This window comes from Abramis brama, assembly GCF_963993115.1.
Source record: "Abramis brama genome assembly, chromosome: 9".
Classification (NCBI taxonomy): domain Eukaryota; kingdom Metazoa; phylum Chordata; class Actinopteri; order Cypriniformes; family Leuciscidae; genus Abramis; species Abramis brama.
In genome coordinates, this window is record NC_139971.1 from 35,349,332 (window position 1) to 35,484,950 (window position 135,619).

The following is a 135,619-nucleotide window of genomic DNA, read 5'->3' on the forward strand; positions in this document are numbered from 1 at the left end:
TGTCACATTGTGTGATTGAATCATCAGTTTCACGTTCTCCATAGAATGTATAGAATTGATGCATGAAGCTTAGGGGACTCCTGGGGAGATGTTTTTTTCTGAGCGGCTGATCATGATGTTGGGAAATTCACTTGGTCTTGTCCCGTGATGGCAACCCCACAGAAAACTGCTACTAAAGCTCATTTTAGTTAATGAATGACCTGTTATTAAGGACTCTTTTGTCATGTCCAAAACATCCAGGGGGGGCTCCCACAATTTATCTCCACATTCACTGTTTCAGGGATTTGAAAAGGTCACAAAATGCTCAGAAAAAGGGAAATTTTATTTATCTGAGTATTGCTGATATCTCTCCTTATTAATGATATAGCCTTATCATAAATGCAGGGTAAGTTTGGAAAATGTTTTATATGACTAACAGATGTCTTAGGCTTGTCTTGCATCACTTCTTTTTTAACAATATTAATGGAGCTGATAATTAAAGGATTTTTTTTTTTTTTTTTAATAAAAGTTTTAAGTTTTACATCTCGCCTTTCCTATCAAATAAGATAGAATGTACAACTATAAATGAGTTTTAATGAATGAAAGCGTTTTCTTGTCACTTCAGGATCAGGAATAGTCGTGTTACTAGTGATGGGATCAGAAACGCTCCCAATTTCTCTTCATATTATTCATATTTCAAAGTTCAAATCGCGATACTCTCATTTGAGTTAATATCTGAAATCGTTTTAAAGCTGCTAATGAATAGAAAAAAAAAGTTAAGGTCTGAAGGATTTTTTTCAAGATGCTTTTGTAAATAGCGCTTCATTTGAAAGAGGAAGCACGGAAGTAAATATTTATTACTATTTCCTCATAGACTCGGATTTTCCCTGGTGATGGACAGCAGGTGAGTATAGTATAAATACGCGTAAACTGCATGAAGGCAATAACAGTTCTGAGGCCAACCTGAGCATTGATCTGAAGCATCACTCTTGAGCTTTGATAATATAATAAAGTCTAATCAAATTATGTTGGTAAGTAGAAAACTGTTTTAAGTAGATCCATATTTTACAAAGTAATACATTTCATCTTAACCTATGAAATATATCATTTTTCTTCATAAAGAAATTGATGTTACACCCTGCTAATTTTACTTATTTATTCTTTGCTTTGCAGTTTCCGCTGTTTTTTGGAATATTTTTCTTGTTGGCGGAGAACACCGTGGAAGGAAAAAATATGGGATGTTTCATCAAGGCACACAACAAGCTACTCGACGCTTTTCTCTCATCCGCCGGACACCGGCATGCGAAGGCCACCGGTCACGCGGCGGACTCCTGCGAGAAAGCCGCTCAGTCTTTATCGCACATCAATGAGCGCTCACTCTCCCCCTGGCGGACAAGGTAAATATAGCTCTCGCTACCACCCATTTAATATTACCAGAGAAATCAGAACACTGTTCAGCAGTGAAGCATTGCGTGTGTATGTAGTATATGTATCATACAATGCCTCATGTGCTGCTAATTTATTATATTTTGGCTTAATTTATACCTATAACAAAAATGAATGTGGAAAATACATTTTTAAGTACAAATGACTTGGATGTTTAAGTCATTTCAACTTAAATTACATTAAACTGAAAAATTAGATGAATCTTGTATAACTTAATTATTATTATTATTATTTTTTTTAATGGTTAACTTATTTTGATGAGTTAAAGCCATGTAAAAATATGTTTTCATAACTTATTGATCATATAATTTTTCATAGTGGGCGGAGTTGTTATTAAGCCTGTTTTGTAGTGTTCAAATAACAATACAACATTATACAATAAAACAGTTGTGTATATGTAATATCTATTGAATTTCACCAAATTTAGTTACCTGCTACAAGACTCATGCCTTTCTATCTGTTGTATTTTCAGCACTGTGCACAAGCCAGATATGTACCCCAAATCATATGAGGAAGCAAAGTGTTTGTGTGAAGGATGCATCATTAACGGGGTCGAGAACATGACCTACAACTCTGTGCCCGTGCAGAAATCTCAGTTATTCCTGAAGAGGGTCCCATGCCCGTCTGACCCGAGCAAATACTCTTTAGAGTATGAACATGTGTTAGTGACTGTGGCCTGTACCTGTGTGGTCCCTCGCCAGTAAGAGAGGACAATCTAAACCAAACCCGTAGAGACGAGTCTCATGTACCATGTCGTGTTTGTTTTAAAATGCAATTTTTGATAAGGTACTTCATTTTTTTTTTTTTATATGCTTATATGAATAAGCTGAAAAGGTTGCATGTGTCACATGTTTTTAATACTTATTAACTAACATAGTCTTTCTTGAAAGGAAGATATATTTGTATTATTGTAAAACACTACTTTATTTAGGACATTATTTATTTATATTATAATAACTTATTTATTGTTTATTTAACTTTTGTGTAACTTATGCAAATATGTGAACTTTTGATCTTGTGCCTATTGCTGTCCTTTTATAACTCTGTCAATGACAGGAATAGTTATGTCAAGTTTGTTTCAGTGATGATGATAAAATGTGTTGCAATTTGTCCAAAATTCAATTTGTCCAAATGGTATTATGTTGAATAAAATATATTCTGATCTTAATTCATTCATTGTTTCATCATATTTCACCCTGAATATATATAAACTGTTTTGTAAATAAATGTTAATATAGTAGATGAAGTAAACGTATTTATAAATTATTGTACCATTTGTTTTAGTGCCTTTAAGCAGAGCTAATTAAATAAATGTTTTCATTAGCCTACAGTACTTGCCATTCACCACTGAGATTTATGAAATAGTAAAATGCAGATGATAATTATCACATGAATTATTGCCATTGCATTATTCATTTCTGCGTTTCTTTTTGGGTTTCGTGTGAGTTTAGCTTTTATTTTGTGGGACTTTTATTTTGAAAAGTTTCTCATCAGTTTCAACTTTCAACCACAGTTACGTTAAAGCTTTGCGACAAAGTTTTTGTAAGTAGACAACACAACAGTGTGGCGTAAAATGGTCACAGCACTAATAAAGTCTCTCAGTATATTAACGAAACCTATTCGAGGTAAGAAAAAATATATATATTCGGGTTTAAATAGTGTTGTTTCATAACATGCTTTGGTAGTATTATTATTTTTCCACCCCCCATAAAACCTGTCATATTTTACTCACCCTCATGTTGTTCCAAAACCGCATGACTTTGTCTATTTATTTCGTAAAACACTAAATATGTTACTTATATGGTAACATAATATGTTAATAAATATGGTACTGACAGCCTCGGCTTACACTTTCGGTGTATATTTTTTCGATACAATAAAAGTGAATAGCCAAACATCTAATTTTGTGCTTTACAGAACAAAGAAAGTCATGCAGGTTTGTGTGTTGTTTATGTTTTGGAAATCTGTTAAATAGTGATGGCATGCACACTCTTTTCCAGAGGCTCAGTGGAGCGATGGACAAAGCACACAAACAGCACTTGTCCTGGCTCTCCAGAGGAACCTGTCAGAGCTCCGGGAGAGCATGTCTGCAGGCGAAGAGCTGGAGGAAGCCCGACGACTTCTGGAGGAGGTCAGGAGTGACAGCACATGGTTTTGCAGTGATGCTAATGACCTAACCTGGTGCTTTGTTCAGGAATGTCTTCTCTTACTGCTCTGCCTGGCACGACACCTCAACCGCCTCGTGGAAGCCTTTCACCAGATTCCTGCTGCACCAAATCCTGCGACCCCTGAAGCAGCTCCACCACTTCCCCCAGATGTTCTCAGTGTGGCCCAACAAAAGACACTGGGCGCCGTGCTGCAGTTTGTGGTCACACTGGGTCTCTGCCCATATTTAGCCCCTGGTGTAGGAGTGGCACTGGGGCTGAGGTCAGCCTTTGGGGCAGCAGTGGAGGGAGCCGTCCGACACGATGTGGCCCCTACAGGGGAACGCCGTCTACTTATCACCACTAATGTGCTCCTGGAGGTGTCTGCTCTGTCATCGCTAGCGACTCCTGTGTTTACACGCCACCTGGGTGACATCATGGCAGCTCTGTGTCAGTTAGCTTATCGACCCCAGCGGCCTGAAGGAGACGGTACAAAGAGTAATAAGGTAAAAATACACTAATGTCAAAGAAATATTTAATCCTATTTGAATACATTTTACTAGTGGTCTCTTTTTAGATCTGGGGTTCCCAAAGCCATGGATAACCTGGAATTAGCAAGGAAATGTAATATTGCTCCAGGCATGGAAATGTAATATTGCTCCAGGCATGGAAATGTAATATTGCTCCAGGCATGGAAATGTAATATTGCTCCAGGCATGGAAATGTAATATTGCTCCAGGCATACAATACAATACAATACAATATACTTTATTTAGGGAAATTTGTCTTGGGCACAGTGTGTATGCTGCATTTTTAAATCACACAAACTAATAAGTAATAAACAGTATAAAATAAAATAATCAGTGTTAACCAGAAACGATCAAGTCTTTAAACTTGTCATTCAGGATTCTAATGGAGGCAGGCACAAAAAACATTTGGGCACCGAAGGCAGAAGAACATACTCAGGATAAAGAATGTGGGAGGGATCCGCCAGTATTCTGTGTGCCCCTCGATACACAGACTGCTTATACAGTGTTTGAAGCGATGGATAGTCTTTCCACTCCACAATTTTCATGGCAGTTTTGATAATGTAAGAAAGTCTTGTTTTTAACTGTACAGAGAGGTTACCATACCAGGCTTGGATCCCATACCTGATTAGGCTCTCCAGAACAGCCTGATAAAATACAGTCATAATTTTTTTGCTGACACCATACAGCCTGAGTCTCCTCAGGAAGTAAAGTCTTTAAGTCTTTAAAGTTTTAGTCTTTAACTAATAGAAAAGTCATGAAACATTAATAAAACTACATATAAATGTGTCTCTCTCTCTCTCTCTCTCTCTCTCTCTCTCTCTCTCTCTCTCTATATATATATATATATATATATATATATATATATAGTTATTGTTAAATAAAGCTGAAAATATAAATATTAAATGAAAAAAAAATGTTGCCTTGACCACTAACTGAAAAAATAGTTGTAGTTTAGGCTAAAGTACAAGTACAAAAATTAAAATTGATTTTTTTTATTACAACTATAGAAATATAAAAAAACATCTCATTCAAATCTCATTCAAAATATCAATAAATAATACAGTAACACTTTACAATAAGGTTTCATTAGTTAACACATTAGTTAACTACTTTAGTTAACATGAATTAAGAACAAACAATAATTCTAGACCATTTATTAATCTAAATTAATGTTAGTTTCAACATTTACTAATACATTATTAAAATCAAACTTTTTATAACATTAGTTAATGCACTGTGAACTAACACGAACAAACAATCAATGACTGTATTTTTATCAACTAACATTAATAAATACTGTAACAAATGTTTTGTTCATTGTTAGTTCATGTTAGTTAATACATAAACTAATGTTATCAAATGATACCTTATTGTAAAGTGTTACCAATAATACTTAAATAGTATATAAATTATACTAAAATAACACTGTTCTAGTTATTCTCAGTGTTTTGTCCTTTAGAGGCAAATCTTTATAAAACTATATTTTTTAAAATCCCTATACAATAATGAAGAATGACATGAACGTAAGTAAGTGTGAGAATCCTGATTCATCACTCTTTCAAGTTTCATATTGGCCCAAGCTAAATGTTGAACTAATTCAGTCATTCTCATCTACCACAGGGACTAACGGTAGAGGAGCGCAAGACCTGCAAAGAAGCACTCCACAGTCTTCTTGGGAAAGTGTATCAGCCAATCGTCATCAAAGAACTGCTTGTTCTGCAAGGGGGTCCTAAACAGGTGTGTGTTGCCCACTATCTTTCTGAATACTTTTCTGATGTGTTAGTATTTGTGTGACTCCACAGAGACATGTCCTGTGTATTGCTGTAGGCATCTTCAGCTTCCCGAGGTGGAGGTAAGGCTCTATCCCAAGCTCCCCCTTGGCTGAGGCGCCTGTGTGGACAGTTGCTGTCTGACAGGTTAATGCAACCACAAGGCGTCCAGGCAGTGGTGAGGGCCATCTTAGAGGGCACCGGAGGTAAGGCTGAATTTAGCAAATTTAGAGTACAGATGATTGGTTCAGAGAAACACAAAGGTTTTTCATGGAATACAATCAAGATTACAAGACCATCTATCTAGTGTCAGTTCCAAAATGTACTGAATGCCTTGTTAGTGGATAAAACATATTTTGTGTTCTCAAATATCTTTAGCTAATTGTGAGTAAATATTGTCTACTATTAGTATTTATTCAAATTCAGACATTTAACGTATGCCTTATTTGCTATTATTTATTAATATTATAAAAATGAGCATTATACCAGCCATACAATTTTTGTTACTAAACTCAAAACCCATTTCAAAACTCTTTCAGTAATGCAGCCCTAAACTAGTATATTTACTAGTAAACAGGTTTAATATTTAAACATTTAAATGTATGCAAATGTAAAATTGATAACCTATTTGTTTTTTATTGCTTATGCACAATTTTTTTTTAGTATGCATGTATGTGAATACAAATGCATTTATAAATACATTGAAACCTGTGTTCATGCTTATGTTGTTTCGTTTTCCGCAAACTTATAAATAAAATGCAACATCCTGGAACCGTGTGCTGTTGCCTGGAATATTACAATATTGACCCCAAAAAGCTGCAGACTGTGAAGGAGACAAACATGATATGTCTCGGTTAGAATGGCTAGGTGACCTAAAATGTTTTGCATATTCTATAAAAAGCACAGTGTCAGTGGGTTCGGACATAATTTTATGAATTGTGGTGGAAAAATGTGTATTTTTATACCATACATAACAAATCCAGTACATAACAAAATTCCCAATGTGTTTCCAATAGGTTTATCATTCCATGGAAAGTCATTCTGTTTTTTTATGATAGCTGTAAATGTTCAGCACGTGCTTTTCAGTCATGTTTACTTGTTACACATTGCTGACCAGCAGGTGGCGACTCTGACTGGAGGAAATGTGATGCTGTGGCCAAGATTCTTGCCGCCTGTCCTCAGCAGTCCCTCTCCGCTGAGAGCTATTACAGTCAAGTGTGTCCACAGGTGAAGTAATGTTCTCTCATTACAGTCAAAATAGTGAGATTATTGCTATAATGGTAATTTAGAGTTTTATTTGGTTTGCAAAAGATGCTAGTAGTCAAATAACAAAAGCAAGAGTTCATTGCCATCTGTTACCTAAAAACCTATAAATAATTTTTGAAATGTACTGTAATAATAGAAAGTAATATCACTGGATTTAGGTTCTGGAGCTTCTGCATTTCAAAGACAAGCTGACTGCACAGCAGTTCCAGAGAGTGGCCACCAGGGCGGCGCTCATCATGGTGCAAGATCGGCCTGAGTTTGCACAGCGATTCCTTCTCTTTCCTCTTCTCTCCCCCCTTCGTCGTTGTGCACAGGAAACCGGTTAGTATTTGTTAGGTGACTGCAGTTTAGCATTTTATAGTGGCTGATATAATTTAGGTTGTGTGAAAAGGCTGCATCATTGCTTGCTAATGTTTGTCCCAACACACAGGAATCATTTTTAGATGCAAAGTATATTCTCTTTTTAGTATTACAAAAATAACTGACAAGCTTTTGCAGGAGATGACCTATCCCAGGATGCAGTGGAGGAGTGGGAGCTTACTCGCTGTATTGAGGATGTATATAAAGTAAGCCAAGCGTTCTGTATTGTCTAATGCGCCATATAATCAAGTATATGAAATTTACATAAGAACGTTATTTCCTTCTGTTTAGATTTGTGTGGTGGGTAATAATCCATCAGAAGTGCTGCTGAAAGCTCTAGCTGATGTCTACTCAACACTGTTCAATCTCTTTTGCTTCACCAAACAGAATGTCTCTCATTTACGGTCAGTCTTTCTTTTTTCAGTTTTTTTTAAAGAAGTCTCTCATTTACGGTCAGATTTCTTTTAGAATATCAAGTATTTGTAATAGATCATTTGTTTGGAAAAGACTAAAAGTGGTTGTTCCCTACAGTACATCCTGTCAGGAGATCCTGATATGGTGCCTGTCTCACTCAGAGCGCTCGGCATCTCTTTTGCTGCTGAAACGCTTGTGTGGACTGCTGGGAGAAGTGGGTGGAGTCAGACGCGGCTTTCAGTTCTCGCCTGGCAGTGAAGGAGGGGCCAGACTTACAGTGAGAGAGCTTATCAGGTATTATTAAATGAGAACCCTACAATAATTATGCAATGTTTTGTGGAAAGTAGTGAGATATTAGTCTGGTTTACCAGCCAGTATTTTGCCATTTTGAGCTTATCAGGCGATGGTCTAATTGGGAAAATAGCAGAATCTATTAGCTAGATCACCCTTTTGTCAATTTTAAAACAAACTGAAGCCTTAAAAAAGATGATGCATGTTTTTAAGTGTTTAGTGATGAATTTAGAGTTGATATTTTGTAAAATATTGATTTCAGTAATTGTGTGTGTATCTTATTTGCTTTCATTAAATTAAACATTATTTATATCAGTATAATATCAAGTGAAATTGATCAAAAATGAAAGTAAAGACATTTATTATGTTACAAAAGATTCCTATTTTAAATATTCTGTTTTTTTTGTTTTTTTTTTACTTTCTATTCATCAGTGAGTCCTGAAAAAAAATAATCATGGTTTCCACAAAAATATTAAGTTGCACAACTGTTCAAAAGTTTATTTTGTTTTCCGTACATTGCTTTGTGGTTTTCATAGCTAAAAAAAAAAAAAAAAGTTTGGATCATGAAGGATCATGTGATACTGAAGACTGGAGTAATGATGCTGAAAATTCAGCTTTGTCATCACAGGAATCTTTTTTTTTTTTTTTTTTTAACTGTCATATTAAATTGTAATAATATTACATAATATTAATTTTCCTGTATGTTTGTTCAAATACAGGTGAAACTCGAAAAATTTGAATATTGTGCAAAAGTTCATTTATTTCAGTAATTCAACTTAAAAGGTGAAACTAATATAAAAGTGAGATATTTCAAGCCTTTATTTGTTATAATTTTATGCAAACCCTGAATCAAAATCTCAGAAATTTTGAAAATTTTCAAAAGCTGTAAGCCATAATCATCAAAATTGTAACAAATAAAGGCTTGAAATATCTCACTTTGCATGTAATGAGTCTATATAATATATTAGTTTCACCTTTTAAGTTGAATTACTGAAATACATGAACTTTTGCACGATATTCTAATTTTTCGAGTTTCACCTATAAATGTAGCCTTGGTGGACATAAGAGACTTTTGAATAGTAGTATATGTTGCAAGGCATAACAATGATTAACTGGCTCTTTTTCTGTGTTTTGACAGTGATGAAGATGAGGCTCTGTATGAGAAGGTCTCAGGTGAGCAGTGGAGAGTGCAGTGTCTGGTGCAGTTATTGGACGAGATGAAGGACAGTGACCTGCCTGGAGAGTTTTTCCTACTGCTGCTGCAGGTGCTGACCTCTGCCTGTCTGTTTCAGCCTGACCGTTTCCAATGTAGCTCAACAATGTCTATACTACAGCACATAAGACACATGGATGTCCATAATTGTTTTATAGCAAGATTTGAGGACCCAAGAATGCTTCAAAATGTAGAGTAGATGATTAAAAAGAAATTTTAGATTTAAGAAGATTAAAAAAATTCCCTTTTTTGTGTTTTGTGTTGCTTCCAGGATTTAACAGCTGTGGCTGCTGAGCAGGACGAGGTTGATCAGGAAGTGAACACCTCATCTATGACGCTGCTGGAGTTAGAGCAGCATCTGCTGGGGCGTGCAGGTGGACACGGACAGAGACTTGCTCTGCTGCAGGCGCTGGCCATCATGTGTGAGGGTCTTCCACACACACAGCTGCTCTGCAAACCCACTCAGGTGAGATATAGAAGAAATCATTCATTCGGTTCATTCAAATCAATGGTTCTCTCTTTTCCTGAGTGAAGTGGTACATTTGAGTTTTAATTCTAAACTTTAAACTCTTTTAAGCTTTCTTATCATTTTGTCTTTTCTGCTTTCATTCAACTGAGGTTTTAATAAGATAAAACATGGGCCTTCTAAAAATAGAGCACATCATCCCCTGGCCAGATCTGTTCCATTTAACTCGCAACAAAGAATATCTTTACTCTGACTGTTATTTAGGGCAGATGTGTTATATCTGCAGTTGTGCTACTTTATGTAGTGATAAGGTGTGATCTCTCTCTCTCTCTCTCTCTCTCTCTCTCTCTCTCTCTCTCTCTCTCTCTCTCTCTCTCTCTCTCTCTCTCTCTCTCTGCTTACAGGTGGTTGGGTTCATAGCATCCATGCTGCAGAGAGCATGTGTTAGTCTGGAGCGTGGCACTGACAGCCCAGTGGAGAGTCAGACTCTCAGTATGGGAATAGGGCTTGTGGCCACTCTACTTTCTGGAGCTGCTGAGGTAGTGTATAGTTTCTACATTTTGCTGCTGTTCTTTGCTCACTCTATTGTAAGAGTTCCTATAGTAATAAGCTGTTTGCTGTGTTTATGGGTAGTTAACATATTGCATATTAATCCTGCAGTGTAGAATGCATGCTACACTTTTTTAACAAAAGGGATCTATTTTTGTATACTTATTAAATATGCCATTTTCATGACCTCGTATAAATGCGATTACATTTTAAACATTAGTTTAAAATTAGTTAAAAATGAGTTTGTTGCACCCAGGATTATTATCGTTAGCTAAAACTAGTGAGAATATTTATGTTAATTGAAATAAAATAAAATATAAATATTAGTTACAAAACTAACTGAAAATTAGAAATGTTACTAAAATAAGTTGAAGTTGAAGCACTACAATTATAAATAAATAAATTTGACAAAAAATTTGACAAAAGCACATAATGGAATGACTGAAAATTAAACAAAAATTAACATGAAAACTAAAACTATAAAAAATAAAACCGCTAACTAGAAGTTGTGCCCAGTCACAGCACACAAAATATGTACTAATGCCCAGTTATTGGGTGTGATTAATTAAAACTAATAAATAAACTATAATAAGCAATAATAAACTAATAAGCAAAATAATAAAATGACATGAAACAAAAAAAGATCTTAAGTTATGTTTTAATGTAATTTCTTTGAATTATATTCAAATAATGTATTATATTCAAAGATATGTAATTGCCCAATTATATTGGGGAAGTTCCTTGCAATATTCATATGCAATTAATTGTTATTGATTAATCAGCATATTTTCTTATTAGTATGATTACAAGTTTTAAACAATTGACAGCCTAAAATCTTTATGTTCATGTACATATTATTAATTACCTACCAAATTGTACATGTGTATGTCTTCTTTCAGCTCACTGCAGATGATTATTCATCAATGGCTGCACTGCTGCCCCACCTGGAACAGATTTCCCAGCAGCACCAAGAGCCCGTTATCCAGGAGCTAGCGTCCGATCTGAGGGCCACTATTGCCACACACGGGGCTTATCGCCCTACAACTGTCCCTAAAACAGCCAGCCAGCACAGCACTGCCCACAGTCTTACTCAACCTGCAGGCCACAGTTCAAACTCCCTCCCAGCCAGACCCCAGGTCCCTTCACAATCAATCTCACATCCCAAACATACAACAGACCCTAGTGTAACACCCAAAGTTAAAGACTGTCAGACAGCTGGAGGAATACCCAATCCTGGGATTTCTGAGGCCTTGCGCAGTAAAGCTTTCTCTGAGTGCCTGCTGGAAGCCTGTGACCCAGATGTGCCCACACGAGCCGTAGCACTGCGTTCACTGACCCGCTCTGTTAGAGATGGAGACGAGGAGGCATTGCAGAACAAGGAGAAACTACTAACAGTGAGTGTGTAGATGTGTATGTATCTGTATATGTAAGCAGATAAAACTGGCCTGGCATGAATTTAAAAAAAAATACATTTCTCATTATGTATGATATGAAAGTGGTCACATTTACTGAAAATTTGCAGTTGAAATCTAGTAATTTCAGTTGGAATCTGCATAATCAAGGATTTTGCTGTTTTGATCAACAGTAATCTGCTTGGTTTTAAATTAATTCTGTATGAGCAGTGATTTTATACGTCGCTACATCATTGACAATGGATGAACATTATAATATATATATATATATATATAATATTTCCAGGGAATACATAAATATATAGTTTTTATAATTGGAAAAACATCTGCCAAATGCATCGGAAAAATAAATACTATAAATTTTATAATTTTAAAATGTTCCCATTAATTCTGGACATTATTATTATTATTGCTAAAGGTGAAATATTTTAACAATTTTAAAATATTGAAATATTTTTTTGTATAATTAAATATTATTTCCATTTCACCTATTACTGTATATTCTTAATGGCTGGTTTAGGGTACGCTTACACAACATCTATGTACTAAAAACGGAAAAAAATTTCCTTTGCATTTTTTACAGCGATGTCAAAACAATCCCTGTTCACACGCATCCGCAAAAATGACTAAAAATGCTGTATTATGCATGTCAGTAGTTGGCGATGTCACTTTGTAAAGAAACGGTACATGCCTATATACTGAACATATAATCCGCATGTGCATGACATCACCATTTTCACAAATTTGCAGACGATAACAGTATCATTTTTAAAAACTTTCACAAGTTTGCATTTTCAGGCCCCCAAAACGCTGTTGTCATTGCGCTTTGATGCAGGCGATCATTATAGTATATGATAAACACTTACTCTCCCAGTATGCATTATTCTCTCTGATGTCAAAAGCTTGGTGTCACGTGCACATCTCTCCTGGGATTTGCGTAGACTCTTCTTCCCTGGGTGACATTGTTTAAATGGGCCATGACTTTCTTCCAGTGTTTCTCTTTCTCCTGTGTGCTAGTGTTGAGGGTGGGTGAGGGTCTAGAATAGACCATGTTTAATAAATGAGGTGGGATGTTTGGTGTGTAAAACCTCTTGCTTGAGGGTGTCTGAAGACTCTCGTGGGATCTAGTTATGATGAGCGGCTTTCTGCAATGTCTCATCTAATATTCTCTGTTATAAGAGTCTCTTCTGTGTCCAACGCTTCATAAATACAACTAATTCACACATGAACAGACACAGAGCATCTCACTAACACTGACATAACACCCACCCAGTAATCCATTAACATAGCCTAGATGTGAATCTTTTTCTTTTGATTCATTCAGTTTTAAATATTTATTTGTATAAGTGTCTGTCAGAGTTCTTAACACATAAATGTCTTATCTGTTGTATTCATTTTCTCTTTCATTCTCTCTGAAAGTCCATAGCACTTCACCTCACGTGAACTCATTTAAATCTTTTAAAACTGCAGGCCATAGACATGCTTTAATTTGCATTACTGTAAACGTGCTGAGAGCTGAAAAACTGTCAGCGATAATTAGACTAAGGAATTAATTAAATCTGCTCTAATTCTTTGCTCTCAGCTTTCAGTGAATTATTTCAATGTGTTTCAGCTCTTTCTGGAAAACCTGGAACATGAAGACTCCTTTGTGTATCTGTCTGCTATTCAAGGTAATTAATTAATTAGTTCAAGAAAGAAACCAGCCTAAACTCCTTCGAAATACAACAAAATATGACAATCACACCTGCTTTTGCCTAATTTTTAAAAAATTACTATTGAGGGTTTTTCAGAAATTAATGAAAATTTTTGATTTATTTGTAGTTGTGATGGTACATAATAGAACAGCTTGGTTTTGACTGGTTGAATGACTTAGTTGTAATTATAAAGCACAGACATTACATTGACCTGATTTACTTTTGCCAGCTAAACTCACTGTCAGCTTTACCTCAACACATTACAATGTGTTTCAGCCCTCACGTTACTCATTCTTAAAGAATACAGATGTTTGGCTAAACCTTTCATTTGTTAAATGACCAGGCTTTTGCTTTGCCATAATGAATAGATAAAGCATCTGATTCTTGAGCTCATTAAAGTAGTCAATATTATGCAGCATAACTGTTTTCAACATTGATAATAATAATAAATGTTTCTTGAACACCAAAGACACTAAAGACACGAAAATTCGTCTTTGAAAAAACAGTTATTTTAAATTGTTTGAATATTTCACAATATTACTGTTTTTACTATATTTTGTATTCCTGGCCCCAAACTTTTGAACGGTGGGGTATATTGATCGGCAGTTGTGGAGGACTTTCTTTTGTATATGTGTGTCAGGTTATTTCAGGAACAGCTTTGAAACCTACAAGGCTGCTGTATCTGGGCCAACAAACAGATTTGGGATGCTATATTTTGGTTTGATTAACTAAACCAGCTCTATGTATTTGCAGCCAATGTTATTTCACCTTTTGTCCATGAATGGTCAGAACCATCTCAACCATCCCTTTTTGGCCTATTGAGGAATAGCTAAATTAAGATTGTAATGCTCTGGCAGCCTGCTGTGCTTTCTATTCATCCTGTCTTAAAAAGGGTCTGTCAGAGTTTTAGCCTTTATTCAGAGCTGTTTTTTTCTGTTTCAGGGTTGGCAGTGTTGGCTGATTCTTTTCCTGAGCAGATTCTGCAGAGACTGCTGGGAGAGTATCAGACCGGGGCAACCATCGGTCCCCCCAAAAGAGAGCGCTCCCTAGAGACACGCCTCAAAGTGGGCGAGGTATTAATGAGAGCCTGCAGGGCCATGGGTGAGCACAGTCACTGACTGTAGTATTTCTTTCTTTTTCATATTTCTTTCTTTCTGTATTCTTTTCTTCCTTTAAAATACTTCATGCTCCATTTCAGGATCTGTTTGTCAGATCTGGGCAGTGCCGTATCCCCAGCACAAGCGTGCGGTTATTCATTGTGTCTCGAGATCATTCAGTCTGGGTCTGAGGCATGTCGCCTTGGCCCGGCTCCTTAACGCTAACAGACCGAGCTCTGAAAAAGCCCAACAGCTGCTACAGTCCGCTGAAACCGCACAATGAGTCTCACAGCTCTCTGTCACATTCATAGTGCCTTCACACACAGCAGGGGGCATCACACACTTCACATTGCACACTTGAGCTCAATTTACATTTTCAGCTCTTGAGTATTATCTAATGAGACACTTATTTCAATCCTTAAATCCTTGATTTTGTAATAACTAAATATCTAACCAAAACACGCTGTTTCGTAATGTACACATCCGATGCATAATTAAATAAATCCTTTTCCTGCATAAGTGTGCCACAATTAAACATGTCACTTAATAAGGTGCTGGGACAGATGGCCACAGTTAACAAGAAGCACTGGATCAAAGAAGCGTATGTTACACTTTTTCTTGCCCCTGTTCCTTTTCCCTCCCATCAGATACCCATTTTTTTCTTGTAGATCTAGTCCACAATAGACATTAAAACTCTTTTGATCCGTTTGGAGGATTGGTCAGCTGAACAAGTGGACATTCATGCCTGAATAAGTCCTGGCACATGGATTCTGGAAGGTTTTATACAGTTTGAATGATATTTCAGACAGGGCCAGCAAAATCAGCTGTGGGGAGCAAGTCCCTCTGGACCCACCTGGCAGCCATTATAATAGCTTTTGTCTAGTTGTATCCTTATTTTTTTACCCATAAAGAATATAAATTCCCCTTACACTAATACCTGTCAGTGTGAGGAGGTTTTTTGTTTGTTTTTTGTCAGAGCCCAAAAAGAAGCCAAAAAAATTCCCAGTTTAGTGACTTTGCTCATGCTATAGGTATGGACTTTGGACTTTCTCAGACTTTCACACTGAGATGGAGAGATTGGAAGAGGAGTCGCGACTTCAGCTTTGTGTGTGTGTGTGTTCAGGCTGGAGCTCTCATTCCTTGCACTGTACATGTTATATTAGGACAAATCTGAGTTTAATTTTTATTTTTTTAAGTCTGTATACACTACAGGTCAAATGTTGTTGATAGAAGTCTCTTATGCTCACCAAGCAAATTATATTTATTTGATAAAAATACAGTAAAACAGTAATATTGTGAAATATTACAATTTAAAAGAACTGTTTTCTATTTTAATCTGTTTTGCAGTGTAGTGTATTCCTGTGATGGCAAAGTTGAACTTACAGTTGCCATTACTTCAGTGTCACATGATCCTTCAAAAATCATTTTAATATGCTGATTTGTTGCCCAAGAAACATTTATTTTCATCAGTTGAAAACAGTTGTGCTGCTTAGTATTTATGTGGAATCAATAAATAATAAATGTGGAATAAATTACTACTTTGATTAAGCAAGTATGCATTAAATTGACCAAAAGTCACAGTAAAGACATTTATGATAAATGTCAAATAAAGGCTGTTGTTTAGAATTTTCTATTCGATTATCCTGAAAAAAACACATCAAGATTTCCACAAAAACTATGCAGCAAAAACTATTTTCAACATTGATAATAAAGAACATAAATAAAGTTAAATATTATAACTTTAATAATAAAGAATAAAGATTATTAGTAATTGAGTGCCAATAATATTTGAGCAACAAAACGGCATATTCTAATGATTTCAGAAGGATCATCTGACAGACAAAATATGAAACAAAACAAAATTGCCATCACAGGAATAAATTACACTCTGAAATATATTAAAATAGAAAATAGTTATTTTAAATTGTAATAATATTTCAAAATATTACTGTTTTTTTTCTGTATTTTTAATCAAATAAATGGAGCCTTAGTGAGCATAAGTTACTTATTCCAATGATAAAACAAAAATCATAATTATTCCAAACTTTTGAACAGTAGTGTATGTCTTTATATATAGCTAAGTATCTGTACAAATAAATCAATAAAAGGTTTTATCTTTTAGGTGACCTTGCTCCACACTATGGTCGCCCTCTGATTGGTGTGTTCCTGAGTGGCACACGAGACAAGGACAGTAGTGTGCGTGCCAGCAGCCTCTCTAATTTGGGTGAACTCTGCCAACGTCTCAACTTTTCCCTCGGACCACTGGCACAAGAGGTAGTACCACTCTAGTATTCAAAACCTAAAAGTCAACTAGACAAGCTGATGAAAAGCTGAATCTGCGCAGTTTAGTCTGTAATTAGTTATTTTTAAGCAGATCCCCGAGGCTGCTTCTAGTCTGATGTCGTCGTTCTCTTTACTCGGCACAGCTGTGTATGTGTGTACACACATGCACATCTCACTTCACAAGATTACTACTACTGCTAGTGCTGAGATCAGGGTTTCTGCTGGTGCAGATGGGTGATAGATGGATGAACCTGAACTCATTAAAATCAGCCAATGTCTTGACCACAAATCTTTATGTAGCAATTGATTGTGTATGCTCAAATTTATTTAAATGCTTTCAAAATAGATCTGTAAATAAAAATGTTCCATTTTATGATGTTAGCAAATTAAAAACATAATATTTGCATATTGGAATGCTTTTTTTTTCTGCTTTTTTTTTTATTCATTTGTATTCTGAATTGTGATTAGCCTTTTTTTACTCTAGTCACTTAACCATCTATAGCTGCGTTTGAAAGTGGACAGAATGTGTTGAATTTGCGTAATGTTGATTCCCGTGCACAGCCAATAGAAAACAAGAAGTGTCTTAAGGGTTGGGGAAAAAAATATCACTTTTCGTTTAATGGAGCACTCCCCATATTGATCCATACAATCCCAAGATCAATCTTTTACTCTTAGCCTATTTTCAGTGGCTGATGCAAACATATTTGTTCAGCCCAATTCACAATACAAATGAGCTGGTTATTTTATTGATTAGTTCTTTTCTTTCATATGTAAGTGAAATGGACATTCATAACTGAAATATAGAATCAGCGTTGAATCAAATCAAGTTTAAAGCCTGTGAATCAGAATCACATCAAACTGGGAAATCAGTCATGTCACCAGTATTCTAAGTAGAATCAAAGACTAAGCTGACCTAAGACTTTAGCATTGTACTTTTGCTGCCTTGCAAGCATTGATGTTTCAGGAAATACAAATCTAGAGTTCTTTGATACTTTGTGCCAATGTGTGAAATGTGTGACGCCTTGCAGTTGGAAAGCAGTTTGTTTATTTTTCAGCGCTTGTGCGTACGGTCGTTGAGAAAATCTACCGTGAGTGTCTGAGCTGCGGCAGTGGTCTAGAGATCTTCATGAATAAGCATCTCTGTCAGTGTGACTAACTGGGCTGCTTATTCATGAAAGAGCCCCTGCAACAGGCTGTTCTAGACCATCTTGACCATCAGCCTTCTGCAAACCCGTGTGCGTGTGTTTAGACATCAATCGACCCGCTACATTGACATAAAGATCAACTAGTGCAGCATTGCAGATCTCTGCGGCCTGCGTACGTCCTTTGCATTTGACCTCTGTTTGTGTGGTTCCTGCAGCTGAGCTCGTGTCTCACCGCCCTGATAAAGACGGACAGAGAAGCAGAGGTTCGGAGGGCCGCGGTCCATGTCATTGCTCTGGTCCTTAGGGGCCTCAGTGATAAAACCACTCAGGTGAGTATTTTGAAATATGTGTGATCAATTTAACTTGGCTGGTATTAAAGGAACATGAAAAGCTTTTATAAAGGACTTAAAATGTATGAATTATTCAGTATTTTAAAATAATTAATTTAATATTTCTATTTTAATATATTTTAAAATGTCATTTATTCCTGTGATGCACAGCTGAATTTTCAGCATCATTACTCCAGTCTTCAGAGTCACACGATTCTTCAGAAATCATTCTTACATGTTGATTTGGTGCTCAAGTAACATTTCTTAAGCCCAATTTATACTTCTGCATCAAACTCACGCTATAGCTATGTCGTAAGCTGTGTGTAGCACGCATAGCCTATGACGTACCCTGACTTGCACCTCTCCAAAAATGTAACAACGCATTTATTTGAAATATAAATCTTTGTATAGTTATAAATGTCTTTACCGTCATTTTCATTGATCAGTTGATCAGTTTAAAAAAAAAAAATTGTGGTATTGAACAGCATGCCACAGATGCTATCCATTTACAGCATGTTTTTAACCAGAAATATTTCTTCAAAGGTGTGAAGTCCCATCACTGTGTTTTGTGTGTGAGGATATTAAGTAGATTGTTAGGTCTTTCGATCATGATCAATGCACGTGTTTAGTGGGAGGAATTCTTCCAGCATCTGGACTGATGAGCAGCAGCTGTAATTTTCTACTCTCTTATTTAGAGGTCACCTGCAGTATAAGACAACCAATGCTCTGTCTAATCATCACTCTCAGCAGACTCTCTTGTTCCCACGGCCCTGATCACTTTCCCAGCAATGCCTTTAATTTCCGACCATAGCTCCTACATTTGGTGCATGATGAATACAATTAATAGATCTAAACCATATGAAAACCGTTTTTTTAGATTTTCAGAAGAAAAGGTGGTCCTTGCTCATGCAAAATTTGTCCCTGCTATGATAGTGTTGTAGTAGGTTGCCAAGACATTGTTATACATTTACATTTATTCATTTAGCTGACGCTTTTATCCAAAGCGACTTACAATTGCTATACATGTCAGAAGTCGCACGCCTCTGGAGCAACTAGGGGTTAAGTGTCTTGCTCAGGGACACATTGGTGTCTCACAGTGGATTCGAACCCGGATCTCTCACACCAAAGGCATGTGTCTTATCCACTGCGCCATCACCACCCATAACTCCTAACCCTAGATGATAAATTTTATTAACTCAACCTGCACTGTTCATGTTATGGACATCAATGATTTTTAGTTAAACCTCATAGTCACTTTACCAGGTAAAAAAAAGTATAAAGTTATAAAGTACTATGGTACTTTTTTTTTTACCTGGTAAAGTGACTATGAGGTTTAACTAAAAATCATTGATGTCCATAACATGAACAGTGCAGGTTGAGTTAATAAAATTTATCATCTAGGGTTAGGAGTTTTTTGAGAAACCTTCTACAAAGTTTTATGTATCACAAGTTCTGAGTTACAGCTGTAACTACATTAACCAATCAGAGGTGTGTATCAGCTTACATAGATGTGAGAACATTGAGTCTCTGATCCACTGGACTATTAGCAGCCATCTTCAACAGATGTTTACCCTGTTGTGAGATCATATGAACCACACTTACAGAAATTTGTACATTTTAAAGTTTTTTGATGTTGTCAGCAGACTGGCAGCCGATTGACATTCCAACCTCTCAGACCACAGATCTGTTCTCCCATAATGCAGTGTGATAATTTTATTCCAGTTAACTCTTTTAAAACATATTTTAAACATAATAGGGTATGAATCACAAGACTCCCACACATTCCATGAAAGCAAGATACTTGATCATTGATACGACTTATTTCCTTTATCAAATGTATTTCTATAAAATAATCTTTAAACCTTGATAATGTCTTCATCTTATTTGCCAGGTTTTTCCAGTGTGATTATGGTATGTTCTACAGAAGTTAAATTCATTAATGTACTCAAATAACAGTTAAAAAAAAATAAAATAATAATAATAATAAAATATATGTATAAATATATATATATATATATATATATATATATATATATATATATATATATATATATATATATATAAACTTAAAAAAATCTTAATTGTACTTAAGTTTATTTAAAGTAGTTTAATATTTTTAATTTTGTGACTTTTTTGTAATAATAAGATTCTTTAGAGAAGTATTCTTGTATAAGATGATACATTTAATTTTGTAGAGAGTTTGATACAAAATGTCAGGATGCTAAATCTTCTGCTTTGTCCTTTCACTACTTCACTTTGCAACACTTGGAATTTTGGGAGCGTTTGTCTGCATAAAACACATCTTAAGATCCCTCTATAAACACATGAACTGATCCCATGACCTCAGAGCAGACCAAACTGGCCACGGTGCTGCAAATGACCTTTTATACTTTTGACCCCCTGATTTACAGCACCAATGTCCACCCTAGTTAGTACCCTGGCCCTTGAAATATTTGCACATGCACTTTATAGGACAGGTTTTACTAGACTCAGGCGGTGCTGTCCCTGGCCTACATCTTGGCATTGGACCCGGGTGCAAAGTCATGTCTGTCATCGCCGTCTGTTGAGTTTCCCAGGATGGAGCTTGATAGAGGTCCTTCTGGTATGAGAAACTGTTGTTTCTCGGTACAGCTGTTGCAGCGAGTAATGAGACGGCTCGTCCAGGTAAACCATAAGTCACAACGCCTGGTGTCCTCTTAGTGTGAGGCTAAAACAGCTGACTGCTCACAAAAGCGTTCTCCTGCTGTGAAGGAGAAGGTCAAGAGACCATCTGCCTCAAGAGACATATACAGTATATGTATATGAAATTATTTTTCATTATTTTCTCTTCTTTTTCTTGCTTTCAGTTGTACAGTAAAACAGTACATCCACTTACTAAGTGCTTTCCGACTCTTTTTCAGGTTCTTGGGGATGTTTTATCTGAGCTGTATCGGGCTCTGAAAGGGGTGGTGCGGTCGGACACGGATGATGTGGCTGTACTCCATGCTCAGCTTGCTCTGGAGGAGCTGGATGATGTCATGAGGAGGTTCATCTTCCCTCAGCAAAAACTTGAGAAAAAGATTGTGGTACTTCCTTGACGGCGCTCCAGAAATTACATAAAAAAAAAAAATTGTAGACCTCTTAGATTTCTACCATCCGTTTATATTTGTAGTAATTGAATAATTTATACATTTGCAGCTTTTCTTTTTTTCTTCTCCATAATCAGTTTTCACTCCCACATTTCCATTCTCAAACCAAAAAACCTGTCTTGCCATAGATAAACTAGCATTGTGCCTTTTGTTATCTGTTACACTGAGGTTAGAGGGGAACAAAAGCAAAAGATATATCTTTGTAAAGAGCCCTGGTGTTGCTGGTTTCCACTCTATTCTGCACTGGTGATAAAATGCCTGTTTGCTTTTTATCGAATGTTTGTTGTACATATAAAGACGGCTAGGTCATGACATCATTGTAAGATACGACAGGGCAATTAGTCATTCTCTTAAAATTCCTCCCACTGCACAATACTAAAACTATCCATTCATGTTAACCGTCTGTATAGCATCCTGACCTCTTGGAACTGCCCTGAAGCAGAACTGGTTAAATACCATATAAATACAAATGTTAGCATTTATGCTAACTCATAAAATGATATCTTGGTCATGAGGTGTCTCTAAAATAAAATAAAGAGTGCTTATTTTTCTGAAGCTGGTCTAATGTGTTTATATTATGCTGTCGTTAACAGTTTCTTTTTCCCTTTGCTAGGACTGTTTTAGAGGTAGTATAAATGTAAGCATGTGTCTGAACATCTGTGTTAGGTTGCAGTGCCACAAGTTCCTGTCTGCCTCATGTGCTGTAAGGTAATAGGTGAACCAAATATTAATGCAGGAAAAATGTAGGACAGGAATTGTGGGCATTTAATGGAGCCAGACTGAATGAAAGTTTGCTAAAGCAATATCTGAATTGTAACCAAAAACCCTTTCCTGCGGATTCACACACAAGGCTTAAGCCTAGTCCTAGACTAAAATGCAAGTTTGAGCTGTTTGAACTGAAAGCAACTTGCACTGACATCAGTCACAATATGTCAGTGCCATTGTTCTGTCTCAAAATGCACAGCAGTAATGTTTTTTTTCTTCTTCTTCTAAGGCACGTTTACAAAAGCTACTTATTTAACAAAATAAATCAGAAATAGTTTGTTAAACTTTGTGCTGTTTTTTTTTTTTTTTACTGTTTAGCACCAACAACTTTTTAACATTTTAGTGTGGATTATTTTGTGATCCTTGCATCAAAACCTCAATGGTGCTTCACACTTAAAAATCAGTTCATTTACTGTTTTTATTGATCACAAAAGTGAAAAAGCCTCTCAGTCCTTCTTCAGTGTGTTTTAGTAAACTACTTTGTTTAATTCCATTATTTTGTAATGTCTAAGACTTTGCGAAGAGATTATTATTGATGGATGGAGCAGTTACTCTATATATTAGTATAAAGAAGATTACACCTGAGAGAAAAATTGCAGTCACGTGGAAAGTGTAGCAAAGCAGTTCGCCTATATATACACTGCCCGGCCACAAAAAAAAAAGTCACTGTTTGGATTTAAATAGGCAAAAGCTTAAGAGTCAATGATTGGATCATTATTGCAGTGATTATTATATTTCCAGCATGTTATATGTTTGGCAACAGTTCTTCTAACCCTAATTGATGAAGTGTGTAGCTTTTCATTTCTTAAACAACCATGTAGGGAAACACATCATGGCCATAATCCGGGATAACAATATCAAGATCCATCAGGCTTAAAATATGAAATAATAGTTAAGAGGGAGCATAAAGAATAATTTTCACACATGAATTGGTGCCTCTGAGTCCAGACCTTAAATTCATCGAAAGTCTTTGGGATGTGCTGGAGAAGACTTTACAGAGTGCTTGACTCTTGCATTGTCAATACAAGATCTTGACCAAAAATGTATGCACCTCTTGATGGAGAAACATCACAACATTTCCATCAAGAGGTGCATCAATTTTTGGTCAAGATCTTTGTCTGGACCAATTCATGTGTGAAAATGATTCCTCGTGCTCCTCCTAACCATTCTTTCACATAATGTAACATAATAACATAATGACTGCAATATTGATTCAATCATAGACTCTTAAGCATTTGCCTATTTAAATCCAAACAGCAACTTTTTTGTTTTTGGGCCGGGCAGTGTATGACGCTTATATAGTCTTAAAGGCACAATAGCAAAAATAAACAGCCTGTTTAATTCTAAGAGTCAGAGAGAGAGTGAATGGATTTTGATATCCATGTTTTGACAAGTCATAATGTTAATTGCACATGTATTTAAACCCATATTCAGGTGTTGGCTAAAACAACTGCCGTGTAGTGGCCTGCTGCCCAGTTGGAAGTCATAAACTTTGTCTCAGCGTTTCTGCAAAGGAACCTCACAAGTCTCTTGTGGTGTCTCTGATAATTGCTTCTCTGGTTAAGATCCAAGGACGTTCCCACAGCAAGGGGTAAATCAGCCACGATGGAGTTATCTAGTGGAGAGTCACACTTTCACCTTCCTTCCCCGCAAACCCCATAATAACCTTCTCACGACTGCGATTCAGCCATGAAAGAGCCATTACGCTAATTACTCTTCCTGCCATGAAGCAGTCTCGGAAAGAGAAAGGGCATGAGCGTGTTTTACCTGGCTGGTGAATTTCCGAAAACAGAGCAAGTTTTCATTGGGTGGCCGGAAGAAGACGCAACTGCGATAGGAATGTTTGGAGATTCCGTGGATATTGATTATGTCCGAGCCTGCTGCAGTCTATCTTTCTCTTCCTTCTCTCGCAGATCTCTTCATCAGCCGGTGTTGGACCTGAAGGATGCCAGCAGGAGGGCTGCAGGGAGGGGTGATAGATAAATAAATAACCCAATAAAGGATGCATTGAGAGGGTGTGTGTGTAACCAAGAGAAGAGTGTGCCTGCTCAAACAGTCCAGAGGCTTGTTGGAGGCTGGCTGCACTGCAGAGCAGGAGGGGGAAAGCACAGAGAAGGGACCTTGAAGGATTTTCGGCTGCACTGCAGAACGATGCCACTGCAGTAAGGCACTGAAACAGAGGCATGAGGTCCACCGGCGGACCCCCGTCCTCCTCGTGCCAGGTGAGAACTTAGTTCAGAGCTGATATCAGAGGTCTTCATGCCTCGGGACTCTCCGGGAGGAGAGTGAGGGAGAGAGACAAAAAGAAAGGAAGGGAAGCAGAGGAGGAGGAGGGTGATGGTGCTGTATTTTTGGATAAGGGATCTCCTGAATTAAGTGTGGCTGGAATAAAGATGTAGTGTGAGCAGGAGGCTGAACAAGGACGGTGCTGTGCTCCACTGTGGTGGAGAGGAGCGGAGCAGACGCCTGGCAGACACACACTCGCACACACACCGACTCCACCAGAGGAGAGAGAGAGAGAGACCACCGTCACAGCTGCGGGGCTGGGAAGGTAAAATACATTTCATTCAACTTGAGTTTTGTTTTGTGTGGGAGTGGATGAAATATGAAAGCATGCTGCACAAGAGCTCTGTCAAATGTTCATTGTGTGGTTGTGTGTGTGTGTATAATACACAAAATTGAGAGAGAGTCAAAGCATGGAATTTTAGGTTAGGTAGGTGTGTTTTTTGCACAAATAGGCTACTGTAAGCTTGTGTTTGTGCAAGGCACTAAATAATACTGCACTAAGCAACTTAAAATAAATGGTTATGTGTAGAGCTTGAGAGAATCTGTGAAAATATGAGATTTTTTAAGATCCTCATATGTGTGTTTTTAGTAATTACAATATTAGTCCTAGTGGACTAAGATTGGCCCTCGGTTTCTTGGCACCCTTGCTAGTGCCCTGAGGCTGAGTAACTAAGTCAGCAGCAGGACGGAATAAAACAGGAAAGCTTCAGAATGGCTCGATTAAGGAAAATGACGTCTGTTTAGCTTTCCATTTCATCATACTTTGACAACACAAGGGTCTAGTGAGAGTTTCAAAGGTGTTTGAACTATTTGCTAGAGACCAAAATAGGATTCACCCCAACGCAGGCTCTAGCCTGCTGGAAGAACTTGACAAAAGATTTGTTAAATATTACATGCAAGTTCAGTGTGTGTGTTTTTTTTTTTTTCTACAAATCTAATGCTTTTTTATTAAGTTTCTTTAACAGGATTAAGATTCAAGGTTACTATTTTGAATATAATCCTAGTGACTTTACTATTTTTAAATCAGTTCTATATAATTGAATGTGAGCATTTAATAAAAATAAATAAATAAATAAAAAGTTTTTGGGACTTTTGGATATTGGATGTTAAAGGATGAAGTCTCAGTAGGTGCCCCCTTGTGTTTTTTCATTTACAAATTCACAAAAAACAGATAACATTTTAAACATAAATTTTATATCAAATATTTTTAATTTTTTATAATATTTTAAAATAAAATCATACATAAGACTTTTAAAAAGATTTAAGATTTTTAGATTAGACCCCCCCCCCCCCCAAGAATTTTAGCATTTTATTTTTTTATTTTATTCTATTTTATTCTCCATAAAGTTACACTACTTAGACATTTTTTACTTTCAAAAAGAATTACATTTTTAATGTATTTATAAAAAACTTAAGAGATCCAGACAAATTTGCCCATTAACAATGCAAAGAAATTGAGTCTATAACAAACCAGGACTTTAAGTTGAATAGCTGTGACACCAATCACATCATGACTGTGGAGAATGCGGTTTATAAAGTTTAAAAGTGATTTATATCTGAATCTCGATTGATCATTACTTCAGTTGATCATTATAATTATAATGCATATTAGTATAGTGCACTGGTACAATCTTAATTTACCCAAACACATCATGCTCTGCCTTCCAGCCATTCATCTCACATCCTCTCACCTGCTGCCCTCCCTCATCGGTCCTGGTGATTCCCAGCCCCCCTTCATTCCTCTCCCACCTCCTCCCTTTGTCAGTGTCCTGTCTTGCATCCAGAGTCCTCATTCTATCTGGTTCACACCTGAGAATACACGGGGCAAGAGGCTTTAGCTGGTCACCCCCCACCAACCCGCAATGCACCTGTGACTTCATACAGATCTTTTGGATCCTGTCCACTTCTGTTTCATGTGAGACCACCTGCTTCTGTCTAGGCTGAGAATGCATGATTACCCATGATCATCCTTACCATCACTCACAAGAGAAACAGACCTGCATCTTCTCTGTTAATCACTGGGAAGAGTATGGAATAGAATTATTAAAAGCAAACTAAGGATCTGAGATTATCAAGCTCTCATGGATTGATCTCCACCCGGGCTGTGAATATCTCATCATGACAACAGTGAGTAACCATTGACCTCTGACCTCTTTATTTGGTGGAAAGTTGAAATATTACTCAACTTCCGTCATTAGGTTAGATACTGACATCCAGGGGTTACGTAGAATGCAATGCAGCATGCAGATATTAACATTGTGATGTTTTATTGTCCTAAATGGTTAATTTAAGATTAAATGTGTTATAGATCACCTTGTGTGATGACTCAATCTCCACTATTCTTGGATGTGCATCTTGAGTTGACTTAATCCTACCAAGAGATCAAAGGCCATGTGAACACCTTTACACCTTTCATCACACATATGGTAGTGGGTTTGTTTGCTGTGTTTGGGGACTGAGTGATGGTTGGTGTCTTGTTGAGTATGACATGGGGCCCTTCTTCATACCCGTCCCTTTGAGCTAACAAGCCTCCGGAGGAAGATTCCCTCTAATTAGGGTCAAACATAACACTCAGTATCTGCCTGCTGTCTCTATCTCACCCTCAGGGTCTATGTTGTCTTTGTTCACATGACAAGAAGGTGTGTAGGATAATGCAAGAAAGGGAGAAACCCATTATATAGTTCATAAACAATATTTAGGTTTTATGACAGTTCTCACTTCAGATACATTGCTAATTTCATGTAACGTGAAACCAAAATTGCTAATATGAAAGGAACAGTTATGTATTTCTTGGAATTATATGATGTAAAACGGTTAAGTACTGGTCTGGCGCAGCTAAATAACTGTGGGAACAGTCAGTTACTGTGATAGAAAAATCAACAACCACTTCAGTGGAAGTCAGCGTTATTTCTGCCACTCTTCTCCATTGCGTTGGCCGTTATGATATAAGGGCACTGAGTGAAGCAGCTCTTTCTTTCATGAGAGGGGGAGCAGGAGGCAAGTGAATGAATGAAAGGGGGGGATTGTTCCTTAGTCTGGGTGCCTCTGATTACCTGCCAGACTCGGCCTAGCCTTTAATTAAAGTCATTAACCTGAGAGAATGAGAAAAAAGTGAGAAAGAGAAAAAGAGAGTGACTGAGAGAGAGTTTCACATGAGGTTGATAGTGTTCTAAAATTGTCACAATGTCAGTTGTTGCCATGTGTTTGGAATAAATTCAAAATGGTTGACCCTTCTGTTCATGTGGTAATCTCACAAAGCCTTTAAAAAAATTCTAATTGTACCTCATATCAAGAAAATGAAGCCCAAGTTATAATATCCCTTTTTCTCCCTCTTCAGATGCCCTCTCGATTTGGCACTGCGGTGCGGATCTTCATCACCACCCTATTCGCAGCAGTGGTGCTTTTTGCTATCCTACTAGCCTATGTGACAGGCTACCAGTTCATCCACACCGAGCAGCACCACCTGTCTTTTGGCCTGTACGGTGCCTTTCTGTCCCTCCACCTCCTCCTGCAGAGCCTCTTCGCCTATCTGGAGCACCGACAGATGCGTGGCCCCTCCAGACCTCAGCACCTGCGTCACACCGTGGCCCTCTGCATCGCGGCCTATCAGGAAGATCCGGACTACCTTCGCAAGTGTCTGCGGAGCATTCGCCGCATTTCTTTTCCCGGGCTTAAAGTGGTGCTGGTGGTGGATGGGAATCGGCAGGAGGATTCCTACATGATGGACATCTTCCAGGAGGTGATGGGGGGAGTGGAGCAGACGGGCTGTGTGGTGTGGAAGGGGAATTACCACAGCGACGGGGATGGGGGAGGAGGGAAAGGCTCATTGCATGCAGAGGAAGCTGCACATGTGGCCAGGGTGGTGCGGAGCTGCCATTACTCCTGCATCATGCAGGAGTGGGGCGGCAAGAGAGAGGTGATGTATACAGCCTTCAAAGCACTGGGAGAGACTGTGGATTACATACAAGTAAGTCTAGACACCATTTACAACCTAAAAATTCAATAAACAGCATTCATTCCAGACTTGCTTACTTGTTGCTCTTGGATGGCCAAATTACTATTTTGAAAAACATTGGATTTCATATTATTGAGCCTACAATATACTGTCACTCTTCAATCTTCATAGTCTGCCATCACCCCAGAGTTCCCTCAATGTCACTGTAATATGAATCCATGCAGCATTGAGGTCAAAGGTCAGACTTATTACTTACCTTCCCCTGTAGTCCTGAGCACACCTGTGCGCTGTCATCAACTTTTCATGGTTTCGGCATATGATTGATATCTTCAGAAACCAAGATGACCTTGAAACATCTGTGAGCCAATGTCTATGGTTGCAACAGTCCTTGCATTGTTCACACAGTCATTGTCAACATCAGCCTCAATAACTGAAAAGAGCTGCATGAGTTGCGTGAGTTAAAGTTGCAGAGGAGCTTTCTAAATCGTATACATCTCTTGGTTTTGCAGGTATGTGATTCTGACACTGTACTTGATCCAGCATGCACCATTGAGATGCTGAAGGTTTTAGAGGAGGATCCAGAAGTGGGTGGGGTGGGAGGAGATGTTCAGGTGAGAAATGTGCCTATTTTAGTTTTAAATATGCAGAGAGACGTTTTTATGTTTCTTTCAACAAACAAGTTTTCCAGTACCTTTCTTCTTTAAAGATTACCCACGGAGAGTTCTTTCATTGTCTCTTTCAGATTCTGAACAAGTATGACTCCTGGATCTCCTTTCTGAGCAGTGTCCGGTATTGGATGGCGTTCAACATAGAGCGGGCCTGCCAGTCTTACTTTGGATGTGTGCAGTGCATCAGTGGACCTCTGGGAATGTACCGCAACTCTCTCCTCCAACAGTTCCTGGAGCCCTGGTACCACCAGACCTTTCTAGGAAGCAAGTGCAGCTTCGGTGATGACCGGCACCTCACCAACCGCGTCCTCAGCTTCGGCTACAAAACCAAGTTCACGGCACGCTCACAATGCCAGACCGAGACCCCCACACAATACCTGCGCTGGCTCAACCAGCAGACCCGCTGGAGCAAGTCTTACTTTCGAGAGTGGCTCTACAATGCGCTTTGGTTCCACAAGCACAGCCTCTGGATGACCTATGAATCTGTGGTCACTGGGTTCTTCCCCTTCTTTCTGGTGGCTACAGTCATCCATCTGTTCTACCGAGGTCGGTTGTGGAACATCTTGCTTTTCTTGCTGACGGTCCAGCTGGTGGGCATGGTGAAGGCCACCTATGCCTGCTTCCTGCGGGGCAGCCTTGTCATGATCTTCATGTCACTGTATTCACTACTCTACATGTCAAGTTTGCTACCTGCCAAGATCTTTGCCCTGTTGACTATTAACAAAGCAGGTTGGGGCACATCAGGCAGGAAAAAGATAGTGGTAAACCTTATTGGAGCTGTGCCTGTGACCATGTGGGCGGCCATACTGCTCGGTGGCGTGGTTTATACCATTTACTGCGAGGTGCAAGAACCCTTCAGTGAGACTGAGAAGGCTCTTCTCATTGCGGGCACCATCCTCTATGCCTGTTACTGGCTCATACTTCTGGTGCTCTACCTGGCCATAGTGGCCAAGCGCTGTAACAAAAGAGAGGAACAGTACCACCTATCCTATGCCGAAGCATAGTCTTTCTAAAAGATCAATACATGCTGTCAGGGCTCATTTTAAATGGACCCTTCTTTACCTGGTGCTGCAATCCTGGTTATAGTTATGGATCATGTGCAGGTCCAAGACTGTTGGTTGTTAGCTATTTTAACTATGTTAGCTATGGCTACATTAGAGCTTTTGGACATAATCAAGAGCTTTTGAGAAAGCTATGTTTTACATGAGTTAAAATCAGAAATTGTGCTTCTCGTGATTATAAAGCACACATTGAGGAGGCGCCAGCCAAGGCGGGCACAAAAAGTAGAGCCAAAGGTTAGTGTAAGAGTGATAAGTTAACGTAGTTAAGCTGACATATGAAGTTAAAGGGTTATATTGGTGCTTGAACTTATAATTATATAGAATGTGTGCTGTCAAGGTTAGAGAGGTGTGTGCCAAAACTTAAAGAAACCTGCATATCACACTAACCTGGTTTTACTTGCCAAATCCAGTCAGTATTTGAATTGTCTTTAATCTGACAATCCAGCATAATTCTATATTTCATCATTAGAAATTGTGGTGCTTCTGATACTTTTGTGGTGTAACATGATAGAACATTGAAGAAAGAGCAAACAGCATTTAAATGAGAGATTTATGATACTTCACAATGATTTACTACACTGTAGGCTACATGTTTACAGTTTGAGATTTTTAAAGTTACATCCAGCACCAGTGAATAAATAGTGTCAGGCAACCAAAACGGATTTTCTCTAGCATCTAGAATGTTCTGTTGCTGCATATTTAGGTAGAAAAATGAGCAAAGTTTTACCTGGATTCCTATTCATACCCTATTCTCCTGTTTACCTAAGAAAAACTTTGGTAGAACTAGAAGTATATAATAAAAAATGTCATGTTTTATTTTTTATTATAGATGGAACAACAGTCATATTGACATATCAATATGTCAATATTTTTTATACCCTGATCATTTATGAAAAATACATAAGTATCGGAATCCGGTCACCCTGACAAGAACCTTTTCTGTAACTTATAAACTTATGGTTCCTATTGGTTTAAATAAAATGGTCGGTTAGCAAAATAAATAAGAATCACATGAACTGAAGTAGCTTATTTATGGTATGCAAATTTAGATGTTTAAAGATTACCTTATATGGAGCAAAGGTATACAGTGGATTTTCATTCCAGCTTTTTCCCCAGCCTCAGCCACATCCTAATGCAACAATTAGCAGATTTAGCAGTTCTCCATGAATGCTAACGCTAACTTTTTCTGCTCCCCCCGCCCAAAACACACATTAAACTCTGGCAGAGATATAAACACTGAGGCTAGTGTGCAAATGTGTGCATGGACAAGTTTAGAGAGGAGCTTTAAGTTTATGAAATATTTACCCACTTGACTTGTGCACTACATGTGCAATAACTGTCTTTACAGTGAACTGCTGTGGACTGCAGCATCCTATAAGGCTGCAACATTACGATGATGAGACTGATAACACAATGCAATTATGAAACTTATCATTTGTTTACAATCAAACTTGCAATCTCATTGCTCACATTTGTGTGTTTTAAGATTTTATGCTATTCTTTTGTAGACTGGGTGCCAAACTTTTGATCTTTGATATGCTCCGTCTTCAGGAACAGAAATCCCTCCGATTGCGGGGCTTAAAAATGTATGTATAAAAAAATAATAATAATTTCAAATTGGGTTTAAGCAATATACAGTGAAAAAGGTTCTTGCTCTGCTGTCTGCCAGACACAGTACCAGTACATTCATTTTTAGATGGTGAAGCTTAACCAGTGAAAACTAGGATTATATCAGTCATTTCAAGTATATTGTAAAGTAATATATATTTTTGTAAAGTAAAATTCAAAGATATTTTAAACATGCAAGAATTCTCATTCTCTGATACTCACACATATCAGTGTATCTGCATTTTCCTAGGAAACTTTATTTTATGGAAAATGTTATTTTAATAACACTGTACAGATTAGGGATTTATAAATTACAGTATTCATAATCCATAATCGTAGAGGTTACATGTTTTTAACCAACATGCAGTTGTTTTACAGATTGCCACTGGCAGCTTTTGTCTTCTACTCAGAATTACACATGTGTTGATGAAACAGCACCATTTAGTCTGAGTGTCACAGCTAACCTGAACTTCTACAGTGGACCTGCCTGGTCTTTTAACCTCACATGAATTTTACATATTTGTTTTATGTATTATGTACATTGTCCTGTATGTAAAAAGGGATTCTTTAAATTTCGACATTTCCCTCATAATTATTTTTGCAAACACTTGTAACTGATGTTTTGATACAATAAACTTCAATTCAAAAGTGAGCATTCTTTTTTTCTTTTCTTTTTTTTAATTCGCTTGAGACCTATTACTTGCAATATTTATATTTGTTTATCATTATTGTCAATAAACACACAAAAATACAACAATGTATGTAAACAATAAATGCACTAAGATACTAATCCACCATTCCAAACAACATATGGTTCCAAATCTAGAATATTGTGATGATCAGTTAAGTCTCTGATATCTGGACATAAGTTATACTTTCTTCGGCACATTAGTGATGATAGGTTTGGGTCGAGTTTTAAAGATAAGCTTCTTTTTGATGAGGGCAGAGACGGTGTAAGATGTTGGTTTCTCTTGGTTGGTTTCCATAGTTTCCTCTGTATTCTGAGGAAGTCCAGAGTGTTTCATCAGAACAGCAAAGGGCTTCTCCAGTTTGACCTGTTTTCCATAGAGGATGTGATGTCCGACTATAAGGACTGGTAATCCCTTGAACAGTGGACAAATCAAGAATTTACCATAGGTAAAAAGTAGTTTTATCATTTTGTATGTATAATATATATATATATATGTATATATATATATATATGTATATATATATGAAGAGTTCAGATGCAAAAGCCTCTAAATGCCATCTGAAATTTTCTTTTAGAATGGTCATTTTTATCAAGCTCGTATATTTAAGTTCAGTAATTTCACTTAAATGGCAATGAAATTACCTATTAGTTGTCATTTAAGTGAAATTACTGAACTTAAATATACAAGCTTGATAAAAATGACCATTCTAAAAGAAAATTTCAGATGGCATTTAGAGGCTTTTGCATCTGAACTCTTCATACATATATATATATATATATATATATATATATATATATATATATATATATATATATATAATAGGGCAGATTTCAGACTAAAATCAAAAGAAAATAATAATATAGATACATAAATATATTATGCATACATATAATATATGTATGTATCTATATTATTTTTTTCTTTTGATTTTGGTCTGAAATGTGGCCAATTATTAGAGAAAGACAAACCTCTTTAGTGTAGTGCAGGTCCCCCATCAGATTTCCTGCTAGTCCAGTATTTTGTCTGGACATCATTTCTCCCTGCAGCTCCACCAGCAACCACTCGGCTGGACCTTCAGCAGCATTACTGCAGAACACATCGAAAAGCCTTTTCAACGAGCACTTTTAGATCATTCATGGTCTGTAAAAACTTGTATTTCACACCAACCTTGAAATGACTATTTGAACCATTCTTTATCTGATTCCTCGGTGTCAGAATTCACAAATCACACAAGTCTTTTGTAGACCTTCTCGTCTGAAACGTTGTCAAATATTACATCCACAAATTACTGTCATGAATGTACAAATATATACTACACATGTAAGTACGCTCACTTGCCAGGTCTGTAGTTGTGCATAATCTACTGACACAGAAGTTTCCCGCCAGTTGGAAGACATTTCATTTCAAAATAAAAGTCCCATTGTAGTGTGAACCGCTAGAGGGCAATCGAGCCTCTCTTGGCTAAGGTCTGACTTTCTTCAGTTGAATTTTTTCTTCAGTTGTATTTTTTAAATACATTTTATTCATGCCTTTATTCATGCAAAAAACGAACTCACAATTAATTGTACCAACAAGTATACAACAACAACAACAACAACAATAAATATGAATAATAATAATGATGATGGTGATGATGATGATGATGATGATGACAATAATAATAATAATAATAATAATATCAAAAACGTCAGAATAAAAAACGTAAAACATTGAGAGTATTTTTGACAATCAAATAATTATTATTATTATTATTTTCATAGATTGTTCATGAATCGTTACAATATTTGTTTTTAAAGAACATTAAAAATGATTACTCTATTTGGAAAACATCACCTACCTACATACAGCAAAATATGTCAAGCGCACCAAATATTAGATTGTTTTCCACCGACTTCAGAATTTTTTTAATTCCTTATTTTCTTTAAAGATTAACAAAAAAAAGAAAAGCTGTTGTTGAAAAAGATAATTGATGTAATAGTTATATGACTGTTTTTTTGTAAGATGTAAGAGATATATCTATTCGAATAGTATGCATACATGGATGTATACGTTTTATAACTTGAAAATTCAATAAAAAAAATATGTCAGTGCGCATGCGCGGCGTTGGCCATGCGGAAAATGACTCGTCAGAGTTGTTGTGGATCGCTGACAGGCACGTGAGCGATGCTACGTATGTCGTCGATTTAGCAGTCGACATGGCGGCCACAACTCCTCCCAAGGTACTGAGCATGCTGCTTTTTAAGTCAATACACGGTCAAAACGACAAATAGCTCCATTTTACCGATCTTTTTCCGTGGGTTGTGGTGTAGATATTCTGTTTGACTTGCTTTTTGAACTGTCGGTGCTGGGAAATAGATGATACACTGGTCTGGGAAACTGCTGTGTTTAGCAACAGTTAGCCTGGCTGCTAGCTGCCAAACCCACTGACACACAGCTGATCAAACTGCAAAAAACACGGACGTTAGAAGTAGCGTTTCCGTTGCCAATAGCAGCACAACTGCAATATCGAACGTATTCGGGGCGTCTGGACTCTAAAAACAAACAATCAGAGTTGTGTTTGTACTTTAACTAGTGTTGAGTCATGAGCTGTCTGGCAGGTTTATGTAGATGTTTTGAGCTTGATGACTGATTGTTTATCAGCTGATTCCGGGAAATTCAAGCCATAAGGAAACTAGCTTTACATATGAATGTTTTTTTCTATTTATTAACTATTTATTGGCACTACATAATCTCATTTTCGTGTGTGGCGTTTTCTCGTGTCTGTTACACATGCATTAGCAAGTACCTTGGCCACCATGATGTTTTGATATATACACTTACAGCTACCTACCACTACCACACAAATTCAGTATGAGAATATAGGAGACATGAACATTACACATAGTTCCAGGTTATTCCATGGTTGTTTTCCCAGTGTAATTTCTATTTTTACAATGATCAATGCCATTTATTGTTGGGGAGTATTCAAGAACATTGTTTATGTCAGTATGAGAAGAGCGGTCCGTTCCTTCAGTTCAGGCCTCAGACTAAGACATTTAAAGGCACGGAGCAGAGTACTGAAACAGGATCTTGAAATGTTTGTTTTTAACAGCCTATTTTTAGAGAGAATAATGTGTTTGGCTTATAATAATGAAACTGTAATGTTTTATCAATACATGTTTCTTTGTGTTTGTAGGTGGTGTTTGAACGTGAGGGAATCTTCATTCACTCATCTCAAGATGAATCTGAGGATCAGGATTTAATATCAGGGTTCCTCAGGATTGTTGATAAGGTATGGTGATTGTCATTGATAATATTATCTATATTAAACGAGTGTGTTTTTCAGAATTGCTATGATTCCTCTAAGTTTTACCTGAACTGGGTCCACGTGACATACATAAGATGTTATACCACATTCTTGTTTCACTGTTTTGTTTTTAATATATGTGTATTTTTGAAAGATACTTATGCTTACCAAGGCTGCATTTATTTGATCAAAAATACAGTAAAACAGTAATATTGTGAAATATAAAAAAAAAAAAGGTCTTCAGGGTCACATGATCCTTCAGAAATCATTCTAATATGCTGATTTGGTGCTCAGGAAACATTTCTTACTATCATCAATGTTGAAAACAGTTTTAAAAAAAAAAAAAACGTGATACAGGATTTTTTTGATATCCGAAGTTCAAAAGAACAGCATTTGTTTAAAAATTAAAAATATTTTATAACATTATACATATCTTTACTGTCACTTTTGTTTAATTTAGTGAATCCTTGCAGAATAAAAATATTAATTTCTTTCGAACAACATCGTACTTACTCCATACTTTTCAATAGTAGTATATATATATCTGAGAAGTCCGAACTACCTCCTTTTGAAACGTCTGTAAAAATCACAGCCATCTAACGATCTCTCCCAATATCTATTTTTTCTTCTTTAACTGTAGGATGGTGAAACCCTTGTGGAATATAAACCCCTGGAGGATACAGATCCCTCGAACATACTGTGTGCCTGCAAGGTTTGTTACCCGTTTCATCTGTGAGAGTTTGCATATATATGTTAAAATGCCTCAAAGACAGTTCTTATGTGCCCTGTACTAGTATATTCAGGATTCTGAATAGTTTTCTGAATTAGGAAGGATAACTTGATTGTATGATTGTGTGAAGGACTCCAGCTCAGTGGTGGAATGGACTCAGAGTTCAGAAGACAACCCTCATCGCCCTGTCGACCATCAGCTGAGCTATGAAACCGAGTGGGATATGATCAATGCTGTCTCATTCCGGAGAAAAGCCCACACACATGGAGATGGTAAAACAATTAAGTCAAATGTGGCTGAAAAAACAACTTCTTTTGTATCAAATTGCTTTCACCGTTCATTTTACCCAGTACCTAACAGAAAATGTCAGCAAGATAACTTATGCATCAGCCAGTGAATTTTGCCTATGGCCCTTTCTTTCCAAAACCAGATGGAAATCTGTAACGGTAACCAAGCTGATTATTTATTGTCGCATTGTCACAGGTGGATCAAACCACGCAAATGACCGGAACAAGTGGGCCTTCTCTTTTAATGTGTGTGACCTCAGGTCTATCACAGTCAAATGTGAGGGCTGGTCATACATCATTTTCCGGTTGAAGGATGGCACAGCACTGCCAGCTATTCATTTCCACCAGGGAGGGAGCACAGCGTTCCTGGATAGCCTGAGGAAATCAGTTCAGATCAACGAGTGAGTGCAGTATGGGTTGATTTTATTTAAATGGATCAAGCCTGATCTTTGGCTCAGCTGTAAGCAAATGTTGTGCAATATCTTATTGCAATATCATTCTGTTTGCGCAAGATCTAAATGATTTTGCATGCTTTTTTAATTACAGCATTAGACCAGTAGAGTGTAGTCATGAGTTACAGATTTTTTTTATAAATGGTTTTGAATACATTATATAAGCAGTGCTTATATAATGTATAAGAACCTGCACTCTTATTTAATAATTTCTCTGCATGTATTTTCTTGTGGGGTAAGATCCATTGAATAATTTTAACTATGGTAAAATCCGATAAACAGATAATACTACGCTCTGATTATAGCTGAAAATGTGATAAAATATATTAGAAATGTTATATTTTATAAATATAAAATAAATTTGATTCATTAAAAATATTTTAAATATATATTTTTAATTATATTATATATATTAATTATATATTTTTAATAAATTGAAATCAGTTAAAACTAGTGCTGTCAAATCGATTAATCGCATCTAACATAAAAGTTGGGTTACATAATAAATATATATCTATATATATCTATATATATATATATATATTGTGTGTGTGTGTATATATATATATATTTTTAATTATTATTATTTTTTATATATATATATTGTATATATGTCTGTGTGTGTGTATACTGTAGGTCGTTGCTAGGTATATACCCAAATATTTGTACACAAAAAAAATATGTGTGTACATATACACACACACACAGACATATATGATAAATAAAAATAATTATAGTATGTATACACACATATATATATTAATCGTGATTAATCGATTTGACAGCACTAGTTAAAACATGCATGTGTTTTTAAACTTTGCTAATTTAACATGATCAAAACACTAATCCATTTTAATGACTAAATTTCAAATTAGAGAGCAAGTGACAAATATCGGTATCAGAATCGGCCAATAGTTGTTTGTTAAAATAGGTATTGGCGCATCCCTAATTTATACAATAAATGGCATAGAATAGTGCACAAGTACGCAAATTGGGCTGCAGCTTATGTCTCCCTTTGTTTCTGAGAGCATAAATGAGCATGTCGGCTTTTACATAACTGTGTAGCGTCAGATGTCTTCCTCTGAATGAATATGGCTTAATATTTTCATTCTTCTTTTTCTTATCTTAAAAGTGACCCCTGACCTTTTAATTCACTAAATACCACGGGCATTTCACAATCGGAATGATTCGTCCAAACACTTCCTCCTTTAAAACTGAAGTCATCAAAAATGTAACCCAATCTGCATGCAAACGAGATGGAATATCTCCGCACCTTTGAGGAAGTCTTGCATGTGTTCTGTGGCAAGAGGCCGTGAGCGTGATTCATGTAAGGTCGAACAGCAGCTGTTCGTTTAGAGTTAAGGCTTTATGAAAGGGACAGGAAGGCACTCCTCTCCCCTGCGTTAAATATCACACCAGATTAAATCCGCCCGTAAGCATGCTGAATTCAGCCCTGCTGAGGAAAAGATAGCTGTTATTAAAGTTCTTATCGTAGACTCCATAATGAAACATAGGCTGGGCTTTATTGGCTCAGCCTCTGTCGTCATTCAAATCACAGAGCGATATGGCCAGTGATGTCATATGTTTAGAAGTCGAATACTTGTGAGTACTCTTAAAATTATTATTTTCATTATTATTTGTTTTTACTATTATGTCTGTTATACATTTCTAGATGTTCCTTCGTTTATATGCTTCCACACACACGCATATACAAACAGGAGTTATCAGAATAGACTGTTAATAAATAGGCTGTTTTGTATGTTTGTTTGCTTTGATTATTTTGTATTTGTCATGTAAATAGTGTCACAATCTTTGTTTGCACAATAAAAAAAAATGATTTATGGTCTTTCAAAAGGTGTCCCGATGATGAAAGTATCTTGATTGTCAGCTCTTATAACAAAGCCTTCTCGCAGTCCTTTGAGAATCTTCTGGATGATACAAACTATAACTTTGTTCAGGTATGTGGTTTATACTGTGAATCGTACTAGTAGTCATCCATGAATTGATCTTTGATAAAAAAAATATTCATGTATAATAAGTTGTCTTCACAATATTTTCACTATCAAACAGAAATTCAAGAAAGATCCTTATACAACAACGCTGGGTGGCTTCTCCAAAGTCACTAACTACCTCTTTGACGCATTTCGGGCGCCTGAATTAGAGTGTCAGCAGCGGCCTGCTGAGGAGGTGGCGGATCTGTTGGGAGAACTCATTCCCGGACTAGAGATTAACCAGCAGGAAGAGCCTGGATTTGAAGTCATCACCAGAGTAAGTGCAGATCTAATTCCAGCCTTAACTTTGACTTAGTTGAGTCTGGACACAGACAGCCGACATGAGGCATCCTGTGCAAAAGTATTGTTATGAAAAATTGATTTGATGTGTGTGTGTGTTTGTTTCAGCTTGATCTGGGACCGAGGCCAGAGGTGCAAAGGAAGGGGCCGGTAACAATGGTAGAATGGGAAAAGTATCAGGACTCAGAGGGAAGAATGACCAATGTACCTCACATAAAGGATGTCATATTTAAAGGGGTAAGATATTGCTTTGAATATCTTACTGTAACTCATTAATGTACCTACATTTCTGATCCACAGGATATCCTTATGTCTGTCGATTATGTCTTCGGCAGTCGTTTCTTTGCTTGTGGTTTTATCACCTTGGCCTCTCTGTTACCTTTGTGGTGGATTGCAAACATTTAGGTCATGAGTTACTGAAGTTTTACCCATTTGGTTTTGTTCTGCATCATAAAGGAAGTCACGTACACTTCTGTTTAAAAGTTTTGGGTCTGTTTGATTTTTAAAATGTTTTTGAAACCAAGGCTGCATTTGTTTGATGGAAAATACAGTAAAAACAGTAATTTTGTGAAACATTGTTACAATTTAAAATAATAAAAAAAAAAATCCTGTGATGGCGAAGCCAAATTTACCCCAGTCTTCAGCATCAAGTGATCTTTCAGAAATCATTCTAAACTGCTGATTTGGTGGTAAAAATAGTTCTTATATTATCAATGTCGAAAACAGTTGTATTGTATGTAAATATGTAAGTCTTTCACTTTTGATCAATTTAATACTGCCTTGCTAAAGAAAAGTTTGCATTTCTTTCAAAAAGATCTTACCATTTATATTTATATTCTACATAATCTACATACCTCAATCTCTCAATCTGATCTGTTTGGGTGGATTTCCTTTTGGCATACCCTCCACATTAGCTAAATGCAAAGTTAAACACAAAATGTTTTTTTTTTTCAATTTCAACAACTTGATTGAAAATGAGTTGAGTCTGAGATGAGCTGTTGCATTGTCTCATTTTTCCTGTGACCTCTTGTCCAGCTCATTTCACTTGTTTAGACATGTTTATAAATGTTTCAGAAGATGCAAGTCATCAAGGCTTCTGTTGTTTTGATCTCAACAGGGCCTTTGTCACGCAGTGAGAAAAGAGGCTTGGAAGTTTTTGCTTGGCTATTTTCCATGGAACAGCACTCATGAAGAAAGGAAGCTCCTGCAAAAGAGTAAAACGTACGCATGTTTCCCTCAGAGAACCGACAGCATGTGTTTAAAGCTCTCTTTCGTTAGATTAAACATACATAAGATCATGTGTTCTCTCAACAGTGATGAATACTTCAGAATGAAGCTCCAGTGGAAGTCAGTAAGTGAGGAGCAGGAAAGAAGAAACTCAAGGTTACGAGATTACAGGAGCCTGATTGGTATGTCTTTAATTACATTGCAAGTTTTATTCTTTAGTTGTTTTAAAAATGTTTTCGAAATATATTCCCATGCACCTTTTCTCTACCTGGGTGAAGCTCAGTTTATGGTTGTTACATTTTTTTAGAAAAAGATGTGAACCGAACCGACCGCAATAACAAGTTTTACGAAGGCCTGGACAACCCTGGCTTGATTTTACTACATGACATCCTGATGACATACTGCATGTACGACTTTGATTTAGGTAAGTGATTACATGTGTTTGAATCATTGTTCAGTGCAACTTCTCTGATTTAAAATATCAACAACTGTTATGTATACTACTGACTCCCATGCTGATCCCTTGTTTTCACAAATCAGCGAAAATCCTTCAGTTTATGTCAATGTGATTTAATTGCACAGTCATTTATTTAGATTATGGATAATCTTAAGTGCTTTACGATTGCTTACATTACTTGTATTTACCCAGTTTCCTGTTCCTGTGCAGGGTACGTGCAGGGTATGAGTGACCTGCTCTCTCCCGTCCTTTTTGTAATGGAGAATGAAGTAGATGCCTTCTGGTGCTTTGTTTCCTTCATGGATGAAATGGTAATGAAATATGTTTGTTACAGCACATCTCTCTTTAGCACTCTTGGGTTTGCTGTGTGTGAGAAGATTTGGCTGCGTCAATAAACCATGATTCTGTCCTCACGCTATCACTGTTGTGGGCAAGCACTTTAAATGGACTAAATTAGTCAACCAACAAATGGTTTACTTCTAGTTGTCTCTGCATATTAAGCCATTATAGGATCATTTCTTTTAGAGGGGTCCTATTATGCCCTTTTTTAAAATCTTGATTTTGTTTTGGGGGTTTACTAGAATAGATTTTCATGCTTGAATGTTTGAAAAATACATTATTTTCCCACATATTTTACATTGTTGCAGCACCTCTCTTCCCAGTCTGTCAGTAACGCTCTGGGGTGTGTTTCCCGTACGACGCTGAATAACTACAACAGTATGATGCACCGTCGGAGAAACTAACCAACTAGTCACCATTGTCTCCCGAAACCGTAGTAACATGGCCGCACCTCTGTCATTTAAACCACATTGGTTCAACAATATAGGACTGTCGTTAATGATTGTTAACACGTCAAAATACATAGAATAAAATGTAGTATATACACTACTGGTCAAAAGTTTTAGATCGGTATGATTTTAAAGGAAGTCTCTTCTGCTCACCAAGGCTACATTTATTTGATAAAAAAACAGTAATATTGTGAAATATTATGACTATTTAAAATGACTGTTTTTTATTTTAATATATTTTAAAATGTAATTTATTCCTCTGATGGAAGCTGAATTTTCAGCATCATTACTCCAGTCTTCAGTATCACATGATCCTTCAGAAATCATTCTAATATGCTGATTTTATGCTCAAAAAACATTCATTATTATTTTCAATGTTGAAAATAGTTTTTGTTCAAAATTCTTTGATGAATAGAAAGTTCAAAAGAGCATTTATTTAAAATAGAATATTTTCTAACATTATAAATACTGTTACTTTTGATCAGTTTAACTCATCCTTAATGAATAAAAGTATTGATTTATTTTATTTCTTTCCCCAAAAAATAAAATAAAAATTCTTACTGACCCCAAACTTTTGAACGGTAGTGTTTAATGTTACAAAAGCTTTCTATTTCAGTTAAATGCTGTTCTTTTGAACTTTCTATTCATCAAAGAATCCTGAAATAAAAATGTAAAAAAACTGTTTTCAACATTGATAATAATCATAAATGTTTCTTGAGCTTTAAATCATCATATTAGAATGATTTCTGAAGGATCATGTGACACTGAAGACTGGAGTAATGATGATGAAAATTCAGCTTTGATCACAGGAATAAATTACACTTTACTGTATATTCACATAGAAAACAGCTGTTTTAAATTGTAATAATATTTCACAATATGACTTTTTGTTTGTATTTTTAATCAAATAAATGCAGCCTTGGTGAGCAGAAGATACTTTTTTAAAAACATTAAAAATCTTACCGATCTAAAACCTTTGACTGGTAGTGTATATTTAAATAGAATGATAGATATAGAATCCACTGGATGTTAACTTGCTCATTGTGCCCAAGAGCATGGTATATTAAAGTCCACGTCAACTGCTTCTAACCGCAGCTCGAAAGCTGTAGTTCCAACCACGAAAGTTTGCGATGCTGTTTGCGTTTCAAGAAACGGCAAATCGTTGAACTGTGTTGGTAATGAATGTACTTGCGACCATAATTGGCTAACGATGCTTTCGGGAAATGCACCCCTGTTTAGTTCTGGTCTCTATGAAGCCCATCCTTTTGAAAAACTAAATGTGCTTTGATTGGTCGGCTGGACCAGTGTGTTGTGATTGGTCAACCGATTCGAACGTGTTGCGGAAATGTCACGCCCCTTTCCATAACCGCAAGTTTCAACACATATGAGTTATTTAAATGAGGAAAATTGTGACCTCTGCATTCCTGGAAGAAAACTCAAGACTACAATTGAGGTGTTTCAGGGAGTTCAGAAACACCCTTTTGGTGTGGACTTCGTAACTTTGCAGACCTTATTCATGCTCAAACAGCAACATTAAACACTAAAGGAAGTTGAAAATGTTTAAAAGCATAATAGGACCCCTTTAATTATCACTAATGTTTGTGGCAGCATGAAAACTTTGAAGAGCAGATGCAAGGGATGAAGACCCAACTAATTCAGCTCAGCACTTTGCTTCGTCTGCTAGATCTGGCCTTCTGGAACTACCTAGGTAAGATACCCAGAGGAAGACTTATTAGAAATAGTCTTTTTTATTAATGTTGACCATCAGTAGGCATTGTGTTTACTTCTGTATTTATGTGTTTTCACAGAGGCACAGGATTCTGGGTACTTGTATTTCTGTTTTCGCTGGTTATTGATCCGATTCAAGAGAGAGCTACATTTTCAGGACGTCCTTCGCCTTTGGGAGGTGTGTTATAACTATCCTTTTTTTGTTGTTGTTGGGGCCATCAGTCCATTTCTTTGTTTCTCAGTACACTGCAGCTACTGTCTGTTATCATTTTGATTATACTTATGTGTTATATTGGCGTTTGATTTAATATATTCTTCAATTCATATTTTCCCATTCAGGTTATGTGGACCAGATTGCCTTGCCAAAACTTTCACCTTCTGGTGTGCTGTGCCATTTTAGACTCTGAGAAACAAAAAATAATGGACAGAAAATATGGATTCAATGAAATCCTGAAGGTTAGCCTTAACTATATCTTATACCATTCTGAAGATTTATTTCTTTGAAAATTAACACTTTAACTCAGCAAGGATGCATTAAATTGATCAAAAGTGACAATACAGAAATTTGTTTCAAAAAATAGTTTTTAATAAATGCTGTAAATGTTTTTAAACTTTCTATTCATCAAAAAATCCTGAATATATCATGGTTTCCACAAAAAAATGTAAGCAGAACAACGGTTTTCAACATTGATAATAATTAGAGCACCTTTAACTTTTGAATAGTAGTATGTATCTGCATCTTGCAACATACATAAATTAGATTTTGAGAAAAATGATTCACCAATTGATATGTTTTCTTTACAGCATATAAATGAACTCTCCATGAAACTGGACATCGAAGAAATCCTTAGCAAATCTGAATCTATCTGTATGCAGATAAAGAATTGTAAGGTATGTCATATGCATGATTGCAGATAGTGGGGTATTTGATGTAAAATGAAAAAACAAAATCTCTATAAAATGATTATTTTGTTCCGGTAATACAAGTTTTGAATCTCTTCTTTTTCCCTCTAAGGACTTGCCCCATTCAGTGAGTGAGATTCTGGGCCTCAACACAGTCACTGAACCCTCTGCAGCATTAGAAACCAGTGAATATGGAATACTCGAGTCACCTCATACCTCACCAAGATCCTCACACAGACAAGATCACGTCGTCTCCAACGGCCACAGCCATCTAAAAGAAACAGCACACAACGGCTGCAAAGTAGCCTTCATTTCCTAGTGTACGACACTACATGATGTATAGTACAGATTTTATATCCCCTGTATTCCAGCAAGATGAACAGTGTTGGGTGTCATGTAGATATTTGCTACCAAATGCCACATTGTAAAAGAAAAACAAATCGCAGAGAAAATATATGAATGTAAAACTAGGATCCAAAAGGATCCTAAAGCATTATTTTTGTAATATCTTGTACCATAATGTCTTTCATTGAAATAATCATTCCTTCTCACTGTATAGAGAGAGTTTTCACAATGTTTCAGAGGTGGGGTATCCATTGTTGAATATTATATATATTTTTTGTTCTTATCAGTTTGCCCTTTTCCTAAATAATTCAGATTCAAATTAAAATCTGTCTTCCATTAGCTTGTGAGTTATATTTCAACTGTTATAGACCGGTTAGTTTTTGTTTTCTCTCTCTCTCTCTTTCTTTTAGCAGTATTAGAACTCAAATCTTTTTAAATAACACTAAACCCAAAATTGAACATACATGTCTATTGCACCTGCTGTTGTCCATGTCTTTGTCCAATGAAGAGAGCCATTTTGGGTTATGTAATATTACATTAGTTAATGTGTTACATAACTTGAGATTTAATCAGGTAAGAGTACTTTGTAATTAGGTAGTCACCTTAGATACAATTTGCAAAGGCACACAAAAACAAAATGATTTAACTGTCTTAGTGAAAGTAAATGAGGAAAATTTGCTTGGCTAAACTAAAGGCAATAGTGCAAAACTGTGGCTTGAGATTATTCAAAGTCGGTAGCCTTGGTTCAGTCGGCCTGCTATGACATTTGCAGATGAGATGGAGAGTCGGTGAAAATATTGATTGATGATGAAATGTATTTTATCCACTCATAACCACAGCCCACAACAAAGACACACGGAATCAACTTCCATCTCTTTCATTTCCTGTTCCACAGGAAATTGCCTCAGAGGAGGCTGATAGCTCACTGCTCACGACAGTAATGTTATCTCTCTTCTAGCTCCCTTTCATTAAAAAAAACCTGCAGCATTTTGTGCACTGACAAACGTACTTATTTGCCAAAACCATGAACAATATGCATCTGACCTCAAAGGAGGTGACGTTTACATAAATAATGCTGACATTTAAGTTCATACTTCATGGAAATGAATGCTCTAATCTCACTAAAGCTCTTATTTTCCTTGCTTTCTATGTTGAACATGTTTCTAAATCCTGCCTCTGAAGGATACACTGTACAAAGGCATTACATCTTACAAAAATGATGGGTGATGTCCTCCCCCTCTTCTCCTTCACATCTGTAAAATGAAGCCTCATTTATGTGAATCTTGAAATCTTGATGACTTTGCTCTAGATTCATTTCTCCTAGAGGGTGAGATGAGCTTATCCACTTCAATCAGGTCTTGGACGAGCCGACATTTCCTAATGGAAGAGCCATCCCCTCAAAAGCCAATATGAGTGATAGCCTACCCTGTGCGAGAGTCAACAGGCTGTGCAATGACTCAACGTCATTCGTCACAGTATATAATCCCAGCTCTGATACTGACAGGGGAGGAGTGTCAGGTACTGTGGCACATGCAAAGTGCTCCCTGTGATCTCCAAGGGACAGCTTAAAGAAAAATCGTCTGAGACAATAGTACCTTCGCCATAGGAAATGCAGGGAAAGAAGACATCTCAAGAGACAGTAACTATGTCCTCTGAACTACAAGCCAATGCGAAGGGGCCGCAGACAGCCCCTAAATCACCTATTGGGCTACTTAGGAAGAGGGGTCAAGATGTAGTTCCGAAGATGCAACCTGCTATGATGATGTTCTCCAGCAAATACTGGGCTCGGCGAGGACTATCTTTGGATTCAGCAATGTATGACCAACAACACCTTGCAGCCTCAATGGTGGGTACTGAACAGTTTGATAGACCCTATTTTGGGCGCCACATTTTATATAGTCAAATTACCATACCTTTTGTTTATAATGAACCGTGATTTCAAAATAAATTTAAAATCATTTATTTATTTTTATCTATTTTCAAATAAATATTAAATTGCTGTAGTCTTTTTTTTTTTTTTTTAACTAGTTACTTGCATAAATCATTGATTTACACTGGAAAACTTAGTGTCTGTTGGTTGTTCTGGATGTAGAGGCAAATCCAATTGAATGTTTTCTTGCAAAATTCAATTTTGACAAAAAAACAGAAGTCAGTCAAATTGTCTCTCAGTGTAAATTCTTCTTTTGAGTTTGTTAATTACCACTCTTGTAATTTAAACTACTTAAAAAAAAAAAAAAGCTTTTATCTTAACCCATTTCTGCATCTTAAGAGTTTTATATTCACTAAACAACACCTCCAAGCAGCTCCGCAGGACATCCTTTAATCGGATAGATGAAAGACCTGACAAAGAGGAACAGAAATCCACCTATGACCTTGGGAAATTAGCAGTGATTTTCTCTCTGAAGAATGAAGTGGGCTGCCTGGTGAAAGCGCTAAGACTCTTTCAGGTTAGTAAACACCTCATCCTTTGGTGGGGTAGATTAATAGTACACTTTAATAAGGGAACCTTATGCATAGTACTTGTGTAATAATAATACGTTTTGATTAAGACCAAAGTGACATCCTGCTGTTCTGTTTGCTGTATGTTTAAAGGAGAAACATGTGAATTTGGCCCACATTGAGTCTCGCAGATCCAAGAGAGCCACCAATGAGGTGGAGATATATGCAGAGTGCAACTGCACAAAAAAAGAGTTCAATGAGCTGGTGCAGCACCTGAAAGACCACGTCAACATTGTCTCATATAACACACCTCAACAAGTGTGGTCTGCAGAGACCGGTAAGTTCTCTGTGAAAGAATTGCCAGTGTAACAGTGTGATATTGCTACTGATTCATCTGTCTCTTTATTCCAGACTGTTTGGACTGTGTGTGTGTTTTGGGAGGATTGGCAGATGGAGAAGGAATACCATGGTTTCCCCAAAAGATCTCAGAGCTGGACCAATGTTCGCATAGAGTGCTAATGTACGGCTCAGAACTGGATGCTGACCATCCGGTAAGTAAATCTGTTAAATGTTTAGTAGCCCCATGGTGGAGTGAACAATACTTTTACAGCATTAATTAATTCTGGTTAATGTGAATTTCTAGATAGACTAATACGTTAATATTTAAAGTTGATTAACATGGGTTAACAATGAATAATAGTATATTTATAATTTTTTATTGAACATTACAGTGTTTATTATAAATTATTTATCTGTGCACATCTTTTTTTTTCTTAATCATGTGCCCTCAAACGACACCTCTTCGCTGATGACGCGTTTTTCGGCGTGAGGGCGGGACAATCTGTCACTCCCATGATCCAATCAAAGTCCGATGGACAAAATCAAGTCCCGCCCTAATTTTTTGTTTTGTTTAAGAAGCAGTTTCACTTGGATATACATAATAATAGGGAAGAAAAGACTATCGCAACTTCCGTTTCATGCCGACTTTAAATAATGTTAACAAATTGAACCTTTTAGTAAAGTTATTCTCTGTTCTCTATTGCAGGGATTCAAAGACAAGGTGTATCGGCAGAGGAGGAAGTACTTTGTGGAGGTTGCAATGAACTATAAATTGTTAGTATAGATTATAATAGTTTATATTCTTTTGTAGTTGATTTTGCTATTGGGTTCTTGAAGCTCAATTATTAGAGCATGGCAATAACAACACTAAAAATAGATGCATAATACACTGCCCGGACAAAAAAAAAGTTGCTGTTTGGATTTAAATAGGCAAAGCTTAAGAATCAATGATTGGATCATTATTGCAGGGATTAGTTTGGCAACAATTCTACTAACCCTAATTGATGGAGTGTGTAGCTTTTCATTTCTTAGGAAGACACACCATGGCCATATTCCAGGATGACAAAACCAAGATTCATCAGGCTCAAATTGTGAAAGAATGGTTGGGAGGGTGCATGAAGAATCCTTTTCACTCATGAATTGGACCTCCAGAATTGGAGTCCAGACCTTAAATTCATTGAAAGTCTTTTGGATGTGCTGGAGTCAGACTGCTTGATTCTTGCATCGTCAATATAAGATCTTGACCAATAACATCACAACATTTATTTCCATCAAGAGGTGCATCAATTTTTGGTCAAGATCTTGGTCTGGACTCAGAGGTACCAATTCATGTGTGAAAATGATTCTTCATGCTCACTCCCAACCATTCTTTCACAATTTGAGCCTGATGAATCTTGACATTGTCATCCTGGATTATGGCCATTATGCGTTTTCCTACATGGTTGTTTAAGAAATGAAAAGCTACACATTTCATCAATTAGGGTTAGAAGAACTATTACCAAACATATCCAGTCATAGACTCTTAAGCATTTGTCTATTTAAATCCAAACAGCCGGGCAGTGTACAATTACATAAATGGAGTAGTAGTTGACTAACTGAAATTACAGTCAATTTGTTTCCCTTTTCTTGCTTAAAATGAATCCGAATGTCTTTTGTGTAACAGTGGGCAGCCTATCCCACAAATAGAGTACACACCAGAGGAAGTGAAGACATGGGGAGTTGTTTTCAGAGAACTTACAAAACTCTATCCAACTCATGCCTGCCGCGAGTACTTGAAAAACCTCCCTCTTCTCACAAAGCATTGTGGGTACAGAGAGGACAACATCCCACAGCTGGAAGACGTGTCTCTGTTCTTACGAGGTAAAATTATTAATTCCACTCATTCTATGACAAAGAAAGTCAACTCTCTTTAATGTGGTGGTTTGGGTTGTGGCCTTTGCAGAGAGGTCAGGGTTTACCGTACGGCCTGTGGCTGGATATCTGTCACCACGAGACTTCCTGGCCGGCCTGGCTTATCGAGTGTTTAATTGCACTCAGTATATACGTCACAGCACAGACCCGCTCTACACTCCAGAACCGTGAGCAAAAGCCCCATACTTTTATTTTGTGTGTCGAAAACTTAATTTTTCTTGTCACTTCTAACCTGTTAACTGTTTTCATGTCCTCAGAGACACCTGTCATGAACTTCTGGGTCATGTACCACTCCTGGCCGATCCCAAGTTTGCTCAGTTTTCTCAGGAGATTGGCCTTGCATCTCTAGGCTCTTCAGATGAGGATGTGCAGAAGCTGGCAACAGTAAGTGTGACAACAGCTTATTGAATTCTTAAATGTCATACGGAACTTGACTGGCAGGTTCCTAACTAGATACGGAAATAAAAAGGTCACTGAGGTTTTTTCATGGCGTAAAGTTTGATCTATGGTGTTGAGTCGCATGCATTTGCATTGAAATCATATCAGTGGCTCTGTATGGCAGACTTTGAGACACAATCAGATCTGGGTATAAAGTTTTTGGAAGTCTCAATATGAGTGTGTACATCTCATAAGGGTCTGATGATCTTGCTTCCAAACCTTTGAAATATGCAAGACAACATGTTTATTATGCAATAAACCACTGTGCTTTTTTTCCAGTGCTATTTCTTCACAATTGAGTTTGGGCTGTGCAAACAGGATGGTCAGTTAAGGGCATATGGAGCAGGTCTACTGTCTTCTATTGGAGAGTTAAGGGTAAGAAGCCCTTCGTTAACCATACATAAACACGTCAAGTATTCAGATGTCAAGTTAATAGTTAACTAAATGTATAATCCTCTTTGATTATGCAGCATGCGCTTTCTGAAAAAGCAAAAGTGAAGATGTTTGATCCCAAAACCACATGCTACCAGGAGTGCCTCATTACAACATTTCAAGATGTTTATTTTGTCTCTGAGAGTTTTGAAGAAGCAAAAGAGAAAATGAGGTAGAATATATATCCACTCAGTCATGAACAAAATTACATGAAAATCTTACAACAATCTAAAACTCTATTAACAGACTTCATCTGTATAAAAGAGACACATTTGCTCTGTCAATTTAATCACATAAACGTATGTCATACATGTATCAATTTAATAATTCTTTCCTTCTAAACAGGGAATTTGCTAAAACAATAAAGAGGCCTTTTTCGGTCTACTACAACCCATACACCCAGAGCATTGATTTATTGAAGGACACCAGGAGCATCGAGAACGTGGTTCAAGATCTACGCAGCGACCTGACCACTGTCTGTGATGCCTTGGGGAAAATGAACACATACCTTGGTATCTAGACAAACAGCGTCACCAGTGCTTCATTGTAGAATACAAATACAACTGATTTACATGATTAAATTCAATTTACATTAATACTGTAACATTTGCAGTGATGTTGATTTATCTGGGCTAAACATCCATTAGTCTTGCCTTGTCATAAGGATATATGTCACGTAAATTAAAGGAATAGTTAACTTAAAAATTATTTTACTCACCCTCAAGTTGTTTCAAACCTGTATGAATTTTTTCTTCTGCTGAACACAAAAGAAGATACTTTAAAGAATGTCTGTAACCAAACAGTTAATGGACCCCATTGACTTCCATAGTATTTTTTTCCCCTACTATGAAAGTCAATGGGGTCCATCAATCTTTCCATGTGTTCATCAGAAGAAAGAAATTCATACAGGTTTGAAACAACTTGAGGGTGAGTAAATGATGACAGAATTTTCATTTTTAAGTGAATTATTCCTTTAAGGTGTGAAATATTGCAACCATAGTCATCATATAGCAATTAAAACTGATCATTGCTACAATGTATTAAAACACTAAAGGAACGACAAAGAAAATGAACAGATTTAGTATTCATCTCGTCTTTGCCTCTTTGTGCCTAATGTTGTGCTTAAGACAGAATTATAACAGATTTGCATTTCATTTAAACTTCATTTTGCTGCATACAGCAAGTGAATGAAGTTGATACTGAAAAAAAAAAATAACTAAGCACTGTTCTGATTCCAATGCCATACTGTATTTGTATGTTTGTGGTGCTTGCTTTATTTGTTGCCAACAAAGCAAACTTCTCAATCAATAAAGCATTATATTTTAGCATTATATTTTGGTTTGCATTTTAAAAGTGTGCAGCAATGTGTTAGGACACATTTAATTCACTACCACAATGTTATTTTACATTAAAAGTTTAGTAATTTGCAAGTACATAGTCAGCAAGTACAATACTGAGAATATACACATTTAAATATAAAAAGTAAACAAAAAATCATTCATATTTTATCATATAACTCATAGATCACTAATAGCAATCCATTTCACAGTCGATCTTGTCAATGGACCTCGTCATTGTCATCAAAGGCTTTCTCCTATAGTGAATAAGATGTGACGTATTTAGTATATTGCACGTTATTGTAATTATTTAAGCTGCATTCATTTCTAGTAAACTTGTTTATTTGTAACAATACTTTTCAACAATAGGCTTTGTGGAAATTGTAATTAAATGTAAATAGTGCATAAACTCACCCAACCACCGTGCTGTTTAACCCAGGGAGTGAAGTTCTTTTGCAGGTACTGAGCTCCGAATCCCATGACCCTGTTCATGGGGTGAAGGTCCAGGGCTCGGAGTCTGCTGGTGACCTCAAAGGTCAGGGCGATCTGCTCATGTTTGTTTCTGCTCTGATAAAATTCTGGTACCACACTTTCGATGAAGGCTGTGGTCAGTTTTTCAAAAAAGTCGTAAGAGAAAGTACTCTGCAGGTATCCTAAAAGCACATGGTTCTTCTCAATCTGAGAAGGCAAATGGGACATTTAAGAACGTAACAAGATTTTATAACTACAAACTGAACAGTTAGACTACAGACTATAAAGAGATAATGATGATTACCTTCTCATTTAAGTCATCCCCTGATTTCTTCAGCAAGTCGACAATCTGCTGTATAACATCCGTGCTTACTTTTATAAAAACAAGGACATAGCACAATTACAGATAATTAATAGTGTTATGCAAGATTATATTTCGATGACTTGTATGGCGATGTAAGAAGTGAATGTGTATAATAGTAGCCTACACTTTACCAGAATCTGCCTCTATTCCATCGTCAACAAGAAGTCCGCTGTCTACAATCCGGGTCAGTTTTTCAGCCACATTTCCATATTTCTCACCACCTGTTTTTTTTTTTTTTTTTTTAAATACAGACAATGTCATTCAAATGACAATACATGTTATAAGAATCTCTGAAAGAGAAACAAAGTTATCAAGTACAGTATCTCTCTCTGGTCTGACCTGTTTGTGTCCCCATACTGTACATACAGACACTTCGCCCCAGGCTGGTGCTTGGCTTTCTCTTCTGGCAGTATGTTTCAAGCAGTAGATATTCATCGCTACGTGTTATTGAAGGTGAATCACCTTCCATCATGTAAAACAAACACTGACTTTTGCTGTTTGGATAAAGAGATGTAAGGAGTTAACGTTATAAAGCTACAGCTGAAACTTTACACGACGTCAGTGATCATAGTTAGCCTACTCTAACATTAAATCTGAATGAAAAATGCACATAACTTATCGGACAGCATATAATCTGCCGAATGAATGTCAAAGCAATGTGGTCTCAATCATATCTTAACAGAAAATACACAACAAAACTGACCGGGAAACTTCTGTCCTCCGGAGTGTGTTGGAGTCGTACGTCGTAAACACGTCACGAACACCAGTTTCCTTGTGACGTATACGGACGTTTTGCTGCTTTCATTTTTGTGAAGTTGTCTCCAGATTTATTATTAGGGATCGTATCATGCACAGCTTTCAACTGTCCTGAAAATATTTTGTTCGATTTTAATTACATGTCTTCAATATTATAAATTCGAGCTAAATTTAGCATAAATGTTTATGGGAGAAATAACCCCATGTTGTAAAAGGTAGAAGTTCGAGTTTGAAAAATAAGAAAGCTGTCTGGAAAAAATGTCCATGTTTTTATTTAACATTTAAATCATATTGAACCTTTACAAGAACCCTTGGTGGTGGTATTTGTAAATCCTTAAAACTAACGAAAATAATAAAGAGGTGACTGCCAGAATGAATTTAGAGCATGTAGGTCAACCGGTATTTCCTCCATGGTTCCTGTTCTATCTGACAACAAGCTCGTAATCACGACTTCAGAAGTGGGAAGAAGGAAATGTCCAATAGCACGTGAAGGCAGCCCATAGAAACAAACAAGGCATCTTGGTACTGTCAGTGTGTCAGTAAATTATGCTTTCACGTGCTATCAGAAATTTCCCACTTCCCACTTCTTAAATTGAGATTATCTTGTTGCATTCAAATGCTTTGTTGTCAGAAAAAAAACAGGAACCATGGAGGACACCAGGTTTATTCTTCCCTATTAATTGGTAAAAAATTATTAAAGCCAAAATTATATTAAGCGTCCCTATTCATTGACAACCATTTAAACATTCACCTCGCTATCCAAAGTCAGCTTGCTGACTATTCTGGAATTTTGGTCAAATACAGGCTATTTTCACTGTTATACAATACATACAATATGCTTCAAATGAGGCTAATACAGGCCCACAATAAATGAACATTTATAAATATTATACATCATATACTAAATATTACATTTTATGGCATCTGCACATTTGCTGAGGGGCATGCAAGATCATTGTTGATTTTCTCTTTGTCTTTTGTTGTTTGATTAACATTAATGACAGACAGCAGCAGGAATATTAGGCTGCTGTCACTTTAAGACCTAATGCACGGATCTAATGCTGCCTTCATGTGCTTTCGGAATTATCGTAAATACGAGTTTCCTAGTTAAAAATTGGGTATGAAAGCCCTCTCAAGTCATATTTACCACTGGGAAGCTCGGGGATAATTTTGATATCCAAGTTCCCAAGACGGGCGGGCCACAAACTTTAAACATGGTGGAGGGGAGAACGATTGCTGCTGTGACTGGTATTCTTTATTCGTTTATTTCCCACAAACGCTACATTGCCTGGTCTTGTTGGTAAAGTAGTGCATATGATTATTATAAATTAAAATAAAATTGCATTTACTAACAACCTTACTACTAATACAAAGGAAAAAGTAGCCTAGACTAATTAATTGCAAAAAGGTTTCTATGAAAAACAAAAGGACAGTAAGATTTTTATTGTCACCAAGTAACAATATTCTGAATATTATCGACTAATAATCATTTTACGTAATCATGTTTATACATTTTTATATCAGTAGTAACTAAAAGCCACAAGCAATTTACAGTAATAAAAGATTCAATAATTTAGTTAATCATTTTATAAATAATTTTCAGGAGGGATTTTTTATGTCTCCATGTCATATATCAGATGAATAAGTCATAAATGAAACTTCACTTGGGATGCTGTTGCTCTTGAGTAGTTGTTAGTTCTTTTTCAGCAATCTTCTTCCAGCAGGGTAGTTGGTTTGCACGGGACATGTAAAACACAGGCCCGATACAGGTCCCGAGTCTGGGAAAGGCATTCATCAGAGTCAAGATCAAACAGTCTGAGTCACTAACTTCTTTATCTCCATCCTCAAGTGTGCTCACGTAAGGGGCTATAGCCAGGACAGGTGCGTAGATTACAGCCGTTGGGATTAGAATCAATAAGGTGTTCTTAAGTGCTCTGTTTTTTATGGATGAGCCACCTCTTCCACCAGTTTGCCCTTCACCTGGACCTTTTTTGGAGAGTGCACACACAATGCCCATTAGACATGCAAGCATTATCAGTAAGACAACATCAAGGATGATTGACAAGTACACAGCTATTTTAGGGAGCCTTTCTTGGTAGGTAATCATTGCAATGCCTAAAGTTAAGATCCAGATTACAGCCGAGCAGAAAACACGATGCTCCCATTTACTCCCTAGTTTCATGTAGAGGACTGCATGTGCTGCGGCAAAGTAGCGCTCCACACACATACTGGTCAAGAGGAGAGGACAGCCGATTATGTTGAGGATAGAGATGGCCTCAGAAACTATGATAAGCGTTCCAGTGGGTTGACTCAGAGAATTGTACATAAAAAGAGGAAGACTGACACAGTAGAGTATGTTCAGCACGGCAAGATTGAGCCCCGAAACTTCAGAAGGTGACAAAGCTTTCCCACCCCTCACCAGCAGCCATAGTAGAGCCAAATTAGTTGGGAGACCCACCACGAGAGTGAAGATTTCCAGTGGCAAGCGAACACGGGAATAATCTTTTTCATTGCACTTATCCACAATGGTAAGAAACAACAACGGAAGATTGCTTGTATTACTGTAGATTGTGTGTGTACTGGTTTCATTTGATATGTTGTTTGTCATGTTGATTGAGCACTTAGAGAAACACAAAAAATTGCTTGAATTACAAAAACAAGGCAAATATATTGCAAAAATGCATTTAAACTCTCATCTAAAAACAGTAATATTGTGAAATATTGTTAAATAACTGTTTTCAATTTTTATATATTTTAAAATGAACTCAAGTCTTCAGTATCACATGATCCTTCAGAAATCATTCTAAACAATTTAATTAGATCAATGTAAGGCATCCTTCCTGAATAAAAGTAATGATTTCTTTCATAAAAAATCTTACTGAACCCAAATTTTTGAATGTCTATAGACACACACACAAATAATAAATATATATATTTAAATGTATAAACAAGATCAAATAAAATAAGTTGTGAAAGTGTTACTGAAAATATTGAGATGTATAAACTTACCTTTTCAGGCTATGAGATAAATTTTACTGTTTGCTGTCCTTCCCTCTTCTTGACAGATCTTAAATATATCCGTTCTTGTTCTGTTTTGTCAATGTAATTTAAATACAATTATTTGAATTTCTGTGCTGGTACATTGAGCGCATTTTGTCCACAACCCAATGAAAATGAGAGATTTTCCATTTCTGGTTTTGAAAAAACACACTTAGCAAATTTTACCCAAATCAACGAGGGCATCTGGACTCAATTAAAGGCAAAAGGAAAACAGATCGACCCAACAGTTTATTACAAATGAATCAGTGCATTTAAAGTGCAAATTTTACAGATAGATTTTAAGTTAACAGATGTATAAACTCTAATCAAGAGTACATACAGCTTCTTTACAATACATTATGAATATAATATTATGAAAATGGGGGGTAGTTAGCCACCACAAGCAAAGTATTATGTGCAAAACAAAAAGATTTTGCTCTTATTTTCTATTTTCTTATTAGGTATGGTGCTATCAGTTGTCAGATTTGACAAGAATAACCAGGTCAAGATATATTTACAGTATAGCAGATATTAAAAGATATCATCAACATTAAAAATATCAAAGTGCTTCTGGTTACGCTGACCAGTTATATCTGTGCAGTGTTGTTTGTATTGTCTTGGCCACATTCAGTGCTGCTGATGAGAAAGTCGAATGATGGTTGCATGTCTATGGGTGGGTGACGGAAGGAGCATGTGGGGTCTTGTTTTTGGGAGGTGTAGAAATCTGTACGTAAACTGGGGTGGTAGAAGAAGTGGAGGGGTTTGGCTCGTTTTGAACCCTCTGAAACACAAGGGCTGGGTAGATTTGGCTGTTGGCGTGGTATGTAGGGTATGTGGTATTGGGGCTTCTCAGCAGACTCTCTTGACTCCTGTGTAGAAAGAAAGAGAATTTAGTGATGTACAAAATCATAGAAACTGAAGCACTTCTTATAGGTCTTATGGCTTTACACATCCTCCCAGATATTACATAATAGTAGAAAATGTGGTGTGGTTGTAGCGAGTGGGCAAGGGTTGTGGGTTTCAATGCACGTAAGAGGCCTATTAATATACAGGCACGACAAGAAGGCAGGCTATTCCTGTTGTAAGTGTACTGTGAGTCTATGTGGGGAGAAATCAGCTAAATAAACAAATATATTTTACAATGATTTTCCTTACCTCTCATACCCTCTGTTCTCATAGGCTCTGATGACCTCGGAATAAACAGGACTTCCAGGAGGCAGCGGTCGGTCAAGACGCTGGGACAGGCTGAAAAGTTTAGGCGGAGGGAATGCCTCCCAGTCTAGCTGCTCTCTCTCCAACCAGGACGGGCTCCTCCGTGTCCTAGAGCTTCGTGTTTCTCTTCTCCTAAAGGTAAATAAAGACAGTACCAACAAATTTAGTATTATGATTGTAAAAAAAAAAGAAAAAAGTGCATCATTATAACTTTAAAACACAGTATCCACCGGTTTTACAGATAATGCTTCCCAGACAGCAACATAGTGTCAGCCCAGATCTGGCCCACATCTGGTGGAATTCATGTGTACCAGATGTGGGCCGGATCTGGGCCGACACTATGTTGCTGTCTGGGAAGTTATCTATGTTGCTGTCTGGGAAGCGTGAGCCCAGATCTGGCCCACATCTGGGCCATGTGGAATTCATGTGTACCAGATGTGGGCCGGATCTGGGCCGACACTATGTTGCTGTCTGGGTTAAGGCGAGACTAAAATGGTTTTAACTGAAAGCAACTTGCACTGACAAATGTGACCCTGGATCACAAAACCCGTCACAAGTAGCACAGGTATATTTGTGGCAATAGCCAAGAATATATTGTATGGGTCAAAATTATCGATTTTTCTTTTATGCCAAAAAAACATTAGGATATAGTAAATAAGTAAAGATCATGTTCTATGAAGATATTTTGTAAATTTCTTATCTTAAATATCTAAAATTTTCTTTTTGTGAGTGAATGCAGCACAATTGCGAACATAAATGGACAACTTTAAAGGCGATTTTCTCAATGTTTCGATTTTTTTACACCCTCAGATTCCAGATTTTCAAATAGTTATTTGGCCATATAGATTTTCGGCCAAATATTGTCCTATCCTAACAAACCATACATCATTGGAAAGCTTATTTATTCAGTTTTGTGACTGGTTTTGTGGTCCAGGGCCACATATCTTAAAATATGTCAATGCCATTGTTTTGTCTCAAGATGCACGGCAGTAATGTTTTCTTTATAAGGCAAGGCATGTTTATAAAAGCTAATTAATGATGGTAGTATTTTCTAAGAACAAACCATTTGTTTTTAATTCATTTCACCAAGAATTCAAAGTCATTCTAATGGATGAATGAATTCAGTTCCCTAATGTTTGACAACCAGAAAGCGTCCAGAAATTTAGTCTTAACTTTGCCTTTATTTAAACGCTAACAAACTAATTTTTTGTAAAATTTAAGACAAACATATTTAAGATCTTTTTCTATATTTAAAATAAATGCCACTTAATTTGATAATTTGATATGTAATGCAATTATACATTCATCTTTAAGTGTAGCCAAAGTGTCCACATACTTTCTGGAGCTAATACATATTTGTTTTGTTTATCAGATGACGCAAACTCTGAATCAACATGTACCAATGCTATATTTTCTAAATGTCATAATCATTTGTTAACAAACAAGTATTCATTACTTCAATGAGCTCATTGTATCTGCATTAAATTATTACATTGTTTAAATTAATACATTTTTAGCTAACTGTGATTTTTTTATATGTACATTTCTGAAATACATAAATTAAAGTTACCTCTGATAACAGAACACTCTAAATTGTAATATGGACTCATGCACTTTCTGTAAAGCAGAAAGCACATTTCTTTGAAATGATATGTATTGTGAATATAGCGCTGTACAAATAAACGTGAATTGAATTGAATATTTTATTGAAAGACACCACTCTTTTTTAATGATTTTGATGAATTATCTTTAAGGTTATTTTAATTATTAAAGTGACCGACCTGCTTCTGCCCATCCGATGCTTTTCCTTCTTTTTGCTCATGCGCTCTTGACAACAGCAGATGATGAAGCACACAGTCATGACGAAGATGACGACCCCGCTCACTACAGACACCAGTAAAGCGACGCGAAGTCCCTGGTCATTTGGCCGAGGGATACCTGAAAAAAAATAGTGTTGGTTTCAACAGATATGATGGCCAGTTATATTAAAACTGAGAGAAACTGTAATTTTTCTTTAGAAAGATCTTACAGATTTTAAATTCAGATATTTGCTTACATTTGGGGGAAATAAGCAAAGTTGGCAATGAAAATAATAATTATGCTTTTTTATTAGTATTATTAGGATACATTTCTTTCCATAAAGGGTAATTGAATGGCTGCCCTACTCTCACAGACTGGCAGGTAGCTGCTCCATCGTGGGATGCCTGCATGCAGGATGCATGTGATTTTCTCATGGCCAACCAGCTGGTAGCCCTCCTTACACCAGAACACAAGCATAGAGCCCACAGACACCCCTGTGCCGTGCTCCACGTAGTAGGATCCCCGTCGTGGGGGAAGCACAGAAATACACACAAGCCCTGTAGAAACACAGACAGACAGATAGACATGTATAGATGAGATGAGAGCAAAGACTTTGAATATTCTGTGATGTGTTAAACTGTGTAAATGGACTCATAACACTCTGTGGCGAATGATTGTATCATTCCAGTTGTTTTGCATATGTTATAGATTTTTTTTTTCTGCCTCATGCATCTTGCTTGCATGTTTCCTTTGCAGTGAGACATCTCACCCATCTTTGTATCCTGTGGTAAACCACAGTGAATTTTCATTAATGTGTAAATGTCTGTCTTGTATTTGCATGGTGTTCTGTGAGTATATGTTGCTTTGAATCAGTGCCGGCATATCAGTGACTGTCTTCTCTATCCAGCCTCTTGTCCCATGATCCCAGCTCACTATCAAATACTCCTCCCTCCAGTTTCTCCGTGTTTCTGGAGAAGCAACTGATTAAATAAAGATAAGGCCCTTTATCAAATATTGATTAATTCCACACAGTTTTCCTATTATTAAAAACCTTTGAAAGTGCACTTAGGCCATCCACTGACATGTCCACTGACTGACATGAGTTTTTTGAGCACAGGTCAGGAGAAATTATATATGAAGTGCTAAAAGTCTTATCTACCCAATTGTATCTGTCTATCCATATATCTGTCTGTCTATCCATTCGTATCTGTCTATCCATCTATTAATATCTGTCTCTATTTATATTCATCCTTCTGTATCTGTCTGTCTACCCTTATGAAAAAGAAGTTTATTCAAGTGTGCTATTATTATGTATACTAATAGCACACTTGAATAAACTTCTTTTTCATAAGAAGTATACTTCTTTTAAGATAAAAAATAAGAAAGTATACTTTCAGTCTACTTTTTATGTACTTCTCAGAAATATACTTAAAAGTGCATATTTAAGTATAATTAAATCTATTTAAAAATAAGTCTATTCTATTTTATAATTAAGTATATTTGGCCTATACTTGTACTAAATCTATTGATCGAGATATTCTTAAAAGTATAATTAATTAATATATTCTAAGTTGGCTTGTAGTTGTGTTTACTCTTTTGATTGAGTCGGTTATTAAACACTTTTTTCACGCCTGTGTTAGGGGTTAGGGTTAGGGTTAGGGTTTTCATCTTTTGAAAGAGTACAGAATTTTCGGATCAAAACACAGGTGTATAGAAGAAGAAACAAGTGATAGAAGATTGCTTACGCACATGTAAAATAACGCGATCATCAAACATTAAACAGCATATATGTTCAAAACTGCCTAACGTGACCGAATGATTGGAGTTGGACTGTGAAGCTTTGGGGGTGTTGATGGACTCTATCTACTCCATCTATGTTTTGATCATCGTTCTGATTCCCATCCAGACGTAGTCTTTGACAAAAATGAGATTTTCTCCACTTTTTGTTTAAATTGTTGCTTTTTTTAATTTATTTTTTAAGAAACTTACCCACATTCAAGTTGTGGGTAAAAGATAAAAAAGTTGATATAAAAGGATGCATGAAGCTCCTTTCTATCTATCTATCTATCTATCTATCTATCTATCTATCTATCTATCTATCTATCTATCTATCTATCTATCTATCTATCTATTAGGGGTGTGCAAAGCAGCCGGTATTTGTATCTGTATTTGTATTTGTTGAGGGGGGAAAAGTATTTGTATTTGTATTTGTATTCGAGTAAAATTCAAAATAGGTGTAAAAATCCATTTTTTTTGCGTTACACTTCTAATTTACGTTATAGTGTAAGTATTCTTTAATTATATCCATTATAATAATTATGGATATGCAATATTGGTTGATGTTTTTCCATAAATCCAGCAATTGAACATGTAACAAGGAACGTCATTGAAAAGAAAATAACATAACAGCCATTACCAACAACTCTGTCAACAGCCTATTGTCTAAATTACCGAGCTAACAGAGCTACTAGTGTTGTCACTGTACCAAAATGTCAGTATTCGGTACCAATCCCAGTGAAAATCCACGGTTCTCGGTACCAATTTCGGTACCAAAGCTTAATTTAGATTAAATTTACATATATTAAAGTGTATATCACGGTTACAAAGATGGAAACTGTAGTATTAAAAACACTTTACAATAAGATTCAATTTGTTAGATAACATTAGATAAAATTACCTAACAATAAACAATAGTTATATACTGTCGCAATTATTCTCCTTGGGGTTAATTTAAAAATACATTTTTAAAATCAAAAGTTAACATTATTTATGTTAACATTATTTAATGCACAATGACTGAAGTGAACAAACATGACCAATCAAGTGTTTGTATTAAATAACATTCACAAACATTAATTAATGTTGTAAAAATATATTGTTCACTCAATGTGTTGATGTTAGATGTGCATTAAGTAATGTTAATGAATGGTATCTTGTAGTGTTACCAAATACAGGAGATAAAACGTGTTTTATTTGACTTGACTGTACTTTTATTTAATCCAAAACTGCATTCATATTTAATTTTAAAAGGGCTTTTTAAACCTGCTAAGAGTTATCCAGCCAAGAATAAGCCTAGAACAGCTTTTCTGAAGGACTGATATTAATGACATGATGACGGCTTTTTATTTCATTTCTCATCTCCATAAATATATCTAAAGCTAATGCAAGGGCTAGAAATCAATTAATTATTTGCTGATACTTCCTCGTCATCATGGAGAGCGCAGTTCGCACCGCGTCTGTCGTTGCTATGCAACCAACATAGGCGCGCCTGGAAAAACGAGCGCGCTTGCCCCGCGCCTACATTTGAAATCTGCACGCGCAAAAAACGCGCTATGTGAACGACCGCTTATGGCAACGTGACATTAGCCTAATCCAAAATATTTCCGTGTCATTTCCTCCTTTCTTATCAAGTGGATTTACAGCCGGAGGAAACGCAGCTTTTTGATATAAAGTTTTTCTTGTTCCCGAATACAAATATTTTTTTAAGTATTTGTTCGAAATAAGTATTCGTAAAAAACACATTATTTGTGCCTTTCCGAATACCGTATTCGGGTTCGGCTCCACCCCTACTATCTATCTATCTATCTATCTATCTATCTATCTATCTATCTATCTATCTATCTATCTATCTATCTATCTATCTATCTATCTATCTATCTATCTATCCATCTATCCATCCATCCATCCATCCATCCATCCATCCAGTCAGTCTGTCTGTCTGTCTGTCTGTCAGTTGTTCTTACCTGTGTTATTTCTTGGATCTGTAGGTTCAGTCTGATGTTCTGGATTGATTGATTGCTCATCAGTGGTTGGATCAGAGGTGGTCATGAGCAGATTGGGTCTCACTGAGGCTGTGTGAATAACACAATCAGTCCACACACAACTCACAAGTTTTTGTAGCTCCACACACCATGTACTGTATCAGAACAATTTTATATTGGTCACATAAATCAAGCGTAGCGTCCGTTCTGGCAGGTCACGTTAGCCAAGCTCGCATCAGCTGACTCACATCTACCTATAGGAATACAACGCTTATCACAGCATTCATATATAATCTCCTTCAGTATTATCAACAGCTATCGCGTTTCTCAGGAGCTAATTACCCTCCTCCATCCCCAGCTCCTCCTCTTGTCAGTCAGGATTTGGCATTCTGATTCCCCTTTGAATCAGACTAAATTATGTTGTACATTAAAATTTTTGAATTAATGAAATCTGCAATACATTCATGTTGGTTCTGTTCTGTTTCCCCTAAGGGGGGTTATTGCTGCTCTCCCTGCTCTTATCAATGCTAGGCTGCATGGATGCGCAGGGAGTTCTTGCCCAGAACAGAACCATACCGCCAATCCAAACTGTATGCTAACTGTCAATGTATTTGACGATTGTAGTCCTGACAGAATGTGTCTGTCTGTCTGTCTGTCTGTCTGTCAATTGTTCTTACCTGTGTTGTTGCTGGGTGGATCTGTAGGTTCAGTCTGATGTTCTGGATTGATTGATTGCTCATCAGTGGTTGGATCAGAGGTGGTCATGAGCAGATTGGGTCTCACTGAGGCTGCGTGAATAACACAATCAGTCCACACACAACCCACAGGTTTTTGTAGCTCCACACACCATGTACTGTTGCAGAACAATTTCTATTGGTCACATAATATGTCTGTCTGTCTATCCATCCATCCATCCATCCATCCATCCATCCATCCATCCATCCATCCATCCATCCATCCATCCATCTGTCTGTCTGTCTGTCAATTGTTCTTACCTGTGTTGTTGCTGGGTGGATCTGTAGGTTCAGTCTGATGTTCTGGATTAACTGATTGCTCATCAGTGGTTGGATCAGAGGTGGTCATGAGCAGATTGGGTCTCACTGAGGTTGCGTGAGTGTAGGGAAACCACACCGTCAATCCACACACAACCCACAACAAAGACCACACTGAAGTCATGATCAAAGGCCCCCAGGGGCCACAGCACAAAGAGTAGATATGTCCTGAGGTGATCACAATACTCCGTGTAGCACGCTAAGCATCACTGATTATAATCCATTCATAGTGCCAGGTGAAGGAATATCACAAATAGCTTCTTTTCCTAAAGGTGTCTGTGAATATCCAAGCTCATCCAACCTTAGTTCATCCAAGCTTATGCCCATAGCTCCTAAAAATGGCAGCTCCTTCTCTGTTTCTCCTGCTGTATTAAGCATAGGCTTCCTTGTGTGTGTACACAGCATCTGCTCTGCCTGTCCGCTCACTGCTGCTGTTATAGCATACAGTGAGGCAGTCAAGGGTCTTACATAACATGAAGTGCACGTGTGGATGTAATTTTGTGCACTCTTAAATCCCCGATCTCATCTCTCCAGCAACTCGTGCACGCTCTCTCACTCTATCTCACTCTCTCGGGAAACTCGAGGGTGAATCAGGGCATGTGGCTATGTGCATGTGAGCCTCTGTCCCATATCTGCTGAGAGAATGAAAAAAGAGCCACAATCTGCAGGCACACAGCATATATATATACTCAAATCAACATGTTGGCTTATAATGCCTCACAATTTCTTGAGCACCCCAAAGCAGAATAAACGTGTGTGTATACAGAGCGTGATGCAGCAGATGGTGTTTATAGATTGCACGTGGACCCAACACCAGTACGGTTGAATGAATTCTGTTCACTTGGATGAGCACAGTGGGTTTCATTCTCAGTGCAGAGAGCCTGTTAGACTGTGTGGGAAGTGTTAGAAGGATGCTATAGGGAGGTTTCCTCATTGCATAACACTGAAACCGTGGTAACAGTGTCCCGATTTATATATATATATCAGTATTTACGGATATGCATTCAGTGCAGCTCCTTTTTCTTTTTTCCCCATCTATGGTCTGTCTTCCTGTAGAATGCCTTATTAATGTTTGATAAATCACAGGGCAGCCACGGGATGTGTAGAGACACAATCAAATAACAGCTTCCAATGTTTTCAGCTGCATTCAGTGAGTTTGTTGCATCTTTTACATTTTTTTAAGTATTGGAACACTAATTTTTTACTTGTTTGTTGATGAATGCTGTGTTTCTCACATGTCACATGTCCTGATGGCACACTAGTTAATCTGGCCATGGATGTCAAATAATTACTAAGCATCTGCCCTAGTAATCCTTTAAGCTTTAAGATGCTTCATTGCATTTTTTGGTGAAATATTCAAATAAGATGCTTCTCTGGCTTTTAAGAGATACTTTGATAATTTTCTGATATCCAGACTTTATGAAAAGAAGGAACTAAAAGTCATAGTCCTATATCAAGGATGATTTGTTTAAAACAATTGCTAGGATCCATACTTAAGTCACTTTTTTATCTACTCTTTACACAGTTCTCCTTACCTACTTTCAGCTTGGCACAGCAGTTCATTTTTACATTTAAAATGCTTTAAAAGTACTAAATCACTGACAGGACTCCAGACTAACATTTGACAACAGTGGCACCCAGAGGTGGACAGTAACAAAGTACATTTACTCGAGTACTGTACTTAAGTACACTTTTTGAGTGTTTTTTCTGGATACTTTTTACTCCACTACATTTCTGTCAAGGTCCTTGATTAGAAAGTAGAAACGTCAGTCATGATTTTGGTTGCAGTCAGAACCCGACGTCAGTTTGATGTCAGAACCCGACATTAGATTGACGTCACCATCCGACGTCGGGCAGACGTTGGATTTTGGTTGGAAATAAAATGTTGGTTTCTGACGTCAACCCGATTTTCATTTTCAACCGCAATACAATGTCTGTCCAACGTTGGAGATTGACGTCAATCTGACGTTGGATTCTGACATTAACCTGATTTTCATTTTCAACGTTGGGTTTGGTCTTCTAAATGCGAATTTTGTCATTGCTTTGGAGCACACTATATCTTATAGATAACATATTCATACTAAAAGCCAAAAAACTTTTCATAGAGACTTTAAATAGGGTACTATTTGAGGGAACAGCCATTTGTGTGTCCGAAACCATTGTGGACATTATTGAGTGCACTTATATATCCCACTACTGGGTATTGATATTGATACGAGGGTATAGGGGGCGATTTTGGACACAACCAATATCTGATTAACGTGGATATTATTACTCGTCTTCTCGACTAGATATCATCCTTTTATTTTTACCTTGTATAGGATTACAACGGGCTCCTGGCACCTGATTTGGTAAGAACAGTGATCCTATAGGCTTAAATGCTTCCCGACTAGAATATCATGCACTGATATACAAATATACTCACTCTAACTCTATAAAACCTGACCAGTTTGTTCACTTTTTCCAGCTCATGTTTTTCACTGGTGGTTGAAATTTCATTGCATTATTTATCATATAGCCTACCTATTTATTTATACAGGACATTTTCTACCGGTCTGAATCAAAATGCACAGGGTTAGTCTCTTCAGTGTTGCTGTTAATGTTGTGGTTATTTTAGCAAATAGTTTGCTTCGTACTTTCAGTTCAACAGCATTAAAGGTCCTATATTGACAAAATTGAAATTTTCTGGCTTTTTTCATTATAACAGAGGTCTAGGGGCTATGAAACTACCATATAAGTTTCAAAACAGTCAATCCACAGACAAATGCACACAGCCTGCATGACGTAGCGGTGCCTTTTCACGAGCCATTGTGACTTCCGTATAAATGTGATTATTTTGCATAAATGTTACATTTCAATCAAATGCCAATGTAACCCTTCTGTGTCCAGGCATATGAGCAATTAGTATGAGAATCAAAGATCAGTTTTAGCTAGTTTTTTTTTTAAACGTTGCTACCTAAACATGTTGTTCTATTCTAATTTAACTCTCTGAAATAATTTCAACTGCTAATTAATTCCTTCCCTCGTAAATTTTTTAACAGTCACTTGTCTCCACCTACTGGTGTCACAATGTAATCGATACAAACATTTTTTGAATCATTAAGTTACTTTCAAAAGGTTTTGTTCACTTCTGTTTGAGATGGGGGAACTAGTTGTCTCCCTCGGTTGCAAGGCTGTAGTTTGGGTTTGAAAATTGGGGGGGTTAAAGTGTGAACCGTTTAACGGGGTACCAATGCTCCCTCGTGAGGTTTATTTATTTGTTTTTTGCTTTATTTTTGCAAAATGGCCCACGCAAAGTTGGTTGATAATAATCACTTGTTTACAAAGTGCCATTGGAAGTCAAACTATCATTGCTTAAAATGTTCTAATACTGAACATGTTACGTTCCTGTTATTAATTGGATTATCTTTTATTTTCCCAATAGGCATATCTGCCATATTAGCAGAACACATTTTACACATGAGGAAAACCAATTGTTTAGTCAATATTTCAAGAAGGTCCATACTTTAAAGCTCTTGATTCTAACTTGTACTTGGCCTGTTTTCCCCTCGTTTCAACAGTCTTTTTAGTGGCTGTTTTTAGATCATGTTTGATTTTCTCCACAGCGTTTTACTACATTCTCATTAGAATTAAAATGGTGTAGGCTACTACATTTTATCAACGGCTCGCGCAAATCTTATCACACTTTTGTAGCGCGCTGGTGAACATGCTTATAAAGGCTCCGATTGCGCGATGTATACAATTAATTAATAAAGTTAAAGAGGGTAAACTTCAGAGAGAAACTTCAGAAAAACTTCAGAGAGGGTAAAGCCATAGATTATTCTAAAATGTATTTTTTCGAAAATGTATTTATTTATTATTAGCCTATTATTATAAAATGTAGATTTGTATGTTTAAAAAAGTAGGAAATTGATGTAATATTGTTATTCTTGTTGTTAGTGTCGCGTTTAAACCACGGAAAAAAGACTCCATTTCCCGGCAACGCGTGGGAGAGAAGGAAATGCATTTGAACTTTCACTTTAGCGACACACACCCATCACCAACATACAGCGGCAACAGTTTGAGAACTATTGGACTAAATGCGGCGATCATTTTATACAGTTAAACGAACAAACAGCTGACATTTTGGGCGTCATTTAATCGTAAGTTTCGCGTTTAAAATGCAGACATATTTTCTAAGTGTTCAAATGTTTGCCATGCGCTTAACATTCTAAATCGTAGCATGGTTTTCATGAATGCAAACATCAGAATTATAGCTCGCTGCAAATAGTTTTTCGTATTATGAAGTAATCATTTTGTTTAGGCTATATGAGATGCAGTCTAATATTGGTCATGCAATTCCAGTGCACTCCGCTTGTTTACATGGCCAGTGAATCCTGGCTGGAGTCTTCCCTGCGCCGTTCATCTAAACTCGGGCAGGAAGTGTTGGAAAAGGCAAAAAGACGGTCTGTTAGCAGCTCAAGTGCAAGACTAAGACCATCACCCATGTTCAGTCACTATGAGAGGGGCTCAGAAGTGAGTAGACTCAATAAACATTTGTTAGGTCAACTAAATAAATAACGTCCGTGACACTAATTCTTTTTGTCCTGTGTTACAGAGAGACATTTCCCATTCAAACTTGGACCATGCTTTTGCTACAATAGTGGAGTACATGTCTGAAACTACGAGACAGTGCCAGGTGGAAAAATGCTTTATTCATTAATTTACTTTAACTCTGTTGAGATATGAATGAGAAGAAACAGCCTGTGTTTCTTTAATAGAAGTTTTATAAGACTGTTCACCTGGCTCAGCCCAGTGAGCGAGAACACATCTGTCGCTACCATTCACAGCAGATGTTGAGGACCGCAGACCGGAAACAGAATGCTACTGCAGCCATCAAACGAGACATTGTAAGTACTGACCTTAGCAACAAAAAAAAATTATACATTTTCATTTTTTGTGAAGGCATTGTACAAAAGTTGATTTTGAGCAGAAACGGATCATATTTTAACCAGGCCGTATTTGCTCTGCAAATCAACTCATTAGAATGGTTCATCTACATATTTTATTGAAGGGTTCATCAGAACCAGAGGATTTTCTTATTGAAGTGCCTCCAGGAACCTATTCCATCACGGCAGCAATGCAGGACTCAAGGCCAGAGACGAAAACTGTCCACATCAATGCAGGAGAAAGCATGAGCCTTACATTCAACCTCTGAACTATGGGTGAAAATTAATGCCTTAATTGAGGACTTGCACTAAAATTTTAAAATGCACTGACTTTTCTTGATTTCAGCTTGAGTGTTCATAAGTGTTATTGCTAATACTCAGGAATATTTATTTAATAATTTTTAAAGTAATCATGAGTTTATATTGAGGCACAGAAGCCATAATAAGATTATACAGCAAGACAAAAAATTACATTTCATTTTTACTTTCTTTATACCTCTTACAGATGTTGCATTTTAATAAACTTTTGCATGATTTTACACAATAGTATTTTCTATTCAATTACTACACAGCCATCAGATGTTTGAATAAACAACAAATATCATCCCTGAAGAAAACAAATCAGCAAAAGCTGACTGGCAATTCTCATAATACTTTGAACTTTGGCTGTGTTATATCAGTTTATTTGGCCTTGTGCTGATTGCTACAGATAGTGGTGATGGTGATGACTTCGATTCAGTTGATGCAAATATGTCCCTCATATTGACTCCTCGTTTTGGTGATTCACGAACCAGTTTAAATAAAGAGCTGTGATTGGTCATCATAGAGTTATCTGTAGAGCTCCCAGAATTCCCAGTGTCTCTTGGCCAAGAATGGGTTACATTTGAACACCTGACTGCTCTTCCTGAAATACCAAGAACACCCAGGCAGTACAAATTAAATTCACTTTGAAAGACAAAAAAAAAAAAAAAATTCTGGCACTTGTATTTAGACCAAATGGTTCTAAATTGTATGTCTGCCATACCATTAAAATGTTTGGGGTCTTAAGATTTTTCAAATGTTTTTGAAAGAAGCCTCTTATGCTCACCAATGCTGCATTTATTTGGTCAAAAATACAGCTAAAACAGTAATATTGTGAAATATTATTACAATTTAAAATAACGTTTCTATTTTAATGTCTTTTAAAATGTAATTCCTGTGATGGCAAAGCTGGATTGGTGCTCAAGAAACATTTCTTATTATTATCAATGTTGAAAAAGGTTGTTGTTTTATGATAAAAAAAAATGTCAGGGCTTAATAGAAAGAATTCAAAAGAACTGCATTTATTTGAAATGTAAATATTTTGTAAGATTATAAATGTCTTTACTGTAAATGTCGATCAATTTAATGCATCCTTTCTTTCCCCAAAAACATACTGACCCCAAATTTCTGAATGGTAGTGTGTATGCTCAAATATACTATATGTCAGATCATGATCAGTATTTTTAATGTATTGTATTTGTCCATTTTGACCGCTATATTGTAAATATTTTGTCATTACCTGGTTGCTTGTGCTGTGGTTCTGCAGAACCGCTTTTCCAGTATCTCCAGGCTGGTCTGGACTCAGTTTGACTGTATGGCATTCTCAGGCAGGAAATATCTGTGTTTATTGAGCGGCTCACCAGTCCTGACCCCAGAGGCCTGTGTTTTTCAGCTGCAGTATCCTCCTCATTCTCATCTGAGTCAGAGGTTGATGATGAGGAAGATGAAGGCACTTGTGTCTGTTGAGAGCTCCGTAGTTCTTTCAGTTGGAGATCAACTTTCCTTTCCAGCACATCTCTCCTCTGGTTGTTCAGTAGTGGAGGTGACATGAACATTGGCCAGCATCTCTTGACTGGACAGTGGAGCAGTGGAATGGAGGACAGACTGTGGTGGTTGCACTGGTGACATGGCAACTCAAAACAGTTCATGGTGCTGCAGTGGGAAGCCCTGTAGCAACATGGCCTAGATGAATAATGCTGGAGGTCTTTGATAATTTGCTCATGGTGAGAGGCTGGGATCCGTACTGCAAGCTCTTTGGGGACATGAATTGTCATCCCGTTCCAGAAGAGAACCTGAAGTCCCAAAAGACCTTCATCACCTTTAATGAGACGACAGATCTGAGCAAATTCCCCTGGGTTTATTCAGTTATACAGATCACTCTTATGATGTAGTATTGGTTTAAAAAATTGAACTAAAAAAATCTTACTTTTTAGTGGATATCTTGGCTCCATACCGGAGATGACTCTTCCAGGCCCATATCTTCTCAGATCTTGCTCCCATGGTGCTAAAACGGTGTCCCCTGGTACTATACTGTGCCCATGTGCACTGGCAAGATTAACTATATCAGGCTGGCAGGTTGGCTGAACTGTATTTAATGTTTCCATAAATGTATTTCCTTTAGGTCCAAACTTATCAAACTCCACCATATAAAGATTTCCTCTGCCCTATAGAGACCGAAATAAATGTTTAAAAAATGTTTAACAAACTATGATTATACATCTAGTTCTTTTGAACTTTCTATTCATCAAAATTCTGAATAAAAAGTATAACATTTTTCACTAAAATATTAACTAGCACAACAGTTTTCAACATTAATAATACGCAATATTTCTTGAGCAAATCAGCATATTAGAATGATTTCTGAAGGATCATGTGACACTGAAGACTGGAGTATTGATGGTAAAAAAATAATTACATTTTAAATATATTGAAATAGAAATTAGTTATTTTAAATAGATTTTAACTGATTAAATTCTACTGTTTTTGTGTTTTTTTTAAATGCAGCCTTGTTAAACATAAGAGACTCATTTCAGAAACATAAAAAATCGTACAGACCCCAAAACTATTGACTGGTAGAGCATGTTCATAATTTAAAAAAAAATCTCAGTACCTGATGTATGATTGTCCCCAGGTAATAAAGACCGTCTATCTCTTTCCTGGCTAAAACACGGCAGCCGGAATACAGTTCAACACCTCGCATTACCCTTCCAGATACACATGATACTGAACTAAAAGGATTCATAGGGGAACACCTGCAAAGATATATATTTCCCACAATATAATTATGTATTGTTTTTCTTTCTTTCTCTCTTTTTAGTTAAATTAGAAAGCATACCAGTATGGTGCAGAACAGACACAGCTTGCGCAGTTGTGGTATGGGACCTGATAGAAGTCCACTGAATGCCTGGGATCCTCTGAGTATGATGGATTTTGAATCAAGTCATCGGTTGAATGCAACAAACTGAGCTGATATATTATAAAACATTAAATGGTGACAAATATCCGATTCACTAATAAAGGATGGCTAGTATAAGTGGCGGCCAGTCACCATACAAACATCTTACCTGGTCCACATTGCCAGCAGAGTTGAGAGACATCACATAACAGCTTCCTCTAGTGGTGGAGGTGATGCACTGCAAGAAGTCTGATATGTCAGTGTTCATGGGAGTCTTGTCAGATATGTAAAATGTATGGACAGGGCGTGTCACCAGGGTTGATAATGAACCCAAGCATTGTGTGGGGTTGTCTGGGAGACCGCTGGTCACCAAATGGACAGACTGACAGGCAGGGTCAGAGAATGCTAAGGCCAGTGCTGTGTGGAGGTCTCTGCCAGGACTCGTCTGTAATGTGTGGATCCAGCTCAAGGCTTCATAGACTACATCAGGAGTGCAGGGCATCATGTGAGAAGACCATGGTGTTGCCTAGTGAAATATATATGAGTTTTTATGGAATATTGCAGTATTATAAATGATTTATCTGTGCACATCAATATTTTTTAAAATTTGTGTGCCCTTGTAATGTTTAATCAAAATAACTTCCCTCTTGAAGTGACATCTCTTCTCTTCTCTGATTACGTGTTTACTGGTGCGAGGGCAGGGCAAATTGTCACTTACATGAGATTGAACAATATCAAACCACAACAATCTAATCATCCAATCAATTCCTGATGGATAGAATTACTATATGGATTGAATAGAGTCCCTAAAGGGAGATAATATGAGATGGCGGAAAAATGTCACCACTTTTGCGTTCTCTGGCAAATGTTTGGTGTTCCCCTGAGAAACTTTGCATTTCCTCGCAAAAAAGTTTCTCGAGGGAATGCAAAGGTTTTGCGAAGGAACGCAAAGTTTCTCAGGGAAACAAAGGTTCTTGGGGGAACACAGGTTTTGCGAGCGAACACAAAGTTTCTCGGGGGAACGCAAAACATTTGCGAGAGCACGCAAAAGCATTGCTTATTATTTTTCCTTCCATCTCATATTTTTTTCCCACCACCATGTCCATTTAGGGGCTCCGTACAAAATCCAGCCCTAAAATTTTTCGTTTGAGAAGCTGTTTCTCTTAGATATACGTCACAAAAGGGAAGAAAAGACATTTGCTGCTTCCGTTTCATGCTGACTTTAATAAACTCAACCATTTAAGATTAAAATAATGATTAATTTGATTAATTGAATTTAGAGTTAATTTAATTTGATTGCATTTAAAACTGTTACCAACCAAACTTGCAGCATCATCAATATGGAGACAGTAGCTTCATGGGCAATTATCATACACTTTAAAAACTCTTTTTATTTAGAATATATAAGTAACATTTTGCGACGTGTTCATTGTGTTTCATTTTAAGTTTACCTTGTATGAAAAGCTGATAATGTTGAAGAGCGAGTCTCTGAGTGAAGCTTTAGTAATTAAGGTTTGGATGATAAGATTCTTCACTGATCCCAAAAAGCCATTCATTCCCACAGATGAGTCCAGAATAAAGGTGATATTTCTGCTTTTACCCATGAACAAGGGAAGGACACTTTGGCTGTGAGATACCTGAGATGACATTGTTTCTCGCATCAAATGATCTGCAACACAATTGAATTTGCTGTTAGTTACTTAAAGACTTAAAGACCCATCTGACTAGCTTCTGTCAACACAAACAACTCTTTTTCATATTTTTGTTATAAGCAAAAGTAAAGATTTTTAGGATGGAAATACATATAAAAACAATTAAAAAGTATTCATACCTTTCCTGACTCCAAGAACACACTTGCAAACTGTAGCAAGTTTTGTTCGAATAATCCACTGAACAAGGATCTCTGTCTCTACTGTGTACTGAGGTTGCCATAGTGAGCCACTGACCAGCCTTAAACTATTAGAATGTCATTACATCCATCTAGTGGTGACAGAGTGCATCTGATGTGCAATTGGGAACATGGTCTATTTGTGTCTGAAGGGAATAGGATAATTCTGGAGACTGGTGTTTCTCTAATCACTTAAGTCACATAAAATAATATGTGACTACAGACTACAGCTACAGCCAATGCTTCTGAAATAAATGTAGTCAAACTTTACTAATTGTGGGTCACAGAGAACGAACATGATGCTTAAAATTGTTGATTGGCTCTAGTTTTCAAGATATGCTATTGGGTCAGTAGCTATATATGACAGTTTTAAAGCTGTTTTGCTACATAATGGCAATGATTTGCCATCAATTCCAGTTGGTCATATGAAGGAAATGTATGACAACATGAAACAACTTTTGAGGTGCATAAACTATGGCCAACATCAATGGCAAATTTGTGGCGATTTGAAGGTTGTTGCTCTTTTGCTTTCAGATTGGATAAACAAAGTTATACCACCCTTACACATCAAGCTGGGTCTTTTGGTCCTCAGATTCATGAACATCTTCGAGATGATGCATTTTACCAAACAATGTGGCAAGGAAAAGACAATAGGTTAGTGGAAAACCTCAATTCATACAAAAGCCTTGGTTGGAACATGTCCCTAAAGTTACATTTTTATCTAGATTTTTTCCCCATCGAACTGCGGAGCAGTGAGCGACGAGCACGGCATGCAGCGATTTCCCTAGGACATTGCAACAATAGAGAAACGCTATCAGGGCAAATGGAGCCCATCAATGCTTGCAGACTATTGCTGGACTTTTCGGAGATTTTACCCTTAAACTGTGACTTTCTTAACTCTCCACGACTTAAAGGACGGGATGGAGGAATTGCGATTATTTTTAAGGAAAAATTAAACTGTCGGCGTGTGATGTGCAACTTCTCAAGCTTTGAGCTGATTGTATTTGAGCTGAATCAACCTGACCCAGTGCTATGTGCTGTGATTTATCGTCCTCCCAAATACCATAAAGACTTTATAAACGACTTTTCCGATTTTCTGGCTGAAATCATGCCGAAGTATGACAGAGTTTTAATTGTTGGAGATTTTAACATCCATATCTGTTGTCCCTCCAAGCCATTGGTTAAAGACTTCTTAAATCTCACGGAGTCGTTTAAATAATCGTTGCAAATAATTCTCACAAACCTCGTGTTCTGTTCAACACTATTAATTCTGTTTTAAATACATCTCAACAAATGACTTTGGAATTTTCCAAAGAAACATGTGAAAACTTTTTGCAGTTTTTTAATGACAAGATTGTGACTGTTAGAGCTAATATTGTTCACCCTTCTGCTGATATGTCTTCTTTCTCTGTATGTTCCTTTGTTTTTAATCAGTTTGAGCCAGTGTCTCTTGCTTGTTTAAAAGACATCATTGACAAAATGAATCCATCTGTTTGTCCTACAGACATTATTTCCCCAGATTTCCTAAAAAAGGTTTTTGAAACCCTTGGCCCTACAATACTATTGATTGTAAATAGTAGTCTCACTCATGGAGTTGTACCCCTACATTTTAAACACGCAATAGTGGAACCATTGATGAAAAAAACAAACCTGGATTCATCGGTTCTTGCTAATTTTAGGCCTGTTTCTTTCTAAAATATTGGAAAAAGTTGTTTTTAAACAATTACTGTCCTTTCTAGACTTGCATGGTTTGCAAGAAATTTATCAATCTGGTTTTAAATCACTTCACAGCACAGTTAAAAGTTTATAATGATTTATTATTGGCCACTGACACAGGTAACTATGCTGTTCTTATGCTGTTAGATCTTACTGCTGCTTTTGACACCTTAGATCACAAAATACTGATCTCTCGTCTTGAGCATTGTGTTGGTGTAAAGGGTGCCGCATTACAATGGTTTAGATCTTATCTGGGTGAAAGAACTTTCTCGGTACGTCTTGGGGAATTTGTGTCTTCTACTGCATCTCTTGTATGTGGAGTCCCTCAGGGTTCCATTCTTGGACCCATTTTATTTTCTTTATATATATTATCTTTAGGGTCCATATTTAGGAAACATGGCATCTCGTTTCACTGTTATGCAGATGACTCGCAACTCTATCTGCCTTTGAAACGAAACAATGCAAACTCTATAGCACCTTTGTTGAAATGTCTTGAGGATATTAAAGCCTGGATGGCCTCCAATTTCTTAAAGTTCAATGAAGATAAAACTGAAATCATTTTGTTTCGACCTGGTGGTACCATCAATACCCCTGATGTAGATCTTGGCGACTTAAAGTCATATGTGAAGCCCGTTGTAAAAAACCTAGGTGTTTTAATGGACGGTGACTTTAAACTAGATAAACAGATTAATTTGGTAGTTAAATCGTGTTTTTATCAGTTAAGGCAATTATCTAAAGTCAAGTCATTTGTATCTTTTACTGATTTTGAGAAGGTCATCCACACTTTTATATCATCCTGCCTGGACTATTATAATAGTCTCTATGTAGGCATTGGTGAGGCATCTCTAACACGTTTACAGAGGGTACAAAATGCGGCTGCACGTCTATTAACAAGGACACGCAAACAGGACCACATTACACCTATATTAGCTTCCCTTCACTGGTTGCCAGTTCGTTTTAGAATTGATTTTAAGATTTTACTTTTAGTTTTTAAATCATTAAATAACACTGCTCCTAAATACCTCTCAGATCTATTACAGCCATATGTTCCATCCAGAGCACTTAGGTCTGCTGGGCAACTGCTTTTAATCTCTCCCAATGCAAGATTAAAGCCTTTGCAGTGGCGGCCCCGAAACTCTGGAATAATTTACCTTTGTACATTCGGCAGGCACCTTCACTTGCTGTTTTTACATTTAAAACATATTTGTATAGTACTGCATATAACACAGTATGAGAGTTACCTGTTAGGAGTTCTTTTTAAGTGTGTGTTATAATTCATTATTGTATTTATTGCTTTTTTATTGTGTTTTTATTTATTTTATTTTATTCTTTTTAGTTTTACTGTTTATTTTATATTGTATGTACAGCACTGCTGTTTTAAAAAGGTGCTCTATAAATAAACTTTGATTTGATTTTGATTTGGACAGTGACAAGAGATGCTCCATTTAATGAATAAAAGAGATGAGCCAAGAAGCACAGAGTAGACACTGACTAGGACTAAACTATGTACGTTTTTTTGTGAGCCTTTTGTTACATAGTAAATTTGATTTATATAATCCTTTTGTTGGTTTTTAAAGTGTTATATTCTACACAATATAGCTACATGGAAGTAAAATGCAAAACTTAAATATCTTGGAAACAGTAGAAAAACACATTTAATGAAGCTGCAGTAGTAAAGATGAAACTGTTAAAAATGTGTTTGATCGCTTTGAGAGAAATGCCATTTGAGATCCTGCACCAGAAGGGGTCACCTGAACCTGATTTCAGAGCTTTGACGCCCATCCCAATGAGAGACTCTCAATCCAAAAATAGATTATGTGCTGTCATCCTCTCTCCCACAGAGGCTGACATGTGAAAAAGACACTGAGGTGAAAAAGGCTAATGAAAAATACATGTTTTAGAAAAAGGACCCAACTTTGACAGAATAAAATAGAAATGTTGAAAATGTAAAAAAGTAGCCCTTCGGACAGCACAGAGAAAACACTAGATTGATTTCTGAAGGATCATGTGACGAAGACTGGAGTAACCTGCTGAAAATTCAACTTTAACGTCAGACTAATAACTAATAAATAGCATTTTAAAAGGTATTCTAATAGTTTAAAACAGTTACTTAAAAAATTTAAATATTACTAATATTACTGTGTTTACTGTATTTTTCATCAAACAAATGCAGAGATATATATATATAAACAAACATTGTGAATGCATTGAAAATTCATTCAAAATGTTGCATAAAAAACAAACTAATACGACATAAAGATAAGCATGGTACGTCATGCTGATACAAAACTTCAAAATTTCAAACTGGGTACTCCACGTTCTCCTTCAGACAAACTGATAAAAAGTGAAGCCTTTCTACTGCACTGCATTGCCCATGCATCCTCACTCCGGCCATGACATAATGCAATTCAAAATGGCTACCAAGCCTTCTGTGTCACACTTTAAAAATGTGCTGTTATAAAACCAATAAAACCACTGGTCAAGTTATGGCGTTAGAAGAAATGTACACAAAACCCGCGGCATCTATCCGCCCAATGAACATATCATGCCCATACGCTGCTGTGCTAGATTTGCTTATTCACGCTTGAACAATAAACCCAACAGACCCGAATGGCGTCCCTAAGGTGCCCCTGAACATGAATTTCTGGCAGCACGAGTTCGCATGGGCTGGCGTTCAGCCAATGAGAGCGCGTCAACAGACTCCTTCAGCCAATCGCATATACGTATTACAGATCAGTTGGAGGAATTCTGCCGTTATTCAGGTTCTGGGGTTGGATTTTCTGCATAGCGTTTCCTGCCCTGTTGCATGGTGGTCGAACGAAGGGATTGTTGGAAAATTTTCGGAGGTTAGTATATAAATGTGTTTTTACCCAGTGTGCCTTATTTCCTCAGACGCCGCTTAGCCGGAAAGTGCGGCGGTGGAAGTGTGGTGGAAGTCAAAGTGGGATGCAGAACGAAATAAAATAGTGAAAATGCATCGGAAGCGGTGTTTTATTTATTAACAACATTAAAGGCAGTTGGACGCAGGGTTGTAATCGGTTGCAACATTGTAACGTTCCGATTGTGATTGTCAAGTTACCGCAGCAACGAACTCAATATGGGCTAACGGCTGTTTGTTTAAGTTTAAACGCCTTTATAAAGTACAGTAGTGCTTTGCGTTAGTTTGGGAAATGGTATAGTTAAATGAATCTCAACGGCGATTAGGTTATGTAAACGTTAGGAAACGACCAAACTAAACCGCGAGCTTTATTGTAGCATATTTGCTAACATGTGAGGATGAGTTAGCATGACAGATGTCCGTCTTGTCAACTAATAAAACTAAAAACTTGTGAGCAACTTTACCCGGGCTGCCTTTGCATTCCCGCCATTTTACGTAACGTTAATTTACTAATTATTTTTGTACTCTTACGTGTTATTTACAAATATATGTACGCAAGTTAGCTATTTGGCTAAAATGGACATTAGCAATGAAATGCCCGCGTTAGCACATACTTGAATTCGATACACGTGCATTAAACAACATTTTCATTATTGCACCATTTGAGAAATGGACTCTTTTTGCAGAATACTAAGTAATATATTCTGCGCCAAGCCGTTTTAATAGGCCATACAATAACTATTGTCTATTATTTATGTTACTAGTACTTTTGTCAAATTATTATTTTTTTAATATTACTCATATAGTGTCAAGTAATGTTCCATTGTTACTGTTGTGGTGACAAATTACACTTTTTTGCCATTGAATCTTTTGGGGATCTGTCGATCACCTCTGACTAGTATGTATGTACACTAGTTTTTGCTGGAATCTATTCCAATTTTCCCAGCACTAATTGAATTAGACACTAGAGAGACTTATTGAAGAGACACTAGAATCGAACTATAAATTACTTGGGGAATAGTTGATATCTGAATAACAGATCCACTGTCACTACTTGATTAGTTACTAGTAGTTATAGTACATTTATGTAATGATTAAATTAAGTATATTTAAAAAGTACTAGGACAAAAATAGATGCTGGTTTTAGGAAATGCATATTAAAATGATTTCTATAGAATGCAACATGAGCAAGTACAGTTCTGAACAATATAGGATGGTTGGGGTCATGTTCACTAACTTAATTTTATTTAAATATGTAGAAATCTTTAAAAAATTAGGTCATACAGAAAGGGTACACAAGCACAAAACCATGATATATACAAATTATAAAAAATGTAATATCCTTTAATTTTTTTTCAATGTGTTTTTGCAGTTTGTAAACTGAATATTGCTAAATTATAATAAATTTAGGGACAAAAAAAATTGTTAATGCACTGTCTAAATTTTGTAAAATGACAGGAGTACTTCAAAATCCACCATGACAAATTATCACAGGCCTTTGATTGCCTCTGGGTTTTAACACAAAATCATTGATGGTTGTTGGTTGGTTTGTACAGACTGATCATGCTCTTAGCCCAGGTGAATCGAGACACCCAGGGCATGGAGTTTCATAGCGTGGACGGGGACCCGCAGCAGGTCACCCTTTGTCTGACGGAGGCAGTAACAGTTGGAGGTGAGATAGATATGTATAAAATCTCTGCAACCGTATTATAATTTGTGGATCGTGCAATGTAGATCCATAATGGTCAACTGTTACCACACAGATGACAACATGGAGGGAATGGACACAGTGAGCTTGCAGGCGGTGACTTTGGTCGATGGCTCCACAGCATACATCCAACATAGTCCTAAAGGTACTGTAACTAAACATTAATGTGTATTTTTTGGCATGCATTAGCTAATTCAGTTCTTCTTCTGATTGACCATTTCTATAAAAAATGTCCAGATGTCCTCTATTTCATTCAGCTTACAACAAACATTGTGTAGTTACAAAGCATGCACAAATTTTCTTGCTCAGTCACCATTCAAATCTTACAGCATATAATAGTTTCTTTCACAGAAAACAAATTAATGGAAGGACAAGTGATTCAACTGGAGGATGGATCTGCTGCTTATGTCCAGCACCTACCAATGTCTAAAACAGGTATTTCATATGGATTTCATTCTAATGGATGCAGCCCTATGATCAGTGACTGTCTAATTGCACTGTTTTGATAAAATGCAGACTACTTCTGTTATTTTAAAGACCATACATTTGCATTTATGCTTTAAAATGTATTTTTCAGGTGGAGAAGGATTGAGACTAGAAGATGGGCAAGCTGTGCAACTGGAGGATGGAACGACTGCTTACATTCATGCACCCAAAGGTCTGTCTCTGAAAAACTATCTGCTACTGTGTATTGTGATTACGACACGTCACTTCTCAGACATTCTAAATCCGCATGTTCAGTCGGTGAAAACAACCTCCGACAGACGCCAATAGACTCCGACAAGGGTAACGCACTGATCCAACAAAACCCGACGAAGTGTCTGTTGCCGTCTGTCGGTGAGGTGTGAATTGGCCTTTACAGACACTAGAAAAAAAATTCAACTTAAATGTTAGATTTGCTATGATGAAATAAAGTAAGAAAATCTCCACATGTTCAATCTTTTTAGAAACATATGATCAGGGCGGTTTACAGGCTGTTCAGCTGGAGGATGGCACCACTGCATATATTCAGCATATGCCTCCATCCAACACCATCTTGGCCATCCAGGCAGATGGTACTGTTGCAGACTTACAGACGGATGGGACAATTGATGCTGAGACCATTAGTGTGCTCGAGCAATACTCTACTAAGGTTAAGATCATTGCCCTGTCACTTATCCTGCATTCTTTTTATTTATTCTGTTTATATGGTTTAATTCACCAACATTTATTGGAATGCTAAACTGATTTAAATTTGTATATGTATACTTTGTATGTGATGTGCCTTGTTATTCTTAAATTGTTTGTTAATTTAAAGAAAGCGTTTTATGCTTATGTAATGAAACCACAAATCTTTTTTTAAAATGTGTGCCTTTTTGTAGATGGAGCCCACAGAATGTAGTACTGGGTTACTTGGTCGAGGAGACTCTGATGGCAGTGTGCATATGCAGGTACCGTCTCTATTTATCTATTTATTAAATGAGTAACTAATAAAATGAATGCTTTGCATGTTAATGAAGCTGTGCCCCACTTTGTGTTCTCAGATTGTACTGCAGGGTCAAGACAGCCGGTCACCTAGAATCCAGCATGTTGGGGAAAAGGCCTTCCGATGTGAACATGAGGGATGTGGAAAACTCTATACTACTGCTCACCATCTGAAGGTGAAATTGTGCAAGAGAGAAGATTTTCTAAAAGTTTTCTGTTCATATGTGCCCTTAGTCTCTGCTGTACTTTTTAAAATTCATTTCTTGACCATGTTGTTTTCTAAATATTTTTTAGGTGCATGAAAGATCGCATACTGGGGATAAACCATACATTTGTGAACATATAGGTTGTGGCAAAAAGTTTGCAACAGGTAAAGATTGTTTCCACAAGCATGTTTCTATTGTCCTCTAATTTTTTTTGTACAAGCATTTTATTTTTCTTTCCGCTTTCTTCAGGGTATGGTCTCAAGAGTCACGTCAGAACACACACTGGAGAGAAACCGTATCGCTGTCAGGAAATTAACTGCCTCAAGTCTTTCAAAACCTCTGGAGACTTACAAAAACACACAAGAACACATACAGGTGGTTTTCATATTTACCTGGCCTGCAATAAGGGTTTCATCTGACTTATAAAATTGTTTTGTCATCAAAATGTTGATAAATTGAAATTTTTCCTCTGTTTTGTTGTTGTTTAAATTGCATAACATTTCATTTTGTAGGAGAAAAACCTTTTAAATGTCCATTTGAAGGCTGTGGGAGATCTTTCACCACTTCCAACATTCGTAAAGTCCACATCCGTACTCACACTGGTGAGAGGCCTTACTACTGCTCCGAACCCAGCTGTGGAAGAGCCTTTGCAAGTGCCACCAATTACAAAAATCACATGAGGATCCACACGGGTACTTGTCTTGTCTGCTCTTAACTGCTTCCAACATATAAAAGTATCATTATAATGAAACCTGAAGACGCTTTGAGTTTGCATGGATTTATTTGTATAGAAATAAGGTATAATTTCAGACCATAAGCTCAAAAGTGTGTCTCATCATCTTCAGGTGAGAAGCCTTACGTCTGCACTGTTCCTGGCTGTGACAAGCGTTTCACCGAGTACTCCAGCCTGTACAAGCACCATGTGGTTCATACGCCTTGCAAACCCTACAACTGTAACCACTGCGGAAAGACGTATAAGCAGATTTCTACATTAGCCATGCATAAACGCACAGCGCACAATGACACAGAGCCAATAGAAGAGGAACAAGAAGCTTATTTTGAGCCCCCTGCAGGTCTGTTTACTTAAATCTCCAGTCACAAACATTGACTATATTTACATGTGCACCAATAATCAGGATTATTACTTACTTACTGCGGTAAGATGTGTACATGACATTAGCAAACCGCTTTACTCCTGTTTACATGCAATTTTCATTATTCTGATTGTTCACTGAGAATTGTGGTTTTATTATTTACATACCCCAACAAACTGTTACTGGCCACTGTTTTAATCTACTTACATCAAATGTAAAATATTTCTATGGATGTATTGGATTTTTTCTGTGACGGGCCTTAATTTTTATGTTTTCAACCATCAGTATACTGCATTATATTCATGTTGCGCAACATCATCATCATCATCCATATATACGTGACAAGCACATGCGCACTTAGGTCAGAGTGGAATTGATGCGATTAAAGTGTTGTTTACATGCCTTTTTATTGTGATTAAAATATTATTAATATTGTGTTTACATGAACGTTTTCAAGTTTAATCGCAGTATTGCCTAAATCTCATTAGAATCGCATATATTAGTCAATGACCATATGATATTGATTAACTAATAATCAGAATTTTGAAATTGCACCTTTTTCAGAGGCCATTGATGAGCCTGGGTTAATGTACACTCCAACAGTGGTGGAAGATGACTCTGGGTCTGAGCAGGTGTCAGGATCAGAGGTCATGGGACAGCATCATGTGGCTCTCATATCTCAGGATGGCACACAACAGGTCAGTGATGACTTGCACTGTGTCTGCACCAGACGAGATCGTTGTTGTCGTGTCGCACCACAATAGCTAGAAGCTGTTCACAATGGACGCGACTAAGTGAACGTTGCAAATCCATTTGTTCTTTATGTCAGAAATAGCGTAGGTGCTTGGAGTATGCAAGAAATAGAACAGGACATCAGTTTGCTGTCAGGAATTTGTTGTTGTTATAACTGGTTATAATAGGTCCTATTTGCTTTTGTCGTGTCACGCCACTCGTGTCCGGTGTAAACAGTTGAAAAATGGAAAAGTAAAACATTTCATTGAGTAAAATCAATGTCAGGGCGGTGGATATGCAGTTATCTTCCAGGTAATTATTGTATTTTCCCTCTCAGGTTCTGTCTCAAGCAGATATGCAAGCTATGGGAGGCACAATTACTATGGTAACACAAGAGGGAACCACCATAACCATCCCAGCACATGAAGCAATGCTTTCCTCAGGGGGAGCACATTCTGTCACTATGGTGTCTGCAGACGATACAGATGGACAGGTAGGTGATGTTACTAGCTGGTTTCCTACCTAGGATCTCCATTACTTTGCTAAATACACAAATAAGTTGAGCTAATTTGTAAACTTTATTTGTGTTTTAGGTGGCTATTGTGACGCCAGATCTATCTGCATACCAGACAGAAGAAGGAGAGCTTGTGCAGGATCACGAACAGCATGTGGTTTCCTCAAGACCTCACCCAGTCACGCTGCTGGCTACCTCTAACGGCACACACATAGCTGTGCAGGTATAGAACATTTACACACGCGTTATGGAATCTTACTCTCACAGACAGTGTTACATTAACACACAAAGTTAGGAGTGGTCACAAAGCTTAAATCATGTGTTTACTTTGCCTGTTAGTAAATAATAAAATCTGCAGTTAATGCTGTAAACCTTTAAGCCACTTTTAGGGTGGAAACAAGCAATTATTTCCAAAAGACTGGTGGTTGTAACATTTGAGGTTTGTAACCACCCTCCATTGAGAGTGTTTTTAGGATGTGTGTTAAAGATGTAGGTCACTCAACTGAATTAGTATTGTGGACTGTTCTGTAAGTCTAATGTTTGGAAGCATTTTAAATGAAATGCACAACGCCTCTCAGCATGATATAAGTAATTTTAAGCTAAGCCAGATCAAATATATTTGAAACAATGCATGCATTTATTAGTGCAAATTAGTGCAAAATTATGATTTTTAGTGATTTTTAAACTCTTACCCCTGGTTCCTCAGGCAAGGCTTAAGCCTAGTCCTAGACTACAATGCATGTTTGAACGGTTTTAACTGAACTGAATATATCTAAAAATATGTCAGTGCCTTTTTTTGTCTCAAGATGCACACCAGTAATTTTTTTAAGGCATATTTATAAAAGCTACTTAAATGTCCTAATTGAACTAAGGCCTAATCCTGGCTTAATCTAAGTCCTGTTTGTGAAACCAGGCCATAATCTTTTTTTTTAATCCCGGCTTCCAAATAATACTATTTAATGAAGCACCGATTCCAGCTCTTGGTGTGTAATAATAGCTGAAATCAGTAGCAGATAATGATCTAATAATTATGATTAGTGATTGTATCATTTGTCTTTTTTGCTTTAATGGAGAACTAACTGAGCAACCTAGTTGGTTTGACATTCACTCCTGATTAATGAGCCTTTATTGCCAACAAGGGGGCAATGTGTCACTCTCTAGAAGAGGGGAGGGTCACTCTGTGTTTGGTGGGTGGTGCCATTGTGCATTGCAAGATGGACAATTTTGAAATTATTTGTTGTACTGCAATTGCAAACAGTTTTGTTGTATTAAATTGAATTTCAACTTTTCCCCCTCTCAGCTCAGTGATCAGCCCTCTCTAGAAGAAGCCATCAGAATAGCATCAAGAATACAGCAAGGAGAAACTCCCGGCATGGACGATTAACTCACATTGTATAACACGATGAACTAAACATCTCAAGGGTGTGTGTGTGTGTGTGTGTGTGTGTGTGTGTGTGTGTGTGTGTGTGTGTGTGTGTGTGTGTGTGTGTGTGTGTGTGTGTGTGTGTGTGTGTGTGTGTGTGTGTGTGTGTGTGTGTGTGTGTGTGTGTGTCTGTGTGTATGTAAGTCTGGGTATTGAAAACCTGTCAAGCATCATTGTTTTTTCTAATGGAGACATCATGAATGCAATACATCAAGAAGATATTTTTGTGTGGATATGTACATAACTGTTTTAAAAGTAGAGTTTTTCTGTATATATTTGATTATGCTATTTTTTGCAAACTGTTAAGAAAAGGTCTACAAATATATTGAAGAAAATTTTTTCATTGTAATGTATTCTTTGACATCATACAGTAAAATGTTTACAGACTTGAGTATATCAGCTTAAAAAGGAAACAACTGGTAGAACAAAAGTTGTCATGAACAATACTGGAAATCCCCATTAATATGGTGTGCAAAACATCATTTGCCTACCAGGCTATTTAAGTGATTGCTATTGTTAACTGATTACCAGTGAATTCCACTGGAGAATCTCTGCCATCAAAACAAAACCATGTGGCTAATTTACACCACCATAAAAACACAATGATGATTAATTGTGTTAATAATAAACACAACGATTAATTTAATCAAATATAATGTCTTGCAATTAATGTAACATGTTCCTGTGTGTCACCTAGAACGGAAGACAATGTGCCATAGTGAAAGCTCACTAAAACATTCGTCTGATCAACTCCATGATCAAACGAGACCATTTTCGTAGATGAAAGAAGAGCATTCGCGCCAAATTTAGGTCACAGTCAGTGGGTATTTCAGGGGAGGGGCTTACTGACGTAGCACTTACAGAACCTCCTATCTTTTAAACTTTGGAAGTCGGCGCTCATTGGTGTGTATCACGTCACATGACCAACGGTCGCGGGAAGGCTTTGAGCACGCGTGTTGGTGGGAGGAGTAGCTCACCATTCAAACTAGTTTTGTAAACATTATTGTGTTAAACGATATTATTTTGGGTGTTTTGACATGTTTTGAGAAGTTTACCTTTTAATTCGGCGTCTTAAATATCGCGTAATTACTTTTAGGAATTTATTTTTTCTAGTTCTTTCTAAATCAGTTGGAAGTTTGTGGAGCAGCCATTTTTTCAGTCGAAACTCCGCCGTGGACGCTTGTTTTATACGATTTCAACATCGTTATCAGCTTCCATATGCGTCTAAACTGAACTTGTTTGGACTTGTCACGGAGATATCAGTCGTCAAAAGGAGATATTTTCTCGGACAATCTGTAGCAGTTTTCCACCTGGAACATCGCATCGCCGTTTTTGGGACTGTTCATCAGCGCTTCGGTTGTTGCATTGCACGAGCGGTATTAGATATGTTTATCTAAATTACGTAATCTCTGCCTGATTTTTCCAGCCGTTTGGGCTGGTTTTTATACTCTTACACAACTTGCGTTGTGTGTTTTTAAGTTTGATCTTTTTACATAAACTGAACATTTGCCTGGAAAGATGAGTTTCGGCCCACGGAGGCACGGCAAGTCTCCAAATATTAAACCCGTGCGCCAAAAGTTGCAGTTTTCGGCAAGTGATGGTGAAGAGGACAGTATCGAAGATGCAAACAGCAGCACCGGGGCCGAGTCGGGCTTCACGGAGCTGGACTCCCCGCTGTCCGTGCGGCGCAGCGGCGATAAGAGGCCGGAGGACCTGGGCAGCAGCAGCCCGCTTAGCCGAACCAGAGACGACGACGAGTCCTGGGATGAGGAGGGATTTGGCTCACCGTCTCGCGCGAAACAAACTTTTTACATGAAAGGCTCTCCATCGCCAAGGAAAAGTCCCCAGGCTTACGACAGTTCACCCGAGAGGAGTTACATTCATGATGACATGGAAGGATCCAGCTCCCCTGTCCCGGACTGTCCTGATACACCACCCCATAAAACCTTCAGAAAACTCCGTCTGTTTGATACCCCTCACACCCCAAAGGTTTGTTTTCATATTAACTTAAACACGATTTTTATTTATTTATTTTTAACATCGGTTCTATTCAAATGCTTAACGCGAGAGAACATTTTGTTGTTTACATTTGTATAATTATTTTTCCTCTGACATTGTTAATATTCAAAAAGCAAATTAAGCAACGTTAGTTATGATTTAAAAAAACAGTCCAGCCTTTACTAGGTGGATGAGTTCACCTAGTGACACAGATATTGGACTTGCTGTACAAAGTTGCGTAACCGCTTGAGTGAATCAGTCTATTGATACTAGCACATCATTACATCATTTGAAATGTGCAGTGTTTTTCTTTTCGACTGTGTCGGTTTGTTTTGAATTTTACTGTGCTGTAGTCTTTACTTTTAGGAATGTGGTTTAAATGCGTTTTAAATGAGTATTATGTATGCATTTACAGAGCTTGTTGTCGAGGGCCAGGACGATGGGATCGACGAACCGGAGAGTCGCCCTGTTTAAAAATGTGGATTCCACGAGCAAAACCTGTCTGGACGGAAGACGAAACCAGACACCTCTAGTAAACATCAACCCCTTCACCCCGGACTCCATTCTGGTGCAGTCCTCGACACTACAAAGAAACAACAGGAAACGATCACACTGGAATGAGTATGTTAATCATAATTAACTTTAAATGTCTCTTCTAGCTTTTCCTCGTGTTTATTTTTTATTAGTTAACCTCCAGGTGGTTACTGACTGCTGTGAAGTAACGTTAGTTTTAATAGAATGATAGACAATGCCCATACTGGACAGGTGTGGCACAGGTTGCAGGGCCGTTCGTTAAATCCGTTTACTAATTCTGTTACAAGACAAAAAGTTGGCGAGGAACCAGCTCCTCGTGTTCGCCCCATCTACACGCCATGTGCTTAGTCAGGCCTCTCTGTTGCCTCCTAGCGTTTCTAATAATGTCTCTTTATTCTGTAGCTCCTGTGGAGAGGACATGGATGCAAGTGACGCTGAAATAGAAGAGGAACTGATTCCGCCCCCAAAGGTAATTTTTTTTTATTAATTATAGCTGTGAGTTATTTGGAGTTATACTCTTAAATACTTTTGCTTTTTATCCAATTAAGCACAGAAATACATTTAGGCAGAAACTGAAAAGAACTGAAACTGATTTTAAAATGAAAAGTCCCCGTGAACTGGTAGTTGCAACCGACTTTACTTCAGTGTTGTGATGTATTTCCAAGTGAACTGGAATATTGAATAGAAGGCAGGGTTTTACTTCAGCGCACCTCCTCTCCATCCCTCGCTCATAGCAGACTGATGGTTGGAGGGGAGTGGTTAAGGATATTTGACCCACTGACATCATTCGAGAAGGAACGTTTAGTGCAAGATTTTGAATATAGATTACCGTGACAGTTTTTTATGTGTATTAATGTTACGGATTAATTGTTCACCACAAGACTAGTAACGTAATGTCTGCTAACAAAGTAAATGGGGTCAATTTTGATTTCAGGATGACTTGGGAGGACTTTTCATTTTCTCTTTGTTAAAGATCTCTTACTGGATTTTAAAATAACAGTTTCTGGTCAGTTTCAGTCTGGATTTTCAACAATAACACTTTTTGGCTGAGAACAGGAAATGGCAATGTTTTTTTATTTTTATGCTTTTTTTTTTTTTTTTTTTGGTGCATCCCTACTTTAATCCATGAATATCTAGTTAGTATCTACTGCTGTATTTTTTCTGCCCTAATAAAAACTGATTTTCCCACAGAGGATCACAATGATGGAGAATAACATGATGTCCAGATATGCTTCTGAATTCCATGAGCTGGAGAAGATTGGCTCTGGAGAGTTTGGTTCTGTTTTCAAATGCGTCAAGAGGTTGGACGGGTGTATCTACGCAATCAAACGTTCTAAAAAACCCCTGGCAGGCTCTGTGGATGAGTAAGTGGTCCTTTTATGAATGCGTTTTCAACAACACTGACTATATTGAATGGAGGTTCTTATTGTTTTCTAATTATTGCTTTGAATTCTCTCCCAATAGGCAAAATGCACTTCGTGAGGTATATGCACATGCAGTTCTTGGACAGCACCCCCATGTTGTGAGGTATTACTCTGCTTGGGCAGAAGATGACCACATGCTGATTCAGAATGAGTACTGCAATGGTGGAACCCTGTCTGATGTCATCGCTGAGAACAACCGACGCATACACTTCCTTTCTGAGCTGGAGTTGAAGGATCTGCTACTGCAAGTATCTCGTGGACTCAAGTACATTCACTCTACAGCACTTGTTCACATGGATATCAAGCCAAGTATGTATTTGATCATTACAGCCTTAAATAGCTTGTTGATGCATTGTTAAATTGTCATTTAATTATATGGCTTTAATTTTGGATTTTTTTTTTCAGGCAATATATTCATTTCACGCAAACCTGTTCCAAGTGTAGAGGAATTTGAAGATGAAGAAGATGGTCCCACCACAAGTGTGGTGTACAAAATAGGTAAGATGCTGAAATTACATGCCCAGATGATTGTTTAATACAGACATGGCTTAATGAAGTGGACAAGATTTTGACAATCTCTTCTCTATCAGGTGATCTAGGTCATGTTACAACGGTTACCAATCCACAAGTTGAAGAAGGTGACAGCAGATTCCTGGCAAACGAAGTTCTTCAGGAGGTAAACACTTTTCTTTTTTCTTTTTTATTATTCTGGGTCTTAAGAATTCCTGGCAGGTCACAATCTTCTGTGAAATATCATGTACTAATTTAGCTGTTCTTACCCACAGGACTACAGTAACCTGAAAAAGGCAGACATATTTGCCCTTGCTCTGACTGTAGTCAGTGCCTCTGGAGCAGAGCCCCTTCCCACCAATGGAGAAAAGTGGCACAAAATCCGACAAGGCATTCTGCCCCATATTCCACAAGTGCTTTCTCAGGAATTTATAAGCTTGTTGAAGGTAAGGTTTCTTCTATAAATATAAGTAGTACTTATTATATAAATAATAAGTAATTCTAAAAAACTAAATCTGTAGTGCTTTTATTTTTTTATTTTTTTGGCAGAACTGTTGAATGGGGTCTTGAATGTTTGATTAAAATGTATATATCCTCCTGACAGCTTATGATCCATCCTGACCCAACACGGCGACCCTCAACCACTGACCTAGTCAGACATCCTGTTCTTCTGACTGCTTCCAGAATGAGTGCTGACCAGCTGCGTGTAGAGCTCAACGCTGAGAAATTCAAGAACGCACTTTTGCAGAAGTATGTGAGATATTCTTTCATTTAAAAAAAATTCCGGGCTATATTAAGAAGTCTTTCACTTGTTATAAACATACTAAATCCTACTGGTGGAAACTATACTTCTTTGGATTGAATTAATTTTCGGTTTTTGTTTCTCAGGGAATTAAAGAAAGCTCAGATGGCAAAGGCTGCAGCAGAGGAGAGGGTTCTGTCCACGGATCGCGTTCTTACACGTTCCACAGTCCAGTCCAGCTCGAGAGCTTCTCGACTCATCGGAAAGAAGATGAACCGCTCTGTTAGCCTCACAATTTACTGAACTGAACTCCAGACAAAGGAGATGACCAATCCTGAGTGAGAACTACAGTGGTGCTTATGAAAGATTGTGCACACAGACAGTTTTGTCTGTAGCCAGAAGGATGACACAGACTGTCCTGTGACTTATAGTGCTTACACTGTTTGACACAAGTACCATGGTCTATACTGAAGCTTGGGTCCTTCTGCATTGTTTTGGAAATAGCCTTTGAATATGTAATGCAGATCTGCCTTACCAATTAGGTTTGCCATTTCAAATCTCTTGACAGAATTGCCTTATAATGGACATATTTTTAGTATAGATCTGTCTTCCTAATCCTTGCTTTAAGTTCCATAGGTAAGAGTCAAAATGGTCTCCCTGCACTTGCTTTCTCAAAGCTGCAGTGTTGCTCTTTACCAAATTGGAGATGTGTGCCCCTATTGAGCCCTGATATGTGAATGTACCAGATCGAAGATTTGTGCACCTTACTGCCTGTGAAAAATGCCTGTTTGGCCACAGAACATGGGGGTTGAGTTAGATTGCCATTAAAATGAGCACTTTGGAGGCAATGGTGAGCTTGCCACAGAAAGCCTGCTGCTATTCATGTTCGTCTGTATCCTGTTAGGGTTGGAATTTTTTATTTTTTTTTCTTCTTTAAATAACTTAAATCATTTTATCCTTTCAAACAAGCAATATTTCATAATATCATCATCATTAAAGTGTTTGTGCTCCAGTGACCTTTTTTTTTGCAGATTACATTCATCCGTTTCTTTGCTTTGTTCAATCCAGTCAAATCTTGAATTTAACCATGTGACAAATGTACGCTTAACTGGAAGCAAATGATTTAAATGTACATATGCCATTCAAATCTCCAACCCTATTTTTTGTAGCATTAAAACAATCTGTCCAGTTCATCTTATGTCTTTAGTTAATAATGTATAGTTTTGACTTATGTGCTACATAAACTACATTGATAGGGTACTGTTTAGATACTTTGGTCTTGTTAATCCTCAAAACTTCATTTTGTCTGTAAATATGTTCATTTTAATAAACAGTTTTCACCTAAATGCGACTAGTTTGCTTTTTTTGAACTTTAACAATTAAATAACATTTGAAACAATGTTTGTAATTAAACCTTCACTTTTTGAAGGCGCTAGAACAGGCAGCTTACCGTTTCTATGGTTACGTTCCGGCGAACCAAACTGCCTTTCGTGAGTCTCGCATTTCGCAGGTACTAAGATGTTTGGAAATGTCGAAACATATGTAAAAAAAAAAAGAATTGTGAGAGGTTCATAATCATCACTCTGGCTAATGACAATTGATGTCATAAATTCCTGGCAAGTCTTTCAGCAGCATGCGCTCATCGCTGAGTGGTGCTCTAACTACGAGTTGTGTAGTTCTAGTTCTAAGGTCATGTGACCGCTCTATTGTAAAACCTCATGAGAAAACAGTTCACATCAAGAGCGACGCCAGACAGTAGTCGGGAAACACTACCTCTGAAAATGGGACTAAGGGACGAACTTCTCAAGGCAATATGGCATGCATTCACAGCCCTGGATGTGGATAAAAGTGGGAAAGTGTCTAAGTCACAGTTAAAGGTTTGTTTTTGCCTTTGAATTAACGGTCTTGTTCTTTTAAGTTTGGGCACTGGAGTGTAACAGTTGTTTCAATGGTTCAGTGCGGGAAATTCTTAGTGTTTAAGGACGCGTGAATCATAGACACTGACTGTAAATGTAACAATGTTTCATGTGACGTTTTCTTTAGAATTTCAATCTCTAGTTTGTTTCAAAACTTCACAACGTTATAAAGTAGCCTACTCTTGGACAGAGAGTGCTATTTCTGAGGTCTGACTTTAACTGCTGTGTGTTACAGATGAGGTATTAGATAATATACAAATGCAGCCTGACAATTTAAACACTTTTAGTTATTTTCTAATCGCTCCCAAAACGTTGACTTTGTTACAGACCTCTAAAAACATTTAAAAACATTCAGATGAAATGGAAGAGTTATGAAAATTAATTAAGGTAATTATATCAACATTTTGTCCAACACATTAAAAGGTTCTCCCAAAAATACACAACATGAGTGCTACTATGAACTAGGCTAAAAAAAAACTCTATGCCTACTTCATAAGTCTTTAAGCACTGATTTAGATAACTATTATTGAATATGAATTTCCATTATTGAATTCTTATTGGATATGTTTTGGTGTTAATCTCAGTGGTGCCTTGCAGGTGCTTTCCCATAACCTCTGCACAGTGATGAAGATCCCTCATGATCCTGTAGCTCTAGAGGAACACTTTAGAGATGATGATGAAGGTCCTGTTTCCAATCAGGGATACATGCCCTACCTGAACAGATTCATTCTGGACAAGGTAAGCACTTCTTTCATTGTCCAAAGTTTTGAGGATTGTGGGCCATCACTGAGTGGAAAAATTAGTCCTGAGTGGACATTTTAGATCTTAGTTTTTCTCTAGATAAAATATACGTTGATTGTACTGACAAATAATGCTTTTGAGGGCCATTCTTATTCCAAACAGCATACGGTTTTTCATGCTGAGCCATGCACTTTATCATAAATGCTGTAATTCTTTTATGGATGTTCATTTTCTTATGTGAAAATTTGTCATCTTCATGACACACTTTTTGGTTAAATTTGACTAAAACAACTAGTGCATTTACATCTCTTTAAAGTAAATGTTAGATTAAATAATGAAAGGCATCCAAGCATGATAATTTGTGTTTCATTTTGCAAGAGAAATGATGGTGAAAGTAACATGGAAGAATTGCTGTCATTGTAATTTCTCATTTTCTTGTGTAAAAGGAAACAGAAGGAGGGAAGAGATTTCTCAATGCACCACAAAGCAGTTAAATTCTGGTGTTTAGGCAATATTTGTTGTTGAAAAAGGTATCATAAGCAACACTGAATTTGAATGCCTAAAATTCCTAGAGTGGAAAGGCAAATTATACCCTTTGCCTATTTTATGTTTGTCTGAGGTTTAACAAACTTTGGGGCATTTACATCACTAGCCACGTATTGTCAGCTTTTTCTGGTCACACTTCTGCCTCTAATTGTATAGTTGTGTGGCTGACCAAATACTCACTCCACCCTGCTGCAAAGAGACCCGCCTTTCCCCTTTCCCCCGCGTTCCATTCTGATTCTCAGCCAAGTAATTTAACTTGTGGTCAGTGGGAGAAAACAAGTTACAGTGCTTCACTTTTACACTCATACATTCACACACTACACACACAGTCATGGCCGTCTGTCAGTACACAAACAGCTTAGTCACACATCTTAATTCTCATTGCAAGACTATGTATGATTGTGTGATTATTTTTTTATTTTTTTTGTGTGGGTAAATTATGCCCCACATCTTTCATAGCCTTTCAGCTCTTTTGATTCCAGAAATGCATTGTCTGTAAAATGCTCTGATGTCAAATGAGGAACAAAAGAGCGCAAACCAACACAAGACCAAAATAGATTGACGCTATATCAAAATGGTCTAGCGCTGTGTGACCCACTTCTTCTAATACGTGGTTGTGCTCCTGTATAACATGCTGTGGCCACAATATCAAAATGTTTTTGTTGCTCAGCTATGTTTTACTTGAGATGATAGTTAGATGATGCTCAAATGACAGGAAACATATGCTACCTTTCAAAAGTTTGGGATTTAGTAATATTAATGAATAAAAAGTAATACTTTAAATTGATTTTAAAAAGTGACAGTCAAGATTGTTACAAATAAATGCTTTTGAACTTTCTTATTCACAAAAAATATTAAGCAGAACAACTTTTAATATTAAAATAGACCACAGCCATTTTAAATCCTTATGTTTTACAATATAATGTTTTATTATTATTATTATTATTACTGTAATTATGAAATGCAGCCTTGGAGATCCACTAAAGTGTATAATTGACCATTGATTTTCTACATGTGCTAGTTTAATGTATTTTAGATTACTCTGTCTTTCACCTCACATAATAAAACACTTTGAAGTAAAATGAATACTTTATGCCCATTCCAGTAGCTGTTTAAAGTGAGATAATGTACGTGCAATTGGTTTTTATTCCTTACTTCTTTGTTATATTAAAGTTGTTGACCATAGTTGTTGAAGTTTTTTTGTGAACTTCTAGATTACAATATTCAGTTTGTGACATTATTACAGGTCAAATATACTTCTATAGTTAGAAATATTCACTCAAAGAACTGATTGCAGTGACTAGTTTTCAGCTGTAGCTGTCTTGCTCATCCCAAACACTTTATACAGTCAGAGAAACCATAAAGCAGTTATTCACAGGCGTGATCAAGTCTATTTATGAATGTGATGGAGCCCAAGCTCCACTGAATACAAATGAACAGCTTCATCTGGAGAAGAACAGAGGCTCCACTGGCCTCTCAGGTCTCCACAAGGCCCCTATTGTGAGGCTCCCGGAGAAAGCAGGGGCACGATGGGAGGTGTGCGTGTAAGCGAGGGATTAAATCTGGCACATATATTAGTAAAGAGGAGCTGCCATTTCAAAACAAACAGACTTACACCACTGCAACTGAAACGGCGCTTGAGTTTACAGTGGATTACAGTGGCACGGTGTTTAATGGGAGTTGTCTGGTCTCTTTTGTTGCAAACATTACTCCACAAGGACTCGAGTCTAAATAGTGTAGGGCTATAATAGGTCAGCAGTTCAGCATCTTCTTGTCGTTTGGTTTTAATGTATGAATTCATAATTAGATCTTAATTTAGACATGATAAGAAGTCCAGCAGGTCAACTGTAGTCTCAAGTTGTGTAATTTGTATATTTGCTGGGCTTATTTTTTTATCCATTCTGCTGAAGGGATTGAAATGAGATTTTTTTTTTTTTTTCTTCCTTTGGAGCTGAAAAGATAATCAATTTACACAAAATATTTAAAAAAACAAACATGCAACATTTGCGAACAACAGCTGTTAAAATGTTGTAGATATTTGTTGAGCTGTTATTGCGCTGCTGACCTGGGGTTTCCCAAAGCCAACTATGGTCTCAAGTTACGTCGTTACCAATAGAGTTTAATGGAACCTGCAACCAAAGTTGGCTAACGCACCCCAGGTTATTTCTTTTCAATTATTCGTATTTTATCTTTTCTTATTATTTGTCAATAATGTATATAGGTCTTATTTATATGTTGTAGGTTTATATTGAATAATGACTGTAATATGTTCCAGAGTAGACTTTCATTAGCTTTTGTCAGACTTGTGTTCAATACACATTTAGTACTTTATAATTAGAATTTTGCCCTATCATTTAAAGGCATAACTACTTTTGTTTAATTAGGGTTGTCAGTTTTTTTTAGGACATGACGTCACCGTTTTTACAAATTCGCGTTTTTGCAGTTTACATGTCACGGAGACAATAGAGTGGTGCAGGTATGACGTCAGAACCTGGACGTCTAATTCGCCGCTGGTTCCTTCGAGGTTTTCCTCTGGGGTTTTATAATGGGGTTTTTGGTGTTTTTTTTTGTTTTTTTTGTAAAATAAAGCCGTGTTGTAAACATAACTTGACCTTACTTTGACATTGTGTTCTACAGCATAAATTACACACACATAGCGAAAACACACATTTTGAAGCAGTTATGTTCATTTTTAAAAAAAACATACATTTCAAGTAAGTAACTGAGAGTAACTGACAGCTTGGGTTGTGAGTGTGTTCAGTGTGCATTGTAGGATAAAACTTCAAGTCAAGTCAAGTCACCTTTAATGATATAGCACTTTATACAATACAGATGGTTTCAAAGCAGCTTAACCGTCATAACAGGAAAATTATTAATGTCTGTGCGAGGGCCTGTCTGGTTCTTGTGGTCTCTGCTGAGGATCTGTGACGATGGCTATCATTTTGACGAGGCCTTCACAGGGGATTTTCTTGTAGACCCGGTCTCTGCTGACATTCAGGGGTGTGTTTTGGTTGTGTCTAATTGCAGGTCCACCATCTGATCTGGATTTCAACCAGATCAGACTGACTATGGTAACCTTGGGATAAGGATGAGACATACAGACTAATATTAGCGTAGATGCCATTCTTCTTACGATGTAACAAGTACGGGTGTAATAGGAAGTGTTCCCTGTTCCGGTTTACCTAATTTATGCAGCCTAACAATAATTTAACTGATTTGAATAATATAAATTGATCATGTGTTGTAAGCCATGATAAAGAGATGTGTTTTTAGTTTAGATTTACACTGACAGAGTGTGTCTGCTTCCTGACCAAGACTAGGAAGACTATTCCAGAGTTTGGGTGCTAAATAGGAAAAGGATCTACCAGTTTATTTTGATATTCTAGGTATTATCAACTTGCCAGAATTTTTAGATCGCAGTGGATGTGAAGGACTATAATGCATTAAGAGCTTGCTCAAGTACTGAGCTAAACCATTCAGTGCTTTGTAAGTAATTAGCAAGATTTTAAAATGTATGAGATGTGTTATAGGGAGCCAGTGATGTGTTGACACAACTTGGGTAGTGTGGTCATACTTCCTGGTTCTAGTAAGAACTCTAGCTTTTTTTAAGCGTGCAGTGCAACCACCCAGTAGAGCTTTACAATAATCTAGCCATGAACGCATGAACTAACTGTTCCGCATTTGTTATTGAGAGCATTTGTCTTTATTTAGATATGAAGGAACCAGCGGTGAATTAGAATGAAGGGTTCTGACATCATACTTGTACCACTCTATAACAGCATTGTTTTCAAAAACTTGCACTTTGTAACACATTTTCAAAAGTTTGTGTTTTCAGGCCCCCAAAATGCTGTCGTCATGTAAATGAATGGCCAAAACGCATACAATGGTTTTTAGTTTTTAGTTGAAAACGCTGTCGTGTTAACGGCCCAAAGCTTGCTTTGCTAAAATGTTTTGCAGTTTTCCCAACTGAATGTTTCAGATGCACTATTCAGATGGGCACTGGTTGCAAACTGTGCCCAGAATTCTCCAAAAGTATCCATGGGAACTCTAGTTAAGTACTGAGGGGAAAACATGTTTTATTTGCAGTGTTGTGTGTGCTTTGAATAGGTTTCAGGCCTTCTTTGCACTTGTAAACCAGATTCAGGACATTTTGTTCATTCTGATCTGTACATCAAATCTGCTTAGAGTTGAACCTATCTAACACTTTATTCTGCCCATTATTTTTTTGCATTTTCAGTTCCATAAGGTCTCATGAGGACTTTTTTCCCCCTGCAGGTCCAGGACAACTTTGACCGAATTGATTTTAACAGGATGTGTTGGACACTGTGTGCCAGAAAAAATCTAAACAGAAACCACCTTCTTATCTCAGATGATGATGCATTTAAGATCTGGTGCATTTTCAACTTCCTGTCTGAGGATAAATATCCGTTGGTCATGGTCGCTGAGGAGGTGAGAATGATAATTATATTTTTGCTAAATTCTGAAACAAAATTGTCTAAAAACAGGGTTTCCACACCTTTTGACCAATTATTTTCATATGTCATTTGTGATCACTGGAGGAAGATTTTTATAAATAATTATTTACTTTCACACAAAGACCAGTTGCTTTCTGACAAAATATTTTAGAGCTTAATAACAATTTGTATTCAACAATTTTAACAATTCAAATATTTTATTAATTTTCCGGACTTTTCCAGGCATTCAAATCATAATTCCCCAATATTCCCGAATGTTGGGAAAATACAGTATACAGTTTATTCTCTGGTACTTCTGTTTTATAAACTTCTGTTCTCCCATTCTGGTTATGATTGTGATCAGTCTGAAAGAAGGAAGTTGTCAGCATGTCACTGTGATATTTTAATAGAGAGGGAACTATCAGTATTATTATACCTTTCTTAGTCATATAAATGCAATTACATATAAATGCCAAAGAAAACTCAAACTTCATCATCTTAATCACACATCTTACTAAAAAACATGCATTTGTTTTAGGCCCACAAAAGTACCTTTCCGTTTCTACATATTTCATTGAAGTATTAAAAAAAGTTTTGATATAATTATGTGTTTGTTCTCAGATAGAGTACTTCCTTCGTAAGCTAACGGATACCATGGGTGGCAGCTGGATCGAAGAAAAATTTGAAGAGTACAAGCTCCAGCTGAGCAGCAAGCACCAGTGTCTGATCGTGTGGGAGATGATCGAGTTGGTGGGTATGGGTCACTTCAGTAAGGGCATGGACCGCCAGACCCTCTCCATGGGCATTAATGAAGTGTTCCAGGAACTTATTCTGGATGTGCTCAAACAGGTAAGAAGGAGCATGGCTCCAGTATAATATAAACTGTATATCAACATACATAAACATACATACAGGGTCCAAAATTTACCTTTTGCGATAATTTCCATTGGCCTTAGAATTGAGAAAATCTGCTGGCCATAAATATTTCTAATTGGCTATGAAAATGGTATTATTTGGCTAATTTTTCCTTTCATATTTTTGACAAAAATGTTGCGTCACCCGCAGCAAATGAGATTAGGGTTCATCTTTCAGGGAACTGGCACCTGTCACATGGAGTTATGGAGAAAAACATTTTAAATAAAATTTTCACTGAGGTAAAAGTTGTTAGGAGACAAGTTTCTTTAGTAAATGGTTTGTTTTGCATCATGTCATCATTCGATCATGTATTATATATTTTAATTTGATATATAATGCCATCTTTCCTAATAAAGTTACCAGTCAATTTCCGTCTTGTTTGGCATTTGGCAGGTGTTAATTTTGGACCCAAAATAATTTAATTATTATATTATAGACAGTTGTGCTCATACCTTTTGAAGGATCTGTTTGATGTACAAATCAAATACATTTTTATCCAGACATCAATAGCTGTATTACTATCAGTGAGACTGACCTTCATTCATAAAAAAGATACCACTAAACAAGTATTTGAAATATACTGTATGTTGTTTCTACATTACTTAGGAAATTAACTGTGAAATTATTACATTATAAAATAAATAAACTAGATATAAACCTACAAAAATGTATGTGTTTTTAATCACGATTAATCACAATTTTTTTTTATTTCTATTTATTCGTTTTTTCTTTTTTAATCTTGTCTTTACTGTCACTTTTGATCAATTTAATGCATCATTTTGAATGATAGTCTATATCCATTATTTAAGCATTTTTTTTATTTATTAACTATAGTTAAAATCTTGCTCAGAAAGTAAACTATGAGCAGTAAGTATGTTAATTTGCTATGCAAAAATGGAAAATCTGGTTTGATTTAATCAGTGTTTCATTGTGGCGGCTGTTGCCAAACCTGTTACAATTCAATTTCCTCATGGTTAAGAATGTAAGTCATACCTGGAATGTTAATGCCTTAACAGAGTGTAGCCTGCAATATGACTGTTAATAATGACCGTTAGTATATTGACGTCTGGCTATCAGCCATTAAATCAGTTGCCTGTGTTTGATGTCTGTGTGTTTTGTAGATCTGAGGCCAGTGTGAACAAAGCACACTAGCATCACTGTTGTTTTCTGCTATGACTGTGAATGAGAGAGAGATTGGTGCCAAGGCCAGCTGTGTAGACACAGTCAGGAAAAGATACAGATTAACTAAGTCATAGGAAACTGATTCTTAAACAGGACGCAATACTTACATGGCTTGAAATGTGCGTTCAGTGTTAAAGACACCTTAGAAAAAAAGAGCATGTGAGTCAGCATGGGTATCCAGACTTTTTGGTCCATTTAGCACTTGTAGCAGTGATACAGAGTGACTCATAGATAATTTGAGGAGCAGGACTCACTGTTGTTTCCAGTGTTTGGCTCCACCAGCAGGGAACAGTCAACTGAACTGCAATGTGACCTGTTCCTTTGACCTGTTACAGGGTTACATGATGAAAAAGGGCCACAAAAGGAAGAACTGGACCGAGCGGTGGTTCCTGTTGAAACCCAGTGTAATTTCATACTATGCCAGTGAAGATCTTACAGAGAAGAAAGGAGACATACTACTAGATGGAAACTGTTGTGTTGAGGCAAGAATGTTTTTCTGCAATGATTTATTGTAAACATGATCTCAGCTTGGCTTTTACTGTAAGTGAAATCTGTCTGCAATTGTTATGGTGACATCATTCTCATAGCTGCATTTCCTTTTCCTCTTCTTGTGATGGCCTCATGCATTCCTCTGCAGTCCTTACCCGATAAGGAGGGCAAAAAGTGCCTTTTCTACGTTAAGTGCTCTGACAAAAGCTTTGAAATCAGCGCCTCTGATAAGAAGAAAAAACAAGAGTGGATTCAAGGTGAGATAGGAAACATCCAATCAAAAGTTTGATCACATTGGGTGATTCATTAATAATTGCGTGGATTATTTCGTATTTGTGCGCACAGGAGAACGTCTCACTGCCTAATTCACAACACGTTCGTACACATTTTAATCTGTTCTTAACATCGTTCTGATGTTATTGAATTTGGAGTGTTCTAAATGAGCAACAGTGTGCCTGAGGTAGGTCATTTACATAAAACACATCCAAACCATCTCCATATAAGGGCTTTCCACACACCCTTTCCTTACAGCTTCTCGTCACTCTCGTCAAACTTGCCGCTGTTTGCAGATGCGCTATTGCCTGTTCCTCGAGCAATGCCAAGTGTGCCATTCTCACCAGTTCACAAAATAAATACCTTTTAGACCCAGATTACAAACCTCTCATGGGCCAGCTGTACATACACATATCTGCGTTATTCAGAGAAACCTCGCATCTGAAGCTATAACGCAGCTTTTCTTACTCTTTAACTGTATATGATGGGAATGTATTTAAGATGAAATTAAATTGTATTATTATATAATTTTATAAATGGATTTTATAATACAATTAATGCAACATACTTCAATATAATAGTTGTGTTAGGATGAAATATAACTTATAGGCTGATTTGGTGCTCAAAAAACGTTTGTTATCATTATCAATGTTGAAAACAGTTGTGCTGCTTAATAGTTTTGTGAAAACGTTTCGCGATTCTTTGAATAGAAAGTTTAAAAGAACAGCATTTATTTGAAACCGAAATCTTGTGTAGTGGTACAGTAGTTTGGAATACTTTACTATTATTATAAAATGTGGTAAATACTCTAATAAAGAATGAGTAGGTCTGAGAAAAGTGTACTGGAGCGCATACTGTTTATATTGTTTCATTATCCTTTATTGTTATTCACCATTGTCAGGTTGGTACTTGGTATATTACATTATCGTGAGAGTTAACTTCATTTCTATCATTTATGCCCACTCAGCTATTCAGACTTGTATCACACTCCTGAAGGTCGGACGTCCGGCTCCACACCACGAGGCACGGCAGAAACGGCGAGAGTTACGACAGAAACAACAGGCTGAGCAGGAAGAACTGGAGCTGAGGATGAGAGAGCTGCAGACGGCCAATGAGAACAAACAGAGAGAGCTGGAGGCCATGAGGAAGGTCTGTAATGTTCTACAACAGCTGCTGAGTTTCTAGCAACTCACAAACAAATGTCTCTCAGACCTTTTACTGGAAATTGCATGTTTTGTTCCTTCTACATTTTAAATTTCATTTATATTTGATTTTGTTACTTCGTGATTAAAAAAAAACAATCCTTGCAAAAAGTCACCATCTTTGGAAAAATTTGACTACAACTTTGGGACTTGTAGAAAAACCTGTATTTAGTCATGCATGGAATGGCAAAAACAATTAGCATTTAAAAAATGAAAAGATAAAGTGTTGTAGGTATTGTGAACAAAACTACAAACATACTGCACTGCAGTTTAATGTGTGAAACAGGAACTTTGTCTTTTTCCACACTGACCATTCATGTTTCCTCAGGAACCCACGGTGGTTCTTTGTGAACTCTCTCTCTGCTATTCATGAATTTTGATGTCACTGAAACCCGTTTCTTTGATTTCAAGTACCACCTTCCCTATTCAGGCCCTCTACAGAAACTTTCAGCAGAAGTTGTTTCATCATAAACAGCCTGTACTGAAAGCTGAAATCAGATTAGCTCGAGTGTGTGGTTTCACACCCTATAGAGAGATGTGGATTGAGCAAAGAAGTGAGTTTAGTATGTATGTGTGGGAGTTGGGGGTTGGGAGTTTGGAGAAATAGTGTTTTCTCATTTAACCCCTCTTAACCTTCTTTCATCTCAATTCTCGTTATCCTAATTATCTTTTCTGCTTGAGTGATTTAATATTGTTAAATCAGGGTTTAGCCAGACTTATCCCCAATGGGTTTTGTCATCAGCAAGTGGATTTAAATCTGTAAGATAAGCATGACCATGAACAGATTTAGCACATCGACTAATCAACCAAGACTGAGATTTTAATGTTGAGTAATGTGCAGTAAAGGAATTTCTCTTTCGTTTGTCTGCGTTTATAGACTTTAAGCAATACTAAATTAATCTTTTGGCATACAAATATAAAGCAATAATTAAGACTTGATTCTTTGACTAGCTATACACAAGAACCACTATAAACATCTAAACATTTTTAAACTGTTTAAATGTGTTTTGTGAATAGAACTGTTTAAATAGAAATTATTCGATATTAATTATTGGTTTACTTAGTCTATAAACACAGACAAATTTAAATTTAAACAGTGTTTTATGTATTTATTCATTTGCCTGCATGCTTTCAGTTTAAGCATTTAATGTTGAAAAATTAAAGTTCTGTCATCATTTACTCACCCTCAAGTTGTTCCAAACCTGTATGAATTTTTTTCTTCTGCTGAACACAAAAGAAGATATTTTGAAGAATATGGGTTACCTAACAGTTGATAGACCCCATCGACGTCCATAGTATGTAAAAAAAAATAATACTATGGAAGTCAATTGGGTCCACCGACATTCTTCAAAATACTTTCTTTTGTGTTCAGCAGAAGAAAAACTAACAGCTGATTACAGTGTATTACACGCAACACAATATTCTCTGATAGAAAACCAGTGGCACAGTAAATACAGTGTTAACTGGGAACAATCATTTAATTTACGGTGATGACAAGTTCTCATTGTCTGGTCCAGTTGTGTCTGAACTGTTGTCTGAATGGAGAACAGTCCAGCATTGATGTGTCAGTGCCTCTCCCCCTGTCCTCTAATACATGGCAGGACAATAGGGGCCTGGGGAGAGAGCTAGAGAGGGCCGTTCCAAACCCTGAGGAGTTCATACTGGAACAATACCTGCCCTGTCACTCAGCACGGCCACCTGGGATCTCACACTGACCTGCCATCTGACCACAACCATATAGACAGTGATTAAGGGGTGAGACTGTGGTCAGCTGTGTAAATGGAGGATATTGTTGCTGTTTATATTTAACTAGAAATAAAAAGAATTCTATTCTGGCTTTTACAACATTGTGCATGTTATGGGCTTGGATGTGTCAGTTTTAGTGCTTCTGTGGTTTATTTGTGTTTGGTTTGCTGAAAGATCCTGCTATGCTTAAGTTTGCATATGATACACTTTCACTGGCCCTAATCCAGATGGTACTGCCCATCTCTGACCACTTGCATTCTGGGTAGTGGTATTATGATCCAATGAAGAGAAGTTACTTGTTTCCTCCTTTAATAGCCAACTCGTAAAATCCAGTTCAACACGTGTATCTGTTTTTTTTGTTTTTTTTACAAATTAAGTCTTTGTGTTGCACAGAAACTGGAGGAGGCCGCAGCCAATGCAACAGAAGAGGAACGCAGACGTCTGCAGACCCAGAACGAGCTGCAGGATCTCTACCGGGTGGAAATGGAGAAAGAAAAAATGGTACTTGTTCTCTCTGTATACCTGATTGGTGACTAATTTGGCTAACTTTCTATTGACATAGCACTCACTCTTCTATGGCTTTGATGTCATGCACCTGACCAATAGCAGTCTTTCCTTATTTGATTATTACAGGAAGTACACTGCAGCATATGTTCTGCTTTCTACTATTTTAACTGGAAATGTGGAAGCACAAAATTTGCACACAGTCACACATAAAAAAATTAAAAAAAATTCTCTACACTGATACTTTAGATTTTATGCCATTTTTTTAAAGGGAGAGTTCACCTAAAAATGAAGTTTGTCATCATTTGGTCATCATCATGTGGTTCCAAACCTGAATGACTTTACTTTCTTCTGTGGAAGTGGAACACAAAAGATATTTTGAAAAATGTTTTTGTCCATTGAAAGTCAATGGGGTCCGGTGTTGTTTCGACAATTAAAACATTCTTTGAAATATCTTCTTATGTGTTCTGAAGAAAAAAGGATTTTTTTATTTATAATTTTGTGTGTTTTAGGTGCGGCAGCAAATGGAGGAACAGGTGGCTCAAAAGTCCAGTGAGTTAGAGCAGTATCTGCAGCGCGTACGTGAGCTGGAGAGCATGTACCACCGCTTAGAAGAAGCACTAGAGGACGAAAGACAGGCCAGACAGGATGAGGAAACTGTCAGAAAACTACAGGCCAGGTATGTATAAAGTCAGGGCCGTTTCTGACCATTTCGGTGCCCTATTTCAGCAATATAGTTGAAGAAATACAGACAAAATAACATAAAATTAACTAGCCTATTTAAAATATTTGATAGGAGACTGATTTTCACATATGAACAGAACACTTTGTTACTGTACTTAAGTAAAGTGAGTCTGTCTCTTCCAAGCCTATTTATTTAGTTCCTCACTGTAGTTTATGTGAGAATAAGATCACAGTTGAGGCATGAATGTCATGTGGCACCTGGAATGGGGCAACCTAAGGGCCGTCCATTTCCTTGTAAGGTGGGAAGTTGAAGTAGCGTCACAAACACATGATGTCTGTTCAAGTCTGTAGTTCCTGTTCCCTGTCTCACCCCGCGAAAGCCATCTCTCTTCCTGTGTTTGTGCTGACCCATCGCAAGCTCATCACTTTACCCAAACACACACACAAACTGACACAAATGCACTATAACCCGTGTGAATTCCCCTCATTTACATGGCCGCACATCTTGGCTCACAAAGGCCATTCTGTTTAAAATATATACAATTCAATGTGTACATGCTTGCTTTATACAGTCTATTTTAGGTCACATGAGTTTATATACAGTAAAAATGTATCTTAAATTTACTTTACTTCACATTTGTAACCATATGTCAGTACTTTGCAGGGTTGTTATTTAACGTTATCTGCATTATATTCATCTGCAACATCAATGTGGACTTTTATAAACATCCATGTGGCCAAATTTTTAAATGCATTGTAAAGCAAACACATGAGGAGAGTTCTCCACATGAAAGATACACAACTGGCAGATCAACGTGCTACTTCTTTTCTCTCTAATACGGTAGGAAATGAAATTAAATGAAATGTGGAGGATTTTAACTGTTGATTGACAGGCCAGTTTAGTGACAGGATGCGTGTAACTATGCGACAGAGTCTGTTAAAAGACGCAATTTAATGACATGATAGTACGTCCCAAAGCTTGTCTACTCTTTGCTACACACTCAAAAGTATGTACTTTTTCTTCACAAAAAGAGTACATACTTTTAGGGCGTAGTATAAGTAGGCAAATTGGGACACAACAACCCTCTTACTTCAGCGATAAAAACAAAAAAGTCATTTTGCTCATGGTTGAATTGGATCATCAAAGATAAATATTTTTGGATCATCAAAGCAAAAGCATATTAGTATATTTGTGTCATTTATCATTTAATGATTGTAGGTATTCGGAGTTTGCATTTCACTGTTTTTGTTCATTTTAAGGAATACTCTGTTTTTGTGCAGGTCAGATGAGTAAATGCGTGCTCACATTTATTCTAGAACTTCATTAGCCATCATATTTACACACAACGCCTCTGCACTTACTCCCGATTTCTCTCAACATTGGGGACAGAAGAGGTGTCAGTCAATAAATGGGAAGGCACAGTAACTCAAATTACTTTTTTTAAAAATGAAATTTTTATATTATATATATATATAATTTTTTATTATTATTATTATTTTTTTTTTGTAAATTTAAAAGTGACAGTGTATGCGTTACCTTTACTGGTTATTTGAAAAAAAATATTCTGATTACGTAACTTGTAATGTGTTACCCCAACACTGCCAGTACCAGTATAAGAGTGAATTTGAATTTGAGTTATTTCATTAACACACTATGACAAATTGCTCATAATATACACTACCGTTCAAAAGTTTGGGGTCAGTAAGATTTTTTAATTTTTTTAAAAGAAGTATCTTCTGCTCACCAAGGCTGCATTTATTTGATAAAAAACAATGAAAAAAAAACAGTAATATTGTGAAATATTATGACAATTTAAAATGACTGTTTTCTATTTTAATATATTTTAAACTGTAATTTATTCCTGTGATCAAAGCTGAATTTTCAGCATCATTACTCCAGTCTTCAGTGTCACATGATCCTTCAGAAATCATTCTAATATGCTGATTTGATGCTCAAGAAACATTCATTATTATTATCAATGTTGAAAACAGTTGTGTACAATTTTTTTTCAAAATTCTTTGATGAATAGAAAGTTCAAAAGAACAGCATTTATTTAAAATAGAATATTTTCTAACATTATAAATGTCTTTACTGTAACTTTTGATCAGTTTAACTCATCCTTGATGAATAAAAGTATTGATTTATTTTATTTCTTTCCCCCCAAAATAAAATTACAATTCTTACTGACCCCAAACTTTTGAACGGTAGTGTTTAATGTTACAAAAGCTTTAGATTTCAGATAAATGCTGTTCTTTTGAACTTTCTATTCATCATAGCATCATGAAATAAAAATGTAAATAACTGTTTTCAACATTGATAATAATCATAAATGTTTCTTGAGCATCAAATCATCATATTAGAATGATTTCTGAAGGATCATGTGACACTGAAGACTGGAGTAATGATGCTGAAAATTCAGCTTTGATCACAGGAATAAATTACAGTTTAAAATATATTAAAATAGAAAACAGTCATTTTAAATTGTCATAATATTTCACAATATTACTGTTTTTTTTTATTGTTTTTTATCAAATAAATGCAGTCTTGGTGAGCAGAAGATACTTCTTTTAAAAACATTAAAAATCTTACTGACCCCAAACTTTTGAATGGTAGTGTATACTTTTTTGTGGCACAGCAGTAACGCAAGAGCTTACGACAAGGATTTACCGCTTCCTCCTGACACTTTTATAATAAAGATATAAATAGCTTGTAAATATAGTATAATATCGTAGCATTTGAAAATGATTTTTTTTTTTTAATGTGAGCATGTGCATCTCTGTCTGCTGCAGTCTGTTGGAGGAGGAGGCATCCAAGCGTGCAGAGCTGGAGCAGATACACCTGTATCAGCAGCAGACCATTTCTCAGACACAAGCAGAGAAGCAGGAGCTGGAACGAGAACGGGTGGCAAAGGAAAGCGCTTTGGAGTCTGCCATGCAGCAGCTGCAGCAGCTCGAGGCGGACAGACAGGAGGCTCTGGAGCAATATGAGGTAAGACACTAGAATAACAGCTGCAGGCTAATCATACGCAAGTTGTGATCGTTCTTGCTCTCAAAAATGTTCCTGTGTAGATTGCCATCTAGTGGCTGGATTGGTGCAATGTAACCACTCTTTTATAGTGCTACTTCTCATGGTGGGTTTGTATGTTTTTGTCTGAGCAGGAGGTGATGAAGAAACTAGCAGATGCTGCTAATAATACAAAAAGCTGGAAAGACAAGGTGACCCACCATGAGGGACTCATACGGCTCATTCAGCCAGGTGACCCATTTTTTAATTTAAGCACTTTTATTTAACATTTATTTACCAGCACCTGATCTTTTCACATACGACTATCATTTTTAGGTTAAGCCTTATTCACATCGAGACTACACATATTTTTGACAACAAAAGATAATAAAATGGTACAATGCATCTATATTAACCCCTTCACACCAATTATGTAATATACTGCGATGGACCATCATTTTTTGATTTATAACATTTCTATTATTATTATTATTATTATTACTAATTATAACAAATTCGCTATTATTATCGATGTAATTATTGTCTCTATTAATAATAATAATAATAATAATAATAATAATAAACAATAATAACGTTTATTTTTAAAAATAATATTAACGGTTTATTATTATTATTTACTGATCATCTAGTGCCATAAAAATGCAGTTGACCGTTTATGCTCTTTATGCTCATATTAATCTAATTTGTGAGTAACTTTAGATTAGTGTCTGCTGAATTAATTCATTTTCATATCTTATTTATCTTATTGTATGGGGGTTTTTTTTATGTTTTTTTTTTTTAGGTCCTAAGCACCCTCAGAAAATCACAAACTGGGGACCTGCAGCATTCACAGAGGCAGAACTGAGTCTGAGAGAAAAGGACTGGCAGGTCAAGAAAAACAGGCCTGCTACACCACAGTAGTGCCCTTGAAGTTTTGTTAGTTATACTGTGCTGTTAATACACCATTACTGTAGATAAAGTCACTAGTGAAGTATGTATGCTGCCTCTGTGGGGTTAGTCTCTGACCACACTAAACCTGTAGGCCACTTGACTTTATAGGGTTTAGCCTGGCTTCATCTGAAGAATCGTGTCTCACCATTGAAATCTATACTGTAACATTCCAGTGTCATTTGGCCCTCTGCTTTGAAGTGATTTTATACATTTTTGTATGATGTTCTACATCTTGTGAATGTGTTCATTTTGGTGCATTTCCACCAAAGTAATGGCAGATGTTTCTTCCCCGTAATTCATGGATTTTAAACCCTTTTTTTATTTTTATAAAAGTAAAAAAAAAAAAACAATTAAGTGAAAAACCTTTCTGACCAAGTAAATTTTTACAAAGTGCACTTATGCATACATTGCAGTCATCTCTAATTTAGTGTTTTTTTTTTTTAAATGTATTAAAAATGTTTATCATCTATCATGTAAAATGGACTAATGAAAAACATTCTGATAATTTATACTATACATAATACTTTTGCAAGAACAGTTCACATAACAGTTGTACCCATTCTCATTCAAGGAGACATGATTTTATTATTAACTGATTATTAACAAAACTCATTACCACAATTTATCTGTGTTTTTTGGGGATTTTTCAGTCAGTTACAATACAGTACCAAACTTGTGTTTGCCACAAACTAATGCCCAGATTTAAGTCCTGAGACTGTATTGTTTATCATTCAATAAAAAGGCATTATTTAATAGTTGTAAATTATTTATTTGCTGTGTTTTAGAACCTACTGCCTTGATACCGGAATAATTTTGTTCAGTGCATGAAATGTGAAAGGTTTTAATGGTAACCGTCCACGAGGGGTCGCTAGATTACTGTGTTTACAGCCCTGCTTGTAGAAATGGTTGGATATTGGATGTGAAGGAAACTTAAATTGGGTTGAAAAGGGACCTGGCTAATTGCTGAAATGTTTAAATACATATTGGACAAATTTGTTGGAGAATTTAAATTTGAGAACTCAAAAAAGCTTTTATGTCGGTATGTCACGAGTTGGCCTATATCATCTGTTTCAGTAATTGCTCCTGGCCGTAAATGTAGGTAAGGCAGATTCTGGGCCTTAGCGCTAGTTTATGATAGACCTTTTGTTTTATCTATATCTATATTTTGTTATATCACGCTTTATATTGTAATCGATGAACGCATCATACACACTTTTGGCAGAATTCCAACGTCCTTGCGTTATTCAGCCTGAGGGTGGCGCTCTAATGATGATTGACAGACTTCAGTAGGCTATACATGTACGAATGTCATCTTAGAATTGCCTTAATGTAGTATAAACTGCCTCCGTATGTTGTTTTAGAACATGGCAAGTAGTGTAGGAATTCCAGTGAGGAAAACAAAGTCATGTCTATTATCAGAACAAACATAAAACAAACACAACAGAACTACTGTATAGAGGCTATTCACATGAGCACGTTTAAACTAAAGGATTTAAACTTTCAATAATTTGATATGTTACTCCACATAGGAAGAACATACATGCCAACTAGTTACTGACCTGATGCTAGAGACACATTTCTGAAGCGGACTGATAATGTCTTGTTCTGGAGCGAGGTTTACGTGAGGTAACGTGAAAGTAAAGCGGGGCAGTCTGAAATCTGCCCCAATGCACGCTGCAGTTCCATATTTCACCACAGATTTACATAGGAAATTTGTGGGGCGCTGTAGAGCTTGGGAGGGCTCAGAGACCGGCTGCCCGGTCCATGCGGAAAATCTTAATATATCCTGCTCACTTTACGACTTAAAATAGTCTAGAAAATCAGAAAAATATTTGTTGCAGAATGCTTAACACGTTTAAAAATTTTTAGTAATTCAGTGTATATAGCCTAGAGGTCTATGTTTGGATGAATATTTTGATGTGGCATTTACTGCCACACCTGCCCTTATACAGACAAGCCGCGGCTGGTTTGTTTTAAATATTACTAAATTCTATTCAAGATGTATTACAAGGGCCAAACAATGAAAATGTGCTGGATTGAAAGGAAAATTGTGAATGGGAGGGCAGGAGACTACAATGTGTTCGCCGTGTGCATAAATGTGTTCCTGATTAAGCGTTATACAAGGCTATTAAAAAGTTTGGCCACATTTCAGGACACTGTCATCCTCCAATGATATGATAATTGGATTCCTGATAGACTCACAGTTTCCATAAACTATTCCTGTCTATAAGTGATTGAAAATCGCTCATAGCCTAAACAATCAAAGGACAAATGTAGCGTTAACTTGGTGGAGCAAAGTTGTATCGTCGGCTTAATTTCTCAATGGGGAACCGTGTATTAAGATAACAGGGAGGAAATTGAATTTCTTATTTAGCATACTTGCTCTCGTACAGCATGGAATGATTAAAGTGAGATAAGAATTGAGATTATTTTAAGCTGTAGGATTGACTTTGACCAGAGGTTAATGCTTCTCTTACCCAAGAGGATGACATATCAACACTTGTACACACTAAATTTGTATCGCTTCCATTCTTGTTCGGAAGTGTCAGATTTGTGTTATTAGGCACAAGGGTCCATTTGTTTTCCATGAACTCATCCTGTGAAATATCACAAAAATTCATGCCTTATCTTGTCAGATATCAATTTCTAGTTAGTTTACACGATGTGCTTCTTTCGAGTGCCGCGTGCCATATATGGAAAATAGGAGAAGCATGATTACATTGTCAATAAAAGAAATTCCATCGGTGCTTAAACACAAACAAACAATAATAAAAACAATGTGATTATAATATTTACATATGAAAATGAATAAAACCATATAGGCCATTTCAAAATATTTATTATTATTATTTAATGTAATGGTAACACTTTGCAATAAGGTCACATTTATTAATGCATTAGCTAATATGAACTAACAATGCGCGATACATTTTTTATTGCATTTATTAATCTTGGTTAATGTTTGTGAATAAAAACATAGGCTAGTTGTTCATGTTGTTCACAGTGCATTAAATTTTGATTTAAAAATTGATTAATATACATCTATAGTATAGCCTACCTATTATGTTATAAAATTAATAATTAATTAATGTGAAGGTACTGTTCATTGTTAGTTCATGTTAATGTAGTTAATAGACAGATTATTGTGTCCATGAAGTTTGTGTATGTACTGCAATAGCTATACCACACAAACACAGAGGGCAAAAGGTGGACCACATTAACATCTTATGTAACACGTCCAGCTGTGGTTATAATAAATGGCGTAACTGACAATACCACTTAAAGGTGTATTTACTGCCGAGACCGACCCCGTGACCCCCAGGCCCGTCCAATGATCTGAAAATTTTGCAGTCAATTTATGCTGAAATATTTTGCCTCATTAAAGTAACCCGGTCCTCGCGTGTGTTCTCACATGCAATCAGATATTTGATGATAAAAGCAATATTTATTTCAACTACATCCCCCTGGCTGATTGATTGGCTCTGGCGAAAGACGTCATTAGTGATGTAAATGGGCGATTCTCTGCATTCCTCCAAATCTATCTGATGTACATCCAGAAAAAAAAGTGCTGCACTTATTAAAAAAACGAGAGCAACAACAGAATAATTTGCAATATCGCAGCCCATATTTATGCATCCATCATCATCTGTCGTTCCGTCACGGACTTCACGTCTCACCACCACACTTGATGAAATATCTTTTCAGTGACCTTCAGAATTATTTATATATTAAAAGAAAAATCTAATGATTGTGCAAATATCTGCATACTACGTGAGTGACGGAGAGCAAGAAACAGGCTGTGGGTAAATGTGCGCTCCAGATGCACGGCGTTCTGGCTGAACTAACTGGCGTCTCTTTACGCGGCGAGATGGAGGGTCATTAATGGTGGACGCCGGATGCGCCCCGCTCCCCAGCAGCGCCTGTATCCCATCATTCCCCTTTCAAACTTCCTTGAATCCATCAGCTCCGGTTTGGGGCCTTCTGCGCTAGCGCAACATTCCAGAGAAATGATGTGAAACAGAAATGCATCAAATTCCTGATCTGGAATACATCGCTGGGTTATGCCTGTCTGTGGCCCCTCAGTAGATACTGTAAAAAAAGGGACTCTGGGGGGTCCACGGAAAGGCATTTTTACATCTGTGCTGCGAGGAGCTGCTAGCACCTCTGGGGAGCCATGTGTTCAGTTTAATTCTTTGAGTCTTTGGAATGTGTGAGTGTTGTAAAAGTCGCTATCTATGGAACTGATTAGTGGCTTGTTCTGCATTGATAGTCTGGAGGTGTTTGTTCCTTTTTTTGTTTTTTTTTCAGAGTTCTAAATAAATTACAGTAAAAGGATTCATAAATGTTAGTTACAATAACTCAGGATTGTAGGATAGTAACAATATGAAAACAACACGTGATCAAAGCTGCATGCAAGTAAATGATGACATCCAGCACTGCATATATAGATAGTGCTGCTGACATTTCAAGTATAGATCCAGTCTAAACCAGTCTTAAATTCTGTGATAATAAGGATGGGTCAAGGTTATGAATACTACTATACAGCATCTATATGTCTGAGGATGAATCTGACCAAGTGTCAAGGTCAAATATATTCATAATATGATTGACAATATGAGGATTTCCTCATTGCCATTATACATCCATTTGTTTTTGCTTGTAATTGACATTATTTCCAATAGTGATTCTCCTTATTAAAAAGCAGTAATGAATTTCAATGTATGAAAAGTAGTGTAATGCATATAACCATTTTCCCCATTCAACTTAGCATAATTTAAACCATAATAATATATCCATATTTTCCAGTTTTATTTAAATGCTGAATATACACTACCGTTTGGGGTCAGTAAGATTTTTTTTTAAAGAAGTATTTATTTTACTTTTATTTAGCAAGGAGGGTGCATTAAATTGATCAAAAATTACACAGATACATTTATAATGTATCAACAGTTTTCTTTTTCTTGGAAAAAAATCAGTTTTTAGTATCAGCAACACAACTGTTTTCAACATTGATAATAATAAGACATTTTTCTTGAGCACCAAATCAGCATATTATAATGATTTCTGAAGGATCACGTGACACTGAAGACTGGAGTAATGGCTGCTTTGTCATCACAAGAATGAATTACATTTTAAAAATTGAAATTGATATATTATATTTATGTTATATTAAATGTGCTGAGCAATGAATTGAGACTGTAATTAAAATCATCTGGTCATTTCCTTTCCTTATTATTTTCCCCAGTTTCTTGACCTCTTCCTGAGGCAGTGGTAACGAACGAGCCCCAAATAATTGTAATACAAACCTGGATAATTTTCACAGGAAACTCAGTGGGATATTGAACCCTTCCCTTCCAATTGTTCTCTCTGGTTATAAATACGCTCAGTGGCCACTTCGACCTTTGTCAAGCAGTTTATATAGAATGGAGACTCAAACAACCCATAAGACAAGTTTTATAATTCTCTCTCTTTTTCTCCTTTCGTGTCCTATGGGAGCATGGCGTGAGTAGGGCAGAGTGGATTTGTGCATCTGTCTGAAATGGTGGACGTGCCAATAAGTAGGATTTTTTTATAGGCACAGTCCTTCCTCATCCCTGTTCCTCTTCTTCTTCTAGCACAGAGGAATGTGCGGAAATGAGCAAATATAAAACATCAGTGCCTCCACACAAAAAAATGTGAAGCACCCCCCATGGATCTAACCCCTTTCCCACCAACTCCTCACAATCTGTGTCTCCTTATAATTCCTCTGGCTTAGAGACGTCTGGCCTGGTTCAGGAGTCTGGAGTTCAACCAACATATTGTTTACCGGCATCCTTCTGCAGAAATTTACAGTGAACCTCTAAAAATAGCACGAAAGACAGAAGACCAAAGGAACTAAAGTTTGTCATTTGAATTATTGGTACTGTTTTAAAGCATTATGAGACAATTTCGAGTCAACATTAGCCTATTGACGAGTATATATATATTTTTTTAGGGCTTAATAAAATTATAGTTAAAAGTATGTACACATTTGTTTTACTTTTCATAATAATCAAGGAATAGTGCTTGGTATTCTTTCATAATTTTTATTGACTGAGTGTTTATATATTTATTAGGTACACCTGGCTATACCATGTTGGACCCCTTTTGCCTTCAGGCAAATCCTTCATGGTACAGATTCAACAAGATGCTGGAAACATTCCTCAGAGATTTTAGCCCATATTGTCATGATAGCATCACGCAGTTGCTGCAGATTTGTAGGATGCACATCCATGATGCGAATCTCCCGTTCCACCACATCCCAAAGGTGCTCTACTGGATTGAGATCTGGCCACCGTGGAAGCCATTTGTGAACTGATTTTCAAGTCAAGAAACCAGTTTGAGATGATAGGAGCTTTGTGGCGTCATGTTATCCTGTTGGAAGTAACCATCAGATGAAGATCTGATGTGGTCATAAAGGGATGGACATGGATAGCAACAATACTCAGGTAGGCTGTGGCGTTTAAACGATGCTCAATTAGTGTTTTAAGAAAATATCATCCACACCATTACACCACCACCAACAGCCTGAACGGTTGATATGAGGCAGGATGGATCCATGCTTTTATGTTGTTTATGCCAAATTCTGACCTTATCATCTGAATGTTGCAGCAGAAATCAAGACTCATCAGACCAGGCAATGTTTTTTCTAATCTTCTATTGTCCAATTTTGGTGAGCCTGTGCAAATTTTAGCCTCAGTTACCTGTTCTTATCTGACAGGCGAGGCACCCGGTGTGTTCTTCTGCTGCTGTAGCCCGTCTGCTTCGAGGTTGGACGTGTTGTGCGTTCAGAGATGCTCTTCTGCGGACCTCGGTTTTAATGAGTGGTTATTGAGCTGTTGCCTTTCTATTAGGGGTGTGACGAGATCTCGTGTTACGAGATCTCGCGAGATTAAAACGCGACGAGATTTCTCGTCGAGGTGAAACTTTGTCTCGTGAGTAAAAAAAAAAAAAAAAAAACTTTGTCTCGTGAGTTGTTGTGATGGAGCGTGAGGGTGAAATTTGTATTGAAGATGCCCCTGCCACTTTTAAATCATTTGTGTGCCGGGCCAATCACACACACACTCCGCACACACACACACTCCCTCGCTCACTCACTCACTCACTCGCGCGCACACACACACACACACACACACGATCACTCGCGCGCGCACACACGCACACTCACTGTAACCGCACTCTCACTCACTCTCGCTCACACTCAACCCGTCGTGGAGGACCGTTAAAATTAAACATGCTAGTCTTTCTGTCGTGATGTCGTGAAGCATCACAGACGCGTTGTCGCCCACTATGACACACTATACGAAATGAAACGATCGAATCTTGCGTCCCGACGCCCGTTGTCCTTTACGAGTCTCCACGAAACGGATCGTGCCAAAATCGCGCTAAAATAGTGTAATCTGAACCAGGCAGGTAATAAACATTTGACCTATCACGCAAAGAACCTATTAAAGCACTAATACATGGGAACAGTATAGCTTAAAGTCATATCGACATCGCAATATTAATCAATGTTATCGCACATCGCAGCTTTTCCTCATATCGTGCAGCCCTAGTTACTGCCCAAAGGTCTCAACTGCTGCCAGAAATCGTCGACATGCTTATATTCTTGAAAAAGAACATGACCATATCTTAGGCTTATCTTAGTTAATTTATCTCTTTTTCATGCTTGAAGAAAAAAATTGTTTCTGTTTGAACTTGTAGTTTTGAGAGAGCAGTACTTTGATTATGGATACACACTTACTGTTTGCATTTAAAGTGTTATTTCAGTTATTTATATTTATTTTATTTATACTGTTTTATTTTTTTATGTTCGATTTGTGGAAAGGAGTTAGATTTCTCATGTGAAATCGTACAGGGAGAAGTAGAGTTTATAGCAAAACATTTTGCAGTGTTTGCATGTCCTTTACTGCATAGAATTCATTAAAATAGAAGTAAAATAACATTCATTACAAGTTGATTTCAAAATGCACATAAATTGTTTTGCATTTTGTGATTTTCAGTTGAATAAAAAGACTATTTTCCATTCATATATTTCATCATTGAGGATTTCTTAAAAATTGTGTAAAAATCTCGTCTTGTCTCGTTCTCGTGAACCCAATCTCGTGTCTCGTCTCGTCTCGTGGAGTAAGCGTCTCGTCACACCCCTACTTTCTATCATTTCGAACCAGTTTGCCATTAACAAGCATGCCATGTTCAAAGTTACTTAAATCACCTTTCCTCTCCATTCTGATGCTCAGCTTGATCTTCTTGGCCATGTCTACATGCCTAACTGCCTTAAGATGCTTGATTAGATAATGATTAGGTATTTGTGTTAACGAGCAGCTGAACAGGTGTACCTAATAAAGTGGCTGGTGATATATATTCATTCATAACATATTCATTAAACACTGATGGTGACTTAAACAGGTTACTATTGGTTGCACTGATTGCTTTTGGCACTAAAAAGACAAGTCAGGTTTTGATCAGTATAGAAGTACTATGCAGCTTGTTATTTTTGGGTCAGTCTTAATGACCGGTAGCAGACAGATCCATCCATCTTGGCTGGAGACTGGAGCTCAGTATCATGACCCAATATCTGGGAAATGTCCGACAGGACAAGTTTGGACAGCCTGTCGCCCTTGTAGAGGGATGCAGAGAAATGAGAGAAAAACAAACAAACCCCAAACAAGTAAGGATTCACTCATGGGCCAGTTAAATTAATAAGTGACAGAAACATAAACAATGACATGAGGACGTAGGTGGTGACTGGAATATGGTAATACTTGTTTTGAGTGTTTTGTTTGTGATTGTTTAGCGAATTCCACATTGTGCTCAAAATATACAATTGATTATGGGTTGAACAAAGGTCTTGTAGAAGTATTTTTTCTACCAAGAAGACAAGTTGAACCGGACAGAAGCAATATAATCTATTTTTTCTAGATAAGTGGTTCTCAAACGTTTTGACTGCATTGTCCACAACAATATTCAAAGGTCCCGTGACTTTTCAGATTTTTAATAAATGTACCTCGACAAGGATTAAGGATTAAAACAAATCTATTAAAGCTTGACAAATGTATAATAATGGAGTTATTAGAATGTATCAAGTTTAAACTTTTTCAGAATTTTTTTCTAGACATGAAAATTAGGTTACCTCATATATCCAGGTTTTAAAAGACAGTGGGAACCCTGTTTTTTCAAAGGAAAAAAAGTTATTTAGGAGGTGGCTTAAAATATCTAGATTTTTAGTTGTTCGTGTGGGCTTGTTTTGTCATCTTGAGACATCCTGGAAGATTTTTAAGTGTCCATTTGTGCAGATGATTCACAACATCCTAAAATGAGTAGTTTAGGGATTTTCTAAAAGAATTTTTGAAAAATCTTTTCCATACAACAACAGCTCATTGTAACCACCCAAAAACACACCATAAAATTAGTTGCTTTGAAGCTTGACAGCAATGGCCAATATGAACTGTCATTCTTCAAATTCTCTCCTTTTCTCATTTTGTATTCTAAAGACAAAATTACAGTATACAAGTTTGGAATGACATGAGGGTGAGTAAAGAATGACCCAATTTGGCTGAACTATTTCTTTTTTTTTTTCTGTCACAGTATAGCAAAATTGCTTTATATTAGCGATTATAATTATTGAGTTAGTGAATACCTGGTCTGAATATCTTGTCCGTATCACAGCGATTCTATTAATAGTAGTATAAACCAAATGTCACACTTTGAACCCACACAATACTACAATTATAACATATACTGTCTGAAGTCATGGTCTCTAGTTGCTTGCGGTTATTGGACAAAGGAAGAGAGACTAATAGAGAAATTCAATAGGGTCACCTCTGACCTCTCTCTGAGTCTGTAGCCAGCTGGCCCAGACAGTCTGCTGCATTTAAGGACTGGATGTGCTTAAAATATCATAGGGAAGACAGCTCTGAAGACCAGTGCAAATGAGGGCCAATGCAAAAAAAAAAAAAAAGGTAAAAAAATAAATAAATATTTGCAAGTATTTACTCTGGAATAAATCTATAAACAACATCAACGGGAAGTGCTAGAAACACTTTTGCACATGATTAAGTGGGGTGTTTGTATAGAGAAAATGCATTCAAACAGTGTTTCACAACAGAGAAAAGTTTTTTGTTTTTGTGTACTATAGGCAGAATCTGCCTGTTTTGGTTAAATCTGAAGCAATCAGAAACTTGCATATATACAATTATAATACCAATAAAGACCAAAACATTAGCTGACCGAAGGCTGTGAATCAAAAGCGATGTCCAAAAATGTGTGTGTATTTGGTCGGTTTTCTTGTTGGAATCATTGCAATGGCTTTAAACAAGTTTACATTCTTTCAGTGGGGGAAAACCAGAATGCCCTGGATTCCAGTTCATATGCAAGTTATGATAGTCATGATGGATATCAACAATAAAGGTAGGTTTGCAAAGTCCTTTCCAAGCATATCATCATCCAATAAGTTAAAGACTGCCAACACTGAGCAGTGGGGTCCCAATCACAAGGCTTATTAAAAAACAAAAAAAAACAAACAAAAAAAACAGTAAAGATTCTCTAACATTGTGTGCTGTTAATTTGGCAGAGACGGTGACAGAACACCATGTGATCTCAGAATGTGTCAGACCTGCACTCTCACCCTCAGCAGATCACTCATCTTCTGCTTCCTGATCCCCATGGACCACCACTAGAAGTCCTGTCATCACTTGTGTAACACTGATGACTGTGTTAACTGTGAAACCTTAGCAAGTGCTTTTTACCACAGAACAGCTTGTTACATGTGCTTATGAGAGGTCACACAGGACGAAGCAAACTACATTAAGCAAACTAAAGGATAATTTACAGTCAGCCATAGCAAAACAAACACACACAAAATCAAGGTGTATTCCAGAAAGCAAGGTTAACTTACCATCACCATCACTGAGTAAGTTCAGTCAACCTGGAGTGTGTAACTAATGGTGACAACACAAAAGCTATGCGAAAAACAGTACATCAACAGAGTAGTATGTCTGAATACATATTATTCGAAAAACAGTAGGCGAAAAGTCCTTCCGGCGAGATTCTAAAGTGCGCTTTCAATGGACACTTTACCATCCCATGAAGCCATAGGAGAGGATTTATGATTTATTTAGTGACGCGACGCGACGCAACTGACGTTGGCAGGTCACAAGATAATTACAACATGGCGGATGTTGTATGTCCAGATTACATTCACACTACACACATTCATAGAACATACTTTTTAATGGTCGTTATAACATATGAAACAATCGGTCAAACAACAAGATGAACCCCGCAACAATATTACAGTAATTAATAATTTCATTATCACTACAATCGATAACTGAGACACAAGATGACACATGTTTGAATCAAGAGAAAGTCAATGAATCAAGTCCACGAGGCGATATAAGAGACATGAAACTAGCAGTGAGCGTTCTGATATACAGCTTTGACATGAATAAAAGCGAACATTAGAAACTATTAGACCACTAGATGGAGCGATTGAGTATTCCAGAGAGTTATTTTTAAAAAATAGACCAATAGATAATGAATCTAATTTTGAACTAATAAGATAATATACTATATATAGCATGTCAAAGTCTTTTGGTCTTCATGATTTTATAATGTTCTGCTTTTCAAATGACATTGGCTCTCATGGAAAGCAATAGGCTAGCCGTTGAGTTGAGTATATCAGATATCAGGTGATTCAGCTTCTCACCGTCACCAGCAGTTGCAATGAAGATCGACATCTGGTACAATGTCTTTAATAATCCACTCAGAAGGTAATACCAAACAAGATAAGCAAGCGAACCCAACTGCTATGCGTAAACGTGACCAGACAAATGAACAATGAAAGGACTGCAACTTAAATACAAAGCAATTGAGGGAAATAATGACAAACACCTGTGATGATTAATGAATTTCCATAGTAACTAATAAGTGGCGGGAAACTAAAGATAGGAGAACATGTGACTGAGAAAACAAACTAAAAGTCTATGAAATGAAACTAAGATCAAAATAACTGAATGTTCGTGACACTCACCTTAATTTATGTTGAGGTCAGTGCCTGTGTTATTCTCTTATGTCTATGAAAACATAACTAAAGAGGAATAGCCTACAGCAAATGAGTCATGCAAAATGTTCCTCGATAACCACAGGGTCACAAAGAGAATGTAGAAGAACGAGTAGATCTTAGAAGTTCATAGCACATTCAAGACCACGGTAAAGGATTGTTTTGGGGTGAAATATGACCTCAAACCCTGCTTTTCTTGTCTGCATTTGCATTTTACATTAAAATTCCAGTTGTGCCAGCAATCAAAATAGCTTTTTATGTTTGCTTTGGGATTTCCATGTCACTCAAACTGCATTAAAGCACAACTGGGTCAAAAAAACAGACTGAACTGAACATGATGACTTCATTTTTTTAAGCTTACAAATCTATCAGGGAATATGCAGAAAACTGAAGGATTTTTTAAGCATGGTTTTATATATATATATATATATATATATATATATTTTTTTTTTACATATTTGCAGATATGTAGGCTACACATGTGTACAATAATAACCATCTAAAATGTTATATAAATACACAAATAAAAAGTGTTTATCTATATAAAATAAAGTTGTAGTTTACTATAAAGATAACCTACAGAATTCCCAAACTGCAAAATATTGCAATAATATAAAGCATAAAAAACAGCATTAACTGAATGCCATCAAGTAGTTTTCATTATTTGGTCCTTAGTGGAAAAGCAAAAGACGAGTCCCAAGAGCCAAATTAACCCCAGTTGACCTCTGGACTGAAACTCAATCTAAAGTGTTCAGCAGGGACACAGAAGGTGTTGAAAAGACATTCTCCATTTGCACTGCTGTATTTTTGAAATGTCTGAAGTTAGAAATATCTGGCCTATGACAAAAACAGACAGGCCTGAGACGTAAAATCCCAAAACGTGGGTTAGGATAACCTAAATTAATTCAGTGAGCAATTTGATATTACGTTCAAATGGCAGGAGATCACTGAGGATTTTACAGAGAGTAAACAGACAAACCAACGAACAATAAATGGATCAATACAGTCCATTGAAGGCTTTCTATGTGTCTTATGACCGCTCAGTCTGTACTGCCCTAGGGTCATCTGCGGTACGCCATAACAGCCGTCTTTGTTTGGAAAGAAAACATTATGATCCTTCCCATCGATCAGCACACTCCAAGCACCATATTTCATTTCAGATCTGTATAATCTTTCAAGAATAGCAAGCGTAAATCTAAACAGCATTAATGAACTGTGTCAGTATAGGAAGTCATGTGTAAAGCAGACGATGGACATTTTTCACTCAGATGATTTTTCTTTATGATTGTTTCCAGTGAGGATTTTCACATTTAACTGTTTTGTTTCAAAACAAATGCTTCTGAAAAGAGGTCAAATGCATATCTAAGATTAGTTTAACCTCTTTGGAAAACGTGACACGGGCTTTACGTCTCACTGGATGAGACTTTTATATAAAATGTTTTATCTGAACTTGTCTGTGATGGGTATATCAGGAAATGAATATGTGCTTTGTGGTGAAAGCAAATCATTTTAATGAGACAGAAGAATTTCTATTGGTGAATCACACAGACTAAATAATCCAATCATTCACTTTATTTATAGACCTCAATATATATATATATATATAGAAATATATATATAGAATTCATATATAGAATTTTTCAGGATTGGTTCAACAGGTGGTTCAAAGAACAGCGCTTATTTGAAATAGAAATATTTTATAACATTACAAATTACTTTACTGTCACTTGATCAATTGAATGTGTCCTTGTTGAATAATTATTTTTTTAAGTCTTACTGACAGAAACCTTTGAATGGTGTATATAAAAAAAAGAAGAAAAAAAAGAAAATGTGTGTGCAACAAATGCCCCAAATCATGTAAAATCCTTAAAAATCCATTATTTCATACTAAATAACAGAAATGCAGGTATTGCTCCCTATATCACACACAACTACTAACAAACATTAATTAATACCAACGTGATTCATATACAGTACATCAAATTCAAAAACATGAGTAATGTTTCATAACATATCTTTTTAATAATCCATTAAACATTATCTAATATAATAATGCTAATTGTCATTACTAAATGATGTGCATTATACCAAGGTAAATAATTCGGCAAGATACGCTTCCAATATAGTTTCATTTGAAATAGTTGGGAAATTGTTCACTTTCGATGGGTTAACACTTCTCTGTCTGCCAGAGAAGTTTTTTTTCCAGCTAAAAGATAAAATAACAGCAATTTGTAGGTTGAGTGACATTTGTGGCAATGAGCATCTCAAGGGTGACATGATAAAGATATATTACTTTAACAGGTCAGCATAGAGAACATTCCACGTTTAGAATTTCTAGGAAAACGTTCATCCGAGCCTACGTTTGGTTTCAACTGCGTCATTATGTAACAGTAATCGCTTCCTTGCATGTCATCTCTGGGCCTGCACGAATCTGCCGAGGTTTGGCACTAGTTCCAACTGAGAAAACCTACGTGCTATATCACCATCAACAACATCCCTGCATGCTTTGAAGAATATCACAAATGTGTTTGAAAAAATGGTTGCATTCTATGGTTGCAGACACCAAACTCCAACTGAACTCTTATTTGTCTAATTTTTGCAGCTTATGAGATTTGCGGACATGGTAATGATTCAAGGGAAACCATGCTGTGGTTTATACAACTATTTCTAATGATGACAGTTGCAATCTAAAAGTTTTAGGTCAAGATTAAGTTATTTTTACTTTCACAAAAGAAGGGAGGGTGGGATCTTACACTTTTAAAGCAATCTTGCTATTGCTAGCCTCTCCGAAATTGCCTACCCTACCTTCAAACTGTTGGCGAACATTGCAGTTTACCTGTCATTAATAGACATCATCACTATATGCTTTCCAAAACAAAAACTGTGATGGGGCTCCGGATAGACATTTATTAAAGCACATATTCCTCTTGCAAAACCCGTGTGAATCAACCACTAATCTGAATAGTGGGATCATAATTTATGCTGGAGATATGATCCTGGTACATGCTAATAAATATATGTGAGTGTGAGTTTACAAAGACTACAAATGACTGTTTTAAATGTCTTATATGAATTTTGTTTATAAATATATTTTGTTTTTAGCGATGGATGGATGTGTCTAAGAAAGTTTCAGAGCAAATGACAAAAAGTGTTAAAGCCACACCGCGGACTTTGTGACCTAAAGAGTTGACGCATACGAGTTATTTTAAATGATTCCTCAGGCCAATATACAGCGTTTGACACTATTAATGCTCCGAGCGGGGCTGCCCTCTTGAAATACCGCCTATGTAAGTTTGGAGAAGACGGACCGTCGTTGGCCAGGTCATGTGACCTGGAGAACGTATCGCTTTACGGCCATCACGTGACCATAGGCTCTGATATACTCATGGAGCAGACTTTTGCGACAGTGCTGCGGCGCTTGTGGCCTCTAGGGGCGCTAGACGTGAAAGTTACAGGTCTAGCGCCCCTAGCGCCCGCAAAAGTTCCGCGGTGTGGCTTTAAAGAGGTATAAGTAAATTAAAGTCAACGTGTTACATCCAACAGTGTAGTAAAATAGCAGAGATTTAGTCACAGATGGGGTTTTTTTTCATGCAATTCACATTTTTCTTTTTCAATTTATCCACACTTAATAATCTTATTTATGATAGACTATGTACAGTCCACCAGCGCAAATATATTATTTTTACTGTGTTCTCGTTTATACTGCGTGAGGCAAACGTATGTGCATTCCGGTTACATAAATCAATAAAAAACTGAACAGACTATAACAGAGACCAGACAGTCTGCTCTGATTTATCTGTGAACATTTAAATACCTTTTCAACACTAGACACTGAATCTACATCAGTCAGAACCTGCATGCTTCTGAGACACAGAAGGGTTTCGTTTTAAGGATGTTTATCACATCGGCCTGAATATTAATGACCCAAACCTGATGTTCCAGACCCAGAATGCTACGCGTGATGACTGATGACGGGTGCATTCTCAAACCCCTTCCCCAAATCCATCAGGCTTTCGATTGCCCTGTTTGCGCTCTTCTGCTACGGTACACATGTGTTTCGCCTTAAGCAAGGGTATTTTTAGAAAGCGATTTTTAGAAAGAGGTGGCGAACTTTGAATGGTACACATGGGGGCAGAGGGCGATGGCTGGGGGCAATTACTAGAATTGTAATTATATGAGAGTTGGTTGAAGTTCAGCTTGATTCATATAAGGAAAATACGAAACATCCTTACAATGAAATATAATGATGAGGGATGAGCTGATAATTGGTTTAGTCTTTCAAAATCCTGTGTTAGTCTTCCATCTATATCCAGAAAGTGGAGTAAGAGCCTTTGTTACTCACACATACACAAAAATATATTGGAAACACATGGCCAAGTCCCTGTTTCTGTGTGAAGTGGATAAACATTTCAACGTGCAATGCCGAAAACAACAATGTAAACCAAACGAAAACTCTGCATTCCTGACTAACATTTACTTATTTACTTTTAATTTGGGTAATTTGGATGCTTGTAAAAGAGAGATGGGATTCTCTGTTGTGGTTTGGTTTGCTGGGGGCATAAAACAGAGGCTAGGAGGATAAATACTATGAATTTTGACATGGACAAAAAGGGGGGAGAGAGGGTGGTCACTGGTCAGCATTTAGTCTTTAAGGGGTCATTACATATATTTCACTGCATGGGGCATGTTGTCTCTCAGAAACCTAGCTTGCATGTTAAAACAACTGTTCCGGTTCTACATAGGAGGTCAAATCAGATCACAGTTTACTATAATCAAAGAGAACAACAAATCTGGAAAATTTTCTCAGAAATGAAAGCTTTAGCGTAAGTTCTGCCGGGAAGACTAATTGTTACGTCACTTGTTACCTTCTCATCTATCCTATCGTGTCCTAATAGGCCTACTTGTAGTATAAAAGATCGGTACTTGTAGCCTACATGTCTGAGTTCGCATATCACATCAGAACTTTGCTAGCTGGGCTGTTAATAAATGCATACTTTTTACGTTATTTCCCGAGTCTTTCTGGTAGAACTGTTCTGTTTTTCTTTCTTTCCTGAAACGTTTTAGTTGGACAGTTAGGCAAGTAAAGTTTCCATAATGTTTGGGGGAAAAAATACAAATGGACGTTTCGAACGCAAGTTTTTATAACAAAATGGGAACATTAGCAAATGTTCTTAGAACATGTAACCTATTTGTTAGCTGGTTATACAGAGCAAAAACAGAGTTTTCGAGTATGATATTGCAATTCATACAACGGTCCAGTAAACAAGTCGTCAAAAGTGAGTTAGGCTACTTACTTTTTAGATACAATATTGCCAGTAGCCTACTTTATTAATTTTGTTTAGCCAACGAGGACAGTTCAAAACGAAGCCAGAGCAGAATTAGCCGTCTTGCTGTTTACTTCCTCAGTGAATCTTTTTTTTTTTTTTGGTTGAAATAATGATTCAATGACTCACTTGTTTCTGAATGAATCTGTGTTTGTGAACGCACCCTTTGAGTAAATTATTCAATAATTTATAAAGACTGGTCCATAGTCGCCACCTATTGGCGTAACAATGTAACCTGCAGAAGGAGTGACTAAAAATGTTAGTTAATAAACATGTAGGCCTATATAGTACCATTTAAAAGTTTGCGGTCAGTAATATCTAAAAAATACTTTTTATTCAGCAAGGACAAAGACATTTATAAAATGATTTGTTCTTTTGAACTTTCTTTTTATCAAACTTTCCGAATAAAGTATCACTGTGTTTCCAAAAAATATTATACATTGATAATAACAGGAAATGTTTATTGAGCACCAAATCTGTATTAGAATGATATCTAAAAGATCACGTGACACTGAAGACTGGAGTAGCTAATGCTGAAAATCCAGCTTTGATCACAGGAATAAATTAGGCTACATTTTAAAATATATTGAAACAGAAAACAATTCATTTAAATTGTTTCTTAATTAATGTTAATCTTAAAGTTTTACTGTATTTTGTAGTTTAGTTTTGGGGAACATAGCTAAGAGAACTCTTTCAGAAAAATTCTTACCGAACCCAAACTTTTTAACAGTCTATAGCCTACTAGATTATCATTATCCTAATAATATAATGAATGCTTCCAACTGTCTGAAAAATGTCTGTGAGAAATTATTTTTGGTTTGCCTCAATAAAAATAGACAGAGGGAAATTGAAGGCTATTCTCATAATCGGGTGAAGGGACACCTCTTTCTTCTGAACTTCACCTTGACCCTGTCAGCTGTTCACCGCAGTGATCGCCACCCACATGCAGGTGCTTCCTCTCCTCCTCCCCGAGCCGGTTCACACTCTGCTCATCTCTTATCTCCAAATTAACCTGCCCTCTCCCCCTCTTTGTTCATGTTTTGCCCCTGAGCGGCGGCGTTTTCCATGAAACTTGGCTGAAGAACATGCTTTCAGTCACCTCTAATAAACAGTGAAAAGATTCAGCCCTGCGGCGACAAACGGCACCGGTTAAACACATGACACGATGTGCTACCTTACAAAATGTCAGGAGCCAATCCAGCAGAGATCTTTAAAAAAAAAACAAGAACGAATCTTGTCGTGCAGACAAGTGGTCTACAGGCAGAGACAAAGTTCGTTCAACTTAATTTTTTAGGGCATTTAGAAACTTGAAATACAGAACAATGCCTTGGGTAGGTTCAAACACAGATGAGTTTTTTAAATGCTCTCGAGTGTGAACTTTCAGTTTGAATTTTTGTGTCACCACCTTGCACACACACTTTCAAAATAGCATTCAGCTGGACATGATCAAACATATCCTAACCTCAACCTTAATGTTGTCTTTCAGCACAGCCCAGTGTACGTGCCATCTTCAACGAGTCCTTCAAAACCCGAGTTCAATTATGAGGGCATGTTTGTACAGTATCTCAGTCACTCGATTAAAGTTAACAGATATTGTCAGTTGTAAAGTTGTCTTCATTAAAGTAGTTTGGGTTGATCAAAACACCACTTAACTTTAGTGAATGCCTCGACTTATCTAATGCAACACAAATGGAGTTTTTATCCAGATTATTTAGGGCAAAAGTAAGCTTTTTATATAATTTATTTCAAATGAATATAAGGCCAAGGCCAAAGAAATATAAAATCAAGTGACATATAATGAATGTAATCAAGCAATTTTACAAATCTTTAATAATAGCAAAGCAATAGCAAAGCAATAGTATTTGCATTTAGAGGAAAATCTCATGATCACTATAATTGAGCTACTGGCACAGCTTACACTAAAACATATAAGATACTTTCATGGAAGTAAAATAATGACAAATGTCTAAAACAAAAGCATGTTGAACTGCACTAATTTAAAAAAATGCGCTGCAACTTTACCGCATCGCTACCATTTTGGAAAATATGCTCCATATAATAATTCTTGGCAACATTATAAATGTTTTTATATACTGCCAGTTCACAATTAAATATATTTTTAGACTGAACAATTTTCCATGACAAAAAAAAAGAAGGTTTTTACCTGCTATATAGAAAATGTATTTTGCCATGCAAAAAAAGGTAGGCGTATGATGGACATTTTCTAGCTCACATAACAATATTGTCCACAGAAATGTAATGATCAAGGAGGCGAAACTGACATCTTTCCTATATCCCACAGACATGGCTTGATTTTCTTGATGTGGAGAACTTACACAAATCTTTAACATAAACACCTTTAACATTCTGATGTAATTCTGGATCACCATACTCTCAGTATAATCAGAAACAGACAGTATTATACATTCAACAATATTCAGATAACTAATACAATACACCCTTCCTTGTTGCTATACATTCCATTATGTGCTCAGTTCCTATTCTATTCTATTCTATTCTATTCTATTCTATTCTATTCTATTCTATTCTATTCTATTCTATTCTATTCCATCCCATGTCATCCTGGGGTGTCAAACAATAATTCAACAACATATGAAACATCTCCCCTGATACAAAGCGACTTTCTATGGTGCATTCCACAGCGCACATAATCTTTTCCATTGCTTGCTCTTTACTCTATGTTTATAGCATGTCCTTGTGCCCCATAAACAGTTAGAGCAAACAAGCTGCAACGGTTTAAGATGCTTAACATTTTTTGCCTGGTTCTCTGGTCTATGGGGGGTCATTAACTCAGCATTAATCAAATGAGGAAAAAAAAGCCTGTGGTCTGATGGGAGGAAATAGCAAGGAACACAACAGTCAACACGCAACACTGCCGCGTGCACACTCTTGGAATGGATGCTGTGCCGTGGATGCAGAGAGACTTCGAGAGAGGCTCTAAATAGGAAAAATGTGTCTGCGGCCTCACAGGTTCAAAGACTTTGGCAATGTGATTTATTCTTTTATTTTCCATGTTGCAATGAAGCTTGGACTGATTTTGAGAAATATTTGCAGGGGTCAGAGGCAAAGCAAGTGGATGGCCTATATGAACTTTTGGATGGAGACAGCTGAAAAAAAGTATCCAAATTAATCTGTATGTCCTGTTTACTTTTAACTACCTCCAAGATTTTAGTCATAGACATGCTAAAATATTTGGCACACATAGTTCATTCACACCCCACTCAGCATCGTTGAATCATCAGCACTGACATCATTGCAATTCAATTCGTGCTGAAACCTGTTTGAGTCTGACAGGTCTCAAGGCAACTCTTCTTTTTTTTGTAATTATGGTAATCTCATGGCAACTTGCAGAAATGTTGTAAAGCAAAGGAACTTAGGTAGCACTACACTTAAAACCTTCATGTACAATGCATTATAAAGGTATTCATAATACGTTATAATCAGTGTTGGGCGAAACGAATTACAAGTAACATGACTTATGTAATCAAATGACTTTTTTCAATTAACTAGTACAGTAACGCATTACTTTTAAATTTATAACAAAATATTACTTTTTCAAATAAGACTTATTTATTGACTGACACCTCTCCTGTCCCAATGTTGAAAGAAATCGGGAGTAAATGCAGTGGTGTTGTGTGTAGATATGATGGCTATTTTCTAGACTAAATGTGAGCATGCATTTACTCATCTGACTTTCACAAAAACAGATTCAGTATTCCTCAGAATGAATTAAAAAAAGGGATATGCAAACTCAGAATATTACACAAACCTGCAATAATTAAATATGTTAAATAATGTCTTTGCTGCTGACCTTCGATGATCCAATCAAAGCCCAGATGAGAATAAGTATAACGAAACACATTACTTACCTTAAAAAGTAACTAAGACAAATAGTTACTTTTTAGGGTGTAACGCAATATTGTAATGCATTACTTTTAAAAGTAACTTTCCCCAACACATAGTGATAATGCATTATCATTTTTGCAGATTCCTTGTTAAATCTGAAATTGGTTGTTTGTTATATGTTTTAATGCATTATACTTTCTAAAGGTGTAACAATGAACAGATAAGTATTATAATGAATTGTAACTGTGGTTACAATTATTCATGAGACCATACAATTCATTATAAGGTTCATTCAATTAATGCATTAAAAATGCTTTTATAATACTTTATATTTATAAAGGCTTTAAGTAAAGTGTTAATGGAATGTTTGATTCATTGATTCATCTGATCTTTTGAACATATTCACATCATCAATTTCACGAATCTGACCTAAAATAGTGCAAAATCTTGACTACTTTTTCTTAACTTTATGTCTCAACATCTCTTTGTTTAAAAGTGGTTGACTTTCTATTTATTTCCCTCTCTCATTATTTTTTGACCCCACTGAGTTAGAGATAATATGCAAGAAGAAGAAAAAGACGAAGAAATTGCTCATCTGTTGTCCCCATATTGGCCCCTGTTCTATCAAACATTTACATTCCAACTGAAATACACAAACACAAAACATACAGGCACAGCGGTTGTTCTTAGATTCCAGTTTTGTTTTTCATATTCCATTTTAAATGAACGTAAATCAAATGCAATTATCTTGTGGGCCGTGGGGGGTGAAGTAATTATTTTTGAGATTACAGAAGACTGTTGTGAATTAAATTAGCTGGCTCAGAGAATGTTTAACAAACATTAGAAGGATGACAACCGCTCCATCTTACTAAACATGGCACATGATTGGCGTCCGTACTAACATAACATTTATCTTTTTCTATTGATAACTCTCCCGTTCTCAAACGTGAATGTTGCGGTTTCCTCTTAGTGTTTAATGTATCGTCATGAACCTGCTGCTTTTATACGGACAGCTAAAAACAAGTCCTTCATGTGCTCTAAAGAATCTTGTTATGTTACTGAAACTCTTTTGCAATATTTTAATGGCTTTTCATTCAAATGCCAAATGGGAATAGTCAACACATATACCGTACATAATGTGCAGGATTTATCACTTTAACTCACATGACTCTTGACTTATTACTCAAAACAGTTCGAAATACACCAGAGGTCTCAGGAAAAATCATCTACCTGTTGAAAAAAAATCTTGCTAAGCTATTTACTCAAAATCCAGCCACATAACTGTAAAAGAGCAAAATTGAATATGACAGTGCGTTTAATCATTACTACAATATGACGCATCCAGAGACAGCTCAACAGACAGATAACATCCTTCGTACTATTGCTGGCAAAATAGAAATTGTCTTTACGATACCCTTTGGACCCGCTGGAATGAAGGTCTAATTCAAACCAGAGGGTCTCCTATTGGGGTGTCAGATGTTCCAACTGTCCCACGTCTGTCTGTTGTCGTTCACAGCTGTACCCCCATTTATTAGTCGGACCCTATAAAATATGGAATGATTACAGCTGTTATAGGCTATATTTACCACAATTCATTGTAATATTGTGATTCATCAGCAGATGAGCCAGTTGTTAGTGCTGCTGACAGTATTTGTCAGGATGTTTTTATTGTTGCTAACATTGAGAACACACAGATATTTGTGTTATGTTGCAGCTTAGATCTAGAAATCTCGGGTAATATGATACACAATACCATTGGTGAATGCACCAATACCACTTTTTTTCAGACCAAGTACAAGTACAAACATTTGGGTACTTGCCGATACCAAGCACCAAAATGAGTAGGCTATAATAATACCATTACAGTTCTTCAAACAATGTTTTATTTTCATCAGATGTTTTTCACTTTCTGACTGTAACAAAGTAAATAGGCCTATACAACTTGTATAATCAAATTGATTGAGTTAAAGGAGCTATTTCTCACCCCTCTAGAGCCCCTCCTAAAGGGACATGGACGTGGTGGTGGAAAAATTTTTAGGATGGGAGAATTTTTTTTTTTTTCAAATCTTTTGCGTTCCCACGCAAAACTTTTGCGTTCCCTCGCAAAATGATTTGCGTTCCCAGGCAAAACCTGTTTTGAGCTCGGACAGACACTTCCTATTTAATGTCCCGCTGGCAGTGTTTCAGAGCTCCGTACGTTAATGGAGCGTTTCATAGTGTTTGAACTTGGTCTCAAATATAAAGAAATGCGGTCAGTGCTTAACTCAAGGAGTTCAGTGAAGTTGGCAGTATTCACATAGGCTATTCGAACTTCCCGGATCAATATTCTTGAGTTAAACGTTGTTAAAACAAACGACACCTATTTACAATCACAGTAACCTAGACAACGAGCTACAACCCAATTTTCATCAAAACATAATATAGGCTAAAGTTCAAAGGGACCGTCTGCAAAAGTGCAATATAACCCAAAAACGACTACAGCATCAACTCATAGTCAAAAATACAAAAATAGTCATTAACTTCAATGTTACAAACTGTAGTGCCACCCAATTCAGTTTACACATCAATGGTGACCCACTGGTCATACTACATACACATTTTATATTATGAAAAATATTCAATAACTTCACTGTAACACACCAAATTTAGTTCACACATCACTGCTCTAATGTTGGTTATAGGCCTACAACACTTAGTTTGGGAAGTAATTGCACATAAAAAACAAGTAGGCCTATTCTTTACACAAATTATATTGGTACTGTACGCAGTTTTTTCATTATATTTGCTTACTGAATTTGATGGCATTACACTGTATAAAAGTGTGAAGTTATTTAATATTTTTTCTAAAAAGCGTGAAGTTATTGATTTTATTTCATAATAAATAATAATAAAAATTATGCATTTTTTTAATCAAACTAAGTAATGTAGTATAACCAGCAGGAGAGCCGTGATGTGTGAACTGAATTTGGTGACAGTACAGTGCGTCACAGTGAAGCTATTGAATATGTTTAATAATATAAAATGTGCAGAAGGGTATTGAGATTTGCACTTTGCAGACGGCCCCTTATTTGGACTTGTCTCTCATTCGTCTGGTTAGAGACAAATTAATATTATAAAGCTCGTTTTGATGAGAATTGGGTTGCTCGTTGTCTAGGTTACTGTGATTGTAAATAGGTGTCGTTTGTGTTTTAACAACGTTTAGCTCAAGAATAGGGAAGTTCGAATAGCCTATGTGAATACTGCCAACTTCACTGAACTCCTTGAGTTAAGCACATTTCTTTATATTTGAGTCCAAGTACAAACACTATGAAACGCTCCATTAAAGGCACAATATGTAACTTTTTTGCTTTAAAAATAGCAAAAATCACTATATCTATGTTATATATCTTTTTTAGTTGTGTACTTACATTATCCCGACTGTTTCCAACAACTTTCAAACCAGGAGAAATCTGTAATTTAATTCGAGAAACGTCCCGTTTCTTTATTTCCGTTTTGTCGCCGTCAATGGCGTCATATCCGCGTTGTCCCTGGTTTCCGCTCGTACTGCCATAGCAACCAGAGCCCTCTGATAGTAACCAAAGTGACTGACACAGACAACTTTGTAGTTCGCAATGTCTATTTGCACGCTGTTGTTGTTTCGTTCAAACATTATGGACCATGGCAAGCAGACTTTGGATAAAAAAGGAGAACTAAAACGAGAATCAATATCAGCGCGGTGTTTTCGAGATGCCGAGAGCTCCCATAGACAGTATATAAACGAGAGCTCCACGTCCGAGACTTCGACCGCTCCTACATGTACTTTATTAAACAGGTGAGCACATTTACATAAAACTAATCAATGTTATATAGTTCAACAATGATAAAATGTTAGAATATGATCTGTATGTTATTCTAATGTTGATCTAGCTTAGTCTCATACAGACAAACTAACACATACATTTAAACACATTCAAATGCAGTTTAGTGTGATAGTGTAATAATGTTAGACCAAGTGAAACAGCGTTACCTCACAAGTTTAATTTGTGTAATAAACTGACCTGTGAGTAGTAATTCTGCGTGTAGTTCGGTAGAATGAAATGTCCATATTCCTTTTATATCCGCGGGACTCACGTCGCGTGTGGAGCTGATAGCAGTCTCTTAGCAATCCTGAACTGCTTTATATCACAGTCATGATAAAAACATTGATGTATTCAGTCATCCATAAACATTATTAGATCGGTTGGCTTGACGTTGACGACAAGATCCATAATTCTTAGCAAATGTTGCGTCATCAATCTACGCCTTTGTTATTGTAAATAGGTTAGCGACCCCTAGTGGCGAAAAATTCCATACTGTCCGTTTAACGTACGGAGCTCTGAAACACTGCCAGCGGGACATTAAACAGGAAGT

At 36.8% G+C, this 135,619-nt stretch overlaps 12 protein-coding genes across 16 annotated transcripts; 8 read left to right on the top strand and 4 right to left on the bottom strand.

The window, feature by feature from the left end:
* The first annotated feature begins 2,930 nt into the window (after nucleotides 1–2,930).
* Nucleotides 2,931–22,070, top strand: tango6 (transport and golgi organization 6 homolog). Of its 2 annotated transcripts, none has more exons than XM_084124879.1 (18): nucleotides 2,931–3,050; nucleotides 3,426–4,075; nucleotides 5,720–5,836; nucleotides 5,927–6,074; nucleotides 6,986–7,095; nucleotides 7,293–7,455; nucleotides 7,633–7,700; nucleotides 7,786–7,898; nucleotides 8,026–8,202; nucleotides 9,338–9,464; nucleotides 9,684–9,878; nucleotides 10,283–10,417; nucleotides 11,327–11,821; nucleotides 13,452–13,509; nucleotides 14,476–14,634; nucleotides 16,753–16,904; nucleotides 18,274–18,387; nucleotides 21,288–22,070. In XM_084124879.1, exons 1-18 carry the CDS (start codon nucleotides 2,999–3,001, stop codon nucleotides 21,462–21,464), a joined length of 3,210 nt encoding a protein of 1,069 aa, XP_083981005.1. In that variant the 5' UTR covers nucleotides 2,931–2,998; the 3' UTR covers nucleotides 21,465–22,070. The 2 variants fall into 2 exon arrangements, with proteins under 2 accessions (XP_083981005.1, XP_083981006.1); XM_084124880.1 differs by having other exon boundaries at nucleotides 2,938–3,050; nucleotides 6,989–7,095.
* Nucleotides 22,071–24,368: 2,298 nt separating this feature from the next.
* has3 (hyaluronan synthase 3) lies at nucleotides 24,369–32,114 on the top strand. The gene is made up of 5 exons (XM_084125234.1): nucleotides 24,369–24,831; nucleotides 26,235–26,693; nucleotides 27,904–28,533; nucleotides 29,031–29,132; nucleotides 29,264–32,114. The coding sequence occupies exons 2-5, from the start codon at nucleotides 26,685–26,687 to the stop codon at nucleotides 30,191–30,193; spliced, it is 1,671 nt and encodes a 556-aa protein (XP_083981360.1). The 5' UTR covers nucleotides 24,369–24,831; nucleotides 26,235–26,684; the 3' UTR covers nucleotides 30,194–32,114.
* On the bottom strand, nucleotides 32,097–33,967 carry chtf8 (CTF8, chromosome transmission fidelity factor 8 homolog). Of its 2 annotated transcripts, none has more exons than XM_084125236.1 (4): nucleotides 33,885–33,967; nucleotides 33,718–33,804; nucleotides 33,519–33,636; nucleotides 32,097–32,961 (listed from the first exon to the last, which is right to left on the bottom strand). In XM_084125236.1, the coding sequence occupies exons 2-4, from the start codon at nucleotides 33,738–33,740 to the stop codon at nucleotides 32,728–32,730; spliced, it is 375 nt and encodes a 124-aa protein (XP_083981362.1). In that variant the 5' UTR covers nucleotides 33,741–33,804; nucleotides 33,885–33,967; the 3' UTR covers nucleotides 32,097–32,727. The 2 variants fall into 2 exon arrangements, with proteins under 2 accessions (XP_083981362.1, XP_083981361.1); XM_084125235.1 differs by having other exon boundaries at nucleotides 33,889–33,955.
* A 726-nt stretch (nucleotides 33,968–34,693) lies between these two features.
* On the top strand, nucleotides 34,694–45,383 carry tbc1d15 (TBC1 domain family, member 15). The gene is made up of 17 exons (XM_084123654.1): nucleotides 34,694–34,769; nucleotides 35,726–35,821; nucleotides 36,477–36,548; nucleotides 36,697–36,838; nucleotides 37,050–37,254; nucleotides 39,161–39,263; nucleotides 39,376–39,573; nucleotides 39,705–39,833; nucleotides 40,714–40,817; nucleotides 40,911–41,005; nucleotides 41,131–41,247; nucleotides 41,491–41,591; nucleotides 43,677–43,776; nucleotides 43,877–43,974; nucleotides 44,136–44,252; nucleotides 44,601–44,687; nucleotides 44,812–45,383. The coding sequence occupies exons 1-17, from the start codon at nucleotides 34,746–34,748 to the stop codon at nucleotides 45,016–45,018; spliced, it is 1,995 nt and encodes a 664-aa protein (XP_083979780.1). The 5' UTR covers nucleotides 34,694–34,745; the 3' UTR covers nucleotides 45,019–45,383.
* A 1,165-nt stretch (nucleotides 45,384–46,548) lies between these two features.
* tph2 (tryptophan hydroxylase 2 (tryptophan 5-monooxygenase)) lies at nucleotides 46,549–51,934 on the top strand. The gene is made up of 11 exons (XM_084123655.1): nucleotides 46,549–46,890; nucleotides 47,348–47,491; nucleotides 47,637–47,820; nucleotides 47,895–48,034; nucleotides 48,529–48,596; nucleotides 49,486–49,682; nucleotides 49,765–49,900; nucleotides 49,991–50,117; nucleotides 50,451–50,546; nucleotides 50,642–50,775; nucleotides 50,949–51,934. Exons 1-11 carry the CDS (start codon nucleotides 46,654–46,656, stop codon nucleotides 51,121–51,123), a joined length of 1,638 nt encoding a protein of 545 aa, XP_083979781.1. The 5' UTR covers nucleotides 46,549–46,653; the 3' UTR covers nucleotides 51,124–51,934.
* LOC311089168 (apoptosis facilitator Bcl-2-like protein 14) lies at nucleotides 50,911–53,565 on the bottom strand. Its single transcript, XM_084123656.1, has 6 exons — nucleotides 53,479–53,565; nucleotides 53,115–53,269; nucleotides 52,907–52,996; nucleotides 52,716–52,783; nucleotides 52,355–52,618; nucleotides 50,911–52,197 (listed from the first exon to the last, which is right to left on the bottom strand). The coding sequence occupies exons 2-6, from the start codon at nucleotides 53,245–53,247 to the stop codon at nucleotides 52,162–52,164; spliced, it is 591 nt and encodes a 196-aa protein (XP_083979782.1). The 5' UTR covers nucleotides 53,248–53,269; nucleotides 53,479–53,565; the 3' UTR covers nucleotides 50,911–52,161.
* A 3,242-nt stretch (nucleotides 53,566–56,807) lies between these two features.
* Nucleotides 56,808–64,840, bottom strand: LOC311090125 (uncharacterized protein). The gene is made up of 7 exons (XM_084125267.1): nucleotides 64,339–64,840; nucleotides 64,021–64,131; nucleotides 63,326–63,433; nucleotides 59,948–60,139; nucleotides 59,564–59,720; nucleotides 57,726–57,914; nucleotides 56,808–57,439 (listed from the first exon to the last, which is right to left on the bottom strand). Exons 1-7 carry the CDS (start codon nucleotides 64,517–64,519, stop codon nucleotides 57,238–57,240), a joined length of 1,140 nt encoding a protein of 379 aa, XP_083981393.1. The 5' UTR covers nucleotides 64,520–64,840; the 3' UTR covers nucleotides 56,808–57,237.
* A 3,557-nt stretch (nucleotides 64,841–68,397) lies between these two features.
* On the top strand, nucleotides 68,398–70,772 carry akip1 (A kinase (PRKA) interacting protein 1). Its single transcript, XM_084124560.1, has 5 exons — nucleotides 68,398–68,537; nucleotides 68,740–68,910; nucleotides 68,993–69,073; nucleotides 69,156–69,284; nucleotides 69,449–70,772. The coding sequence occupies exons 2-5, from the start codon at nucleotides 68,758–68,760 to the stop codon at nucleotides 69,590–69,592; spliced, it is 507 nt and encodes a 168-aa protein (XP_083980686.1). The 5' UTR covers nucleotides 68,398–68,537; nucleotides 68,740–68,757; the 3' UTR covers nucleotides 69,593–70,772.
* Nucleotides 69,995–74,550, bottom strand: cUnh11orf16 (chromosome Un C11orf16 homolog; the record flags this gene model as incomplete). Its single annotated transcript, XM_084125273.1, has 7 exons — nucleotides 74,351–74,550; nucleotides 73,971–74,188; nucleotides 72,460–73,045; nucleotides 72,235–72,376; nucleotides 71,551–71,788; nucleotides 70,864–71,442; nucleotides 69,995–70,227 (listed from the first exon to the last, which is right to left on the bottom strand). Exons 4-7 carry the CDS (start codon nucleotides 72,364–72,366, stop codon nucleotides 69,995–69,997), a joined length of 1,182 nt encoding a protein of 393 aa, XP_083981399.1. The 5' UTR covers nucleotides 72,367–72,376; nucleotides 72,460–73,045; nucleotides 73,971–74,188; nucleotides 74,351–74,550.
* Nucleotides 74,551–78,843: 4,293 nt separating this feature from the next.
* znf143b (zinc finger protein 143b) lies at nucleotides 78,844–86,480 on the top strand. 3 transcript variants are annotated; one of them, XM_084124881.1, is made up of 16 exons: nucleotides 78,844–78,969; nucleotides 80,558–80,673; nucleotides 80,765–80,854; nucleotides 81,049–81,144; nucleotides 81,287–81,367; nucleotides 81,657–81,841; nucleotides 82,071–82,139; nucleotides 82,233–82,349; nucleotides 82,468–82,543; nucleotides 82,629–82,754; nucleotides 82,892–83,071; nucleotides 83,225–83,452; nucleotides 84,038–84,171; nucleotides 84,543–84,698; nucleotides 84,799–84,942; nucleotides 86,020–86,480. In XM_084124881.1, exons 2-16 carry the CDS (start codon nucleotides 80,565–80,567, stop codon nucleotides 86,101–86,103), a joined length of 1,875 nt encoding a protein of 624 aa, XP_083981007.1. In that variant the 5' UTR covers nucleotides 78,844–78,969; nucleotides 80,558–80,564; the 3' UTR covers nucleotides 86,104–86,480. The 3 variants fall into 3 exon arrangements, with proteins under 3 accessions (XP_083981007.1, XP_083981009.1, XP_083981008.1); XM_084124883.1 differs by having other exon boundaries at nucleotides 81,061–81,144; XM_084124882.1 differs by lacking the exon at nucleotides 78,844–78,969 and adding an exon at nucleotides 79,245–79,263.
* A 579-nt stretch (nucleotides 86,481–87,059) lies between these two features.
* Nucleotides 87,060–92,696, top strand: wee1 (WEE1 G2 checkpoint kinase). The gene is made up of 10 exons (XM_084125099.1): nucleotides 87,060–88,131; nucleotides 88,556–88,761; nucleotides 89,077–89,143; nucleotides 89,866–90,038; nucleotides 90,139–90,407; nucleotides 90,504–90,596; nucleotides 90,689–90,774; nucleotides 90,884–91,054; nucleotides 91,213–91,358; nucleotides 91,497–92,696. The coding sequence occupies exons 1-10, from the start codon at nucleotides 87,661–87,663 to the stop codon at nucleotides 91,651–91,653; spliced, it is 1,839 nt and encodes a 612-aa protein (XP_083981225.1). The 5' UTR covers nucleotides 87,060–87,660; the 3' UTR covers nucleotides 91,654–92,696.
* Nucleotides 92,697–93,068: 372 nt separating this feature from the next.
* On the top strand, nucleotides 93,069–110,710 carry swap70b (switching B cell complex subunit SWAP70b; the record flags this gene model as incomplete). The annotated part of the gene is made up of 12 exons (XM_084125241.1): nucleotides 93,069–93,227; nucleotides 93,864–94,004; nucleotides 98,829–99,002; nucleotides 99,629–99,856; nucleotides 101,440–101,586; nucleotides 101,742–101,850; nucleotides 102,834–103,015; nucleotides 105,208–105,315; nucleotides 105,831–105,997; nucleotides 108,793–108,991; nucleotides 109,162–109,258; nucleotides 109,809–110,710. 12 exons carry the CDS (start codon nucleotides 93,069–93,071, stop codon nucleotides 109,925–109,927), a joined length of 1,830 nt encoding a protein of 609 aa, XP_083981367.1. The 3' UTR covers nucleotides 109,928–110,710.
* Between the last annotated feature and the right edge of the window lie 24,909 nt (nucleotides 110,711–135,619).

What these genes read in the sequence shown, in the direction of transcription:
- tango6 (XM_084124879.1), top strand. Translation starts at nt 2,999, where the DNA reads ATGGTCACAGCACTAATAAAGTCTCTCAGTATATTAACGAAACCTATT. An exon ending in ACGGTACAAAGAGTAATAAG is followed by an intron (nt 4,076 to 5,719) that starts GTAAAAATACAC and finishes CATCTACCACAG; the next exon opens with GGACTAACGGTAGAGGAGCG. An exon ending in TCGGACCACTGGCACAAGAG is followed by an intron (nt 16,905 to 18,273) that starts GTAGTACCACTC and finishes TGGTTCCTGCAG; the next exon opens with CTGAGCTCGTGTCTCACCGC.
- has3 (XM_084125234.1), top strand. An exon ending in AGACTGTGGATTACATACAA is followed by an intron (nt 28,534 to 29,030) that starts GTAAGTCTAGAC and finishes TTGGTTTTGCAG; the next exon opens with GTATGTGATTCTGACACTGT. An exon ending in GGGTGGGAGGAGATGTTCAG is followed by an intron (nt 29,133 to 29,263) that starts GTGAGAAATGTG and finishes TGTCTCTTTCAG; the next exon opens with ATTCTGAACAAGTATGACTC.
- chtf8 (XM_084125236.1), bottom strand. Translation starts at nt 33,740, where the DNA reads ATGGTTCAAATAGTCATTTCAAG. An exon ending in GTTCAAATAGTCATTTCAAG is followed by an intron (nt 33,637 to 33,717) that starts GTTGGTGTGAAA and finishes TGTGTTCTGCAG; the next exon opens with TAATGCTGCTGAAGGTCCAG. An exon ending in ACCTGCACTACACTAAAGAG is followed by an intron (nt 32,962 to 33,518) that starts GTTTGTCTTTCT and finishes CCACTGTTCAAG; the next exon opens with GGATTACCAGTCCTTATAGT.
- tbc1d15 (XM_084123654.1), top strand. Translation starts at nt 34,746, where the DNA reads ATGGCGGCCACAACTCCTCCCAAG. An exon ending in ACATACTGTGTGCCTGCAAG is followed by an intron (nt 36,549 to 36,696) that starts GTTTGTTACCCG and finishes GATTGTGTGAAG; the next exon opens with GACTCCAGCTCAGTGGTGGA. An exon ending in TGCAGATAAAGAATTGTAAG is followed by an intron (nt 44,688 to 44,811) that starts GTATGTCATATG and finishes TTTCCCTCTAAG; the next exon opens with GACTTGCCCCATTCAGTGAG.
- tph2 (XM_084123655.1), top strand. Translation starts at nt 46,654, where the DNA reads ATGCAGGGAAAGAAGACATCTCAAGAGACAGTAACTATGTCCTCTGAA. An exon ending in AAGCGCTAAGACTCTTTCAG is followed by an intron (nt 47,492 to 47,636) that starts GTTAGTAAACAC and finishes GTATGTTTAAAG; the next exon opens with GAGAAACATGTGAATTTGGC. An exon ending in GTTGCAATGAACTATAAATT is followed by an intron (nt 48,597 to 49,485) that starts GTTAGTATAGAT and finishes TTTGTGTAACAG; the next exon opens with TGGGCAGCCTATCCCACAAA.
- LOC311089168 (XM_084123656.1), bottom strand. Translation starts at nt 53,247, where the DNA reads ATGATGGAAGGTGATTCACCTTCAATAACACGTAGCGATGAATATCTA. An exon ending in CAGTATGGGGACACAAACAG is followed by an intron (nt 52,997 to 53,114) that starts GTCAGACCAGAG and finishes AAAAAAAAACAG; the next exon opens with GTGGTGAGAAATATGGAAAT. An exon ending in GGGATGACTTAAATGAGAAG is followed by an intron (nt 52,619 to 52,715) that starts GTAATCATCATT and finishes TTGCCTTCTCAG; the next exon opens with ATTGAGAAGAACCATGTGCT.
- LOC311090125 (XM_084125267.1), bottom strand. Translation starts at nt 64,519, where the DNA reads ATGACTTCAGTGTGGTCTTTGTTGTGGGTTGTGTGTGGATTGACGGTG. An exon ending in CTACCTGCCAGTCTGTGAGA is followed by an intron (nt 59,721 to 59,947) that starts GTAGGGCAGCCA and finishes ATTTTTTTTCAG; the next exon opens with GTATCCCTCGGCCAAATGAC. An exon ending in CATCGGATGGGCAGAAGCAG is followed by an intron (nt 57,915 to 59,563) that starts GTCGGTCACTTT and finishes ATTTACCTTTAG; the next exon opens with GAGAAGAGAAACACGAAGCT.
- akip1 (XM_084124560.1), top strand. Translation starts at nt 68,758, where the DNA reads ATGGCCAGTGAATCCTGGCTGGAGTCTTCCCTGCGCCGTTCATCTAAA. An exon ending in ACTATGAGAGGGGCTCAGAA is followed by an intron (nt 68,911 to 68,992) that starts GTGAGTAGACTC and finishes CCTGTGTTACAG; the next exon opens with AGAGACATTTCCCATTCAAA. An exon ending in AAACTACGAGACAGTGCCAG is followed by an intron (nt 69,074 to 69,155) that starts GTGGAAAAATGC and finishes TTTCTTTAATAG; the next exon opens with AAGTTTTATAAGACTGTTCA.
- znf143b (XM_084124881.1), top strand. Translation starts at nt 80,565, where the DNA reads ATGCTCTTAGCCCAGGTGAATCGAGACACCCAGGGCATGGAGTTTCAT. An exon ending in TCACATGAGGATCCACACGG is followed by an intron (nt 83,072 to 83,224) that starts GTACTTGTCTTG and finishes CATCATCTTCAG; the next exon opens with GTGAGAAGCCTTACGTCTGC. An exon ending in GCACACACATAGCTGTGCAG is followed by an intron (nt 84,943 to 86,019) that starts GTATAGAACATT and finishes TCCCCCTCTCAG; the next exon opens with CTCAGTGATCAGCCCTCTCT.
- wee1 (XM_084125099.1), top strand. Translation starts at nt 87,661, where the DNA reads ATGAGTTTCGGCCCACGGAGGCACGGCAAGTCTCCAAATATTAAACCC. An exon ending in ATACCCCTCACACCCCAAAG is followed by an intron (nt 88,132 to 88,555) that starts GTTTGTTTTCAT and finishes ATGCATTTACAG; the next exon opens with AGCTTGTTGTCGAGGGCCAG. An exon ending in AAGAACGCACTTTTGCAGAA is followed by an intron (nt 91,359 to 91,496) that starts GTATGTGAGATA and finishes TTTGTTTCTCAG; the next exon opens with GGAATTAAAGAAAGCTCAGA.